The sequence below is a fragment of the Antechinus flavipes genome, chromosome 4 (genome assembly GCF_016432865.1).
Source record: "Antechinus flavipes isolate AdamAnt ecotype Samford, QLD, Australia chromosome 4, AdamAnt_v2, whole genome shotgun sequence".
NCBI classification, from domain to species: domain Eukaryota; kingdom Metazoa; phylum Chordata; class Mammalia; order Dasyuromorphia; family Dasyuridae; genus Antechinus; species Antechinus flavipes.
Genome location: NC_067401.1, coordinates 478932645 through 479068967, shown reverse-complemented (window position 1 = coordinate 479068967; position 136323 = coordinate 478932645). Strand labels below are relative to the sequence as shown.

The following is a 136323-nucleotide window of genomic DNA, read 5'->3' as shown; positions in this document are numbered from 1 at the left end:
TGACACGGGGGGCTGCCTACATAAAGGAGGGGCGGGGAGAGTGACCCGGCCCATCCCCCCATCCCCTCCTCAACCTCTCCCAGGGTCATCTCAGCCAGGCCCCTGCCTCCAGGTTGGATTGCATCCATCTAGCCATCCTGAAAAGCTCACTGCCTCCCCCGAACCCAGCCCAAGAGGAACTTCACTTACTCCCATTCACTTACTCATTCACTCATACCCATTTCTTAATTCACATCTTCATTCCATACTCCCATGGCTGCTTTTTTTTTTTTTTTTAACAAGCATTTATTATCTCTCTTCCCCACTCCTCACTTAAAACCTCACAGCAAACACAGAAGTTCTAACAAAACAAATGTCCACACTGCTTATGTGCAAAAAGGCATGCTTCGCTCTGTATTTTAAGTGCATCACCCGCCCCAGGACATAGCTCCATCAATAAAGCATTAAAGTGCCTGCTTTCCCACAACCCCACCAACAATGAGCATTTTCCTCTCTTGTTATTTTTGCCAGTCTGGTGAGTGTGAGGTAGAATCTCAGAGTTGCTTTAATCTGTATTTCCCTATTTCTTAATGTGTGGGCAGCTAGATGGTGCAGTGTGACAGAATGGCTGGAGTTAGGAGGACGCATCTTACTGAGATCTGGACTCAGATAATAGCTATGTGACTCTGAGTAAATCACTTCACCTTGTTTGCCTCAGTTTCTTTATCTGTAAAATGAGCTGGGGAAGGAAGGAAGGAAGGAAGGAAGGAAGGAAGGAAGGAAGGAAGGAAGGGAAGGAAGGAAGGAAGGAAGGAAGGAAAGGAAGGAAGGAAGGAAAGGAAGAAAGGAAGGAAGGAAGGAAGAAAGGAAGGAAGGAAGGAAGGAAGGAAGGAAGGAAGGAAAGGAAGGAAGGAAGGGAAGGAAGGAAGGAAAGGAAGGGAAGGAAGGGAAGGAAGGAAGGAAAGGAAGGAAAAGAAGGGAAGGAAGGAAAGGAAGGAAGAAAGGAAGGAAGGAAGGAAAGGAAGGAAGGAAAGGAAGGAAGGAAGGAAGGAAAAGAAGGAAGGAAGGAAAGGAAGGAAAGGAAGAAAGAAAATTGATTATACATAAACCTTGACCATTTATCTACTAAAGAATGAATCTTAAGTCTTATAAACTTGAATCAATTCCACATATATGTTAGCTATCAGAAGTTTTTCAGACAAACTTGTAGCAAAGATTTTTTTCCCCATTACCTCATTTTAACTACATTAGATTTGTTTGTGCAAAAACTTTTCCATTCTGTGTAAAGAAAACCACATATTTTGTTTTATCCAGTCTCTTTAATCACTGATTTAGTCATGATTTCTTCCTTTAACCATAGATCTGAAAGGTAAATAACTTGTATTTCTAATTTATTTATAATGACACCTTTTAGGTCTAAATCAGGTATCTATTTGGAGTTTTAACTTGGTATATGGTGGGATGTGCTGGTCAATATCCAATAACTATCAAAATGTTTTTGCATTTTCACAGAAAGTTTTTGTTAAATAACAAGTCTTTCTTCTCAGTAACTGGGGTCTTTAGATTTATTGAACACTCTGCTACTGTGTTTGTTTACTTCGGTATGATGTGTTCCAGTGATTGACCTCTCTATTTCTTAACCAGTATGAAATAATTTTTAATATATAATTACTTTGTACTATAATGTGAGATCCAGTTCTGATAAAACTCCTTTTCTTTCCTTTTCATTTTTATTTTTACCTTTGAGAATCAACCTTTTTTTACAATATATAAATTGTATTTTTTCTAGCTTTATAAAATAATCCACTGGTAGTTTGATTTAATACTGGATAGGTGTTTTAATTTAAGTAGTATTGTCATTTATTATATTGACTCAACCTCAATATTTAATATTTCTTCAATTACTGAGGTCTGTCTTTTTTTCTGCAAAGTGTTTAAAGGTGGATACATACAATTCTAGAGATATTTTGGTAGCTATACTTCCAAATATTTTATAGCTTCTATAGTTACTTTAAATAAGATTTTTCTTTCTAACTCTTCCTGCTGAGTTTTGTTGTTAATATATAAGAACAGTGATGATTTATGTGGATTTATTTTGTATCATACAATTTTTCTGAGGTTAGTTATTATTTTAAAACCTCCTTTTTAGGGGTTTTCTAAGCAAATTATCATGTTATCTGCAAAAAAATTGTTTCCTCTTTGCCTAGACTTAATTTTTAAAAAAAATTTTTCTTTCTTGTCTTACTGCTGTAGCTAGCTTTTCTACAACTATGTTAAATAGTGGTGGTGACAATGGACATCTTAGCTTTATCCCTGATCTTATTGGAAAGGTTTCTAACTTTTCCCTTTTATGTGTGCAACACAAACACTCTTGTTCTATTTTTTTAAGGCCAGGTCTAATAAACCTTCTCCTTTAGGTTTTCAGATACCTATCTTGAGAGATAAAAGAGTCTGTCTTTTTTCTAGGTGAACAGTATGGTATTTGAATGTGATTGAATACTATTGGACTTTAAAAAATGATAAAGGGAGTAATATTAGAAAAACCTGGAAAGACTGTATGAAGTAAGGAAAACCAGGAGAACAATTTGTACATTAATAACAAAATTGTAAAGATCATGTGCTTTCTCAATGAGGGAGGGTAGGGATGAAAGAAGAGCAAGAATCTGGAACTCAATGTTTTAAACACAAATGTTAAAATTTTCTTTACATGTAACTGGGGAAAAATAAAATTCTAAATAATCAAAATTAAAGATAATCAGTTTTGAAAGACTTAAGAATACTGAATAACACAATAACTTATCATAATTCCAAAGAACTGATGAAACATGCAATCCATCTCTGACAGAAAACTGATGCACTTAGAATCCAAATGTTCATATTTTCTTCTCTTTATTTTTTAAAATTTTGGATACAGATAATGTGATAATTAGTTTTGTATGACTACACATACTTATAAGAGATTTTGTTTTTCTTGCCTTTTTAGTGGGGCATATGGAAAGAGAGGAAGAAAATATGGGCCTGAAAATAAAATGAAATTACGTTACTGTGGGAAATAGTCTCTGTTTTTTCTTTTGTTAACCTGAGTGTTTTATATTTTTCTAAGTTTCCATACATTTTATCATTTTTGTTGGAATATGACTAGGCAAAATAATTTCTGATAATTTCCTATATCTCCTTAATTATCGCAAATTCTTTTTAATTTTATATGAACTTGGTTTATCTCTCTTGAAAAAAATAGATTAACTCAGTTTGTTTTGTAAATAAATGAGGAACTGGAACATGTGTAGAGTACCTCAGAGGAGTACCGTCCTCTTTGAGGACGCTAGGGGAACAGATGGTAGAATTCTAGGATGCTACTTCCAGGAGAACTAAGACAAGTGAGGTAAATGCCTGTGGAGCATGCCTAATAAATCTGGTAGACTGTGATTGGGAGGACGCTTTTTCAATTGGCTGCTTAACTAGAAATGTCAACAACTTCAAAAACTAAAGCCAAAAGTTTTGGTTGATTGTTACATTTATTTCTAGTGAAGACTAACTTCCAGGGAGAAATCCCACATATAATATAGATACTCTAGCCCTCTCTCCCAGAACTAGGTCTGCTACATTTCATCTTAGGATTCTAAAGTTCTTCAAGCGTTTGTGCCCTCTGCTCAAGCCCCACCAGCTGTGTTTACTTCATTTGCTAGTGACTAGCACCCTCAATTTCATTTAACCATTTAACATCAGCTAATTTTTACAAAGGGATATTTTCTTCAAAGATTTAATGAAAACAAACATACCAGCATTCTCTCAAATACCTCTAAGGTATAATCCCCCTATACTATATCTATCTCTGAGGAAATAGGCTCAAAATTTGGCTCCATTTCCATTTAGCATTGTTTCCATCAAGTTCACATCCAAAAGCAGCATTACCACAGGATCTTTTCAGCTACTGCTGGGCTCCAATTCTGAATGTCAGTCCCAAAGTTTACTCCTTGCTCCCCAGGACATCAGTGTTGGGTTGTTGCAATACCCAGGTTGAATTCTGACTTCTAGACTCTAAGACATGGATGCTCCACTTCCTCTCTTTAAAATAAAAAAAGAATAAATGAAAGGGCCAAGAAGGTCGAATTTCTCTCCTCAGAAAGTGAAGTCTCCATAGATCTTTCCCTTACACCATGGTTTAACCCTTCATACAAGCAGGGTTCAACTGAAGATAATGAAAGCAAAAACAATGATAGTGCTGACTCAGATCTTAGAAGATGCTAACTATTCTATCTACACAACCAGTTAAAAAAGAATCCTCCCAACTATGTGATTAATCAACTGGGAACAGTTACAGAATGTCCACATATATTCCACTGTCTCTCCAAGACACTGATCTTACAGGTCAAGATTCTCCCAGAAGCAGCTCTCTAGTGAAGAGATGCCATCTGCTCTTTAGAATCTTCCACATGGAGACACACACCATCTGAGACATTGTGAGCTTATGTCAACCCCTCCATCACAATTGTTTTCTTTTGTTTTTTCAAAAAGCCTGGATTTATCTATTCAGTAGGGTTGGCTTTTTTCTTTTAAGTTTGTTCACCTCTTCTTTAATTTTCATAATTTATATTTTGTGGCTAAGTTGGATTTTTAAATTTTGTTGTTAATTCGATTTTTATTATCTGTGTGCTCAATTCATTGATTTCTTCTTTTACTGATGAAAGTGTAATATGTATTTCTTTAAAATATATTTAGAGGTAAATTTTCCACTACAAATTGCTTTAGCTACATTCTATAAATTTTGATATGTTGTCTCATTATTGTGATTTCTTTGATGATATTATATACTGTTTCTATTTAAGTATCTTTTAACCCACCAGTTCTTTAGAAATATATTAGTTTCCAACTACTTTTTAATTCTCATCTTAAGGACCCTTTATTCAATATAACTTTTATTCTATTGTGACCAGTAAGTGATATGATAAGTATTTCTACTACTCTACATTTTTAGTTAGGTCTTGTGGCCCAATATATGGTCAATTTTTGTAGAGGTGGCATTTTATAACTTTCTATTTTCATCCACTAATTGTCAGAAACCTATTATTTCTGATTTTTCTAAAGTTCTATACGGGCCCTTAACATGTATCTTGTTTATTTTTTGATTAGATTTCTCTAGGTTTGAAAATAATACATTTAGATCTCTCACTATTACAATTCTACTACCTATGTCTTCCTATTGGTCTAATTGTTCCTTTAACATTATTCTATGTAAAAATGAAGTATCAGTATTTATTGTTATCTATAATGTCTTTAAGCATAATGGGCATTCCTTGCTTACGTCGCTATCATATCTATATTTACAGTACCATTAGCCTTGGTACTCCACCTTATCACCACCCTCTCTTTCTCTGATTGGAGAGTAGTGCCATGAACTCCAAACCTTCCATTTAAAGAGAGATCTCAGCTCAGCCTTCTCATTTCTCTCCTGGCAGAGCTACTTTGAGATTTCTCTAACTTTCCCCTTTTATGTGTGCAACACAAACACTCTTGCTCTATTTTCTTAAGGCCAGGTCTAATAAACCTTCTCCTTTAGGTTTTCAGGTACCTGAGAGATAAAAGAGTCTGTCTTTTTTCTAGGTGAACAGTATGGTATTTGAATGTGATTGAATACTATTGGACTTTAAAAAATGATAAAGGGGGCAATATTAGAAAAACCTGGAAAGACTGTATGAAATAAGGAAAACCAGGAGAACAATTTGTACATTAATAACAAAATAAAAAATTAATAACAAAATCTTGCCCATTTACTACTCACTCAATTTATTCCTTCATTTACTTGCCCGCTTATTCATTTAGTCAATCAACAAGCATTTGTTAAGCACTGACTATGTGCCAGGCAATGTATTAACTAGGGATACAAATACAAGCAAAAAAAAAAAAAATAGCCTCTGCCCTCTAGGAGCTTAAATTCTAATAGGGGAAGACTACACACATAAAAAGAAAGCTGAAAAACATATTCATCCATTCAATCATTTCTTCGTTCACTCACCCATCCATTTATCAGTTCTGTCTGGAATTGATTGCATGTCATGGGAAATTCTGGCACATTGACTTGTTGTCGAGCTTTCATGTTCTAGGAAGGAAACAGAAATGCAGTTGCTAAAAAAAATGAGAGCGCCATTTTAGAGCTATCTCCAATCCAGATGTTCATGTGGACTGTATATGTGACTTATAATAGAGCTTTTGGAGCTTGTATTGCTTTAATCAGCCACAGCCAGATATACTTGATCCCAATATCCTCTCCGGGAATGAAAGATAACCAACAACTTTCTATTCTGTCAACCACAAGCCATGCTAAGTGCTGGGCTCTGTGTATCCACTGCCTTCTTTGTCCACCTGAATCCTCCTTCCTTCTCTCCACGTGCAAACTTCCAGCCACAAACTCATGGAATAGGAAAGTAGTCAGAGGGCATTTAGGCTAATCTTCTCTTATAAAGAAACATAGCCCAGATTCTCTGAGTCTACTTTCCTCTGTATTGCCAAACTTATTCCAAATCTCTCCAAACCTCAAATCATCTTCTAGCTTCTGGGCATCTGTATGCATCTGTAGGCATGTGGCCATCGTGTATAGTGCACTTGGCAGGGAGGGGCAGAGGTACGGAAGGGGGAGGGGGTCAGAAAAACTCATCCATCTGATCTCAGATACTTCCTAGCTGTGTGAGCCTGGCCAAGTCACTTACCCTGTTTGCTTCAGTTTCCTCATCTGTAAAATGAGCTGGAGAAGGAAATGGTAAATCACTCCAGTATCTTTGCCAAGAAAATATTTGTGTGGTCACAAAGAATCAGACATGACTGAAAAAAAAAAAAAAAACTGAACAACCTCTCGCTTCTCTTCCAAAGAACATTAACCTTGGTGTAATTCTCAACTCATTTCCCCCAGTAGAAAACTGTTAATATAATTCTTAACATAACTGATGAAGTGTAGCTTCTAAGGAGAATGTAGCAATTTCTGAGAAATCCTAAGGCTACCTAGGCTTGGGAATGCCAGAGAACAATCTGTTGGTCAGCAAGCCAGAGAATTCAATGACCACAGCTACTCCATTCTTTAAGAAAGCCATAGAATTCAGCAATGGGTGCAATCCACCCCTAGCACTTCTCAATTGTACTTTTAAGCCTTAATTCTACTGGTGACTTGAACCTAATCTTTGTTTCTCTTTCCTATAAAATTATTTTCCTCCTTCTCTTTGCTAAATTCCCTTGGAAATTAGCCCACCATTAAGCAGCTTAATAAATCTTTGCCCCTTAATTTGGAGACAAAAATCCCAATAATATCAGGGTGTCTCCTGCCTCAATATTTGGTGGCCCTGGAAGGGGAGCCCCCAATTTTACATCTTCCTTGTTAAGGTAAGCCCCTTTTCACTCCTGTTCTCTAGGGGTTCACCCCAAGCACCTAAGAAGGCTTGTCTGGGTTGTCAGGAGCTTCAAGCTCTGAAAACTTCCCTTGATCAGAGCTGCCTGGACTTGGAATTTCTTTTTTTTTTTTAAATAACTTTTTATAGACAGAACCCATGCCAGGGTAATTTTTTACAGCATTATCCCTTGCACTCACTTCTGTTCTGATTTTTCCCTCCCTCCCTCCACTCCCTCTCCCAGATGGCAAGCAGTCCTTTACATGTTAAATATGTTGCAGTATATCCTAGATACAATGTATATGTATAGAACCGAACAGTTCTCTTGTTGCACAGGAAGAATTGGATTCAGAAGGGAGAAATAACCCGGGAAGAAAAACAAAAATGCAAACAGGTTCCACTCATTTCCCAGTGTTCTTTCTTTGGGTGTAGCTGCTTCTGTCCATCCTTGATCAATTGAAACTGAGTTAGGTCTGTTTATCGAAGAGATCCACTTCCATCAGAATACATCCTCAAACAGTATCGTTGTTGAGGTAAAAAATGATCTCCTGGTTCTGCTCATTTCACTCAGCATCAGTTCATGTCAGTCTCGCCAGTCCTCTCTGTATTCATCCTGCTGGTCATTCCTTACAGAACAATAATATTCCATAACATTCATATACCATAATTTACTCAACCATTCTCCAATTGATGGTCATCCATTCATTTTCCAGCTTCTAGCCACTACAAACAGGGCTGCCACAAACATTTTGGCACATACAGGTCCCTTTCCCCTCTTTAGTATCTCTTTGGGGTATAAGCCCAGTAGAAACACTGCTGGATCAAAGGGGATGCACAGTTTGATACCTTTTTGAGCATCATTCCAAATTGCTCTCCACAATGGCTGGATGTGTTCACAATTTCACCAACAATGTATCAGTTGGACTTGGAATTTCTTGCCATTTCTTGGCAAAGTTCCTTCTTGAAAAATTTCTTACTAAGGAATTTTTGCCCTCTTTTCACCCTCTCTGGGATGCCAGAGGAGGCAAGGATTAGGAATTCTAAGACTCGTGGCAAAGATGGAACAGTACACCACTATCTCTAAATCTACTGGAGGGAAATGGAGAGTAGAGATCTTTGTTTCTCTTTCCTATAAAATTATTTTCCTACTTCTCTTTGCTAAATTCCCTTGGAAATTAGCCCACAATTAAGCAGCTTAATAAATCTTTGCCCCTTAATTTGGAGACAAAAATCCCTGACCTCCTGGATGACCCCCTCCTTTCCACTTTTCCAGGGACATGGGATCTCCCGTTAGCCCCGTCATGAAATCCTTCTCAGGAAGCCCACGAATCCCTTCCAGGACCATCCCTTTATCGAGGACCAGACCTCATGTCCAGCAATATTTCTTCAACTCAGAACCCTTCCTATGGGTGCCCTGGACCCTCACCTCTTAAGATGGATTCTAAAACCTCCTGGCCTCCGCTCCTCAGTCCCTCCCATACAAGGAGCGGGATCCCTTTTTCTCTCCCTCAGGATCCTGATTCAGCCACTCTTTCTAAATTGCCCACTGAGAGAAGTAGCAGATTCTACGGTGGAATACTCAGGGTGCACATGCCTTTTTCAATGTCGGATCTTTTCCAGATTAAGGAAAAACTGGGCGTTACTCTGGGGATCTCACTAAATGTATGGAGAGCTTTAAGCATCTCCCTCCAATTTGATCTTACCTGGGGAGATGTTAATATCATTAAATCCTCTTGCTGTAACATAGAGGAGAAAAAGAGAATCTGGGATTTAGCCCAGAAGTTTGAGGGTAATATGGGTGAGTTCTCTTCCTCTGGTCGATACCTCCCAGGGCCTATTGCCATCCCAATCAGGGATCCTCAGTAGGTTTATCAGAGACAGACAGAGAAGGGATCATTTTCTCATCTACCTCATTGAAGGCATGGGCTCGATTTTAGCCACTGCCATATCTGGGAACCATGTGGATTCATGCTTCAGATGCCACGGCAAGGGCCATTGGTCTGGCAACTGTTCTCTAAGGAAACTGCCAGGTTTGTGCCTTAAGTGAAACCAGGAGAGGCAAAGGAAGAGAGACTGCCTGGGGTGGGTTCAAGCTGCCTTTTCCCAATGCCCTGTCTTCCAGTCTCCCCAAGACCAAGAGTAATGGTCCCCGGGATTTGGCTAAGCTCCCCCTTACTCTATCACAATAGTAGAACCCAGAGTAACTTTGGACGTGGCTGGTGAGTTCATCGAGTTTCTCTTTGACTTGGGGCCTCATATTTTGTCCTGTTCTGGTACTTTGGATCCACCTTTTTCTCCCCTCATAGGATGATGGGAATTGAAGGAAAACTTAGAAACTGGTTTGAGGCCTTCCCTCCGCTGCCTTGCCAGTTTGGTGGCCTGTTATTCAAACACTCTTATCATTTCCTCCTGTCCTTACTCCTTGCTGAAAGCATTTTAGGTGCTTCTTTCAAAGCCCTCCCATATTCATCTGGAAATGATAACAACCAAGGAATCCCAAGGCCACCCCATGCCACAAACCACTGCCACTCGTGCCATCCCAGCTTTAGTGTGCCCCGCCCAGCGTGTTCCTTCATAGGCACCAGTACCAATGCAGCCAGAGACCAGAGAGGGATTGCAATCCCTAACTGAAAAATTTCTTAGTATTGGACAGAGATAGGTGAACCTGTCTGTTTTCTCCAATTTAATTGTTTTCTTCCCCAACATTTGTGAGCTTTGTATCTTCCAAACTCCAGGTCCTGGACCTAAGACCCAACATGCTCCGGATGCTGCTGCCACTGTCATCAAGTCTTCCTTCCCGGACTCAGTTAGGCAGGGCCAGCTCTTTACCCCATTGTCAGCCTGAAGCAGCTCCAGAAGAGGAGATCTTCCTCCTTTTGCTCCAAATGAATTTGGGTTTTGATTGCTCAAGGGGAAAATGATGAAGTATAACTCCTAGCGAGAAAGTAGCAATTTTTGCAAAACCCTAAGGCTACCCAGCCTTGGGAGTGCCACAAACAATGCTGTGGGTCAGCAAGCCATAGTTCAACGATGGGAGCTGCTTCACTCCTTAAGAAGCCAAAGAATTCAGGAAATCCCCTTCCTCCAGAGAGTTTACCTTATAAAGGAACCTAGCTTAACCTGAATCTCAGCTTCTAATGTCCTTCCCCTCTTCCATTGGGATTCATGGCAGGAAGGGCTAAACAGCCAGAATGAGGTGGTTTGCCTTCCCAGATTGTGGAGAACCCCCGGGGACCTCATGACTGCCTCTTGCTACCTCATACTGACCCCTCCTCCTAAAGGTATAAGAATATTTGGCTTGGAGCTGGTCTTGGAATTCCAATTTTTTTCTCCCTCCCTCCCTCCCTCACCTCTCCCTTCCCAAGACAGGAAGCCAGCTGATATGTTATACACGTACAATCATTTTAAACATATTTCTTCATTTGTCATGTTGGGAAAGAAAAATCAGAACAAAAGGGGAAAACCATGAGAAAAAGCAAACAAATAAAAAAAGGTAAAAATAAGATGCTTCAATCTGCGTTCAGTCTCCCTAGTTCTCTCTCTGGGTGCAGATGACATTTTCTATCCCAGGCCCATTGGAATTGCCTTAGATCACTGAATTGCTCAGAAGAACGAAGTCTTTCAGAGGTGATCATCACAAAATCTTGCTGTTGCCGTGTACAATGATCTCTGGTTCTGCTCATTTCCCTCAGCATCAGCTCATGTAAGTCTCTCCAGGCCTCTCAGAAATCATCCTGCTGGTCATTTCTTACAGAACAATAATATTCCATAACATTCATAGACCATAACTTATTTAGTCATTTTCCTTTGGATGAATATTTACTCATTTTCCAATTCTTTGCCACTACAAAAAGAGCTACTACAAATATTTTTTTCACATGTGGGTCCTTTCCCCACTTTTATGATCTCTTTGGGATACAGGCCCAGTAGTGAGACTGCTGGATCAAAGCTTTATAGCCTTTTGGACATAGTTCCAAATTGCTCTCCAGAGGGGTTGGATCATTTCACAACTCCATGGAATTGGGAAATCCATTGTGCTTTGCACTCATAGGATATCTCCCAGGATGGCAGCTTTACTATGCTGTCCACTCCATTAAAAACACTTTATTCCTCAACTCATGGATTCGATTTATTTCAGGACTTGATACTCTTCACCTCCCTTATCTAGTTAGTTGCTATAATGAGAGGAATTATGTACAAAAGATTGATAGTGAATAGAGTGACCACCTCAGGCACTTTCTGTCTGATGCTGACAAGTCACTTACCTGCTGCTGCCTCAGTTTCCTCCCCAGTAAAAAAGCAGATGGGACTTAATCTCCAAAGTTCCTTCCAGCTCTAAGTCTCTGATCCTCTAACCTCATTATTTTGATTTCCATAGCATCTCTTGAATCCACTCCCAAAGTCACCACTGAGTCTAGACTCTCAACACTTCTCATCTTGATTATTTATTGCAATAACTTTTGTTCTCCAAGAGGACCATGATATCAGGGAGGTGATGCCATGACAACAAGTGAATTATATTTAAGTGAGGGAGGGTGAGATCACTTGCCTCACTTTCCCCTCCAGAGCATCTGGGCCCAGTGGTCAGACATAAATCAGTCGATTGGAGATGGCCCCGGATGCAGGAGACTTTAGCCTTTTTAAGAGAAGGTCTACAACAGGTCATAGTTTGACTGAGGCAACATCCATTCAGTGACCAGGGCTGGGTAACTATTGAGGCAAAGAATCTCCTCTTAGGCAAAATCAACAACAAATCACCAAACAAACAAATAAATAAATGATCCAGCAAGCAAATAAATCAATCAATCTAGGAGGGGAGGCCTTCAGGGTTTCCGGTCAAAGGAGAAATGATTGCTATTTACATTCAATCTGAGTCAACCCAAACCTTGACCAAATGGGCCTTGGCCAGTGTGAGGGCATCACCTCCCCTTTGTCAAGGTCCTCTTTGATAAGCTTTGTGATAAGCTCTAATGATTAGTCTTCTAGCTCGAGCTTTGCCTCCACTCTGTTCTTCCTGCCAAAGGGACAGTCCCTACCAGGCCATCTCCTTCTCAAGATGTGCCCTTGGACCGCCCCTCCTCCTGCCCCCATCCCCCACCCTTGTCCCCATTCCTCTGGGATAAGATCCAAATCCTTCTGATTGACATTTAAAGCCCGGGTTCCAGCCTCCCTTCCAGGCTAATTGTTTGTGGCACTTCACCCAGTCTACGTTCCAGCCAAGAGAGAACAATTGCTATTCCTCCAAACTGTTTCTCCCCTCCCGACTTTTGTGCGGCAGCCCCCCAAGAGGGAATGCAGTCGCTCGGCCCAGGAAGGCTCAAATCAAGGTCTCTTCTAAGGAGAAGAATTTCCTCTTCCATTGTCTGTGTCCCAGTCCATTATCATGCAGGTATCTGCTTGAGTCTAGCATTTGCTTATCTGGGAATCCACATCTCCCTGTTAAGCATCCCTAGGAGGCCTGGAACTGAGTCATCTTTGTGTCTGGGTCTCCTTCTGGAGGGTCTGGGCCTGATTCCTGAGAGCCTCAGAAATGTTTGTTGATGGATTGATCACACCTGAAAGGGGATCTTTGAAAGAAGGTTGCCCCCAGGAGGTTGGGCCAGACGGGGGAGATGGGGAAGGGCAGGATCAGGAATTCTCTCTGCTCTGGGAAGAAGGGAGCCACTAGGGTTTCGGGAGGAAGGCAAGATCCTGGACTCACCTTAGGAAGGTGACTTAGACAACCTTGAAGGATCTTGTGCAGGAAAGAGCAGATTGGGAGTCTGCAGCCCCTGCCAGCTCTGCCACTGAACTTTGCCAGATCGCTGCCCCTTTCTGGGCTTCCTCTCTGGGAACTCTGGGTTAAAATGTCTCCTTGCCCCCCAGACCTTTGCTCCAGCTCTTCAGGGTAGATTGGAATTTGGGGGAGGGCGCTGAGAGTCAGGAGGAGACAGGGAGACCAGGCCTGGGGCAAGGTAAGGCCCGCAGCGTCCGCTCCCAGAGACAAGCCCCGGAAGCTAGGCTGGTCAGTGGAAGCACGTTCTGGCCGGGGGCCACCCTGTTTTTGGCCAAGGCCAGATCCCGGTAACTTGGGCTAGACTTGGGGGTGGGAGTAGGGGGAAGCAGGAAAGAAACACTGAGGGCGGGGCTGGCTGGGGAGGAGGAGGAGCCAGTCCTGCCCGGACTGCGACTCCCCCTGTCCAGCTCGGGCTGGCTTGCCCTGGAGGGAAGGGGGGCGTTTGGCTCTTCTGGCTCGGGGTTCTCTGGTGGGGGAGGATCTGCTGGGACTGCCTGCGGCTGGGTATCCCTGCCTGGGTTTGTTTTTGTTCTTTCCTCCTGTGAGCTGGGTCTGGATGCCCTGGGCTTTGTCTCCCTGATGCCCCTGCCCCACTGGGCAGGTGTCTATGTACGGATGTGTCTATATGTCAACACAGAGGATGCCGGGAGTGGGAGCGGAGCCGTCTGCGCGCACGCTGGGGGATGGGTCTCCTCAAAGCACTTGGGAAGCAGTTACTTTGTGTCTCCTAAGGCTACACCGGGGATACAAGAAAGGCCGAAGGCAGGTGTTCCCCGGGAGCTCAGTCAGCCCCACTTTCTCCCGCTCATTGGCTCTTTAGGGCCCTGGGAAGTAGATGTTCCCATTACCCACGTTTTCCTGAAGCAGACGGGGGTGAAGTGATTTGTCCAGGGCCCCACCGCTAGTGAGCGAGCGCGGAGGGGAGGACTTCTCGGAGAAGAGATTTTAGCTGAGACTTGAGGACAGGAGGGAAGCGGAGGAAGGGCCAGCGAGGCGGAGGGAGAGCCAGTGAAATTGCTCCAAGTCCTCTCGGGAGGGTCTTGGGCCGTCAGTGTCCCTGGATCCCAGAGATAAGCGTGGGCCAATGGAGTGGAGGTGGGGGCAGGGCAGGTTAGGAAGGGCTTCAAACTTCAAAGGATTTTATATTTGCTCTGGGGTCACAGGGACCCACGCGAGTCTCAGAAGTGGATGATGTCAGACTCGCGATTTAGGAAGATCACAAACAGCTGCAGAAGAAAGGGCTGAAGGGAGGAGAGCCTGGAGGCAGGGAGGCCCGGCGGGAGTCCGGGGGTAAGGGGATGAGATCCTGTGGCGGGTGGGAGCAACGGTGTCAGAGGCGGTGGAGGAGATGCGATGCGAGGGTGGAATCCTGGGAGTGGGATGGGAGGGGGGGCAGGAGCTGCGGGTGGGTGTTTGGGGGCGTCCGCGGGGCGAGGGGCAGGACTTGTGCGAGCCCAGGAAGGCCGTCGCCTGTAATCTCCGGGTGAGGGGTCACTGGGGGTCAGCGGGTCCCGTCCCGCAATCCCTGCTGAGATCTCGCTGTGTGACCTCAGGCACGTCGCTGTCCTGCTCGGAGCTTCCATTTCCTGCTCCCGACAGCGGAAATTCTGTCTCGCTTGACCGCGAGACCTTCTGCCCAAGGGACCGGGGCGGAGAATCAGGACTCAGGGCTGGGAGGGTCAGGTGCGGTCATGCGGACCCAAAGTGTGCTTTTTCGCCAAAGGAAATTGAGGAAGCCGGTAGAAGAGAAGCGACCGGCCCCGGATCGCCCCACTCGCAAGTCATCCGTCCTCAGTCTCCTCCTCCTCGCAATGGGTCGGTTGCTAGGTGCCGCCGATCTCCAGGACTGGCCACCGGAGGACCTCCAGCCCCACGCCCCGCCGCCCGGCGCACCTGTCCTCCCTGCGCCCCCGGCCCAGAGCAGCAGGGGGCAGCAAGAACCCAGGCCAGCCGGGCGGACCGGGGCGGGCCGGGGCGGGCCGGGGCGGGGCCCATTAAAAGCCGCCCCGGGCGTGAGCTTGCTCAGGTGAGCCTGGGCGGCCGCGGAGAGCGGGAGCTCTTAGACTTCTGCGCTCAGTGTCCGGCTGGTCCCTACAGGTGCGGGGTCCGAGCCCTGCCCGTGCGGTGCCTGCTCCCCTTAGCTCCCACCGCAGCTGCCGCCCTCCGGGGGCCCTGACCAGGTGCGGGGCGGGGAGCGAGGGAAGGGAGCAGCCCCGGGGGCTGGCGGGCGGTGGCCGGGGACTGCGGGCTTCGCGGAACCTAGCGGGAGGGGGATGGTCCGGGCAGGGGCCGTCCTACCCCCCTAACTGTGCACTGCTCTGCCCCCAGGAGCCAAAATGAGTTGCTTTACCTTCCTGAAGGTCACCATGGTTATCTTTAACCTCCTCATCTTTGTAAGTCTCGGGGCTGGGGAAGGGGGGGGAGTCCTTCCGAGGGAGATCCCCTGGGGCCCGGGAGCGGGAAATGCCGCCTCCCTGCCCTCGGGGCTCAGTTTCCCTGCTCTGGCCTCTGGGCCAGTTGGTTCGAGTCAGGAGAGAAAAGAAAAGATGGGCTGGAGGTTAAAGCCAAATCCGGCCTCCTGCGGGGGCCGGCTCCCCAACCTGGGGAGGTCCGGGGAATCCCGAAACCCTGTTCTGAGAGTGAGGAGCTGGGACATCCGGGAGATGGGGGAGTCAGGCCGGGAGGGGAAGTTGGGACGCGGCAGGTTTTAGCCCCGCCACACCCTGGCTGGTACAAATCTCCGTTTTCTCTTCTGTAAAATGGGGATCCTTGAACTTGTACTGCGGGTCCTACCCCTAAAGCAAGGGGAGCTAGGATTAATGGCATTTTCACTGTTAGAGGGGAAACTGGGGCTCACGGGACACCAGGACTTGGCCCCCATGACCCTGAAGGCTGACGGGAAAGCCTGAATTTGTCTAGAGAGAATTAGGACCTAGAGAGGGTCAGAGCATCACATGCAGCCCCTTTAGTTTTCCTTAAGGGGAAAGAGGAGGCCTGATTCCATCGCCATACCCTTCCCCAGAGCTTTGTCTCCTCCTCCCCTTTCCCCTCCCCCCTGCTTCTTTGGAGCCCCGGAGGGTAAACCTGGGCCCTGCCCCCTCTGTTGTGCTGGGGTATGTAGCTAGGACACTGGAGGCTGAGAGAGAAAAGGACAGATACTAGAGGGAGGGAAAGGGGTCCATAAAGTGGGATGAACTGGGAGGAGGAGGTTGGGGAAAGTTCAGTTCCCCTGAGGGACCAGAACTTCTATTGTGGGGGATTGAGGAGGGGAGGAGAACACTAGAACTGAGCCGAGTGGCTAGGATGAAAGAAGAAAGGTAGCCTGGAGACAGATTGTGGAATGCTACAGTCACTAAAATAGGCTGGATCCTGTACCTGAGCCTCTCTCACCTCCCCCAGCAAGATCTAAAAGGATAGACTGTAGGGAGTGGTCCAGGCAAGAGGTAATAATGGCAGGAGTTTAGAAATAATGGGTAGGGAGATGGGAAAGAGTCCACCATGAGGTTACAAGCTCTCTGGGAGCAGAAAGGTTTGAGACCAGAGGACTCCCCGCCCCCCACTATCTGGGGATGCTGGTAACAAGGTTGCTATGGTAGGCAGGGGGTTGGACTTCAGCACCCCTGGGTGTTCCGGCATGGCAGCTCCTTGATTCCGCAGACCTTGGCATGTATTTGTATGTGGGGGGCAAAGGAGAGGGGAGGATCAGGGCATCAGGAGCCTGTATCCCAGGGAGGAGAGCAGCCCTGCCTTCTGCCATCTCTAGAAATAAGGAAGTTAGGAAACAGTCTGATTAGGACTGATTAGGAGACAGAGTTTAGATTAAAAGGAGGAAGGGGATAAATGAGGAAAGAGTTCCTGAGTTGTGGGGATGACACCTAGGGAGAAATTCGTGCTGGGGAAAAACCCACCAGATTTCTGAGCCAGGGGAGCTGGCTTCTGCTCACTTGCCACCTGTGATCAAATCTTGAGCAAATCACCTCTCTCAGTCTCGTATATAAAATGAGAGCATTGACCTGGATGACTAACCTAAGTACTTTTTCTGTCTTCAGGGTTGATATCACAGAAATCCAGCTTAGGTAGTTAATAAGCATTTATTAGGCACTTACTGTATCCAAGTTTATCAGGGAACTGGACATAGAGATTTGGGAATTATTGGTAGAGAGGGCACAGGTTCATAGCTCTTAACCTAGAAGGAGCCTCAAAAACTCCATGTCTCTCATCTTAGAATTAATGGAAAGAAATCTGTAAAAAAAAGTTTAAATGATTTGTTCAAGATCACAGGGGGATTTGAACACAGTTCTGCCCCCAAATCAAGTCTTCTTTCTACCATCCTATGCTGCTCATGAGAACTAGAAGAAGAAAAAAGGGCCTAGAATGGAGTATTGGGGAACTTGCCCAGTCAGGGAGTGGGAGAAAGATTCAGCTACAATCAGGCTTGTAGGAGAACCAGAAGAGACAAAAATATCATAGAAAGAAAGAAAAGAGTTTCCAGAAGAAGGGGTTGGTCCAACCCTTGTTAAAAACCATGGAGAGGTCAAGCAGAATTGAAAAGGTAAGAAAGATGGCTTTGGAGCCGACAGCTAAAATGTCATTGATACGTTTGGACCCTTTCAGGCCCAGAGAAGGATGATGAGCCATTTCAGGGGATAAGAAGAGAGTAAAGGAAATGGAGGCTGTGAGTGTATGGGTGGTGAGAGCGAGGGGAGAGGTCCTGGGAAGTTGAATATTAGAGCGGACGGGGAGGGCTTTTTTAAGGTTGGGAAGACCTTAGAATATTTGCAGGGAGCAGTGAAGATGAGGGTCAGTGGATGCTTCCTCCCTGAGAGACAGGAGCAACGTGGGGCAGGTGTCCCAGTGCTGGCTGCCTCATCCTCTGAGCAGGAGGAGAGGCCAGGGAAGGATGCTGGAAGCTGGGTGGGTGGTAGGGGGAGGGGGAGGAGAAAGGGTCTTCCAGTAGAAAGAGAACAGAGCCAGATGAGGCAAGAGTAACTGGCAGGAGAGGCAAAGAAGAGCAGCAGTCCTAGAGAAGGAGGATGGACACAAGGTCATTGCTGGGCCATCTCTAAACTTGGCGGGAGAAGTCTGGGAGGGCAGTGAGGGATGGAAACCAGGCTGCGGGAGCTAGAGGAGGGAATGTAAGGTGATGAAGGAGAGGCTGGCAAGGTGTCAGGGAAAAAGAAAAAAAAGAAGCGGCTTCTCAGGCTCTGGGAGGGGGAAGAGGAGCCAGCCTGAGCCTGGTCTAGGTCCCAGTGCCTGGTGACTCTTGCACCAGACACCACTCCAGAAGCCCCTGTGGGTCCAGGGCCGGAGGGACCCCCAGGGCTCTCCTGACTGACGTGGCCAGAGCTGTCCTGCTGTGTGAGTGGACACAGCTCAGCTTTCTGTTTCTGTAACCTCTCCTCCATCTTGTAAGGAAGGCAGGGAAGACCGGCCGTGTCACTGTCGCCATTTTACAGATGAAGAAGCTAAGGGACCCTGGCAGGAAGTAATAGAGCCATGATTCGAACCCTGGGCTCTCAATTTCCACCTTCGTGTGTTTTAGCCCCTTGGTTGTATTGGACCTGGAATTTTATGTTCAGTCTGGGGGCTGTGGGGAGAGAAGGCGGGGCAGCGGGCTGGAAGCACCCAAGGGAGAAGGGCCAGGAGGCCTCCAAGGCAGGATGTTGCCCCTTCTTTGTTGCCCCTGTGCCCTCAGAGAAGGCTCAGAACAGAGCGGGGCCCTCTGGAGTTCTGGCCTGGCCGGGGTTAAAAGCAGATCCGGTTTGCCCTCAGAGCCAGAGGGGGAGAACAGGATTCCTGGTTCCCTTGAAACCTGACCCCTCTGCCTCTCGGTTCTTTTCTTTCTCAGACAAATATATCTTAATCCCACTCTGGGCCCACCCAGCTAGTGCCCAGGCAAACTTCCTCCTGTCCCCGGCTCGAGCCCAGCTCCGAGCCTGGGGGGTCCCCGTCTCCAGAGGCTGCAGCAGAGCCGGGCAGCCGGGCGTCTGCTTACGGAGAGAAGGCCCTAATCTGGGCGAGGCTGTGCCAGGGCCCGCCTGGGTTTGGTCGCTGTGCAATCTGGGCCAATCCCTTCCTCCCTCTCGGTTTCTGTTAGAGCCCAGACAAGCACAGGGAGAGGCCCTTCGGAGGCCCGTCTTCCTTCACTTGACAGAAGGGGAAACTGAGACCCAGAGGAGAAAGGGAGTGACCCCCCCTCCCCCCGGTCACTGCCGGGAGAGCTGGGCCCGGGGCCTTGCCCCTGGCTTCCTGGCTGTTTGAACTGGAGCCAGTCACTTAACCTCTGTTTCCTCTGTAAAATGAAGATAATGGCGCCTGTATCTTGTTTGAATGGTATTTTGAGCCAAGTGAACCTTGGAAGAATTCTAGAAATGGGCGTTTGGAATACGGAGGACAGAGCTAGGATTTGAATCTGGTTCTTCTGGTCCTGAGCTCCCAGTGTGTGTGTGAGTGTGATTGTGTGTCCGTGAGAGTGTGTGTGTGTCCGTGTCCATGTGTCCATCTGTCCATCCCTGGCTCTCTGGCCCACCCAAGTGCACGGACGGGGAGCAGGAGGGAGCCTGGAATCCGATGCTGTGTTTTGGGCCAGCTTAGATCTGGGCCTGGCTTGGGAGGGCACCCGAGTGGGGGATGGTCAGACCGAGGGAGGGTCACCTAATAGAGCTGGAAGTCCCGGCCGGAGGGTGGGAAGCTCAGGAGGAGGATGCTGATGGCCGTCATTCAGGGAATGAGTGTGCCTTGGGGAAGCAGGGGGACCAGCCGGGCGGGGCCGCGTCCCAGAGGCCCAACATCAGGGTGGGAGCTCCCGGCACCAGGAGGGGCGGGTCTTTAGGCTGAGGCTGGAGGCCCACTGGCCAGGGGGGCTCCGGGGAGGGGCAGAGGGGGACCCTTGTCCGGCACCCATGGGCACGGGTGGTCAGAGGCGGATTCCTGGGTCGCCCGGGTCTGGGAGAGGAGACCCGGATGGCGTCCTCCGGTGCTGAGAGAGCCCAGGCCCCCGCAGCAGGCAGCATGCCCCCCCGGCGGTGCGGGAGTGACCTGGGCTTCCTTCCAGCTGCGGGTCCTGTCCGCTCGTCTGCCTTACTCCTCAGCGGTGGGGGGAGGTGTCGGCCTCGTTAGGGCTGCTGGGAGCCTCAGAGGCTGGGAGAGCACTTAGCGCAGAGTAGGTGCCTGGAACAGGAGTTCCTCCTGGAAACGGGGGGGGGGGGGGGGGGCCTGGCTGGGCCCCTGCGCTCCCTGGTGTGAGCCCGAGGGCCAGGGGGTTTCCAGGAGCTCGGCCGGTCCCCTCCGGGGAAGGGGGCGCAGTGGGCTGGAGACCTGCCCTTCCGCCCTGGGGGGGGCTGGCCCGGGTCTCCCCTCACCGGCTCCCTTGCTGCCCCCAGCTCTGCGGCGTCTCCCTGCTGGGAGTGGGAATATGGGTCTCTCTGGACGGCGCCTCCTTCCTGAAGATCTTCGGGCCCGTGTCGGCCAGCGCCATGCAGTTTGTGAATGTGGGCTACTTCCTGATCGCCGCGGGCTGCGCCCTGCTGGTGCTGGGCTTCCTGGGGTGCTACGGGGCCCAGAAGGAGAGCAAATGTGTGCTGATAATGGTGAGCCCCCCGCCCCTGGGCCTCTCCTGCCCATGGAACCCCCCTTAAGTTTGCCCCAGGTTACCAACCTCGGGGGGGACATTCTCCGTTGGAGCGGAGGGGGGTGAGAAGGCCCCTTCCCCGCCGGCCGGGGGGAGCTGGTGGGAGGCCTCCAAGGACCCCTCCCCTCCCATCTGACTGTCTCCCCTCCCGGCTCCTGCTCTCCCCAGTTTTTCTCCATCCTGCTCATAATATTCATCGCTGAGATCGCCGCCGCAGTGGTCGCCCTGGTCTACACCTCCCTGGTGAGTTGGAATAAGGAAGGAAGGGGCGGACGGCTCAGGGGCCAGGAAAGGCCCGGGGGGCACCGAGAGAGCGGAGAGGGGACCCCCGGCTCATGGGCGAGATCGGAGCTCAGGGAGCCAGAGGCGGCGGCCGGGCCGGGGGGCACCAAGAGAGCGGAAAGGGGACCCCCGGCTCACGGGCGAGATTGGAGCTCAGGGAGCCAGAGGAGGCGGCCGGGCCGGGGGCTCCCGGGGATCCAGAGCTGGGCCCCCTGGGAGGGACGGTCAGCGCCGGACCCACGCCGGTTTGCTCGGCTGGCTATGGCCAGCGGGACCAGCCGGGAGGGAGGCGGGGGGGTTCTCAGTTTCTCTCCCTCTCTGAGACCCCAAGGCCGGTTCTGGCTCCGGAGCTCCGTGCTCCCAAGGGAAGAAAAGAGCCGGGAGAGGCTGAGAGGTCAGGGCTTGGACCCGCTTCCCGCCCCCTCAGCTGGAACCGGCTGTTTACGAGCTGATGGTCACGGGGCTGAGGGAAGTAGAACTCATCAAACATTTGCCCAGGCCTCCGGGGGCGCCGGTGTCCTTGGGAGAGGAGGAGGAACGGGGCCGGCCCTCAGGGAGTCCCCCTCTGCTCAGGGGAAGGAGGGCCTGGAACTGGGGGGGCCCAGCCTGGAGAATGCGGGGGGGGGTCCGGAAGAAGCCGCCCCTCTGGGGGCTGGGGCTTGCAAGGGATGGTGGGCCCGGGGTTCCCGGAGGGGGTGGGGCAAGAAATGGGGGACACCCCCATATTCGTTCTCTGCACCCCGCCTGCAGTCTCCCCTTTAATTCGCCTGCCGGCCATTTCTAGGCCTTGTGCCGGGGCAGGAGGGATGGGGACAGGTGCATCTTTCAGAAGCTCACATCCTAGAGTGGGGCGTGAGCCCAGACCCCCCCGGGCGTGTTACAGTGTCCCAGGAGGGACTGCAGTACAGAGTCCTGGGAGGGAACCTGGCCCAGACCCTGGCGGCTGCCGGCAGCAGGGGGCGGGCAGGAAGGCCCCCAAAGATCAGTTCAAACTCCCCTCACACACTTCCTGGTCCCGGGTCCTGCCCTTGACTTTGGTCAGTCTTAGTTTTCCCGGCTGTGAAATGGGGGCAGTAAGAACCCCTCCCCCCAAAGTTATTGTGAAGATAAAAGGAGGTAATATTTGTGATTCACTTTGGGAATCTAATGGGGGGGGTTATTCTCAATGAGGCTGAGAGTGACTATGGAGCCTGCCGCGGGCAGCGTCCTTCCTCCCAAAGCTCCCAGTCCCATGGGAAACAAGGGGGGCGGCCCACGAAGAGGTGTCGGGGAGCTTGGGTTTGATGCTCTGAGCAACAGGGGCCAGGGAGAGGCCGGGCTGGGGGTGGGGAAGGAGAGGGAGGACGTTCCGGCCTCAGGGCCTTGGGGAGGGGCCACTCTGAGAGAGGGGGCCTGGAAGGGGAGGGGGCCGCTCTGAGAGAGGGGGCCTGGAAGGGGAGGGGCCGCTCTGAGAGAGAGGCCTGGAAGGGGAGGGGGCCGCTCTGAGAGAGGGGGCCTGGAAGGGGAGGGGGCCGCTCTGAGAGAGGGGGCCTGGAAGGGGAGGGGCCGCTCTGAGAGAGGCACCAGGTCCTGTTTCCCAGAGGAGTTTGGGCTTGGGGTGTGTTAGAGGCCCCGGAGCTGTCACAATTGGGAGCTTGTAGATGCTGGTCATGGGGAGAGTGGAGGCCTGAGAGGGGGACACGATCAGCGGGGGGAGGGGCTGGGCAAATAGGGCCCGGCTCCAGAGGCGAAAACAGGCTCTTTCCAGGCCGAGAACCTGCTCAACACCTTGGTGGTGCCGGTGATCCAGAAGGACTACGGCCAGCAGTCGGACATCACCCAAGTGTGGAACAGCACCATGGAAGGGGTGAGTGCGGCCCCTCCTCCCAGTGGGGATTTGTGGGAGGGGACGGTCCCGTCAGAGCCGGGGAGCACTCAGACCGGGGGACGGCCCTGTCAGTGCCGGGGAGCACTCAGCCTGGGGGGGGCAGCCCTGTCAGCACTGGGGAGCACTCAGCCCGGGGGGGACGGCCCTGTCAGTGCCGGGGAGCACTCAGCCTGGGGGGGACAGCCCTGTCAGTGCTGGGGAGCACCCAGACTAGGACTTCCTTCGGGGAGCCCCTTGGTTCGGAGGGGTGAGGGTCTGGTCCCCCCCAGGCCCTGACTGGCCCTTTTTCTCCCCAGCTCCATTGCTGTGGTTTCAACAACTATACCGACTTTGAGCTGTCCCCGTTCTACACGAAGTACCACCACTTCCCCTCCTTCTGCTGCAAGAACCAGACGGCCGTCTGCTCTGCAAAAGATGCCCAGGAGGCCGGTGTCCAGGTGGGCAGAGGAGGCCCGGGGGCTCTCTTGGGGGGCGAGAAGGGGGCAGGAGGTCAGCGAGTGTGGAGTCGGGGGGAGGCGTCACTGCCCAGTCCTGGGGGGAGTCGCGGGGGCCGGAGGGGGCCGGGAGAAGGGAGGCAGGGGCTGTGGGGGCGCCGCGGCCACTCCTCCCTCTCCCTTCCCCAGGGCTGTTTCCGGCAGCTCCTGAAGGACATTCGCACCAACGCGGCTGTGGTGGGCGGTGTGGCCGCTGGCTTCGGGGCCCTCGAGGTGAGAGCGCAGCGGGGTCGGGCTGGGGGGAGGCCTAAGAACCCACTTCCCATCTCTCTGGTCCTCGCGGCACAGAGCCAAGTCTGGGAGGCTTCCTGGGTGGGGGAGGGCAGGGGGAGGGGGGGCTTTCTCCAGGCACTCTTGGGCCCAGAGAGGGCACCGCAGGGGAAGGGAAGGAGAACAGGGCTCCCTCCTGCCCATCCCCTCGCCCTGTCTCTGTCCCCCGAGTCCCCCCGGCTCACTCGGCCCCCTCGCCCTGTCTCTGCCCCCCGAGTCCCCCCGGCTCACTCGGCCCCCTCCCACTGTCTGTCCCCCCGGATCCCCCCCGGCTCACTCGGCCCCCTTGCGCTGTCTCTGCCCCCCGAGTCCCCCCGGCTCACTCGGCCCCCTCGCCCTGTCTCTGCCCCCCGAGTCCCCCCGGCTCACTCAGCCGGCTCTCTCTCCCTCTCTCCCTTCAGCTGGCCGCCATGGTCGTGTCCATGTACCTCTACTGTCAACTGGACAAAGCCTGATGCTGAGCACCGGGGCGGGGGCGGGGGGGATGGGCCCGGGGGCGGAGCTCCTACGTGGCCCACCAGGGATTGAGGGACGGACCCCACGGAACCCAGCTTTAAATTGGTGGCTGAGCCAGGCGGGGGAGGGGTATCCGGGCCGTCCCCCCACCCCCAGATGCTGCAATTTCCCGAGGTCTTCCATCTGGGGAAAGGGCCCGGGGCCAACATGAAGGCTCTTGGGAGTCAGAGCAGCCCTGACCCTCTGGGAGGGAGACGTGGCCCCCCCCCCCCGTGGGACCCCCCCCCCCGTGGGACCCCTTGGCAGGGGAAGGGAGGGGAGTTGCAGACCTGGGGGTGGGGGCGGGGGCACCGTGGGGAGGGCCAGGCCCAGAAGCTTGCGACGTTTGATTGTACAAAAATAATTAAAGAGTTTTTTCCATTTGCCAGCCTGGCCTGAGCCTCTCCCCCCGCGTGATCCGTGTCGGGTGGGGTGGTTAGGACACGGCGGGGTCCCAAAGCCCTCCCCGACCCTGGGGGACTCGGGACCTGCGCCCAGGCTCCCTCTGCCTGGGCGGCCCTTCCCCGGGGCCGGCCCGGCAGGACCTGAAGGTGGAAAGCCGCCGAGGTCTCTCCTCCGGGGGGTTTTAAGCCGAGGAAGCCTCTCAGTTGTTGGCTCAGTTGCACTTTGCACACGGGGAACAGACGGGCAGAAAGGGAGGGGAGGAGGGAGCAAATGTGGGAGCACCTCCTATGTGCCGGCACATGCAGGGCCCGTGTTCGAGTCCTACAGTCCCTGGGAGGGAAGTGCTCTCATTGTCCCCATTGTATAGATGAGGAAATAAAGGCAGACTCTTAGCCGAGGAGAGGAGGCTTCCTTCCCCCAACCACCAAAGGGCTCAGTCCTGGGAGGGCACTCCTTGCTTTCCCCTTAGGGCAGCCCGGAGCGCGCTTCTTGGGGGGCTTGGCTGCAGGGGCGGGGCAGGGGTGGCGAGGCTGAGGGGGGTCGCTGCCATCCTCTCCGCCCTGTGCCCCTTTCCCAGCTCGGGCTCCCGGGGGACTTTGGCCCCGGCCTCCCCGGGGCCTGAGCATTGAGCTGGAACTCCATAAAAATACCAGGCTGCCTAGGCCGGGCTTGGCTCTGGCCCACTGGGCATGGCTGGGGTTTCCCGGGCAACAGGGCAGCGGCTGCCTCTGCCGGGCACTGGCCTCCCCCCTCCCGGGACCCCCGAGAGTCTCCATTTCAGGGGCCCGGGGGTTCGGGCCCGGAGCCGCTGCCTCAGTTTGCCGGGAGCTTCCGAGAGGGACTGACCCAAGGAGAGGCTTTGGCCAGGGCAAGGTCGGAAGCGGTCACCGTTACCCGGCAACGGCTGGGCCGGCCTGACCGGTTCTCCCATCTCGGCTTCCATCGGTGTCTCTCCCGCTCTCCCTCCTGCTGTCTCTGCCCGGTGCCCCCGGCTCTGGCTTAGCCCCGCTGGGCTCCCTCGGGACCCCTCCCCACGGCCCCCCTCCCCACGGAGATCCCAGCGTGAGGGTGCTCAGGGGGATTCCGCTCTCCCCCCCCCCCCAGTCCCTGCCCTTGACCTTGAGCTCAGGGGCCAGCCCAGAACTATCACGTGGACAGCGCCAGCCGCCCCCCCCCCTCCCCCCCACCAGATGGGGCTGGCGCCAGGAGCCCATTTGCCTGAGATTTGGCAGGCCCGGAGCGCCCCGCCCCATCCCCCACCCACAGGTGCCAGGGTGTTGCAGGACATGGGGTGGGTGGAGTGTTTGCCAAGGGCTTGCCTCGTTGGAGAGGGAGGGGAGGGTGGCAGTGGGGGAGGGGACGGGGGAGGGGGACAGGTGGCTGAGGGAGGAGGAAGGCGGGGCCCTGCTCTCCATCTCTCCCGAGGTGACTGCCCCCCTGTGGGGACCCGGCACCCCTTTTTCAGCATTCATCTTCCCTCTGCGCCCCCACCAGCCCCTTCACTCCCATTACACGCTGAACTTGAGGGAGAGACCCTTCCAGGTGGGCGCGGAGCCAGTCCCTGAGCCAGCAGCTCCCTCCTCCAACCTTGGAGACCGCTTTGTCCACGGGGAGAAACTGAGGCTGGGACTGGGAAGCCCATGGACCAGCTGGTTCCCACGGAAAGGGCTGGGGGGGAGGGGAGTCCTGTACATGGGCCCCCTTGGAGGCTAATGTTCCACAGACTGCAGCCCCTCCCCCGCCTTCCCTGGGCCTTTCCCGGCAGCGAGGGCCGCCAGACGTTGGGTCCTGAGGAGCCGAGTTCAGATCCTGCCTTGGACAACAGGCTTGCGCTTAATCCTGACTGCCTCAAAAAATAAAAAATCCGGCCTCGGCTTCAGGGACTTGGGGGGGGGGGGCTTCAGGTGTAGGAGAGGCTGGGACGGCCGGGGGGGGGGGGGCAGGGCCAGCGGCCGCGTGGAGGGGGATGCTGAGGGGCCCCGGCTCACCCCTGACCCCAGGCTGCCGCCGCCTCCCCGCGGGGCTGCCCGGACCCCCCCAGAGCCAGAGAAGGCGGAGGGACCAGGCCCGGGTGGGGGGTTCCCCGCTGCCTGGCGTTGAGTGCCCCCCCTTCCTCTCCGACTGACCACCAGCCCCTCCCCCCGTCCCCTTCAGGGGACACTGATCCCTTTTGGGCCTTAAGCTTCCTCAGCCACAAGGGCAGCAAATGGGGACTTGCCCTCCTGGCCCTGCCCCGGGAGCCAAAGGAGGAAGGACTTGGAGTTCCACCATACATCATAAACAGCTATATTAGGGACATTTTTATAGGTTTCAGGCATGAGATCTAAAAAACAAACAATAAAAAGTCCTTCCTGGGGCCTGCCGTTCTCTCCCAGAGTCCTCCCCACCCGGGCTCCTCTCGCAGGCCCCGAGCCCCCGCCCTGGGCTCCCCCGCGGGCTCTGACCGGCCTGAGGCGGCCTCTGGGCCCGTCTCTCTCCGGCCTTAGTCTCCTGGGCTCCTGGCGGCTCCCCCACCATTCCTGCCTCCTCGTGCTCTTCGGCCCCCTGGCCCCCTCCCCCATTCCCGACCTCGGTGCCCCGGGGACGCCCCCCCCCCCCCGAGGTTCCTCTCCTGGCTGCCATGGCCCGAGCCCCCGGGGGGGGGTCTCAGTAAGCGAGTCCCCGAAGGCAGGGAGGGTCGGAGCCAGCCTTGGACTTGCTTCCTGCGGGGGGCACAGGGCGGGGGCAGGTGCCGCGGAGCCCCAGACCCTGGAAGCGGCTCCTGGGGTCACACCCGGGCCAGAAGGCCTCGGCTCGGCTGTGGCTCAGGGCCAGCTCTGGCTTTCCTGCTTCATCCCCAGGGGACTTTCCCCAGACTCTCGATTGCTGCCCTGCCCTCCCTCCTTCCACCTGGTGCCTTCCTGATGGTTCTGGGGGTGAGTCACCTGCCTGGGGCTCCTGGTCCCCCCAAGGGTGCCCAGGAGCAGGCAGGCCGGGGCTTGTCCGGCCCCAGGGACGGGAGGGGGGAGTCTCCCGAGACCTGGGGGAGGGGCGCAGCAGGCTCCCTTCAGCCAGCCCGGGCACTGCCCCTGCCCAGGGACCCACCGGCAATCTGCTCGCCAGGCCCTGCTCCGGAGGAGCCCGGCAGCCCCCTGGCGGCCACAAGCTTCCCCAGGGCAGCAGCCCCGCCCAGAATCCGAGCCAGGCAGGCCTGGAGCAGGGGAGGGGCCATCACCCAGCACTGCTGAGCACCTACTGGGGCAGCCCCGGGGTCAGAAGGCCCCGAGATCAAGTCCATGCTAAGCACCAGGGACAAAAGGAGAAATCCGTCTGGGGGACAAAAGGAGGAACCCGTCTGGGGGACAAAAGGAGGAACCCGTCTGGGGGATAAAAAAGGAGGAACCCGTCTGGGGGACAAAAGAAGGAACCCGTCTGGGGGTACTGGGGATAAAAAGGAGGAAACTGTCTGGGGGATAAAAAAGGAGGAACCCGTCTGGGGGATAAAAAAGGAGGAACCTGTCTGGGGGATAAAAAAGGAGGAACCCGTCTGGGGGACAAAAGGAGGAACCCGTCTGGGGGATAAAAAAGGAGGAACCCGCTGGGGGATAAAAAAGGAGGAACCCATCTGAGGGATAAAAAAGGAGGAACCCGTCTGGGGGATAAAAAAGGAGGAACCCATCTGGGGGATAAAAAAGGAGGAACCCATCTGGGGGATAAAAAAGGAGGAACCCGTCTGGGGGACAAAAGGAGGAACCCATCTGGGGGACAAAAGGAGGAACCCGTCTGGGGGATAAAAGGAAAAACCTGTCTGGGGGTACTGGGGACAAAAAGGAGGAACACATCTGGGGGTACCAGGGATACAAAAGGAGAAACTCAGTTCAGTGGAGGACAGGACCCACAGCTATGCACAAGACAAATGGGAGCTAGCAGAAGGGAAACACTAATGTTAAGGGGGCCTGGGAAAGACTTCCTGGAGAAAGGGGGTTTCAGCCGGACTCCAGCGGAGGGCTTCGCCCAGGCAGCGGGGCTTGCATTTGCTTCCAGAGGTCCGCGGTTTACTGCGTGGGGGAGAGGGACAGCCCAGGCCCCCGGCAGCCCCCGCGGTGGTGGGAGCCCCAGGGGTGGCAGCACATGGGGGGGGATCTCGGAGGGATGCACAGTGTGGAAGGATGAGGATGGGGGAGGGGGTGCCGAGCAGCAGGGGGGCCCAGGTAAGATTTTGCACCCCGTGTTTTTACCAGACCCGGACAGACCTGTTGGGTTCCTTGGCCTTTGCTCACCTGTCCGTGCAGGAGTGAACGCTGGGGGGGAGAGGGATCCAAGGCTGATGCTGGGATGATGAGGGGCCCAGGGGTTCTGAACTGATTCCCCCAGGGGCCTTCCTTGGGGCACAATGGCAGGGGGCTGGGAGACGGCAGTGGGGTTTGCAATCCCCGAGATGTGTGGGCCGTGCCCTGAGTGAAAGGTCTTTGGGATGCTGAGCCCCTCTGGCCGGATGGAGGGACCCCCCCTCACTTCCACTGTAGGCCAGTGGTTAGGGCCGCCCTGGGGCCCAGGCAGAAGCCCCTGACTCAGTTTCCTCCCTTGTAAAGGACTGGCCTCTAGTCACAGACCACGGCCCACCTGGCCCTGGAGTCAAGTCCTTTCTCAGTGGGAAGCCCTGGCCTCCGGCCGCCCCCCGCCCCCCCTCGGAGCCAAGGAGAGGGGCAGATGCACACCCACAGGCGCTGGTACTTTCTCTCTTTTTTTAATCAATCAATGGTCAGTGTATCCGCCGGACGGCAGGCTTGCGGCCCCAGAGCAGAGGCAGCGCTGCCCCGGGCTCTGCGGGTCTGTCTGGGAGGTCAGTTCCTGAGTAAGGGCCGGAGCCGCGGGCCTCTCCCCCCTCCGTGGGCAGGAAGGACCCCTGCCGCCTCAGTTTCCCCAAGAGCCTCACCGGGGGAGGGCATTTCCTGGGACATTCAATAAATAAGTTAGACTCTGCCCCCCACGCCTCCCGTAAGGCCTCATCCTGGCTCCCAGGGCCCGGGCATGAGGGCGCGGCTGGGGAAGGAACCTCCTCGGCCCCACGGCCGCCCTCAGAGCCTCCTCCTGGGAGAACCCCCAGCAGCCAATAAATACCCTCCCGGGCCCCGCAGGGTGCGCTCAGGGCCAGCTCCTCGCCCCCTCCGGGGAGCTAGCAGACGTCCTCGGGCTCACAGCGGATGGGGTTCCAGGCAGGAGGGGCTTCTGGGAGGCCCAGCCCAGCAGGCAGCCCCTCACGTCTGCTCCATGGCTCCCCCGGGCCCCCCACCCTCCTCCTTGGCTGGAGGCTCCAGGAAGATGGGGGTCACCGATGGTGGCTTCTTCACCCTGGGGGAGACCGGAGGAGGACAGGACTCAGGGGGGCCCCGGCCCCCCCCACATGCACAACATGGCCTCTGTCTGGAGCCAAGGACAGGGACTCCTCTCCTCCCGGGCGGCCCCCCCTCCCCTCCTGGGCGGCCCCCCCCTCCCCTCCCTGATGCCCGAGCCCCCCCGGCCCCTCCCTGAGGCCCGAGCCCCCCCCCGGCCCCTCCCTGAGGCCCGAGCCCCCCCCCGGCCCCTCCCTGAGGCCCGAGCCCCCCCCCCCGGCCCCTCCCTGAGGCCCGAGCCCCCCCCCAGCCCCTCCCTGAGGCCCGAGCCCCCCCGGCCCCTCCCTGAGGCCCGAGCCCCCCCCCGGCCCCTCCCTGAGGCCCGAGCCCCCCCGGGCTGAGTCACTCACGAGTACGGGGAGGCCGGGACGCCGACGACCAGTAAGTGATTCTTCTTCCAGAAGAGTCTCCACAGGCCCTGGTGGTTGCCTCGGACGTCCAGGTCCCAGATGTGCAGGCACTGGGGAGGAAGGCCCGGGGTGGGGTCACCTCTGCGGCCCCGACTTCTCCCAGCCCTGGGGCTGCTCCGTCCCAGGGAACAGGTCCTGGCAGGGAGGGGGCCCAGGGGCCCTCGGGGGGAGCGGGGCACGGGCAGGGAGGCGAGAGGGCACCTTGGCGAGCTGGGTCCACGTGGAGAAGTCGTTGTCCTGCTCCATGCGGATGAAGGTCACGTACGTGTGACCCTCAGTATCGGGCACAAACGAGTCCTCGCAGGGGTCCTTGCTGTGGTCCAGGACTTCGGCCTCACTGGGGATCAGAGTGCGGATCAGGGCCAGGTCCTGCCCCCCCGTGGCCCCCCCCTCAGCCCCAGGGCTCGTACCTGAGAAGCCGAAGGACCTCGACCTCGTACGCGTCCTTCTTTAGACTAGAGGGAAAGGGAGATCCCAGTCAGGGGGCTCCTGGGCCATTCAGGGGGCCCGTGAGGGTTGGGCGGGAGCGGGGAAAGGCCGCCCCAGGCCCGTGGGAGTGCTCCCCGCCCCCGCCACATCCCAGCCCCTACCTGTCCACATTGCGGAGCTGGACGCCGGGGACGGTATTGAATTTGTGCTTCTTAAAGTAGGCCTCCTGTGGGACAAAGGTCAGGCTGCATGAACCATCCCCGGCTGACGTTTCCAGGCAGCTTTTCTCCCTCCCCCCGAAGGAGCCGCTTTGGGGTAACGGAAGGATCCCCGGATTCGCACCCGGCTCCACTAATCGCCACTAAAGCAGCTGGAAAAGCCCCTGGCTCGGAGCCCTCCCGTGGGGGAGACAGAGCTGGCCCCAGAGCAGCTCAGAGGCTGGCACGGGGGCAGGAGGGGAGGGCACGGGGGTCCTCGGGGAGGGCACGGGCTCCTTCTGTGTGGTGATCCCAAAGCTCTATTCTCGGGGTGACCAGAGGGAGCCGAAAAGGGGAGTTTCCCTGGTGAACAGGAGAGCTTCAAAAAGCGAACAAATAAAGGGATCGGGTGGAAGCAGAGGGAGAAGGCGAGCCCCGTCAGGAGGCCAGAGGTTGGGAGACCAGGACCCAGGGAACATCTGGGGCTGCCGTCAATCAGCTGGCGACTCTTCCTAGGGGGAGGGGGGACTAGACCCGCTCTGGGGGAAGCCACTTGTCCTCCCAGAAACGAGCTTTTGGATGACCTAGAAGAGTGGCCAGGAAGGAGGGAGAGAGAAGGGACAGGTGGGGAGGGGAGGCCCTTGGGGCCTGGGAGATTTCTCTCCTGAGTCACATGGTGCCAAATGAAGGAACCTGGAGGAACCAAGCCCTCAGTGCTGCCCCTCAAAGACTTCTTTTTTTCTATTAGAGCTTTTTATTTACAAGACACATGCATGGGTAATTTTTCAGCACCGACCCTTGCAAAACCTTCTGTTCCAACTTTTCCCCTCCCTCAAAGACTTCTGGAGTGAACTGCCCGCAGGGCAAGCACAACATGCCGAGAACGGGCGTCCAGAGCGGCTGGGCTCCTGACCCCACGAGGTCCGTAAAAGGAGACCCATCCCAGGCAAGAGATGGGCTAAAAGTAAAGCGGGAGGGGAGCATTCATCAAGCCTCGCGGCTCGCCGAGCACCGTGCTCAGAGCTAGGAGACAGAGGAGAAAAACAAACGGGGACAGTCCCTGCGCTCGAGGAATCGCCTTTAGTGGGAAAGACAAAACAGGAAGGTTCAGATCCAGGGAAAACCGAACGACCCGGTGACGCGCTACGTGAAAGGAAGAGGCTGCCGTGCTCCCAGAAGAGACGGTGGGACAGAGACGGAGTGAGGGACAGAGAGAGCTGGTGCTGAGGGAAGTCAGCGGAGCCAAGAAAAACAATACCCACTATACCCCTCCCCGGCTCGTCTCGGCCCCTCTCTGCCGAGCCGCGCACGGTGCCCATTTTTAAAGCAGTTTCACATCTTCCCAAAAGCTGCCACAGACCACGAAGCAACTTCGAGATGAAACCTAAGCGCACCAAACGGCAGAGCACCCACGTTCTTAGAAGCGACCCGAGCTACAGGAGAAAATCGACGGCAAAATTCTACTTGTGGGGAACCTCAACTCTCCCTTCTCAGAACTGAATAAATCCAACCATACAATAAAAGAGAAGTTAAGGAGATGAAAAAATTAAGGAAATTTGAGAAAATACAGATGTTAAACACCTTTGGAGAAAATGGAATGGGAACAAAAAGCAGTCCATGGCACCTTCACACATGTTATCAGGGCATTAAAAACTTCACAATCAATGTGTTCCTTGGTTTCGCTGGCTTTTTTTTCTCTTTTCTTGAAAGTACGGTTATATGGGATGGCTCCTGGGGAGAAAGAGGAAAGTAGGAATACCAAGAAATCTTGGGGATGTTTTTTTTTAAAACCAGACAATGATAAAACTTGTTTTAATTTAAGAAAAAAGAAAGCTCTGGTAGTCCTTGAAATGCGACAGCAGGGAGAGGATTAAGGGTTCAAGAGCGAGGCAGGGGGTAAGGGGGCAGCAGCAGGACTAGCGGATGGCAAGGCTGTGGGGGCATCACTTTGCCCACCAGAGTGAACCTCACTCATCCCTTCCCGGGAGGGGACAATGAAGCACTCATGCCCCTAAGCCCCTTTGGCCCCCGGATGAGGAAGGGCTCAGCCTGCACAGCCACTGCCACGGCTAATCCTGTGATCCTGGGGGCGGCGGCGGCAGCTACGGAGGAGGAAGTGCGGCAGTTGTTCCAAGTCCGGCCGGCAGCCAGCCACTGCCGAGGCCCCCCCCCCCCCCGTGTGCCCCAACCCCAGCAAGCGGGACAAGCGGCCGAGCTGCTCAGAATAGCTGCTGTTTGGAAGGTCCCCGTGAAGGGCGTCCACTGCAGCCCTCACCGGATGCTGCGACTCGAGCTCAGCCTGTGGCTGGCACCCCGGTCCCACCCACCGCCCATGGGCAGGAAAACAGGAGCCACTGCCCTCAACAGCCCCCGCCGGAGGGCGAACGCCCCGGCATCTGCTGTTGCAGAAGCAGCTGCTGCTAAGCCCCACGGGGCTGCTGGGGGCCTGAGCCACGGCTGGCCCGCTGCCTGGGGTCGCGCCCCCCACGCTAGGGGGTCAGGGCGAGAACTGCATTGCCCCCAAGAGCTCTGCCAGACCTGGGGCTCTAGGAAAAGGAGGAAGCCAGGGGTAAACCCCACGGCTCTGAGTGTCTCAGCACAAAGGCAGCTGGTTCTGAGCCTTCTAAAAGATGGAAGAAACGTGGGAGGGAGTCTCTGCTCTGGACCCACTCAAGCCCCCAAAAAAGAAACACGAGGGGAAAGCCTGGCAGAGCCTGACAAGCGCCTGAGATTTCGAGGGAGATGGTTTAAAATGAGTCCAGACAAACAAAGATTGCGTAAGACCTCCCACCCTAAAATTAGCCCAAGAGGGAAGAGGCGGAATGATGCTGCCGAGAAAGGCGCGCTCAGGGACCCGCTCACTCCCGTGCCGGAGGGGGAGGACAACACGGGGAGGACAGCTGGGAAGCGGAGGCCCTCTCCTGCAGGCAGCGGGGGACGCTGGCGGGCGCGAGGACCAGGAGGACAGAACGTGACCTAAGATGGGGGACTCGGCCTGTCTCTTCTTTATCACAAAAAGGCTCATTGTGGGGGACGGACTCACAGATCAGGGGGTGGGGCTGGTGGCTGAAAAACAAAAGACATCAGTAAAACTGGAGAAGAAAAAGGCTGAGGAGGAGCCAGGAACGGCCCAAAGGGGCGACTTGAGCGAAGCAAGTGTCAGGAAAAGCCCAGAGAAGGCGGCCTGGCCGGGACGGGGACCGTGAGGACGGAAGGAAGCTCCTGGCTGCTCGCCCACCGCCCCCAAGCAGGCCCACGACTCCCTCCGCTCCCTCCAGCCTGCCAACTACTGCCCGAAGGGCGTCCACGCAGGGCGCCTCCTCTCTCAGTCTCACTCCTCATCGTGCGGCTACCTCGGACCCGTCCTTTGCTGGAGCTGCCAAGCCCAGCAGCCTCGGCTCCATCCTCCCTGACCTTGACCTCTGACACTGCTGGTCACCCTCCTTCCTGCTGCCCTCATGCTCCCTAGGCTTTTAGGACACACTCGTCTCTCGAGGTTCTCCCCCTCTCTGACTCCTTGTCCCCTTTGCTGGATCCAATCCAGAGGATGGGGTCCCTCTGTCCCGGACGCCCTTCTCTTCTCCCTCTCTCCCATCCCCTTGTTGATCCCATCGGCTCCCATGGATTTAACATCAGTACTGATTCTCCTGCTTTTTCTGACCCAGGCTCTGCTGGCCTCCACTCTCACATCTTCCACGACCTTTCGCACACCTCGGACCGTGCTGTTAAACTCACTTATGTCCGAAACCGCTCCTTCCCCCGAAACTGCCCCGGCACCATTCTTTCCCGGGCCCTCGGGCTCCCGGTCCGGACTCCCCCCCCGCCCCCCTGCTCCTTCTCTGGAACTGGCCCTCTCCTCTCCTCTGACCCCGACACCTCCCCCTCCCGTGCCTGGACCACTGCACCAGCTGCCGCGGCCGGAGGCTCTGCCCGACTCAAGTGTCTCCCATTCCAGTCCATCCTCCATCCTCCATTAACAGGATTTTTCTAAAGTGCAGGCCGGGTCAGGTCACCTCCGTACTCAGAAACGCCGGTGGCTCCCTATGGCCGCAGGATCAAACACGAAGGGCTCCGTCTGGCATTCGAAGCCCTTCCTGGCCGGCCCCCTCCTCCCTCCCCAGTTCTTACATGGGTCTGCACCAGGAACCCTTCCACGCGGTGATGCTGGCTCCTGGCTGGTTTCTGAACGGGATCCCACCATTTTCTACGATGCCCCCCCCCTCCTGACCACTGAGCTCCCCCCTTCCTTTAAGCCCCACCTCAGGAGGCTCCGCCCACCCCCTCTACATTCCAATGCCTTCTGTTTCCTTATCCCACGTATCGCTCGCTGTCTCTGTGCATGTTGCCCCCCCCACGCCCCCCGCAGCCCCCTCCCCCGGTTAGACTGTAAGCGTTTGGGGACGGGGGCTCTTTTTCATCTCTTTGTAGCCTCAGCTTATAGCACAGAACCCAGCCAAAAAGCAGGTGCTCAATAAATGCTTATGGAGGGGCCGCTAGGGGGCGCAGTGGGCAGAGCCCCAGCCCTGAAGTCAGGAGGACCCGAGTTCAAATCTGACCTCAGACACTTCACACTTCCTGGCTGTGGGACCCTGGGCGAGTCACTGAACCCCAACTGCCTCAGGAACAACAAACAATCAAATAAATAAATAGATGCTAGTGGACTGACTGATTACCCAGCTGTCATTAGCCTTCCTCTAAGGGGATACTCTCCAGATCGGGAAGGAGAACAAACATGGCAAATGGAGACCAGCCCCCCTCTTTCCCTCCGTGCCCAATCCTGCATCCGCGCTGGCGAGGCCCCTGGAGCTGCTGTCCCCGTGGCAGCCCCGCGTTGGGAATGGCGCCCACCCTCCCTCACCCTGCCTCCCCGCCGTCCCGGCGTGGCCTTGGGGCGCTCTGTGACCCCGTTCCCTCCCCGTCAGCGCTCAGGCCCTGTCCTCCCTCCCAAAGCCCCGCCGGCGGTCTCCCCGTCTCCCAGCGGTCACACAAGCGGAGGCCCTGGGCAGCACGGCCCCTGGCAGACTGCCCATCCTGCTCCATGCCTGCCAAACCGTGCTCCGAGGGGCATCCCGGTCCCGGCTCCGCTTTCGCCTCCTCCCCGCACTCTCCCAGGCGGGGGGCGCCCTCCTCCTCTCAGCACCCTCAGGCCCCTTCAGGGCTCGGCTCGGGACCCCTCCCCACCAGAGGCTGCCTCCATTTTCTCCCACTGCCCACCTTCTCTGAAACGAGCTCCTATCTACTTGCCCGCCCGCATTTTCTCCCCCAGCAGAGCTGAGGCGGCCTAAGGGCGCAGCCGCCCCCGTGTCTCGCCATCCCTCGCCCGGTGCCCAGCGCAGTGGGCGCACCGAAGCCCCTCCGTCCCTCGGGACGAGCCCGCACTTCACTCACTCACGTGGAAATAGCCGTTCATGTTGAGACCCACGATGCCGAAGTGGTAGGAGCGGGAGACATCGGGGATGATGCACTCGCGGCCTCGGCGCTGCTCGGGCATCCGCATCCACATGTCCCAGTCCCAGAGCTGGCGAGGGGGCACCGGGTCAGAGTCGCCCCTGCCCCTTGGTGGCGCCCGCCCGCCCCTGCCCACGGTGGTGGAGTTACAGAGGCAGCCGGGAAACCACCAAGGCCGGGCCGTGGGGGGCCTGTGGTCACGAGTGGCGGTGAGGGGGCCGGGCAGCCACAGGGCCCCCAGGAGGCCCCGGGGGTCTCGGGGGCAGGGAGCTCACCTTCTCCGGCGTGGGCCAGCGCGGCTCCAGCTCATCCTTGTACAAAGACTTCCTGAGCACCCAGCCCAGGCCGGGCATGGTCTCTACTCGATAGAGCAGAGCCGGGTCTTCGGCCGTGTGCTCGTAGCCCTGAGGCCGGGCCAGACCATCGGTCAGGGTGGGGGCTGGGCACTGCCAGCCACCCCCCACTCGGACACCAAGCTTCCTCCTCCCCCAAAGCCCTCCCCAGGCCGGGTCCCACCTGGTCATTCCAGGCAGAGATACAGTAGATGGACTCATCTTCCTCCAGGAGGTGGATGGACTGACTGAGGAAGCTGAAGGGGAGAGAGGGAAGGAGGTCGCTGGGTCTCGGGGCCCCTCCTCCCGTTGGGGTGCCCTTAGTCGGAGGCCCTGGGATCCAGCAGAACTGGGCGCGATGCCTGGGCCAGGCCGATACAGAAATGGAGAGACCGGAGCGTGGGCCGGGCCCTCTCCTCCCCGCTGGCCCGAGGCCCTTCCTTCCCTGCCCTCCCAGCTTGCTCAGCTCTGGAGCGAAGGCCAGGCCACGGCTCCAGATTTCATCCTGCCCTGGCCCAGTCCTAGGCCCCCGCCGGGCCCCGTCCCGAGCCCCAGCCCTCACCTGAAGAAATCAACAGCAATGTCCAAGTCTTCTTCTAGGATCACAGCAAACTTTGCCTCCTGCGGACGGATGGGAGATGCGATGGGACTCCCCACCCCCCAGGTCCCACTGGCCCCAGCTCCCCACGGGCAGCGGCCCATACTCACAGGGTAGAGGTTGAAGACGGCGGTGAGGCTGGCCTTGTAGTGCTGGGTGAAGAGGACGGGGAGAAGGGGCTGAGGGGGGCCCGGCCCGGTCTCCCCGGCGCCCTCCCCCGCCCCGCCCCCCCTTCTGCAGTACCTGGGACACCCGGGCATTCTTGATGCTGATGGGCGTGTGCTGGATCCCCTTCAGACCGAACAGGGCGACCACATCCATGGGCTCCTGGGGGGGCCATAGGCGTCAGTCCTCGCGAGCTGGCCTCCCGTCCTCACCCTCCGCCCCTGACTGGCCCCCTCCGAGAGGTCGCTCTGCGTCAGCTGGGGGGTCTCTGCCCCAACAACAGGACCCAAGGAGGCCTGACCTGCTCCTGGGACTCGCAGCCGACCAAGCCGAGGCAGGGAGGCCTCCGGACATCAGTCAGGATCCGGCTAAAGCAGGGGCCCTGAACTGGCTGGTCGGGGCTTTAAAAGCCACGGCTGGGACGGCTGGGTTCCGATGGAATCGGTTTCCCTTCTCGGGGTCTGTATTTTGTCTTATGCATTTAACAACATGGGTCTGATGAGAAGAGGTCCGGAGGCTTTTGCTTTAGACTGTGGCCCCCGGGGGCCGTGACGCCAAAAAGATGGGAACCCCTCGCCCCAGAGGCCCGCCCGGAACTGAACCAGGTGAAATTCACCGCAGATAAATGTCCAGTCTTGGGCTTGGAGTCAAAAAAATTTAGCTTCGTGAGAGCAAGAAGGGAAAGCCTTTGTTTTGAAATGGATCTGGGGGGGTCTTAGTGGACCAGACGCTCCCCACGACTCGGCTGGGTGTGAGGCTTCCAAGAAGGTAAATGTGGGGCGAACTCCCCCTCTTGCCAACATCTCTCTTCTCCTGAAGGCCTGACCCTCGAAGCCATCCCTGACGCTCCCTCTCCCTCCTGCCCTAGGTCCAATCGGCTTCCAAACCTCTTTTCTTCTACCCTCCCAGCGTGTCCCGACCGCCCTCCCCCCATGCCGCTGCACATCATCCCCCGCCTGGATTACGCAGCAGCCTCGGGGGTCTGCCCGCCTCCCAGCCACCCCCTCCCAGCTGTCCCCGAGGTCATCCTCAAGCGGCGGTCATGTCACCCGCCCCCACCCCGGGATCCAACAAAAACCCTCTCACGTTCAAAGTCCTCTCCTGGGCCGGACCCTCACCACTCCCTCCCCCACCTGGGCAGGCCGTCAAAGCCACCTGCTCCCACGGGGCACCCATCTCCCCCCTCGGGGCCTTTGCCCTGGCTGTGCCCCTGCCTCCTCAGGTCTCCCCCGCTGAATCCCCAGCATCCTTCGAGCTCTTCCTTCCCCACTGTCCCAGCGGCTAGTGCTTCCCTCCCAGACCATCTGGCCTCTCCTCGTGTGTCTTGCTGTCTCTTCTGCCCCGGCTGCCAGCTCCGAGGGCAGGGGCTGTTTCAGCACTGCCAGGAGGGCCGAAGACTCTTGAGCCTTATCTTTGTTCTGAGACCTCTCCTCAGGGGGACCACCAGCTCCCTCGGGCCCAGGCCGGCCCCTGTCTCTCATCAACTCCAGGCTACCCAGTACTTTCTCCCAGTAGCACCAGGAGAGGAGCACAGTGAAAGTGTCCATTTTACAGATGGGGAGCCTGAGTCTGGAAGCTGGGATTCTGAGCATCCTTCTACAAAATAAGGAAAGGGGCTCGGGCTATCCTTGGTGTCAGTGACAGCCAGCCTGGTCCCGGAAGAGAAGCTATTCTGTTCTACCCAGGAGGACTAGTCCAGGTCATACGGTACAAGGAGCAGACTCGGACCAGGTCAGGGTGCAGGGTCTCGATCCACAGGCTCCACCTCCAGCCCTAGGACCTACCTCGTAGTAGCCATCGATGAAGACTGTGATCATGTGGGGGTTCACTCCCTGAGCAGAAAGGAGGGATCGTAGCATCCTAGGGGAGCCATGGGAAGCAGACATCAAGCTCCACCCAACACATTTCTAGATCATGTGACCCCTCCCCAGGCATCCCCTGGGCAATAAGGTGGACAGTCCCCCTCGCCTTGGACGCCTCTAAACAGGCAGACAGACCCAGCTCCCTACCTGAAGCTTTGGGCCATTCCTTCCCCCGGCTCACCTGTGCAGGTGTCCGTTTCCCTTCCCAGGATTCCTCTGTATAAGCAAGGAGGCCCCCTTGGGCCTCCCTGTAGTGGGTAGGGATGGCTGGGTCCATGTCCCTCCCAAGGACTCACCTGTACAGGTAGTTAGGCCGGTTCCCTGCAATGACTGCGACAGGCACATCAGCAACCTTGTTGTTGGGAAGCTGGGGGGAAAGGAAGAACAGAACTCAGCTCAGCTTTCCTTTCCAAGGAAAAGGCCTCAGGAGTCTCACGCGAACTCTGCGTGCGATCTGGGGCACTTGGGAGGGACCCTGATATTTAATATTATTACTCTGCTGAAGACGGCTCGGGGGGCCTGGGGCCAAGGGCTGGTTTCAAACCCTGTCTCTGGCCTCATGTGTGATCCCTTGCAGCTCCCAGGTCTCTCTAGACCAATTCTCCTCAGCAACACAGAGGTGTTCCCCTGGAAGTGTCCACAAGCCTTGAGAAACCAAGGAGGTCCTCGGGACCCCGGCAGCCTCATGGGAGATCTGGACAAGAGGGGCCGAGCTTGGCAGGTGTAGGTGGGTGAGCTAAGGGGCGAGATCTGTGTGCCGGAGGAGAGGTCCACAGCAGGGAGCACCCAGACCCTCACTCGTATCTATAATACCAGTGCCCGGCACCGGTTTTTCTGTTCAGCCTTGGGGGTCTCCACTTGTTCCCCTGGGCCAATCGCCTATCAACCCCCGCCCCCCTACACACAGCTCCAATCTGGCTCAGACGTCTCCTCCTGAGACCCTCCCTCAGAACCTGCTCCCGCTCTAAGGCTCAGCCCAGAGCCCAGACCCCGAGCTCTCGCTCACTTACCGGGTCAGGGTTGAATTCAATGGGGGTGGGGTCCCCACAGCTGCACACACTCCCATAACCCTCCACTTTGCTGCAGAAGCGTTTCCGACGGCGGTTCAGTTCCGTGTCTGCCCAGTGACACTCTGCCTCTGGGGGGAAGGAAAGGGTTTGGCCTGGCCCCCCCCAACCTCCTCTTCCTCTCCCTCAGGCCAGACAGCAGTAGCTAACTCTCTAAGCCAGAACATCCCGGAGTCTGGTCCCAGCACCCTTGGGGTCCCAACACCTCCAGGCCTCAGCTTCAGGCATCCAGTAAGTCCCAGGCTCAGCGATGCTCCCGGCCCACCAGCCCTCAAGGATCCCCCAACCGAGGTCGCATCCCATCATCTTCTCCGGCCCCTCTCAGGTCCCACCTTCAGCCGAGCTCAGTGGGACATCCGTCTTCAGCAGGATGGGCTCCCCCCAGGAAGACAAAGTGGGAGACTTGGAGTGTTTCTCCCCCAGGACAGCACCTGGTAGGGGCAAGGAGTGTGGGCAGAGGTTAGGAGGAGGAAAGGGCCTCCTGGGCCCTCCAGCCCCTTACCCTGTTCTGGGCAATCTCAGTGCCTCTCTGCAGCCCTGAGGCCCCCGCCAGCCCTTTGGGGGGAAGGAGCAGGATGGCAGGAGTTGCTGCTTTACCTCCTTTCCGGCCGACAAATGCCCAGGTGTCCCTCCAGCCCAGCACCGGCCCCGCTTGGCTGCCCAGGCTCCGAAGGAGGGCCTTGGCCGTATCCTTGAGGTGGAAGGAGCCCTCGTCCTGTGGGTCAGAGGGGGTCAGGCAGGAGCTCTCAGCCAGTCACATCCTGGCTCCTTCCCTGCCCCCCGCCCAGCAAAGGACCGGGACACCCGGGAGGCCGGCTCAGGACCAAGCGCAGGGCGACCGCACTGACCTTGACGGTGCAGATGATCACGCGGCCGGGGGCCACCATGTTGAGGAAGAGAACCATGGCCTCGTCTTCATGGGGGGAGTATGTATCAAACACCCGCTTTGCCATCACATGACCCTGGGGCATTGAAGAGCGAGAGAGCCAAGTGAGACCCTGGCCCCGGATCCAGGGCTCCCCCACCCCCAGCAGGAGCGGGCTCTCACCGTGGCCTGGTTGAGAACAATGACATGGATGCCCCGTCCCTGCTCCCGAGCCTCATCTTCCAGGACCTGGGGGAGGAGGAGGAGGAAACCAGTGATGGATCAGGCAGACGGCGGACTGCAGCCCAAGAACCTCTGAGATCATCCAGTCTGCTCCCTCATTTTACAAATGGGGAAACCGAGGCCAAGAAGACTGAAACAGGCTGCCTGAGGACCCACAGCTAGCCAGGGCCTCAGGGTCAAGATCTGAATCCAGCTCTCCTGCCTCCGATTCTGTGCCTCTGATTACTGCGCCACCTTGAGATATGGAGGCGCGGGGGGAGAGGGGGAGGGGGCTCCCCCCAAGGCATCTGCAAACACGTTAGAGTGCCGTGCAAACGCTGACTAGGACTCCAAGCCTCACTGCTCCTGCTCCTGCTGCTGTCACAGCTCCAACTGCTGGGTGACCCTGGGCGAGCTTAGGGCCACTGGGGAGCCGGCCCATCCTGCTTCCACCGCACAGGGAAAGGGGATAAAGCTGTCCCTGGGGCCAGCGACATGGCAGACAAAGGGGACAGGGCTGAGTCACATGGGAGAAGGAAGAGAAGCTGTTGTTTTACCAGCAGGGAGCCTGACTTGTCCAGGTCACACAACTAGCAACCCGACTCTGCTCCCAGCTTTAGGTACAAGCGTACCTAGGTGTAAAGGGCATGTTATTGCCCTGTAAGGAAACAGCAAACAAGGTGCAGAGGCAGCAGATGCACGGACTGACGCAGACTCCAGACTGCACAAACGTGGTTCAGGGAGCCACTGAAACAAGAGGCTGTCCAACCACCGGGAAGGAGCTCGGCCCAGGGCTGTGCCCAGAGCCTGCCTCCCTTCTTCCCTCCCCTGCAGAGGCAGAGAACTATGGACGAGGAACTTCAGGCTTTTCCAAAACTTGGTCAGCTTTGTCTAAGTGGGTGGCTCCCCCCATTTTCCCTCTTAAGGGTTCTCTCCCTCAGAGACATCCAGACTTGGCAAGAGAAAGGTCAATTAGTTACTCAGTTTGGTCAATGTACATTTGAAGCCCCCTCCTATGTATCTCCTCTCCTCTAATTTCACATCCCCTTCTCATTTACCTGGACTATTTCAATCTTCTCCTAACTGGTCTGCTTCTATTCTCTCCTCTCAAGTGTCAGCACACAGATGGCGCTTAATCAATGTTTATTGGCCAATACCAACTTCTCCTAGTTGCCAAAACAATTTTCCTATTGGAGATTCCCTGACCACTTCATCCCCCTGCTCAGGAAGGTCCTATGGCTCCCTACTGCTTATAGGATGAAATTCACACTCCGGACACTGAAATCCTTCTGGCTCCCAAACACCTTTGCAAACATCTCCCATCACTCCCCTCTGACACACTGGCCGTTCCAGCCAAAGGGGCCTCTTGGCTGCCGCCTGGACATGACATTCTACTCCCATCCCTGGATTGTTGCCAGGCCGCTCTCTATTCTTGGAATACACTTCCTTCTCACTTCTGTCTCTGAGTCCCTGGCTCCAGCCTCAGTATCATCTCCTTGCTGAATATACTTATTCATCTTTCCCTTTTTTCAAAGGGAAAAAACAGAGGCTGCCAGAGGGGAAGGGGCTTGCTGGGAGTTACACAGACTCAATCTGATCTTCAGGCTGTCTTGCCCTGCTCTTAGCCTCTCCAGGGCTGGGCCGAGGCTATCTCCCTGTCTGCCCCCTAAGTCTCCGAAGGTGCTGCAGGAATGAGCCCCTGGCCCTCCCTTCCTTCAGGCTACCACCTGGCCCTCTGGGAAGATCTGCCAGATCCTGGTAGCCCCAGGGCTCTGCCTGGACACAGGGAAGTCTCCAAACCCCTCCTACTCCCCTTAGCTTCCACAGCCGCTGGAATGTTGCCTAGCTTTTATGGAGAAGCTGGGGTCTCTTGGCCGAATCCCTCAGGATCCTGCCCTCCTGGGCTCCCTCACCCCAAAATCTAACGCCAGGTTTATCTATTTAACTGGACAAAGCCCCTCCCGGGCAGCCAGGGGACTTTTCTGGGGAAAGCAACTTGAGCCCTGGAGGGGATAGGGAATAAGAAGGTGGGCCCCACTCACCGTAGTGCCATCCACCGCCACATATACTTTGCTCCGGCTGGAGTAGACCTCAACATCCAGCACCCTGCGGGGGCCCGCAGCGCCCCGCCTCGGGGGCTCCTGGTGCTGCAGGGACTCCTCTAGGTGAGAAGGGGACAGAGGGTCAGCTCACCCCTCCTCTCTTGGCCCCTCTCAGAGAGCCTCCCCCTCCCCCCAAGCCTCTCAAACCGTAGTCCTGCTCTGACTCCAGGTCCTCCCCATCCTCCATGACCCCTCCACGTGTGTCCAGGATCAGTTTGATGTTGACGAGGACGGTCACCAGCAGAAACAGCACGGCCCCGGTCTGCAGGAGAAGGGGCAATTGGGGCAAAGAGCCGACAGAAGGGAAGGCCCGGGGCAGCCAAGCCGCCTTCTCCCCTTCCAGTGAGGGTCTTGGGGGGCAAGTATTTGGCTACCACAGCCCTGCCCCCCCCCCCAGCCCTCTAGAACAGTCTCCCGGACTGGTAGTGGGCTCTGCCTGTGCACCCAGAACCACTGGCAGCGGCTGCGATGCTGCTTTACTCGTATCTGTGGAGAACTGGGTTTCCCCGGCCATGCTGGAGACTCCCTCAGGACCCTGCCCCCCCCCTCCTCTGCCCCCTCTCCCACGTTAGGATCTCAGGGTGGGCAAGGTCCTCATCTGCTCCTTCTCTGCCTCCCCCCAAGGCAGGAGCCTGGGCTCTACTTACTCCCAGGCCCCCAAGCCCAAGAACACCGGGCAGGCCTGGGGCGGCTCAGGAAAGATGGGACCCCGAGGGCCGGCCCCCAGCCCAACCTGGGACGGCTCAGGAAAGATGGGACCCCGAGGGCCGGCCCCCCAGCCCAACCTGAGACCGCGAGGGCCGGCCCCCAGCCCAACCTGAGACCGCGAGGGCCGGCCCCCAGCCCAACCTGAGACCCCGAGGGCCGGCCCCCCAGCCCAACCTGGGGGCAGTGAGGACCAGGAGATGAGGGAGCCGGACTAGGAGGGCAGGCCTGGGTCCCCAGAGGGCTTCCGGGAGAGGGGGCCTGCAGAGGAGGCTCTTTGGGGAGGGGGAGACAAAAAGGGGGCCCAGCTGGGCCGCATCCCGACCTGGCAGAGGCGCCGCACAAGGCGCTGGTTGGTCAGTCGGTACTTCCAGGCCAGGTACCAGCCCCGCTTCTTCCTGGCCCCGAAGGGCTTCCCCGGGGGCCCGGGCTTCCACTCGTCCATGCCCGGAGCAGCGGGGCCCAGCTCTCAGTGGGGCCTCCGGGGGGTCCCTGTCATTGCACCTGGCGACGTCGGAGGGGTGACTGTGAGGGGCTCAGCGCTCCCCTCCTGGGCTGCACAGCCGCGGGGGCGGGGGGGACCCTCGGCAGGGGATGCAGTGTGCGGCCCGGCCCCCGCAATGGGCCCCCCTTGGAACACCCGCCCCCGTCCCTGACCCCCCCGTGCCCCCTCCCAGTTCCGGGATGGACCCCTCCTGGAACCAGCTCCCGGCGGACCCTTCTCGAGCCCAGCCAGCCCAGGGCCCCGCCCTCATGAAGGGCCCCTCTTGGAACACCCCTCCTCGGCCTGGGGACCCCCCACCTGCACTCACGGCCTCCTAGGGGAACCCCGCGGGCTCAGGGCCGGCAGCAGCGGCAGCGGCTGCGGCACAAGCGGCAGCCGGCGGGTCCCGAGCCAGCTGCCTCCTCCATGCTGCCTCCCGGCCCCTCCCGGTCCCTCCCCGCCCCGCCCCGCCCCGCCCCGTCCCGTCCCGTAGCTTCCGGTCTCCGTTGGGTCAGAGGCCGGAGGGGGGCGGGGCTTAAAGGGTCCGCGGAGCGGGAGGGGCGGGGAGAAGAGGAGAGGGAGGGAGAGAAGGGGAAGGGGAGGAGTCTCGAGGAGTCGTCAGGACCCCGGCCCCGCCCCCGAAGTCCGCTCGGAGAAGCGGGGACCTGGACCACCGGGAGCTTCTCAGACAAGGAAACTGAGGCTCAAGGAGGCAGGTTCGGTTAGGGAGAAGTTCCGAGACTAGCTCCCCAGGCGGCGCCATAGTCCTCGAGGCTTAAGGAGGGGGCCTTCCCTGCCCCCCTGAACTGGGCTTCTTAAAGCTTGAGAGGACTGGGCATCACCAGCCCTGGTTTCCAAGGTAACCAAGCCTCCGTGATTGTCCGCATTTAAACTCGAGCTCCGGAGCCGGCGGTTCCCCTTTTCCCTGGGAGCTCTGCCCTGGGGACCAGTCCCCTCCCCCACCTCTCCCTGCCTCTCCCAGCTGCGGCGCCGGGCTGGAGGGGCCGAGGGCCTCAACTCTCCCGGGTCCACTTGGCTCGAGCAAGGGAACTGGGTCTAATGGTCAAGACATGGTGGAAATGCGAAAACCAGTCCCCGGCAGACTTCCGTCCGGTCAAGCCTCCCCGCCTCGCCCCCCGCCCAGCGAGGCTGTGAACATACAAGGTCCTTTTCTCATCATTTTTAGCCCCCTCCCCCATGATCTGTGCGGGGGCGGGGGTGGGGGGAAAGGGTTTGGGTTCCGGTTAATATCCTCAGGGTCCAGCATAGGATACAGGAATCCAGGGATGTGTGTGAATGTTGTAGCGGATGCAGAGAAGGAGGAAGATGCCGCGTTCTCCACTCCCTCCTTCACCTCCCCTCTGCTGTTGCTTAGCTACCTCCCTGCCCTAGGGCCAATTGCATTTTAGCGAGAGGAAACAGGGACAGGAGGGGGTGGGGTGGGGGTTGGAGGCAGGGAGGTCTGTGCTCTCGGTTCTCTACATCAGAAGCCTCTCGGAATCAGGTGCAGAATCTCTTGTCTCAAGGGCTCTAGCTTTGCTCAGGGGGAGGGACACAGGAAGGGAAGTTTCCAGGCTAAAAGGTAGACTGGGGAATGGATTTTTTTTCCTAGCTTCGACTCAGATTCTCAAAACATTAGAATCTGTTTCTTAGCGTTTAGAATAATCAGCACCTCAGAGCAGAGGATACTAGAACCTGGGGCTTGGGATCAGAGGCTTGGAATCTTCCACCTAGACTTTTGGACCCTTGGATCAGAGAATGTGAGAGCTGAAAGGGATCTTAGAACATGGAACAGAGAACATCAGAGCTGAGAGAAACATAGAAAGGTAGAGCTGAGCATATGACAGCTCTAGGAGGGCCCTTAGAAAATAGAACTTCAGACCTGGTGATGGGGACAGAAGGTAACTTAGAATAGAGAAGGTGGGGAAGGTGGGGGAGGCTCGGAAGGGAGATCAGAATTAGGAGGGAGCCTAGAACAGGGAGTGTCAGAACTGGAGGAAGTCTTAGAACAGAGAATGTGACACCTGGTGGTGCTGTCAAGAGTACCGCACACACTAAGGCCCAGCAAGCAGGCCGTGCCCTGAGTTTGGCCTAGCAACAATCCTTTGGGCTCATTCTCTGGATGATCTCAGCCATACAAAATCCCCAACTGTTTCACAGAAGCATGCTTGTTGGACAAACATCTCTAGTATCCGTGTTCTATCAGTAAGCCCCTATAAATCAAACTTGTCTCATTGTTACTGTTACTCCTCACTGTCTGAGCCACAGGTCACTATGTAGCCATTCGTATATAATAAGTATCGCGATCTCCCGACAGCCTCACTTCGGCACATGTGCCCTGACTCTCCTGTATCTGGACTGCTTTGCTTGGCTCTGACAGGTTAGAGGCTGTTTCTGGTCTGGTTGATATTAATTGATGTTAGAAGTGAGAATAGACACCGAACCAGGCCATTGAATTCTCTACTACCAGTGGGACAGACTAGGTGCCATTGGACATTTATCTCTCTGGAGTCTTGTAACAACCGTGCTCACACCCAGGACACCCCAGAATCAGCCGGAGTCAGGATAAGCAAAAGTCCTCAATCTTTATTCTTGGTCCCCAGACTCAGGACTGAACAGGATGGAAGCAGAATCTCCGCGATCACCTTCCCTCGTCTACCACCAAGAGTGTGTGACCTTGGCTAGTTTTACTCCACCCCTTAGTCACGCCTACAATCTTCTATACAGCCATCATTGAGTCAGTATGGATAGTGGAAAGGACCATTTTCCAAGCATATGCCCATAGAGTATCATCCAATCAGAAGTTAGCCTCAAGCGCTTGCAGTAGCGGCATCTCAGTGCATAGTTCCAGCCCTCTCCCGCTTTCTTTTGTTTTAAAACGCAGATGGTCCCGCGATCCCTGACTTCTCAGGATGATGAGAGCCCCTCAGAGAAGGTGATCACACCCTCCCTGACTTCTAGGAAAAGAGGTGAAAACACCAAAAAGGAGGTGATCACAGCCCCCCTGACTTCTCAGGAAGGGAGGTGAAAGCACTAAAAAGGAGATGATCATGCCCTCCCCGACATTTCAAGAAGGGAGATGAAAATCACCAAAGGGAAGTGAGGATTGCTAGAGGGTTTCTGGGGTGAAAGTTTTTATTAGAAACAGGTATGCACAAACCCATGGGAGGTATTACATGAGCACATAGCAGTAATGCACAGGCTGTTAGTGGTGACTCTCCCCACAGTCAGTACAGGCTCAATGTGGTGCAAGAGACATGAATTGTATATGCAAGTAGTGATATAACAAACAATATAAATCAATATGGCATTATAAGAGATTTCCAGAATCCTAGAAGGAGGGTATGTAAACAACAGTCACACATATGCTTTCTTCAGCAGCCAAGAGATAGTCCAAAACCAATCTATTGTCCATTGCTTCACGTGTCAGGGAATCCAATGATCCCTGCAAGTTTTTGAAGTCCTACAACAGTTTTTTCATGTCTTAGGAAATCCAATGATCCCCACAAGTTTTTGAAGTCCTACAACAGTCTTTTTATGTGTTAGGGAATCCAATGATCCCAGCAGATTTTGAAGTCCTGCAACAGTCTTATCATTTCTCAGAAAATCCAATGATTGCTGAGAGTTTTCAAGTCCTACAACAATCTTATCATATCTTAGAGAATCCAATGATTCCTGAGAGAGCTACAAATCTTAACCTTCCTCAAAGAATCCAATGATTCTTGAGAGTTTTCAAGTCCTACAACCATCTTATGTCTTCAGAGAATCCAATGATTCTTGAGGGTTTTGAAATCTAACAATTTTTGATGTCCATGAGTCAAACACCATAACTGCTATGCTCTTTCAGTGGTGGGCACAGTCAGCAATAGAACCATCCAATGTTTCTTGGGTCTTCTCCTTCGTTTCAAGGGTCTGCTCTGTCTCCCTCCAATGGACAAGGCGAATACGGCTCGTTGGCACCCATCTGATTCCTTCTCCATCTGTGGAAATATAAGCAAACCCTCTCCCCCAAGCAGTTAACCTATCTGGTCCCTTCCATTCACCACTTTCTGGGTCTCTCCACATCACCTGGCGATTATCTAAAGATAGTGGAGCTACTAGCATTGGACATTGCTCTTCCGGTGGGTTATAAAACCTGTCTGCTGGAGCCAGGGCATCTTTGTCAAAAATCAAGAAATTAATAGTATAAAGAGATAGATTTAGAAGTTCTCTAGGGTTACCCGTGGCTCCCCCTTTCTTTTGTTTTTGGAGGAGCGTCTTAATGTCTCTGTTTCTCCTCTCTACTATTGCCTGTCCTTGAGGATTAAAGGGTATGCCAGTGGTGTGTAAAATCTACTGTGCACAAAAGTGTGCAAAATGTTTAGAAGCATATGCAGGTCCATTGTCTGTTTTTATGGCTTGTGGCACACCCATAATTGCAAATGCTTGGATGAGAAATTCAGTGACCACTCAGGCTGTCTCTTTTGCTGCTGGTATTGCAAAAGTGAATCCTGAAAAGGTGTCTACACAACATGAACAACACAGACGACCAAAAGATTTATAATGGGTCATATCCATTTGCCAAATTTCATTGGGTCTCAAACCAGGAGGGTTTTTTCCTGGAGGCAGTGTAGGAGCGTGGAAAGGAAGGCAAGCTGTACAGCCTTTTACTATGTTCCTAGCTTCCTCTCTTGTTATTCCAAATTGCAAACGTAAAGCTCAAGCAGCCTGATGATAATTAAAAGGAGATTCTTGGGCTTCTTGAAATAAAGGAGTATTGGCCAGCATAGTTAGAAGCCTATCTGCCTTTGAATTACCATCAAAAATTGGACCTGGAAGTCTACTATGAGAGTGGACATGCAAAATATAAATCTTACCTGGATGCTTTCTCACTTGCTCTTGAAGTTCCTTGAAGAGCTGATATATATTAGAGGCTGCAAATTTTAATTGGGATGTGTAATTCTTTGTACCACACCTACTGAATAGGCTGAATCAGATATTATATTTATGTCACCTGGGTAATAAGTGAGAGCTAACATGATCACATATAATTCGTTCTGCTGAGTGGATTGAAAAGGAGTTCTGACTACTCTCTTTATAGTTAAGTCACAAGAGTGTACAGCACAAATATTATGTTTGGATGCATCTGTAAAGATAAGAGGAACTTTAGAAACCTTCTCTTCAAGAATCCATTGCCAATTATGTAATAGTCTGGTTATCTTTAATGGAGACCTGTGTGCAAAATTTGGAGCCATGGCCAATAAAATTTGCCACTCTGGGATGGTCTCACAGCACACATTAATTTGTGCATTAGTATAAAAGGTGTATATCTTGTCAGGTCTTATCCCAAATAATTGTACAGCTCCCTTAATGGCTTTTAATAAAATCCTAGCCATAAGCACTGAGTAAGGAGTAAGGCTTTGCTCTGGTTGTGCTGGGAGGTTCACCCACTCTATCACACTATCTCCTTGATGAAGGACTGCTCTGGGTGTCTCTTGTGTAGCAAAACCAATATTTCCAAGGGTTTTTGAGTGACCCTTTCAACCACATTGGATAAAGCCAGTTCAACTTCTTTCAGAGCCTCTTGAGCTGCTTTTGTAAGCTAGCATGGTGAGTTTAAAGCACTGTCTCCTCTTAAAATGTCATATAATGGTTGCAATTGATAGATAGTCAAGCCTAACACTGGACGCATACATTGGATATCTCCTACCAATTTCTGAAAGTCAATTAAGGTGTTTAGCTTCTCTGTTCTTAAGGAAAGTTTTTGTACTGTAAGCACCTTAGGGTATACTTCATATCCTAAATATTTAAAAGGAGCATGTCTTTGAATTTTTTCTGGAGCTACCTGCAATTTGTAGTTCCTTAGTGTTTCCATGGTCTTTTGTAGACACGCTTCTAACATTTGTTCCTCAGGTGCACATCCCAATATATCATCCATGTAATGTATTAACATAACTTTTGGAAATGCTTTTCTTACTGGAGCAAGAGCAGCAGCAACATACATTTGACACATAGTAGGGCTGTTTTTCATTCCCTATGGCAAAACTGTCCATTCATATCTTTTATAAGGCTCAGCTAAGTTAACGCTGGGCACTGAAAAGGCAAATCTTTTCATATCCTCCTTATCCAGAGGGATAGAATAGAAACAATCCTTTATGTCTATAACCCAAAGAGGCCATTCTCTAAGCAATTGAGTAGAAAGTAGAAGTCCAGGCTGAAGAGTTCCCATAGTTTCCATCTGTTCATTTACCTTTCTTAAATCAGTCAACATCCTCTATTTTCCAGATTTCATTCTTACAACAAATACTGGGGAATTCCAAGGACTTAGAGAAGGTTGTAAGTTTCCTTGGTCAAGTTGCTCTATATCTAATCTAATCTATATCTAATAATGTTATTGCTTCCTAAGGGCCTGGTTCTATCCACACTGGTGTATCCATTTTCCATTGGATAGGAACAGGTGAAAGTGTTGGCAGGCCTTCAACAGCAGCCCTGCCTAAAAAACTGAGGTGCTCATTTTTAATCCTAATTGTTGTAAAATGTCTCTTCCCCACAGATTGATGGGGATTTTTTCAACTATAAAGGGAGTAAAAACTCCTATTTCACCTTCAAACGTCCATCTCATAGGGGCAGCACTAACTTTAGCTGCTATTGATCCCCCTACGCCAGACATGTAGGTGTCTGCCTTAATCTTTGGCCAGTGACTGGGCCAGTTGGCCCCTCTAATGACTGTATGATCTACACCTGTGTCTACCAATCCTTCCAATGATACACCATTTATATACACCATTTATATAGATAGTGAGCATATGTCGGTCAGCTGTCTCAGCTGCTGTCCAGTATATTCCTGGATTTTTTTTGCTTGGAGTCAGAATCTGGGTGACTATCACCAGGTTGCTTATTGGGATTCTGTATGAGTAAACCTGATGCTACTACTTCTCCTGGGTGATAAGTCACACATTGTCTACCTGTATTAGTGACTGGGATATTATCTACACATTCCCCAGTTTCCCACATCAGTGTGTGGATGGACACTGTTTTGTACGTACAAAAAGGAGGTGAAATGGTCAAGCCTACTGTGCCTGGAGGCAAGGGATCCATAGGCTGGAGAGGAACAGATTTCACCTCTCCAGGGGGTATCTCAGTTGTCCCAGCTGCATACAACTCTATTCTCCCCAATTGTAATCCCTTTCTCCCATCAGATTGCTTTCTGGCTGGTTGATTGTGTTATCCCCTTCTCCCATCATATGGTTTCCTGGCTGATTGGTCATGTCTGGGTACTGGACTTGTAGATACTCTCTGGGTGCACCATTGGCTGCCATCATGCCCCAAGTGTTTTTGTCTTGGGCCCTGGGGCTGGGCCCCTCATCCCATTTCCCTAAATCAGTCTACATTCTGAGGCCCAATAGAAACCTCTGTTGCATTTTGGACATGGGGTTTTGGGTCTTGTTCTCCCTCCCTGTTTTCTCTGTCTCTATGCCAACATTGAGCTTTCAGATGCCCTACTTTACCACACTGAAAGCATTGACGAGTCTCTCTGGAAGTCCCTTGCCAAAAGGGACCCTCTCTCCCCATGTTGGGATCTTGGGAAATCTGCATCATAGCCTGGCTGTAAAAGGCATTTGTGCCCACTGTGGCACAGAGTCTTATGAGCTCCTCTAAAAAGGAGCATCCTTGCGCAGTCCTAGTACAATTCTTCTACAAACCTCATTAGCATTTTCTTTAGCAAGTGGCCTTATCAAAATGTCTGTTACAGCATTTTCACCATTAGTTCAAATGACAGCACTCTACAGACTGAAGAGTCAAACTCTTGAATCATTCGGTACATCTCAATTTGCAAATCACTTAAATTCTGGCCTTCTTCCCTGGCTTTAACTACTGCCTTTTGCAATCTAGTCATAGGAGGGGGTGATTTTTTGGGGGGAGGTGCTGCTGGTATCACAACCCCTCTTACTATTCCTTCCCTCTCCATCCGGGAAGGTAAAGTTGATGGGGGCATGTTAAGAACCAGTTCCCGTGTAGGTGGGGTTGAAGCTGCTCTGTGAGAGGAGAATCACCATGCCCTTCACCACACCCTTCATCCTCACTTAACTCCCCATGCCCTCTGGTGATATGGCTGTTAATCCCTCCTTTGTCCTCCACATTTTCCTCACACTTCCTCATCAGGCCATTTTTAGAATTTTCCTTTTTTCTAAAACTAGCAGGATTTTTTAAGGCCAATTGTATTATGTTGTATATATATAGTGTCTTTGGTAAGTGACTTGGAACCATTGTCATAATATTCGCAGAGTTGATCTCCTACAAGTTTCCAATTATCTAAGCTTATCTCTTCTTTCTCAAAGAAGCAGGGGGACTTATGTTCTAATGTATCTAGGAATCCGTCAATCTGCTCCCAAGTCATAAATAAGCCCTGTCTCTTTATCAGTCTGAGGATGCTTCCTGCAGATCTCCTTTGGGATGGGGTTGGTGTTGGGGCTGGGGCTGAGGCTGGATCTTTTCCCAGTATCTGCCCCATTGTAGCTAGAAAACGTTGCTAGTTTAGCCCTTAACAAAGTTAAGTTTCCTGTTTGTCTATTTACATATTCACCCTAATTCCTGGTCACCAGAGACTTCTTCAGGAAGTTAGGGTCCTCGGTTCCCATGCTTGGGCGCCAAATGTAATAACCGCACTTGCACCCAGGACACCCCAGAATGAGCCGGAGTCAGGATAAGCAAAAGTCCTCAGTCTTTATTCTTGGTCCCCAGACTCAGGATTGAACAGGATGGAAGCAGAATCTCCCCAACCACCTTCCCTCATCTACCACCAAGAGTGTGTGACCCTGGCTAGCTTTACTCCAACCTCTAGTCCCTCCTACAATCCTTTATACATCAATCATTGAGCCACTACGGATAGTGGAAAGGACCATTTTCCAAGCATATGCCCATAGAGTATCGTGGAATCAGAAGTTAGCCTCAAGCGCTCGCAGTCCTGGCAGTCCCGATCTCAATGCATAGTTCCAGCCCTTTACAGAGTCTGACCAACACCCTCACACCTCCATCTACTGAGTCTTTTCCCCTTGTTCCTGCTCTAATTTTCTATGCTCCAGGTTTGGTGGAACTCAATATTCTTTGTGCAGAAAACTATAAGGCTCCTCCTATTATCCCATCCAACCCAGTTCCCTCTCTGCATGCCTCTAAAATTGCAACCTTGTGCCTAACTACAGATCACTATAGTAACTTGTGTCTTGCTGCCGAATCAGTTGTGTTTAATTTGTTTTGTCATTATGTCTGTAACGTATCTTTGTAAAATGGCAAATGTTTTTCTCATGTTTGTATTATGTTACCCCGAAAGATATAAAATACAGCCAATCAGAAAAACTTTTAAATGCTGTAGCCACACTTTCATACTTGAAGTCCCAGTAAGCAAGATTTTACCATGATTTTACCAAAATTTAACCATGTTAAATTTTCTGAGGGAGATTAGATTATAAGAAAAGAAAAAGAAAACCTGTAATACATTTCTCCTATGATTTCAATATTGACCAATTTGGAATTATATCAATAGTCAGATACAATTAAGAAATTGCCAAAAAAATCTTGGTAAAGCAAGGGGTTTAGAAATTAATCATTTCACAGAGAGGCTTGGAGAGACCTACATGGACTGATGCTAAGTGAGATGACCAGAACAAGGAGATCATTATACACTTCGACAACGATATTGTATGAGGATGTATTCTGATGGAAGTGGATTTCTATGACAAAGAGACTTAACTGAGTTTCATTGGATAAATGATGGACAGAAACAGATATACCCAAAGAAGGAATACTGGGAAATGAATGTGAACTATTTGATTTTTGATTTTCTTCCCGAGTTATTTTTACCTTCTGAATCCAATTCTCCCTGTGCAGTGGGAGAACTGTTCGGTTCTACAAATATGTATTGTATCTAGGATATACTGCAACATATTTAATATATATAGGACTGCTTGCCATCTTGGGGGGGGAGGGGGGAGGGAGGGGAAAAAACGAAACATAAGTGATTGCAAGGGATAATGTTGTGTAAAAATTATCCTGGCATGGATTCTGTCAATACAAAGTTATTATTAAATAAAATTAAATTAAAAAAAAAAGAAATTAATCATTTCAAGATTGCAGAAGAGAACTTCTAAGACTTTGGAATAATTCTAGGAAACTCACTCCCTTCTGAAATATCTTAGTAAGTTTTGGAGTTCTATTCTTTAGAGTTTGTTTTAAGGAAAATTAAAGATTAAATTTTATAAAGTTTTTAAAAAGTAAAATGGCATTTAGATAATTTCCCCTGAAGATTAAAATAAATAGTTTCATTATTCCAGGATGATGAAGAAAACCAGCTATTTCGGAAGTAATCACAGAGTGAAGAAAAAAAAATTAGGTAAATGATTTGCACCTTATGGCAATTTCTTGTAAATCTTGACCAATGGTTGAGAGCAAACATCCCTGATAACTCCCCCAGGTCAGAGACCTTCTTTCTTTTTCTGTAAATCCTCTTATCTCAAATCAAATTTCCAAATAAAAGTATTGAAAAATGCTGGGAAAATATAGGGCAACTTGAATTATGATCTGCTCTTCCAATTGTGCAGTTCACTGCCAGCCCACTTGGTGGAGGCAGGTCAGCAGCCCCAGCAAGAGGTAGGCCTTGGGGCTGGACCTCTTGGCAGTGAACCCAACTTCCCTGTGCCTTTAGGCATCCTGCAACTTCCTGCGCCCCCCCCCCCCAGGCAAACCTGTATCACCTGAAATGGACGAAGGACTGGCCTCTCCTCCCCTCCCTCAGTCTTAGGGCCTGGGGCTGGCAGAGAAGGGTCTGCTCAGCTAGATTAGGGGACTTCTTTTGCACTTCAAAGTGCCAGATCAACAATGCTCCCAAGGATGTCTGTTCCTTGAGGGTGGTCACCTAACCTTGATCCCTATCTATCTTAAAACATCTGCCATTGTATCTTTCCTCCTGTAAAGTCCAGTCACTGTTTAATGTCAAAATGTGCCAGCAAGGGTGAACAAGAATGCTTATAAGGCTGTCCCTACTTCAGTTGGGCACGGAACCATGCCAGAATCCTACTGGAGGTCCGTCCTGGCCATGCACACCATCTAGGCCAGTTACAAATAAATCATTTCTAAATTATGAATTACTATGGCCGTCTTGAATTTTATTGCCTGGGCTATTTCACACCCAGGTGCAGCCCATCCCTCCTGTAGCAGTGTCTGGCCCTAAAGCTGCAGCTGTCAGGAGAGGGATAGGATAAGACTTCACTTGTCCTGCCACCAGGAACTTTCACCAATGGGAAGATCCTGGCACCAGCTTCTAGGTTATAGTTAGCACTCTCTGCCACTTACCCCAGGGAAGGCTGAGCATCATCAGATCCTGCCCAGATGCTACCTGGGAGGGTCTGAGTGCCCTTAGCAGTGCCTGACAGTATGAGGTAAGGGGAGTCAGCCAGCCTCTGCCCTTGGTGAGCCCACTCTGCTCTGGTTGCAGAAACTTATCAGCTGTGTAATCTTAGACAAGTTATCTCTGTATAGCCCATTTTTCTGATCTGTAAAGAGAAAAATAATGATGGTACCAAGGTGGTTGTGAGATCAAAATAATATAGTGATTGTAAAGTGCCTAACACAGTGACTCACATATGCTGAGCACTATGTTATTATTTCTTTAATTGAATGTAATTGTTCCATTCTTGATAACTCTAAAAGTGGTTTTGAGATTCAAAGATAATGAAATTAATGATCTTTATATGTGATCATTTGGAAATGCTATTGATATCATCTGAAGTCTTTTTCATTTTTAATACAATAGCATGTATTAAAATGAAACAAGACTTCAGATGATGTCAAATTACAAACAAATATTGTTTATATTATTATTTTATTTCTAAATTCTCTTATATTGTGAAATTTGAGAGACCATTGTAAACTAGAAAACCTGTTAAACAAAACTTTGCTTTTAATCTGGATACTGTTAGATTATAAAACTGGGCTTTTAAAAGGATTGATAAAAAATTGAATACTTGAAATTGTTAGAATTGTATATATTTAACCTATATCAGATTGTTTCCTGTCTTGGGAAGGGAGAAGATAAGGGAAGGAAAGGGAAAAATTTGAAACAAAGTTTTATAAAAATGAATATTGAGAACTATATATGTGTTTAGAAAAAAATACTATTGAAAATTGTCAATCCTAGGCAAATCACTTGAGCCCAATTTCCTCAGCAAAGAAAAAAAAGTTAAATATTTGATCAGGTATATTTAGTTATACAATAGATAATATTTACTATGTCAAAATATTTTGGGGCTCTCATTTCTCAGAGTTAAGATACAGCAAGCAGGCTGTGTCTTGAACTTGGCATAACAACAATCCTTTGCACTCAGGATGATATTACCTTCTGGCAAAGTGAATTGCTTGGACCAGAACCAAGCAGGCTCCCCTTATTTCCCAGAGCCATCCATCACATGTTCACAACCCCTGTTCCTTGTCACTAACAGGTATTACAGAACTCTGGTTCTGGGCTCTGCAGGGTGACTATGATCCCTAAGACAATATTGCTCCCACAGGGCCTGCAGGAACAGTAACTCAAGATCTAAAAATGATTGTGTCCTAATCTGGCCCATTTGTGGGATATAAGACCCACCTTTGGTCCATCATGTTAAGCCCTCCTTAAAAGATGGGAGTGGGGTGAGGGCAGAGGGTTTACTTTTGCAAACATCATTTTCCTCACTCCAAAATTAATTAAACTTCTGTTTGTGTCCTGACTCTCCTGTTTCTGGCCTGCTTTCTGCTCTGGCCACTCACAAGATAGAGGCCAGTTCCAGTCTGGTTGACAAGTATAATAGTAAATTTTCACTTGAAATTTTTGGTTGTCATGAAAAGCATCTAAAGTGTTTTAAAGATATAGCTTCAACATATTAATAGTGAGTCAACTATCAGGTATTTATTGTATGTCTGAAGCCTCTGAATATGGATAATTTAATTTATAAGTAAAGGATTAATGAAATGGTTAGGGAAACAAGATATTCAAACCCTAAGTTATAGTTATGAAATTTCGCTATTTAAGTTAAAAATTCCTGAGACTGTAATTTACTGTTGTTTTGAACTTTGATTACAGGGATAGTTGTCTGAATTGTCATGAAGCCAATAGTAGAAAATGGCATGTGTTGTAGTGTGGCAACTGCTACAGGTGGATGTCTGTGCTTGGGGAAAGTTTTAGGAACAACTTTTGCATCACCTAGGTAGTATCTTCCTGACTTTATTTCCCTATTGTGCCATTTCCTTTCTGAAAAGGAAAATTCCCATCTGCTTAATACTGATCCTTGCTTTTGACATTCTATGACTACATGATTGACTGTCGAATTTGTTGTATGCTTAAAATCAGAACTTAGGGACTTTTTCCTCCTCATGACATATGACATTGTTATCACTATGTTCTTCCTTTTCCTTTTATAGCAAATTTTTATAGTAAGTTTTGTAAGCATAATACCAAATCTATTAAATAATAGATTGATACAGGAACACTTCTAACGTATGTAAATACTAACATCTTACAAATTTAAAAAATTAAATAATAACTTCGTGTTTTCAAAATATATGCAAAGATAGCTTTCAACGTTCAGTCTTGCAAAACCTTGTGTTCCAAATGTTTCTCCCTTTTCCATACCCCTTCTCTTAGGTAGCAAATAATCCAATGCATGTGCAATTTTTCTATACGTATTTCCACATTTATCATACTACACAAGAAAAATCAGATCAAAAAGGGAAAAAATGAGAAAGAAAACAAAAAAGCAAGCAGATAACAAAAAGGTGAAAATACTATGTTGTGATCCACATTCAGGCCCCACAATCCTGTTTTCGGATGCAGAACATCTTACAATTTAACCTGTATTTGTGGTTAAATCATAATGTAGGGATGATATTCTCTTGAAGGGAAATGATTAGAAAAAGTAATAAGATAAAGATATAATGTGAAAGTTTTTTAATTAGATGGAATGGTAAATTTTGAGAAAAGTAACAGGATTGAACTGTTTTCTTTAAGAACTATGTATAGATACATATGACTGACTTTCAAAATTTATCTATTGTGGAAATTCAGGCTTCTAGTGTGTTTTAATAATAAGCTCTCACAATTGGATTTAGGATTGATTAAGGAAGTTGCACATAAATTGTATTGATACTAAAGTGAAATGATTTTCCCATTTTTAAAATATTTGTCTGATAATTTTAATTTGAGATAATGATAAATGTTGGGAAGTGAAAAAAGTGGGACACTAATGCATGGTTGGTGATCCAACCATTCTGGAAGGCGATTTGGAACTCTGCCCAAAGAGCTAGCAAACTGTATGTACCTTTTGATCCAGCAGTGTGTCTACTGGGTGTGTTTCCCAAAGAGATCATAAAAAAGGGACCCATATGTGCAAAAATGTTTGTAGCAGCTTTAGTGGCAAGGGACTGGAAACTGAGTGGATGCCCATCAGTTGGGGAATGGCTAAATAAGCTATGGTATATTAACGTAATGGAATATTATTGTTCCATAACAATCAACAGGATGATTTCAGAGAGGCCTGGAGAGACATGAACTGTGCTAAGTGAAATTAGCAGAACCAAGAGAACATTGTACATAGCAACAACAAAATTATGTGATGATCAATTGTTATGAACTTGGCTCTTTTCAACCCACTGGGATGATTCAGCTAGTTTCAATGGTTTTTGCAATGAAGAGAGAGCCATCTGCAACCAGAGAAAGCATTATGCGGACTGAATGTAGATCACAACATAGTGTTTTCACCTCTTTTTGTTGTTTGTTAAAACCAATATATGCATACATATTTGTACAATTATCTTGCAAGCATTATTTGTAATGGGGATAATTTTCCTAGTAAGATCAAGTGTGAAACAAGGACATACATTGTCAGCAGTATTCTTGAATATCACAAAACATTCCAAGAAGAGATAGTAAGAGATGCCTCATTTTAAAATAACTCTAGACTGTAAAATACCTGGAAGTACATTTGCCAAAACAAACCCAGTAATTCTTATCAGATTTAAATAATAAAAGAAATATAAATTATATGGGCAGACAGGGCCAATATAATATAAATGAAGAACAAAAAGAATGGCAAAGAAACGAATAAAAACGTAAAGGAAGAAGATTTAGCAGTATTAAATCTTAAACCATATTACACGACAGTAATTATCAAAAGTATCTGGTGTTGACTAAGAAATAGCTTATAATGATTTAAAAAAATTATATCAGGTACAGGTTTTAGGTAAAGATAGAAACAGCAAATGATATAAACAGAAGTTTTCTGAATTTTCAAAATTAGAGAACCAAATTTATTTATTATTTATTTATTAAAGCTTTTTATTTTCAAAACATATGCATGGATAAGTTTCAACATTCACCCTTGCAAAACCTTGTATTCCAAATTTTTTCTCTCCATCCTCCTCCCCTCTCCTCTCTAGAGGGCAAGTAATCCAATACATGTTAAATATATGCAATTCTTCTATACGTATTTCTCCAAAGATCATGTTGCACAAGAAATATCAGATCAAAAAGGAAAAATAATTTTTGAAAAATAACTTTTTATTGACAGAACCCATGCCAGGGTAATTTTTTACAACATTATCCCTTGCACTCTCTTTTGTTCCGATTTTTCCCTTCCCTCCCTCCACTCCCTCCCCCAGATGGCAAGCAGTCCTATACATGTTAAATAGGTTACAGCATATCCTAGATACAATATATGTTTGCAGAACTGAACAGTTCTCTTGTTGCACAGGGAGAATTGGATTCAGAAGGTAAAAATAACCCGGGAAGAAAAACAAAAATGCAAGCAGTTTACATTCATTTCCCAGTGTTCTTTCTTTGGGTGTAGCTGCTTCTGTCCATCTTTGATCAATTGAAACTGAGTTAGGTCTCTTTGTCGAAGAGATCCACTTCCATCAGAATACATCCTCAAACAATATCGTTGTTGAGGTATACAATGATCTCCTGGTTCTGCTCGTTTCACTCAGCATCAGTTCATGTAAGTCTCTCCAAGCCTCTCTGTATTCATCCTGCCGGTCATTTCTTACAGAACAATAATATTCCATAACATTCATATACCACAATTTACTCATCCATTCTCCAATTGATGGGCATCCATTCATTTTCCAGTTTCTTTGCCACTACAACAAGGGCTGCTACAAATATTTTTGTACATGTGTGCCCCTTTCCCTTTTTTATGATCTCTTTGGGAGACAGGCCTAGTAGAAGCATGCTGGATCAAAGGGGATATGTAGTTTGAGAGCTCTTTGGGCCTAGTTCCAAACTCCTCTCCAGAATGGTTGAATCGGTTCACAATGGGAGAACCAAATTTAAATGGTTCTATTAAAATATTTTAAGTAATAATTATCTAGAAACCTTGAAGTTCAGAAGCAGAGCCTCCTTTAGAGCTGTACTGAATATAGCCTATTGTCCAAGGTATCTAGGGACCAGATAGGTGACATCTGGGACTCAAAATGTGCTGATTAAGTGGATATTGACAATAGGATACTAGGACAGGAAGAGATTTGATGTTAATATTGGTAATAACCACTGTATATTGCTTTGATCCTTTCTTTCAAGAAGTTTGGTTTCTTGATTACCTTGGTGACATGTAAATCTTCCTTCTCAGAATTAGTCCACGGTGAGACCTCTAAGTGGTGCGATCTGTACTTGACTTAACAAAATTATGCAATTGTGGGAACTGTGGGAAAAATTTTATTGCATTGCTTGAAACTAGCCCCGTGTAACTGGGAAACTGGATCATCTTTATATATTGTTTACAGACTCTTCACTAAGGGCCTATGTTACGCTAACCAGAAATTCAGATTCAAACAATGATGCAAGGAGGCTTCCCTAAGGACCCCTACCTGGTCATTTTCATCACTCCCACAGCTGCCAAACTTGTGGCTAGAGACTCCTGCATCCTCTGAAGAAAGCCCCTGCTCTTGAGCGGATGATGACAGAACCCTCCAGGGACCTCGCGGAACGGCCAACCTCTAGATGAGACAGTTGTCCCCAAATGAGAAACAAGAGCTGAGTATGCTGTCCTAGTTTTTTCTTCCCTCTTCCTTTTTGTTACGTGTCTAACCACAAGGTCCTGATTCAAGCACATTTTTCTCCCTCTGTATTCTCCACCCTCCCCTTACTTGCTGCTTATATGCAAATACTGGCTAGCAATGATATCAGGGACACACTTACCCAATGGGTCCCCTCGGGAAACCGGGCAATATCTCATGGCGTCCCGGCTAATACCTGCATCTCCTTTTTGGCCATAACAGTGGGGGTTCTTTCAGTAACTCTCTCTTTGGCCCAAAGGGGAAATGGGGCTATTAGGACACACCCTGTTTTCCAGGGCTAAGGTTCAGCAAGCGAGCTGTTCTCTGAGCTTGATATAACAATCATTTGTGCTCACGCTCTAAAAAGCTCAGCCCCGGGGAAATCCCCGAATCCCCCATCAGGTGGTCTCTGGGTCTGGGCAAGCACCTGTCACCCCTGTGTCCTAGTCAGTAAGACCTGCTGTAAGTCAGCCTCGTTGGTGGTTACTGGTACCCTCCCTGCGTAGGCCACAGGTCACTGTGGAGCCATAGGTATCCGACTTTAAAGCCCCCACCAGGGATGGGGGTCCCCCAGCCAGGAGAGGGAGTCTGGCCCATGTGTCCTCGCTTGCAAACGGTTTTCCTCAATTTGGAATGAAACTTTTGTTTGTGTCCCGACTCCCCTTCATCTCTCCTGCTTTGTTCAACTCTGACCCCACAGATTAGAGCCTGGGTTGGTGTGGTTGCTAGGGCTGGGAGGGGCCTTAGAACAGAGAAAGTCAGAGCTAGAATAAACTCTGGCGTTTCTCCAGCGCATGCCCTGCCTGTCACCAAGAGGAGACATTGCTACAGGTGTAGATCATCTGTCTTTCCTTTTCTACTCGCCCCTCTTCTCTTCTCAGAACTGTGCCTTTAGAACAGTGAGGGCCCCAAAATGATCGTTAGCTGCACTGAGGTAAGCTAGGTGGTACTAGCTTTTCTTGCTTTGAATCTGGAAGACCTGAGTTCAAATTTGGCCTTAGCTGTGTGACCCTGGACAAGTCACTTAACTGCTGTTTGCGTCAGTTTTCCCAACTGTAAAATGGGGATACTAACATCGCTTGGGTGGTTGTGAGGATCCAATGAAAGGGATTTGCCGGGGATGCTGCTGGCTCCTGTCCGGGGCAGAATTTGCACCCAGGGCTCCCGACTCCAAGTCTGCAGCCTTCGTGGCCCGGGGGAAGGGCACCAGCGTGTAAAGGAACTGCGCAGGGCTGAGCCGGGCTCGGAGATCCTCCGAGCGGGCGGGCCCGCCCCCGCACCTGGCCCGCGCTGGCAGTTCCAGGCGAGGTTCGGCGCCTGCCCGAGGGCGGCTGGGAATGTGGAGCGCTCCCGCGCCGCTCCTCAGGCCCCGCCCCTCACTTCCAGACCTCCCCTGGGCTCCGGGATCCAGCTCCACTCGGCGACAGGGGGGAGCCAGGAGGAGGGTGGGAACGAGGCGTCCGGGTGGCCCCGCCCCGGAGGGGCAGGGGGCGGGGGAAGCGAAGCATCTTGGGCCCCTCCTGCCCCTGCATGGAGGGGACCCCGGAGTGCTCGGCGCCCGATCTGCGGGACGTGGAAGGCAAGGTGGGGCGGAAGACGCCCGAGGGGCTGCTCCGCAGTTTGCGGGGCGAGGGAGAGCCGGTCTCTGCGCTGCTGCCGCTTCCCCGAGGAACCGAAGCCGGCCATGGCCCCGGCCCCGGCCTCGGTCTGGGCGACAAGGTCACGGCGCTCAGGCTGGAGCTGGTGAGTGAGTCTCCCCTCCTGTGCCCCGTCCCCACGCTCGGACTTGAGCCTGGTCTTCGCTCCCCACCCCCCACCCCGCCGTTTCTGCGCCCCCAACGGTTAAATAATGCTCCGGCCGGATCCCCCCACCCCCACCCGCCGTCCCCAGACTCAAAGCCGGGCCAGGTGTGCGCCGAACTTGAGGAAGGGCTTTGCGGGCTTGTAAATCCGAGTCTGGGCCAGCCTCCGCCCCGGGGCGAGGAAAAGACGTGCCGGAGCCTTTTCCGTCGCCCGTTTTTCCCCCGTCCGATTCCAGGATAAAAGGTCAGGCTTTCCCTTTCCGAGGGGGATGTTGGGATCTGTCTCACGCCCCAGACGCCCGCCCCGATCCGGCTCTGGGGCCGACACCCCCGCTGCCCTTGGCCCGGATGGAAATGCCAGCCGGCAGCAGGTTGTGGGACCCTGGACAAGACCCCTCAGCGGGACCCGGGCTCTTCTGTGCAAAGGATTGAAGGGGGGGGCGGCTCGCACCAGACCCAGGGCTCCCGGGAAGCCGCCGTGGCCGCCGGGATGGCCACCTCCCGTCTCTCCAGGCGTCCGCTTCCCAGCCCGGGCGGCCTCCTGTTCCTGGGACCCCCGCGTTAGGTGAGGAGGTGCGGCCATCTGCCGGCGCCGCCCTCCCCCGTGGGTGCGGGTTCGGGGTGGGCAGAGGGTGCCCAGACTCCCGCAGCCCCACTCCGGGCTCTGCTGAAAGCCGGGGCTCCCTGACTTAGCCGGAGAGCCGCCTCCGCGGCCCAGGGTCTCAGTGAGAAACAGGCAGGGGGAGCGGGGCGGCGGATGGGAGGCCGGGGCGGCCGCTCGCCCACTGCCTGACCTTGGGCAAATCCCTGCAACTCTCCAGGAGGGCAGTTTCCTCAGTAACTTAGAGGGAAGGCGGCGAGATAGTGGGGAGGCCGGTGAAACCTTCGGGGATGATTGCTTGTACTGCCTCCTGGTGGCCGTCGCGGGACCCTGGAGTCTCTTCGGAGGGATCCGGGCTGAGCCGGCCCGGCCTAGGGGGAGAAGGGAGCTCTCCGCCGGCCGGCTCAGCGCCTTTAGAGAAGCCCATTAATCCCCAGCCTCCCGCAAAGCCAAATGCACGGAAGACCGGCCTCTTCTGGCGCCCGGGACTTTCCACTCGGGAGGTGGGAAGCCGAACCTCAGCCGGCTGCCTGGAGTGAACTCGCCGGGCCCAGGATGGCCTGGGGACTTAGTCATAGCTGCAGCCCCATTTCTGTAGAAAAGTTTACAAAGCGCTTCTCCCTGCATCCCTCCGAGGGTCACTTGTTAGCCCACTTCACAGATGGGGAAACTGAGCCCTAAAGAAACTTGTCGGAGGCTGTTTCCCCTTCAGTGTTAACGCTTTCTGACTTCTCCCTGTATCAGTTAAAGGGGAGGGTTCAGACAAGGTAGAGTTCGGGGAAGGGCTATCCCCCACGAGGATGCCTGCTTGTTTCTCCCCAGACCCCCAGTCTGGCTTCCCAGGGACCCAGCTGGTTGAGACCCAGACATTCTGCATCTGACCGTCTCCTTGCCCCTGCGGTGGGAGAATAGTCAGGCCCTTTCAATGGCCATTATTCTGGGAGTGGATGGTACAGGCTCCGTATTCCACTCTGCCCCTTCTTGGCGGTGAGTTCGGGTCTAAGGAGCCTGATTATCTGCCCTTGTCAGGGCCCTTCCAGTCTGGAGACGGTGACTTTGGAGCACTGGCCCTTTAAGGCTCCCGATTACCTCCCCAAAACCTGTGTGGGGGAAGGGAGGATGGCTCTGCCCTTCGGTACCTCCATCTGCCAACCCAGCTGTCCCCCCCAAGATGGGCTGGCACAGGACCCTCCTTTTCCTGCCTTCCTGACCAAGAGGCCGGATGCTGCTGCCGAAGTGACCTCTTCATGGGCCAGGGAGGGGTGGGAGGGGAGGGGGCATTCCTATTCCTCCCCCTCTCCTCAGAAGCCCTCCTGCTCCTGCCCCCACCCGGGAATATTCCAGCCCTGGCGGTGGGGGTGACCTTGAGCATCCTGCCCTGTAGAACGCGGATCAAACTCAGTGAATTCCCAGCTTTCTTTGGGCTTTCCACGTTCTCTGAGAATCCCCAAATGCCCCCCAGTGGGAGTTGGGGGGGTTGGGAGCCAGGAAGCAGAGTCCCTGCTTTTTCCCGTGGGACCCGGAGGGTGATGTCACTCTCCACCTTCATCCCCGCAGCCATCCATATTCATACCTAGTCTTCCGCTCAGGTGGGGCTGAGGGGCCTGATTTTAGAACTCTATAGAGGCTGTGTTCTCTCTCTGGCCACTAGGTGGTGCAGTGACGTCAGGAAATCTCATCTTTGGGAGTTCAAATCTGACCTTAGACATTTCCTAGCCGGTGACCCTGGGCAAGTCATTAAAATAATGCAGGCGGCCTCAGTTTCCTCATCTGTAAAATGAGCCGGAGAAGGAAATGGCAAAGCGCTCTGTGTCTTTATTAAGAAAACACCAAATGGGTCACACACCACTGATTAACCACAACAAAGTGTTCTCTGTCACCCTGACCCTACCTGGCCTATCTGTATGGCTCCCCATTTGGGGCAGAACCTGGGCAGCTGGCCGGCCCAGGATTCAAGAAACACTGTGCATGTTGTAGGGGGACGCGGGACCGGAGCCCCCATCCCATGCCCTCTTCCCAAAGTTTGCACCAGAATCCTTTCTCTTTTAGCCCTGTGGCTGTTTGGGAGCTCGGCACCTTCCTAGGCAGCCCATTCCTTTTTGGGGTGGTGATGTTCCTTCTGGCCACCAGAAATTTGGCTCTTGGTACCGTCCCCCTAGCTCCAGGCTTGGCCCTCCTGAGACTGGAGGCCTCTCGTTTAGCCCTAGAGTCACATCCAGTGGTCTTGGGGCACCACAAGGGGAACTTCCCTGTGTTCTTGGCTCCCTCTGGCCAGGAGGAGAGAACAGCTTGCATCTGCCCCTCAGCATCCCCCCACTCTCCCCTGATCTGTAGCATGTTGTCCCCGTTTCAGGCAGCCATTCTGGTCTCGGGGACACTAGGGGAATGGACCCCACGCTGCCTCCTCCCAGCCAGCCGGCCTTGGACACCGCCCATGCCGGGGTGGAGGACAGACTTCTGGGACGTCCTTGGAGCTTCTAACTCAAATAGCTTTACTCAGAAGCCCAGACCCTGGCAGTGCCTCCCACAGGGATCCCATCTTGCCTTTCCCCGCCCCTCCTGAAGTCTGGGGAGCCCTCCTGCTGGCCTTTCCTCCTTGGCGGTCTGGCCAGTCTTCTTGCCTTTCCCTCTTCTCCTCATTGGTGCCCCCCCCCCCCGACCTCTTGGTCTTTGCCGCAACTTCTCACTGACTTGACAACTGGACTGTTGGGGAGTCATTCTCTCTGCCCCATCCCTATTATATTCTACAGGGGTCATATCCAAGCTGGGGAACCCTTCGGCTGCCTCCTCCTGCCCCCCATCAGCCCACTCAGCCCCTGCCCAGTCACCAGGGGTCTCCCAAGGCCAGACGTGGAGAGCCTCGCTGTCCTCATGAGAGGCTCAGCCTCCCGGCCTTCGCCCCTCACACATCCAGTCCTCCTGGAGATGTCAGTTGTGACTCCCGGGGCCCTGCCCCCAATCCAGCCTTAACCCAGAGGACACACAAATTTCCCTAGACTTCCCGGACCCATGAATTGCATGGTGATCTGACCCAGCAGCGGGTGTGAAAGTGGGTGTCTGAGGGTCTGCCAAGAGCAGGGTTAGAGGATAGTTCATCATCCCTCCTCTAGAACCAGCATCAGCCATTTGTGTGTCACAACTGTCTTCAGATATTTGAAGGGCTGCCCTATGAAACAGGTCAGCCTGACCCTGCTGGGCTCCAGGTACCGTGGGGGAGAAGTCCCCAAAAGGCCAACAGGGGCTGCTTGGCAGGAAGAATTCCTAAGCCCGAGAACCATCATTTGGCAGATGAGAAAACTAAATCTGTGTGTGTGTGTGTGTGTGTGTGTGTGTGGTTCTGAGTGTGTGTGTGAGTGTGATTGTGAGTGTTTCTGAGTATGATTATGAGTGTGTGAGTGTGTGTGTTTCTGAGTGTGTATGTGAGTGTGATTGTGAGTGTGTGATTGTGTGTGTGTGTATGTGATTGTGAGTGTGTGTGTGAATGTGTTTCTGAGTGAGTGTGTGTGTGAGTGTGTGTTTCTGAGTGTGAGTGTGTGTGTGTATCTGAGTGTGATTGTGAGTGTGTGTGTTTCTGAGTGATTGTGAGTGTGAGTATGTGAGTGTGAGTGTGTTTGAGTGTGTGTGTTTCTGAGTGTGAATGTGTGTGTGAGTGTGTGTGTGTTTCTGAGTGTGAGTGTGTGTGTGTGTGTTTCTAAGTGGGTGTATGAGTGTGTAGAAGTGGCTAGCTTATGACTCCGGGCTCCAGAATTGGGGCTGTTTCCTGACCTGCCCCACTGGGCAGCCTTTACTGTTAAGGACTGGCCTGTGCCCCCCTGCCCGGACTCGGCCTGCAGCCCTCCTCCTCTCCCTCTCTCTCCAGGCTTACCTTCGAGCCACCGACGTGAAGATCCTGCAGCAGCTGGTCACGGTGAACGAGGGCATCGAGGCGGTGCGCTGGCTGCTGGAGGAGCGGGGTACCCTGGCTAGCCGCTGCAGCAGCCTCACCAGCAGCCAGTACAGCCTGACGGGGGGCAGTCCGGGGGCCTGCTCCCACCGGGGCAGCTGGGAGAGCCTGCCTGACCCCACCCCCACCAGCACCACAGCCGTAGACCGGCTGGACAGCGTCTCCATCGGCAGCTACCTGGACACGCTGGCCTCAGGGGCTGAGCCCGATGATGAGGGGCTCTCGGAGGCCGGCCCCCGGCATCCCCCGCCTAGCGCGGCCTGGGCAAAGGCGTCTCCCTCGGAGGAGAGGCCCTGGACAGAGGCCGACTCGGTGTCGGGGGCCAGGTTGGGGCGGAAGCCTCCTGGAGAGGAGGTCCCTGAGGATGCCAGGACTGGCCTCGGCTACGGGGCCCACTGGTACTGGGGACAGTGCCAGGACGACGTGACGTTCTTGTAGCAGCCCCACAGGCCTCTCATCTCCCCCGAGCCCGTCCCCTTCCTCTCATTCTCCGACTGGGGAGACGGCATGGGTTCAGAGATTCCTTTTGGCTTTAAATTTCAATGGAAAATCTGAAGACTTAGGGAAAGATAAGGAGAACTAGACTCCACGATGTTCCTCAGGCCAGCCCCGCTCTCCCCAACTCTTCCTTTGCAAGAGGCTGTCTCTATGTCCTGTGTCCCTCCTTTGGGAAGACAGCCAGATGGCAACCTTGGCCTAGTGAAGGCCCTGCCCGATTTCGGAGAGGCTGGTGGGATGGACATCAGAGAAGGGGTAGCATTGCCCACCCTTCCAAGCCAGCCTCCTCTGGCCGTGAGATGGCGGTGGGAGGAGTCGGGGTGGAAGCTCCTCCCCATTCCCTACAAAGTCACCTAGATTTCTGGGTGGCAACTCACCTCTTCCCTGCATCAGGGATAGCATCACAGTCTGTGGATGAGGTGGGAGGCCCCAAACCCACCACCTGGGAGCTACTTCTTCCCACTGACTCAGGATCGGGAGACCTACTGGGTCAGCATCACCTCCTAGTGGTCAGGCTTCTCCTTGGCCTTTCTTGGGAGTGACAGACCCCTCCTTGCCATGGGCTCCCTGGAGATTTCCTGTCAGTGTCCTTTCCTGTTGGTCTCCACCTCCCCAGTGTTGGGAAAGAACCTGCGCTAGTATTCCCCTTGCTCTCTGCTGAGGGTGGGGCAGAGGTACAGAACTCTGCCCCAGTGGTCCAGGCTGGGATGTACCTGAGCTGCTTCTCCCGCCACCCCATACCCCAATTGTTGCCAATTCATGACCCTTGATCTCAGTCTAGTCTCAGTGCCATAGGTCTTGAGCCTCAGAGTTGGGGGGGAGAGAGGGTAAGGTTATTTGAGGAGAGGGGGGAGGGAGGAAGGCCCACAATACTCAGTTTCAATAAAGTCCATTGTTGGCTGAGCCTGTTCTGCCCACATGGCACCAGCTGCCCACTGCCCTGTCTGTCTTCTGTGCGCCTCCAACTCTGTCTCCCTTTGTCTCGGCTGCCAAGTTGAAGATTATTTGTCTACTTTCTCAAAGCTGAGGCTCATGGGGTGTCTTTATCTCTGTGATTCTGGTCCATTTAACACATGTCTCTTGTTTTTTATTCTCTGATTTGTGTGTGTCTTTGTCTCTGATTTGTGTGTCCATTTGTCTCTGTCTAACAGTGAAGAACTCTAGGCCCCTCTCAGAATGGTGGGATGTCTGGGAGGGCACCACAGATTGGAGAAAGAGCCTCTGTCCATAAATTTCCCGTAGTGGCTTGGCAAAAGGTAAACTAAGGCAGGGGGAGAAGCCAAAGCCAGCATTCAGCCTAGATCCCCTCTCCCTTTCCTTCTATGATAGCAAATGAGGCTAATTCTGAGTGGAGTTGTCACTGTGGAAAGGGGAAGTGGCCCAGACAAATCAACTTGTCTTCATGATAGATGGGGGAGAGAATAAAGGAGACTGCCCTGCCATAAACTCAGCTCCCATAAAGCCCGACAGACTCCAGAGCCTCAGCACATAGGAGACATCCTGACAGCCAGTCATCAGAGGCAGCTGGTGGGCCAGTGGATAGAGTGCAAATTCAGCCTCAGATACCGATTAGCTTGGTGAGCCTGGGCAAGTCTTTTCACTCCTGCCTCAGTTTCCTTCCCTGTAAAATATAATCATCGCACCTACCACCCAGGGCTGTTGGGAGGATCAAAGGAGATTAACTATGGCAAGCACTTGCACAAGAGCTTAACCTTTCCCCTCACTTGCCTACCCTGGTATGACTGGCAGGGGATTTCTCCTCTCCTGGGTTCTGAACTCCACTGCTGCTCCCACTGGGGCCCAGCCAGGCCGCCAGGGCAGTGACCACTGCTCCCACTGGGGCCCAGCCAGGCCGCCAGGGTGGTGATCACTGCTCCCACTAGGGCCCAGCCAGGCCACCAGGGCATTGATCACTGCTCCCACTGGGGCCCAGCCAGGCCGCCAGGGCAGTGACCACTGCTCCCACTGGTGCCCAGCCAGGCCACTAGGGCAGCCACTCTCTGCTATCCTTCCTGAGCATCAGCATCAAACTGGAAGACAGTTTGTCACATCCCTCCCCGCCAACTCCTGACTCGGCCATCTCCCACCTCTCCATCATTCAGTTTCCTTTCCCCCCTCCTTAAACTGTTCCCCATTTGAGTCCAGCCTCAAGAGAGGCATGAAGTCAGGAAGATGAGGAACTGGAAACCAGGCCATATAAGAGAGTACTGAGGACATTCAGCCCCCCTAGAGGAGAGGGGAACAGGGTGGAGCAGGTGGAGTGACTGGATTGTTGCCTTCAAATATCTGAAGGATCGGCCTTGTTCTACTTGGCCCCAAATCCAGGTGGAGAAGTTATGAGAGGCACAACTAAGAAAAAAATGACCAATTCTGGCCATCTGTGGAGTGGAATGCGCTTCCTCAAAAGGCGATGAGCTTCCAGGACCTGAGTTCAAATCTTGCCTCAGACATTTATTAGCTGGGTGACCCTGAGCAATTCAGGAGCCCCCTCCCCTAAGGAACGTTACGGGACCACTTGGTGAGATCCCTTCAAGGAACTTGAAACTTCCTTTCCCAGGCCAGGAGTCCTCTCCCCTCTGGACCTTGCCACCGTCCCAGCATCTCATTAACCCCAAAGCTTGCCCTGCCCAGCAGAGTCCCTGAGTCCTCCCCCCACTCTCATTTCAGTCCCTCTGCATCTCCTGTTTGTTTCATTCACTGTCCCTGCTTCCCCTTAATTCTTATTGCCTCCCCTCCCCCACCCAACAGGTAGTGAACTTTTCTTTAGGGCAGAAGCTTTTCACTTTGTCCATGTCGAACCTATGTTCCCCTGGCGTAGTCTGGTGAAGCCTCTTGACTCCTTTTCAAAATATTTTTAAAATGCAGTGAGAAACTCCTTGGCACCTCCCCCACCTTTTCTGCTTTTTGTTTGTGTTGTCTGCCCCTATTGGACTGTAAGATCCCTGTGGACGAGGACTTTCTTTCCATTATGTCTGGCACATAGTAGGTGCTTATTAGTTATTAACTGTTCACTATATTTCTAGCATCCATAGAACATGTAATATGTGAAGGGATAAGGAATAGATTTAGCAACTGATTGGATGGGGGAGTAAGGCAGTAATGCTGAGGGTCTGACCCTGGGGGATGGTAGTGCCCTGGATGGTTAGTAGAAGGTTGAGTTTCTGTTCCCATTTCTTATTTTTGCAGTCAGTGGGGTTAAGTGACTTGTTCAGGATCACACAACTAGAAAGTGTCTGGGGTCAAATTCGGATCCTCCTGACGCCACACTGCACCATCTGGCTGCTCCCAAGGGGTGAGTTTCAGGGAGTGGGAAGAAGTAGTGAATTCTGTTTTGAATATAATATGTTGATTTTGAGATCTCTCAAGGCCAGGGGTCCTCAAATTATGGCCTGGGGCCATATGCAGCAGATGAGGACTTTTATCCCCCTCACCCAGGGCTATGAAGTTTATTTAAAGGCCCACAAAACAAAGTTTTTGTTTTTACTATAGTCCGACCCTCCAACAGTCTGAGGACAGTGAACTGGCTCCCTCTTTAAAAAGTTTGAGGACCCCTGCTAGGCTGTTCAGTAGGGAGTTGGTGATATAGTCCTGGAGCTCAAGGGAGAGACTGAAATGAGGTGTGTTTAGGGCTAGACTTAGAATCAGAAAGAAATGAGTTCGAATTTTGCCGCAGACACTCACTAGCTGTGTAACTTTGGCCAAATCATTCACTTCTTTCTTATTTGGTTTTCTCATTTCTAAAAAGAGAATAGCAATAGCACCTACTTCACAGGATTCCCAGAAGACTTAAATAAGATGACCTGTAGACAGGCAATTAAGTGTATGATGAACAGAGTGCTGGATGGAGCTGGAAGAGGACCAAAAAGAATAATGCCATGAAAACTTAGGAGAGAGCACTCTGAATAAGACTGCCACATACAGCAGAGAGAAAAGGGCTGGAGACTGAGAAAAACCCCATAAGATTTAATATTTAAGGTATTGATCCCCAGCAAAGATGAGAACAGTTCTCAAAAGACAAAATTGCAAACTATCAACAACCACTGAAAGACTGCTCAGATCACTAATCCCCAGAGCAATGAAAATCCAAATAACCCTTCACATTCAGAAAATTGTGGAAAGATGATAAAAGATAATGATTTTGGAGAAATTGTGAAGACTAGCACACTGATGGTCTGCTGGAGGAGCCATAACTTGGTACAACTATTCTGCAAAGCAAATTGAAATTATTCAAGGAAAGTAACTAAAATATCCAGGCACTGACTTAGAGATTCCTCTGCTAGGCATATGGATCAGGGAAGTAACTGACAAAAAAAAAAGGTTCCATGTGCACCAAAATATAGTAATACTTTAGTAGAATTCAGGGGCAGCTAGGTGGTACAATGAATAAAGCACTAGCCCCGAAATTGGGAGGACCTGAGTTCAAATCTGGTCTCAGACACTTAATACTTTCTAGCTGTGAGACCTGGGCAAGTCACTTAATTCCAATTGCCTTAGCAAAAAAAAGGGGGGGGGGATTGGAAATAAAATAGATGCCCATATATTGGCAACTAAAGAAACTGGCACATGAACATAATGGAATGTTATTGTTCTGTAAGAAATAAAGGAACAGGAGTGTGGAAAAACTTACATGAACTGATAAATGTAAAGCAAGCAATGCTAGGAATACAATATATGCAATAACTATAACTATAAATGTAAGAACAACCATAAAACTATTGAAATGAATGTTGTGAAATTATAAAAAGCAAGTTTAAAGAAGAGATATTAGATGACACGTCCCCCTAATGCTCTGAAGAGGTTCCATGAGTATAGAACATTATATGCACTGTCAGATAATCAGTTTTGTCTAGTTCTGAAAGGGATACACTGTGATCTCCCAGTGTTGAAGTTTCATTCTCTTATTTCTTCTTGTAACTTGCTTAGCTTTCCCTTTCCCTTTTAGATGATATTCCAGTCATTGTATACATGCTAAGTATTTAAACAATTCATTGAACTGAATAATTCATTGAAGTCATTCATTCATTCATATAGCATCTTCCAATAAAATATAGTTTCTCTGATTATTTTAAGGCTATTCTTTGTTTGAAATTATGATTGCTACCCCTGTTTTTCTGAGTTTTGCAGCACAATAATATATTTGCTTTAGTCCCTTATTTCAATTCTGTGTAAATATTTATTTCAAGTGAATTTCTTGTAAACATTGTTAGATGATGTTTTCTAATCCATTTTGCTGTTCTCTTCTGTTTTATAGACAGGTCCGTCTAATTCATATTCACAGTCATGATTTCAACTGAATATTTTTCTAGTCTCCTAGACTCCTGTTTTATTTTTCTTCTTTATCTTTAAAAAACAAGTTATGAGGGATGTCTCTCTGAGAAGGGGAAAGGAGTGATACAGCTCCCTATCAACAAAACCTATCAACACAAATCTATTTTTTAAAAACCATATATCAAAATCTTTGGAAATCTTTGATTTTGTTCCAGTCTTTAATCCCTTGGTCCAGAAAATGACAATATATAAATAAGAATAATAGATGAATAGCTGGAAGGACCATACTTCATTTATAGGAAATTTTGACTCAATATATATGGAAACGGAGGCAAAGAGAAATATGAATTACTTAAGGTCATAAGGTGGAAGTGGAAGAACAGGTGCTCTAACTCCCAAACCAGCAGTCTTGGCTGCATTTTGCTGGACTGAACAGCTGTGGCGTCCAAGAGAATAAATAGGGCCGGGCTCAGAACTACCAGCACGCCGGTCTTCTCCAAGCCTCCCGGCAGTCCTAAAGGCTTATCTACTTCCTAGAGATACCTATACAACGGGACGGAAGGACAGACTCGGGTGGAGACGCTCCCCTCCCCCTCCCCAGCCAAGCAGACTGCAGCTGTCCTTAGTTTCTGGGAGCTCTGGCACGCTCTCCGGGTCCGGAAGGGTAAGGAGCTTTGGAGACCACAGAGTCCAATCTCATTTACAGGCAGGCCAGGTGGCTTGTCCAGGACCCCACAGGCGGGACGCGTTAGAGAAGGGCTAGAACCCAAGCCCCCTCCCGGGACCGGATTGTTTCTCTGGATCCCGTAATGGCTGGCAGGGATACAAGACAGAAGGGAATGGAAAGGAAGGAGGCCTGTTTTCTGTCCCGTCTGTGGCGCGAACTGGCAGCAACGAGCGTACCCAGGCCTACGTGAGCCCGCCGGCGAGTAAGCCTTTCTGCAAGGACGCCTTCATAATGAAAAAACCCAGCCTCTCCCGAGGGCCAGATTATAGCCACAACCACCTGCGCCTGCGTATTGGCTCCTCCTTCATCTCGCTCGCGCCCAACGAGCCTTCGGCCCCGCCCCCATCCAATGACGCTTGCCAGAGACGTAGCCAATGGATAGCCGCGCTGGGTAAGCCGCCACCCGATTGGCCGGGATCGTTGGGGGCGGGAATTCGTGCTCCGGCGGGTGATGCGGGATGTGAGAAGCGGTAACTGGGGTGTGCGGGAGCTGAGGGCTGGAAATGCGGGTCGGGGTGACCCCGGGGCCGGATCCGGGGCTGGGAGCGGATCGGGACTGAGACCCGGCCTGGACTAAGACCGGGACCGGGACCGGGACCGAAAGCAGGCTGCGGGAGCTTATTACCGAGAGTGAACCGGAGGCCCTGGAGGGAAGGGAGGGCGTGGGACCGCGGCCGTAGGCCCCCGTTGGGAGGGGGACCTCAGAAGTCACCAAGACTTGGCCTTGACCGCCGGGGAAACTGAGGCCCGGAGAGGGACAGGGCCCGACAGCCCCCAGAGGTGGCTCAGCGCCGAGGGTCGGTGGCTGGCAGTCCGCAAGCCCTGGTTAAGCACCTCCTGTGGGCCAGGCCGCATCGAAGCGCCAGGGAGTCCCAGGCGGGCAGCCAGCGAAGGGTCCCCGAGCTTAGAGGCGCGGGGCTGGGCTGGGGAGGAGCTTTGAATGCCCAATCGCAGCACTTTTGTCTTTTCTCTTGGCGGTGATGGGATGATCCCAGGAGGTGATGGGATCGGCCCAGAGCTTTAGGAAAATCACTTTGGTGGCTGAAGGAGGAGGATCAGATGTGGGGGGATTCAGGGTGGCAGGGCTCCCCCCATGCGCCCATCCCCCAACAGCTCCTGGCGGGTCTGCCCCGGCTGGGGGCAGCGGGAGAGGGGGCCAGGCCTGGACATGAGAGAGCCCAGAAGGCCTGAGGGTAGTAATGGGGCGGGGAGGGGCTGTCACAGGGGGGATGCCGTTAGCTTGGGCCTGGGTCTGGGTCTGAGGCGTCTTCAGGACATCCTGCCTGAGATTCCCAGGAGGCAGAGGCTTGAGGTCAGGAGAGGGCTGAGGACCCCAGAAATAGCCCTGAGAATGTGGGTGCGGAGCCGGGAGCGGGGAGAGGACGGCCCCGGCTGCCCCCAGCCCCAGCAGCTGCCCAAGAGCCCTGGAGTTCGGGTCTGGCCTTCAGTGTTAGCTTGGGCAGGTCCCTAGGGCTGGGCCTCCGGTACCGAGCCCTCCCCGCGGGCTGTGGGAGAGCCTCTGACCAAGCGTTTGGCCGGGGTAATTTCTGAGCGCTCACCCCCGAACGTGAGCCCTGGGCGCCTGTCCTCGTTGCTCTCGGGGGGCTGCTGCCCCCGGAGCTGGGGATTCTTTCCCGTCGGCGCCCTTCCTTCTCCGCGTCTGCCGGCCCGGGCATCTCCTATGGCTCGGGCCCCTGCCATCCGCCATCGTCATCCCTTCTTGCAGGACCCGCCCTCCCGGCCCCGAGACTCCGCGAGGCTGTCAGATCCATGGGGACCTGAAGGTCCCCCCCTTGGAGTCGGGATGGTGAGTGTGGATCGTGGCCCCGGCTTCCTTGGGCGCCTTGGGGCCTTGCCCTGCGGCTGGGGCCCTGGTGGAGCCTGTCCCTTTCTTCTTGCAGAGGAGGAGCCTGGCTCCGAGCCAGCTCGCCAAGAGGAAGTCAGCGGGCAGCGCCTCTGATGAAGAGGACTGGAGCCCGGAGGTGAGACCCAGACCAGCTGTGTCCCGGGCCCCCTGGGCCCTGGGCCTGCCCTCAAGGGGCTCTCCTTGTAGTGGGGAAACGCCTGGGGCCAACCTGCTGTAAGCAGCCGGAGTCTGAGGTCACAGAGGGGGCCCTGAGGGTCAGGCTGCTAGCAGGAGGAGGGGCGCCTCGCTGAGGGGGGGCTGCAGCTGGAGAAGCCGGGAGGAGGAGGGAGTGGGCACTGCCCGGGAAAATGCCTGGAGTCGGGAGATTGTGTGGTTCTGAAAGGCCTTGTGGTGGCGGAGGAAGAACTGGCTCTCAGGCAGTTGGTAAATGTTTATTAAGCGCCTCCCATATGCCAGGTGCTGGGCCTGGGGATGCAAATGGAGGCAGAAGGCAGCCCCCTCCTCTCCAGGAGCTCCCGTCTAATGGGGGAGACCCCATGTAAGCAACTGCAGAGAAACAAATAGGGATCGCGGGGGGTGCTGGGTGCACAGAGCCCTGGCAAGGCCCTTCCCCCGTGTGCCTCGGTTTCCTTCTCTGCCAGACGAGCTGGAGAAGGAGTGGCCAAACACTGCAGGGTTTGCCAAGAAAACCCCCAAGAGGGTCAGGAAGAGTCCGACAGAAACCCCAGGATAAATTGGAAGCCTGTGGGGAGAGGGCGCCTGCCTGGAGGGAAGGCCCTGGAATTGAGAGGAGTGAAAAGGGCTTCCTGTGAAGGGGAGGATTTTGATGAAGACTTGAAGGGAGCCGGAGGCCCCAGGGAGTGCCCGGAGCCGGGAGTGCAGGGTCTTGTCCTGGAGCCCGGCGCTCTGCGCCCCCCAATCCAAGGCCGGGTCAGGGAGGCAGCTGTAAGGACCCGGAGAGGGGAGTTTGGTGGGGAGGGGCTTTAGTGCCAAACGCAGAGTTTTACTTTTGACCTCGAAGTTGATTGAGTAGGGGGTGTCACGGTCAGCCCTGCATTGCGGGGAAATCACTTGTGGCTGACTGAAGGATGGTGTGGAGAGACCTGAGGCCCTCAGGGGGCTGATCTGGGTGCCAGCTGACGAGGGCCTGACCACAGGGGGTGGGACCTGAGAGATGGAGCTGCGGAAAAGGCAAACGTGGCAACTGGCTGGCCGAGGGGGAGGAAGGCTCAGAAAGGTGGGGGAGGGGAATATAGAAAATGGAGGGGGAGGGGAGGAGGGCTCTGAAAGGATGGGAGGGGGAGGGCAGGCCCCAGGGGAACACAAGATTCATAGACCCCAGAGCCTGGAGGGAGGGACGGCCACCGTGGGCCTCCTCAGAAGGGCAGAGAATTGGGGAGGCCTAGAACTGAGGCCCTTTGCTCGGACTTTCTAGTCTAGGCCTTGTTAACGCTGCTGTCTCGGCCCTGGCAGAGCCCAGGCTGGCGAGGCCCAGGGCCTGCTGTGACTCTCCCCGCCTGCAGGGGGCTCCAAGCATGCGCCACCCTCAGAGCCTCCCTTCCGTGGCACAGCCACCGACAGGCCTTGATTCCCTCTCTAGACTCCCAAGAAGCGGAGATCGGGCGGCGAGGCGAGTGGCCGGGACTGTTTCCTGTCACCCTTTCGGAAGCCCCTGACTCAGCTAACTAATCGGCCGCTCTGCCTGGACAGCAGCCAGCATGTAAGTCATTTGGGGAGGGGGCTCTGACTGGGCCTTGGGGAGGGGGGGTGCGTGCGCCCCCGGGCATGTGTGTGGGAGGTGGGCAGGGGCTGCGGCTTCCATAACGTAGCCCCCGGGAGCTGTTTCCAGCTGATTGGGCACAGTGCGAATGAGTGGCTGCTCGTGGGCCTTGGAGGTCCCGCCCTGGAGCCCCCGGCTGGCAGCGATCTGACCTGTGCCGGCATTTTCCTTGTGACCCACGGGGGCTCCCGAGCCCCGGCCCGAGCGCTTGGCCTGAGAGGGGGACTGTGGGAGCCCAGCCCAGGGTCCCGAGCTCTCTCCTCCCTCAGGTTAGTCCTGGACTCTTGGTCCCGGTTCTGTCACCTCCCAGGCCTCTTTAGCCCCCCCCCTCTGCTGTCACGCCAGCCGCCCCGGGCTCCTGCTGCCACAGCGCGCTCATGACCCGGCCCGTCATCTCCCTGCCCCCGGCCCCGGGTCCTTGCTCCTCCACCCCTGGCTCTCCGTCTCTCTCGTGGGAGGTTCCTACTTCCTCCTCCTTCTGGCCGCCCAGGACCGTACCTGAGGAGTCTGGCACTCCTGGCTCACCGGCCCCTCCGAACCCCTGCACCCCAGAGACCCTGCCCGGGCCCTCCTCCGCGGGCTCTCTTCCCTCCTGCCCTCCGTTGTCTGGGGGCCACGGGCTGACCTCGCCAGTCCTCCAGAAGCTCCTCACGGGACATGAGGGGTGGGGCGCGGGTACCGAAAACCGAGGGTCGGGACTCTGCAGGCTGATCTCCCCTGTGCTCCGCCAGACTGGCCGTTTCCCACCTCTGCCTTGGCTCGGGCTGGCGCCCCCTCCCCCGCCAATCACGCTTCATAATCTTGGCAATCATGTTAATTTCAGAGCGAGCTCTGGGCCTCTCCCGCTCCTTCCATCTCTTTAGCGAAATATATTCATGACTTTGCAGCGGCCGTTTAAAATGCATTAGCTTACTAGAAATTCATGAAAGTCAGCGCCCGCTGCCCAAAGGAGGGCCGCCACACAAAGAGGCAATTCCTCGGGGACGCGGGCTCACTTTGCCGTTGCGAGCTCCCCTCTAGTCGAGAGGAGGTTCGCTGCTATTACCGCGCTGCCCCATCCTTCATTCTCCTTAAAAATCACTCTCCGGGCTTCTGCTCCCACCGTCCCCATTACCGTCTGGCGCACGGGCTCCGCTTCATTGAATATTGTAATTACCCCTGGGGTCAGGATGGGCACGGAGCCAAGCCCTCATTTGGAGCTGCCGCTCCTGGAGAGACTCCACCTGGTCCCAGTGAAAAATCTGTGTCTTGGGGCAAAAGGTGGTAATTGATGCTCTGGAGCCCAGCCTGTCAGGAACGGGGGCCGCTGGACACGGAGCCAGCCGGGGAATCCGGGTTAAAGCTGCCGCGCCGCTGGCTAAGGAGGTTTAGGGGCCAGCCCCTGCCCAGCTTGTCTTCCCTCAGAGGGTCCTTGACTGGGAGCGGAGAACTTGGGGGGGGTCAAGGTGGAGGCTTTAAGGTGTCTGCTTCTCTCTCCAAAATCCTGTTGTCTTTCCCTCCCATCACCCCCATCAAAAAAAATGAAGCAGGGTGAGAGGTCAGAGCCATGTTCTGGTTCTATTTTGCACATGGGAAGATCGTGGCTTTCAGGGCTACCGTAGGACAGGTCTAGAAGGAGCCTGGGAATTGTGGAGGCGGGGGCGGGGCTTCCTGCCGTGAAATTGGGGGGGTTCCCCCACCCCGAGAGCGCGCCATGAGAGTGATGGCTGCGGCCCAGGCTTGGAAGGCCCCGTCTGACCGGAGAGCCCAGTCGTCCCCGCAGCCCCTTTCGTTGGACCCTTTCTGCCTCAGGTGTGCCAGCGGCCAGTGCCCATCTCCAGCAGAAGAGGGAGGTACCGCTGCTCCCATCTCCCAGAGTGAGGTTGGGGTGCTGATGGATGGTGCTCAGCTCCCGCAGAAGGGGTTGGAGGTGCCAGTGGATCGTGCCCAGCTCCCACAGATGAAGTTAAGAGTGCTGACGGATGGTGCCCGTCTCTTTCAGAAGACAGAACTCCCAAAGAATGATGTGCATCTCCCAGAGAAGAAGCTGGGGAGCTGACGGATGATACCTGTCTCCCGCAGAAGAAATCGGGGGTGCCCATGGCCAGTGCCCATCTCCCCTAGAAGAGGCTTGGAACCCCATTCCAGACCAATCCAGGAATTCCACAGATACCCACTGCTTCCCCTACAATGGGGGCCCTCTGCTGGTGTGAGAGCTCACATCACCCTCCCCCAACTCCCCCTCTTCCCCCCCCCCCCGCCCGTGTCCCAGTGTTGAGCCCAGTGGTGCCTTCCAGGGCTCAGCGGGCCCGCCGTCCCCAGGCCTGGGCTCTCTGCTGCCTCCTGCGGGCCTTGGGCAGAGAGGGCTGAGAGGGAGACTGCCAGGGACTGGGAGGTGGTAGAAGCTGCGCTGGAATTCGTTGAGTATTAAAGTTAGCAGTGCCAGCTGGCCCTCCCATGGCCCTCTGTGGTGGTTGTTTGTCCTTCGTTCTCGAAGGGGTCCATGACGTCAGGGAAGTGACTACGTGACCTGCAAGTGAATTGGGTTGAAGTGAGGGGGGCTGGGCAGGTCGCCGTCCTCATTTTCCCCTCCAGGGGTCGGGGATCAGGATGATTGGAGCGACCCGAATGACCCACATTCATTGTGAAATGCTTCCGGCCCTTGCAGCAGCCCTGGGAGGGGCCAGGTGCTGCTCTCATCTCCATGTTGTAGATGAAGGTGCTGAGGCAGAGAGAGGAAGGTCACACAGGTGCCCGGGCCACCAGCTTCCCCGCTCTGCCCCGCACTTGTCCGCCCACCTGTGACCTGCGTGGGAGAGAAACAAATCCCTTGTGCTCGCCGATGCGCTTTCCTGGTGTTCTGGGAGGTCACTCGTCGGTGCGCTTTCCAGGTGTTCTGGGAGGTCGCTCGCCGGTGCGCTTTCCGGGTGTTCTGGGAGGTCGCTCGCCGGTGCGCTTTCCGGGTGTTCTGGGAGGTCGCTCGCCGATGTGCTTTCCGGGTGTTCTGGGAGGTCGCTCGCCGGTGCGCTTTCCGGGTGTTCTGGGAGGTCGCTCGCCGGTGCGCTTTCCGGGTGTTCTGGGAGGTCGCTCGCTGGTATGCTTTCCAGGTGTTTGGAGGTTGCCGCTCTGGCCAAATGTGCCAGGCCCTCCCTGCCCCCCCCCTCCCCCTAGGAGGGAGCTGTGAGCAGCCGCTAACGCGCCTTGTGTCCTCTTCCCCTCCAGGAGGCGTTTATCCGGAGCATCTTGTCGAAGCCCTTCAAAGTCCCAATCCCCAATTACCAAGGTACGTGGCAGGGCCTCCCTCCCGTGTGGCCGAGGCCGGGGGCCTGCCCTGCGTCGCCGCGTTGAGCTTGGCTGCAGGAGGGTTACGTAGCTGGGCGCGTCCCTGCTTCCGGGCGCCCCGCGATGCGCATTTATTCCCTCCTCCTTGGGAGCAAGAATCCGGGAAAGGGAGAGGAGGGTTGGGCTTACGGAAATCTGGGTCCAAGTTCTGCCCCAGATACTTATTAGCCACGAGACGCCTGCAGGGAACGGTGCGCCAAGGCGCTCTCCTCTTACTGGAGACAAAAGCGGGGCCTCGAGGGTGGGAGACATGCTGAGGATCCCAGAGGGGGCCCTCGAATCCAGGTCCTTGGGCCTCAGTTTCTTCATTTGTGAAATGGGGATGATCACTGCTGCCCAGGGCTGGTGGTGAAGTGAGACATTGATGTAAAGTGCTCCCAACCATGGAACATCATGGAAGTCGTGTTCCTTCTGCCCATTGGCCACACCTGTGCCCAGGCGGAAGGAAGCACCAGCGCCTCCCAGAGGCCCCTGCTGTGGCTGAGGAGAGCCGCGCTCACTCCCTGCCGTTACTTCTGGGCCCAGTTTCTCCAGCGTGGGGCGGGGCATCCACCGGACAGTTAGGCCCGCCCCTGCCTCAGGGCTAGGTGGCGCCCCCCTTGGCCTGGGAGAGGGGCTTGGGCAGAGCCTGTGGGGGGAGGGGGCCACGCCTGAGGGCGCCTGCTGGCCCGGGAGGCCGTGGTGCCCTTCTTCCGTGGCCCTTTCCCACCATCGGGCAGCGTATTTTGTGGGAACAAGAGACGGGAAACCTGGTGGCCCAAGCAGGGCCTATGGAGCGAGAGGAGGCCACCAGGCCCCCCTGCTCATCCTCTGTCCAGAGGCGGGGCTGGGGCTGCACAGACTTTGAGTCCTGCGTTGGTGTCTTTGAGGGACTGTTTTTCTTTGCTGTGATGGGGGAGGGGTGTGTGCAAACCTGGGGAAATAAGAGAAGCACCAGTGAGTGTGGGGGGGGGGAGCTGCTGCCCCCTCCCCAAAAAGCCTCCCTGTCACTGGTGACTTTGCCTGTGATTGCTTACAGGGCCTCTGGGCCTCCGGGCCTTGGGCATCAAGCGGGCGGGGCTCCGCCATGCCCTCCACGACCCCTTCGAGGAAGGCGCGCTGGTTCTGTATGAGCCGCCGCCTCTGAGTGCCCATGACCAGCTGAAGCTCGACAGGTGAGTGACAGGCGGGGCGGGGCAGCGTGTGGGAGGGCCGGCCCAGCCTCTCCCCATTGGTGGCTCCGGGGTCCCCACTCTGTGGGCTCTGGGCGGGCTGGCTCCGCTCTCTCCCGAGGCCCCGATGGAGTTTTATGTCTGGTTCTGGGCGGTGCGCTGTGGGAGTCCCACTGGTGAGTGGGAGGGGCCAGAGCGGGGGACGGGACGAGTAAGGCCTCCAAGGTTGGCTGTGTGAGTGTCAGTGAGAGAAGTGGGGGTAGAAAGCTGGGAGACGAGGAGACTTCGGGGAGACCGACCATTTCCTCAGGCTTGCCTGTGGAGGAGGGGCTGGGAGCAGGGAGGCCGGAGTCGGAAAGGACCCCTCCCCAGGAGGTGGGTTTGGGTGGAAGGGGCTGCGCAGAACTCGGGGTCCCTGTCAGCAGGCGGGTTTCGGGAGAGCCCCCGGGGGCTGAGACGGGTGATTGAGGGAAGTGGGGCGAGTTTGGGGGGAGGCAGCCATAACAAAGAACCGGGGACAAACAAGCTGTAGAGTGGATGCCCTGGAGGTACCAGCCAGAAGGCGCCAGAATTAGGGGGGGTTGGGAAAGGCTTCCTGGAGAAGGGGGTGATGAGGAGGGAGGGCATTCCTGGTGTGGGGGAGAGCCAGGGAAAGTGCCCGGAGTCTAGAGATGGAGTCTGGTGGGGGGGGGGGGGCAACCTGGAGCTCATTGGCACTGGGTGTGGGGAGGGGAGTGGGGGGATGGGAGCTGGAAGAAGAAAGGTGGAGGAGACCAGCTGATAAAGGGCTTTGGGAGCCAAGCAGAGAATTTTCTCTGACTCGGGGGGTGCTCGGCAGAGGGGAGGCGGTGGGAGGCCAGACCTGAAGTTTAGGGGCAATCACTTTGGTAGATGAGTAGAGGATGACCTGGAGGAGGAAGGCCCTGGTGGTCAGAGGCAGGGAGGCTCACGGCCGTATCCCAGGCTTGAGGTGACGGGGCCTGCACTAGGGTCAGGCTGTCAGAGGAGAGAGTTTTATAAAAGTGGAAACGGGGGCTTTGAAGGAAGGCAAGAGAGGGTAAGGAGTGGGAGGCACCAGCTCGCTTTGGGGCTGGGGGGTGGTAGTGCCCTTGCCAGTCATAGGGAAGTTGGGAGGAGGGAGGGCAACGGGCTCAGTTTGGGATCTGGTGAGTTCGGCTATCTCTGGGTCTTCCAGTTGGAGACGTCTAGCAGGCAGCGGGAAACTGAGGTCAGGAGAGATTGGGACCTGATAAGTAGGTCTTGGGATCACTGCATAGAGGTGATCCCCAAGTGGAATGTAGGTGGAGAGCAGAGGGCCCGGGACAGAGCCCTGGGCGGCCCCCACGGTTACAGGAAGCAGAATGGGGGTTCTGGGAAGGGCGATGTGGGCCGCTGGGGGCACTCACAAGGAAGTGGGTCCGCCGGGCAGTGGTGGCAGCAGCAACCCGGGGTCTGGGCGTGGCTGGGGACGGGAGAGCGCGGGAGACCCGGCAAAAGCGACCTGGCATTTTCTCATTTCCTAGTGATTAGTTCAGGGCCTGGCACACAGTAGGTGCTTAATAACCAACTCCTTCCTTGACGATTTCTGGGAGAAAAGACCCTCAGTGTCTGGGGGGGAGGGGCAGCAGCGGGTTTCCTGGGGCTGCTGGCGGTGTGGCTTAGACTTACCAAGGCTTTCCGAGTTGTTTGTATGGTATTATTATACAACAGTAACGTTAGCGAGAGCGGCATTTGGGTAGCACCTGCTGTGTCCGGGCGCTGCGCTAAGTGCTTTTATAATGGTCGGATCATTTAGTTCTCTCAGCAGGTGGGGCTGTGACTCTCCTCCTCACACAGATGAGGAAACGGGCAAGCGGGGCTGAGTGACTGGCCCAGGGTCTCCCCGCCAGGAGGTGACTGAGGGTGGGTCTGAGCTGCCTTCCGGACTCCAGGCCCCATGCACTCTCCGCTGCAGCGCCGCCCAGTGGCCGGAGTAGCGTCAGCGCGTCTCAGTCTTCCAGGGTTTCTCTGAATCCGGCTCTTTCCCGATTTATCACAGCTCGTTCTTGGGCCGTCCCTTGTCCAGCCGTTTGATGCGGACGCCAGGACTTTATGCCCACGGGTCCTTTCTCGCTCTTTGCTCTCTCGGGAAGCACGGGCCAGTGACCCCTTCCCGGCCCCCCCAGCCCCTCCGGGCCCCTCGCAGCTGCCTCGAGGCGCGCTCCTAGAGCTGTTAGCCACGAGCGTCGTTGTCACGTGCTCACTGAGAGTTTGGACTGAGAAGGCTTGTTGGAGGGCGGCAGGGCTGCTGAGATGATGCTAGTATCGGGGGACAGACAGAAAGCTGATGGGCTTAGGCCGGGGAGCCTGACGTTGGGGGGGGGCAGGAGTTCTGGCAGGAGAGGGAGGGGGCATTAGTTAGAGAAGGCGCCGCCTTTTGGTTGGGGACCCTCCCTCCCCCAGCCCCGGGGTTCTGAGACAGTGCAGGAGACCTTTGGGGGCTGGGGCCGCCACTGAGCTCGCCCTTGGCTCTGACTCCCTTCTCCCTGCTTGGCAGCAGGGAGACTGCCCGGCTTGAGCTGACCACGTCCCCAGGAGCCCGAGCCAGGGCAGCTGCCGGCATCTGGGCCGTTTCAGTCTGGGGATTCTCTCAGCACACGCAGTGAATTAGGGGGTGATGAGGTGACGGCGGGCGCTAGGGAGATGAGGTTTCTGGTCCGTCCCCTGGCACTTGGGTCAGGGAGGCTGGGCCGCTGCGACCCGCGGACAGAGGAGAGGCCGTCGTCAGGGCTCTTCCTGAGAGCCGGGCTGCCCCACCGGGCCAGGTGCTGCTCACATGGGGCCTTGGTGAGGCCCTGGGAGGGCGGCCCGGCTGTCCTGGGGAAAGGGGAGTAGCTCAGACCTGGAGACTCTGGGTGCACAACGGCCCAGGCCCCGCCTTCGTGGAGCCCAAGGGTGGCCGGCCTGGCCGCCAGGCACAGTTCCGGGCAGGTGAGCGGCCCAGGGAGTCGCTGCGAGTTGCCCCGAGGCTGTTCACGTAGTGAGTGTGTTTTAGGGGACACGTGGGCAGGGCCCCAGCGAGGCCGGGGCACAGAGTGGCAGATGGGCCCGGAACGGGCACTGGAGTCAGCCCGAGGGAGGCCGTGATCGCCAGGCCGTGCCCTCTGACCTTGCAGGCAGGAGCTGAGGGCTTCCTGGTATCCAGGCAAGGGAGCGAGGTGGTCCAGCCTGTGCCTGAGGAGGAGGAGATGCCAGTGGTCTGAAGGCCCAGTGATGATGGAGGCAGCCCAGGCAGAGGCTGTGGAGAAGCAGGGCCTTCAGCTCTGGGAAAGCGTGAGAAAAAGGCCGGGAAAGGGGGACTGCCCCCATCCACAGTCTATTTTCTTTGACCTCTTTTCTTAGGGAGAAGCTCCCCGTCCATGTGGTGGTCGATCCCATTCTCAGCAAGATCTTACGGCCCCACCAGAGGGAGGTAAGTGAAGGGCCCCGGAGCTGGGCCTGGGAGTCCCGCTGGGATGCTTAGGGTGCGGCGCTCGGCTTCTGGGCCTGCCTCTGGTTCTGAGCGGCCCCGTGACAGGGCCCGTCCTCCTCAGGGCGTCAAGTTTCTCTGGGAGTGTGTGACCGGCCGGCGCATCCCTGGCAGCCATGGCTGCATCATGGCGGACGAGATGGGCCTGGGCAAGACCCTGCAGTGCATCACGCTGATGTGGACGCTCTTGCGCCAGAGTCCTGAGGGCAAGCCGGAAATCGACAAGGCGGTGGTGGTCTCCCCCTCCAGCCTGGTCAGGAACTGGTCTAACGAAGTGCACAAGTGGCTGGGCGGCCGGATCCACCCCCTCGCCATCGATGGGGGCTCTAAAGAGGAGATCGACCAGAAACTGGGTACAGACCGGCGGTCCCGCACAGACAGGCGCCTTTGGCTGGGTTTCCCGTGCCTTTTGTTTGGGGGGGGGGGTTCAGCAGGGCTGGAGATGGGGAAGAGAAAGCTCTAGGAGTGAGACATTTCTGCGCTAACCCAGCAGTTTTCCTCTTGAGGCTAGTTTGGCCCCAGGACAAGGGACCCTCCGCTAATCTTCTATTAGTCCCCTCAGGCTCTCCCTCTGACCGCGCTCTGTCTCTCTCCTCCGCCCCCCACTCCCAGCCAGCTTCATGAACCAGCGGGGCTCCAGGGTCCCCTCGCCGATCCTCATCATTTCCTATGAGACGTTCCGCCTGCACGCTGACGCCTTGCAGCGAGGGAGCGTGGGGCTGGTGATCTGTGACGAGGTAGGCGACGCCCTCTTCCGGCTGGCATCGGGCCTTCCGAGAGCCGTCTGGGGGGGGGCTGTGTTGGGGGGAGGGGAAGGATGCAGCAGCCGCGCCTCAGGGGCCTCAGTTTAATGGCAGGTGGAGGATGGGCGAGCAGAGTGGGGAGGGGGCGACAGGGCGGTGGCTTGGCGGGCAGGTGCAGGCTTTTGGTTGGGCTCCCTCCTGGGCTGGAGCCGGGGGCCTTGGGCGGAAATAGGGATGTCTGGGTCACCCTGCGGTTAGAGGGAACGCTGGCGATCTCTGCTTCGGGGGCCGCCTTTGAGGTGTCTGTGAGACACGCAGGCAGAAAGGGCTGGAGCCTGGGGGCGATCGAGGGCGGGATGGGCAGCTGGGTACAAGGCTCTGGGGGCAAGAACCGCGTCCGTCTCGGTGTTGGTTCTGAGCAGGACGTCCTGCCCCGAGGAGGCAGATCCATGGGAGACCGTGGCGTGGGGCGTTTCCCGCCCTTATCCAGCTAGCATAGAATGTGAATTCCTGCTAGAATTACTGCGCAGTCGCCCTTTCCCGAGATGGTCCTGGTCCAGTCTCTCCCTTCCAGGCCGGTTCCAGTCTGCTCCAGGCCCTGCTTGATCCAAGGGGTGGGAAAATAGCCAGGACGAGCCTGGGGGCTTTTAGCGGCGGCTCCTGTTCTTGGTTCTGGGGCTCCCTTCCACTCTCGTCGTGTCGAGCTTGTGGTCTTCTAAGGCCCCCAGATCTGTTGGCAGTTGACCTGAAACCTTCCCGTCTCCACCAGCGTGTCGCGCATTTGCCCCGGCCGTAGTTTCTCCCTGACGTGGCCCAGGGTTGAGAACCAGCGTTGTTTTTTCAGGGCCACAGGCTCAAGAACTCGGAGAACCAGACGTACCAGGCCCTGAACAGCTTAAACACGAGCCGGCGGGTGCTCATCTCGGGGACCCCGATCCAGAATGATCTGCTGGAGTACTTCAGCCTGGTGCACTTCGTGAGCTCTGGCATCCTGGGTGAGCCCCCCCCCCCGCCTGTGGAGGCCCCGGGCCCCGTGGAAGCCGGCTGCCTCTCCCTGAGGGGAGCTGCCCCCGGCGGAGACAGAGGCCCCAGAGGAGCTGCCGTGGCCGTGGGCTGGTTCTTGCCTGTACAACGACCCTTGGGCCGGGCTCTCGGGGGCCTCCCGGTCCTCTGGGGAGGAAGGACAAGGAAGTTTCCCAGGGTGTGGCTCGGTGCCGTCCTCGGGGGCCCCACAGAAGCCAGGGCTGCCCTCGTGGTTCTGGGCTGAGCACGGAGGGAGGGAGGGGGGAGGGCGGGGGCCTCGTCTGTCCTGAGGGCTGCAAAGGGAGCCCCTGGGCCGCCCCTGACTGGGTCTGTCCCGCCGGCACCAGGGACGGCCCAGGAGTTCAAGAGGCACTTCGAGCTGCCGATTTTAAAGGGCAGAGATGCGGACGCGAGCGAGGCAGCCAGGCAGAAGGGCGAGGAGCGCCTCCGGGAGCTGGTCGGCATCGTGAACAGGTAACGCTCCCGGGCCTGCTCCGGGGGGGGGGGGGGCTGCCCGAAGCCTTGTCCCAGGGGGGCATTCAGGGAGCACCAGCCCCTCTGGAGCGAGGGCTGCTTGCCACTTCTGGTGCCCACCTGGTGCCCACGTCTCCCCCGTGTGGCCCAAGAAGCTGCCGCATGTCCAGCAGCCACGCCCCGCTGAAACCGTCTGGACAAGGGGAGGACAAGAAAGGCAAAAGCCATTGGCCGGGGAGACACCTCCCAGTAACTGGGCCAACCCACAGCGGGCGGTCGTCGCACAGGGGAGGCCTGAGCAGTCGGGGCCCACCCAGAGCAGCGGCTCGAGCTCCCGGTCCCACAGATTTCTGGGGGTCGGCTGGGGCAGTGCGGGGGGGCTGCTGGACCTCCGTCGGGGAGACCGCGGGCTGTGCTTGCTCTGAGCTTCGGCTTCCTCCTCTGTGAAGCCTGCAGCGCCTGCGCGGGGGCTTTGTGAGGCTGGGGCGGGGGGCTGTCGGTCCCCGCAGCGGCTCAGCCTCTCGGGGCTCGTCCCACCCGGGCCGCTTCCCGACGTTCCCGGTGTCTCTGGTGCAGGTGTCTGATTCGGAGAACCTCGGACATCCTCTCCAAGTACCTGCCGGTGAAAATAGAGCAGGTGGTCTGCTGCAGGTACGTGGTGCGCCAGCCCTCCACGCCTCAGGCCTGCTCTCCCCGAGCCCCCAGTCAGGGGCCCCTCATGCTAAGGAGGGCACGTGCTGACCCCCGAGGGCTGGGATTGCCGGGGCCACTCGGCTGGGGACCAGCCCTGGTCCTGGGTCCTTCTCCCCCCCCACCCCCACCCTCCCAAGGGCCCACAAGAAGCCCCTTGCTCCTCTCAAGGTCTAAAGACAGACACGGGTGTCCGAGAATGGGGGGGGTCCCTCAGTCTGCGTGTGGCCTGGGTTTCTGTGCCTCGGTGTCCCCAGCCCCAAGGGCATGAGGGGCCCCGCCGCCAGGCCCCCAGAGCCCCGAGCTGGCCCTTGCACCCGGCCGCCGCTCGGGGCCCTCCTCCACCCGGGCTCTTCTGGGCCGCAGGCTGACCCCGCTGCAGACTGAGCTGTACCGGCGGTTCCTCCAACAAGCCAAGCCGGCGGAGGAGCTGAGAGAGGGCAAGATGTCCGTGTCGTCCCTGTCTTCCATCACATCCCTGAAGAAGCTGTGTAACCGTGAGTGAGGGGCCCGCGGGGCTCTGCCGGCCATTCCCCTCCGTCCCGCCTGGGTCTCCTGGGATCCTCCTCTCGCTGCTCAGCTCTGCCCCCCCCCCGTACCCCCAACTCCCGGCGCCCCCAAGTGGCCCTGAGGGCCCGGCGACTCGCAGCTGGGGGGCAGCGGTGGGGGCAAGGCCACCGGGGCTTAGGAGGCTCTGTGCTCAGGCAGCGGCGATGGAGCCATTGGGGGCCCAACAAAGGGCAGAGAAGGCAGGCAGGAGGCTTCTGGGAAGGTGCCAGTGTGGGCATCCGGAGAGCCTGGGGCGGGGGGGGCAGGGGGGCCGGCCACAGTCTGCGAGGCGGCTTCGGGAGTCACCCACTGAGCCCCAGAGTTTGGGTCCGGTCCTGGGTCCTCCCTGGCCTTTGGGCATCTCAGACGGAGGTCCCAGAGGCCCCGGCTTGTCCCGCCAGCCTCCCGGCCTTACGAGCCCTCGGCTCTAGCTTCCAGCCTCTTCCCCCCCAGCCTCAGCCTAGACCCCCATGACCTCCTGCCTCCATCCTCTCCCCTCCCCCTACTTAGTCAGTGCCCCGAGGTGTCCTTGGAGGAGGCTGGGGACGCCCCCCGGGAGCCGGCCAGGGTGGGCTCGGGGCTGGGGACGCCCCCTGGGAGCCGGCCGGGGTGCTCTGGACGTTCAGGCAGGGCTGGAGCCGTCCTGCTGGGCCTCCGCGAGGAGTGGGGGGCGAGGCTGCAGTAGGACTTGGGGGGGTGCGGCCGGGGGACGCTTGCCGAGGCGATGCTTCTGAAGAGTCCTGACCTCTCAGACCCAGGCCTGATCTACGAGAAGTGTGTGGAGGAGGAAGAAGGCTTCTCAGGAACCCTCGACTTGTTCCCCCCCGGCTACAGCTGCAAGTCGGTGGAGCCGCAGCTCTCAGGTTGGGGAAGCCCGCGTTTGGAACTGGTCCCCACGGGGCCCGCGGGCGGGGGAGGGGCTGGGTGGGCAGGAGCACGTGAGCCCCCTTAAGGGCCCATGGCCGAGCAGGGCGGCCGGTCGGGCTGAGGCCTGGGAAACGTGGAGCTGGGATAGGAGGAGAAAGCGCCCTTGGCTGGGATGCCGGGGCCTGGGTTCAAGTTCCAGCCCTTGCCCGTATGGCCTCCCTCCCCCACCCCCGAATTTTAGGTGCTTTTCTATAAAATGGGAGGTTGACCAGCTTCCCGGCCTTTGCCTTTGTGTGGCTGCTTCTCTGCCTCGCAGGGCCTTCTTGTGTGGCCCGAACCTCGGTCCCCCAGGGGCAGGAGGGAGAGGAGGGGAGGGGAGAGAGAGCATTGCCACAGGGGGTGGGTCTGGGCACTCCTGGGGGGAGGGGGTCCCTGCAGGAGCTCCTTTGGGGGCAGCACTGGCAGCCATCGGGGGGAGGTGGCTCGAGGCCATGGACACATGACTGGCAGAGCCTCGGGGTTCCTGACTGGCCTCCTGGCTGGCACACAGTAGGTGCTTAATAAGTGTTGATTTCCTAGCTGGAAGGGACTTGAGAGATCCTCTAGTTCAGGACTTCTTGGCCTTTGTTGTGGCCTGGGCCCCCTTGGCAGCCTGGGAAAGCCTAAGGGACTTTGAGCATAAATTGCAAATGCACAAAGATTTGAAGGAAATGTCCGGTTTCAGCCTGGACATAGGTGAGAATAGAAAGCTGTCCCATGCAGATTCACGGAAGCCGCCCCTGACCCAGACCCGACCCGAGGCTCAGGGACCCGGGGACGCTTCCTGTCTGCGTGCCTCGGCTGTGCTTTCTCGAACGCACTTGGGGGGGCGCTGGGTCTGGGCCCTCCGCGGGGGCTTGGCCGTGCTCAGCTTGCCGAGGGCACCCTGCTTGGCTCTTTCCTCAGGGAAGATGCTGGTCTTGGACTATATTCTGGCTGTGACCCGGAGGAGCAGCAGTGATAAGGTCGTGCTGGTGTCCAACTACACCCAGACCCTGGACCTGTTCGAGAAGCTCTGCCGGCTCCGGAGGTGCGTCCCGGAGCCTCCGTGGGCCTGTGGCTTCTAGGGCTCAGCACCCCCCCCCCTTTGGTAGAGCCCACTGTTTGTCTCGGGGCCTCCCTGGGGCTGCTCAGAGTCTTGTGACTGGCATGGAGCCAGGGCTGGGGCAGGACCTCAGCCTCCCGGGCCCTGGGGGAGCTTCCTCCACTGAGGCGGCACCTCCTGCTGCACTTGCCTCTGAAAGGGCCTCCCATTGGTCCTGGGGCCACGCAGAGCCGGTCCGACTGTTCTGGGACTGCCTCCTGAGCTTCCGAACAGCTTCCTCGGGGGAAGCTCTCCGACGGGCTCCCCTCCGTCACTGTCCTACCCTTCCTGCTTCCCTTGTGCCCTGTCAATCAACCTGCGAAGAAATGGGGGCCAGGATCTGGGGTGATGTGGCCGAAGGGGGGTCGTTTGCCCTCCCAGCACATGGCCGGGCCCAGCCTCCGCATCCCTGTCCCCGTCCCCTTTCTGTGATTACGGCCCCCGACCTTTATCTTTCCTCTGCCCGTGGCCCAGATATCTCTATGTGCGGCTGGACGGCACCATGTCCATCAAGAAACGAGCCAAGGTTGTGGAGCGATTCAACAACCCTTCGGTGAGCGGGCCCCTTGCCAGAATGGGGGTGGGGTGGGGGGCACTGCTGGTGGGTGCTCACAGGAGTCCCCCAAGGCTCAGGGGCCTGGCCCACAGGCTTGAGACAGACCGGGAGGGAGAGAGGCCCGAGGGAGACCCCAATGCCAGGGTCGGGCTTGTTCGCTGTGGCCCAGGCTGGGGCACCCTGGGCAGACCTGGTCTGGGTTAGCAAGTGGACACCTGCACCAGGATCATCTACACTGAGTCTTTCTTGGTCTTCCCAGCCCAGGCCCCCTCATCAGGAAAGGGCTGGAAGAAAAGACTTGGGAGGAGGGGCCGTCCCTTTGGGACCAAAAGGATGTCCTGGGGCAGGGGAAATTAGATTTCCTGGCCCTCAAGGGACAGATTGAGGTGTTATAGAGCCGTTTTGTGAGGTAGTGAGCTCCCTGTCACAGAAAGCTCAGTGCCGTTCAGGTAACAGGTGGGCCAGGACTTGCACAGCCCTTTCTGCTCACGTCCAGCTGAGGCAGGCTCCTCAAGGGGATGAGACTCTCTCTGTAAGGGGCCCTGCAGGCTGCCAGGGCACCTCTCCCCAGGGGGCTCTGCAGCCCAGCATGCTGGGACAGGCCCCTCTCCTGTCTCCCCAGAGCCCAGACTTCATCTTCATGCTGAGTAGCAAGGCTGGTGGCTGCGGTCTCAATCTGATCGGGGCCAACAGGCTTGTCATGTTTGATCCCGACTGGAACCCTGCCAATGACGAGCAGGCCATGGCCCGTGTGTGGCGTGACGGCCAGAAGAAGACCTGCTACATCTACCGCCTGCTCTCGGTGAGCCCTGCTGGCCCTGGTGGGCTTGGGGGCTCCTGGGGTCGGTGTCCCCTTCCTAGGCACCTTCAGGCTCCCGCCATCTCCGGGTGACCCGTGTCTCAGTCAGACACCCCACGTGGGAGATGCGTGATGAGGCTGGGGCTGAGCCTCCCGCCCCCTCTCCTTCCAGGCTGGGACAATTGAGGAGAAGATCTTCCAGCGGCAGACTCACAAGAAGGCCCTGAGCAGCTGCGTGGTGGATGAAGAGCAGGACGTGGAGCGTCACTTCTCTCTGGGGGAGCTGCGGGAACTCTTCACTCTCAATGAGCTCACACCCAGTGATACCCATGACAAGTAAGGAGGCGAGGGGAGAGCCCGCTGAAACCCGGGCATGGAGGGGGCGCACCCCACCTGGGGCTGGGGTCCAGGAAGCAGGGATGTGCAGGCCTGGGCCTGGGGCCAGGGTGTTGTGAGCCGGGGGGCAGAGCCAGCTGGTTCCATCACGTCATGTCTCCACAGACTGCGCTGTCGTCGCTGCGTGAACGGGCGCCAGGTCCGGCCGCCGCCTGATGGTTCGGACTGCACCTCTGACTTGGCCCAGTGGCACCACAGCGCGGACAAGAGGGGGCTCTCGGACGAGGTGTTACTGGCAGCCTGGGATGCTGCTGTCACCTTTGCCTTCCACCAGCGCTCACATGAGGAGCAGCGGGGACTTCTTTGAACCCTGGGACTGCACTGGCCCTGGGGGGAGCCGAACTGGGCTGGACCTGGTGAGCTTGGAGCCAGAAGTGGGCCTGGGGGGCTGGGGCTGGATTGGGGGGAGTCCAGGGCCAAGCTGGGCCAGGCCGTTGAGTGGCCGGGCTGGGCAGAAAAGCACAGGCTTTCTGCCTGTGCTTGCTGCCCCAGCTAGGGCTCCCTGCCTGCACTGCTCCCTGCCCCTGCTGCCCGTAAGCTGAGAGAGGAGTCAGCCACGTGGCTAGGAGGCCGGGGTATGCAGAATAGATTTTTATTTTTAGAAATGTAAAAAAGGCACAGAAATAATAAAGGCATTAAAAACTCTCTGGTGGCAGAGTCAAGAGCATGGCGCAGACTCTGGGTGGACCATTCCGGGGGAGAGAGGGCGGCTCTGGGGGTGTTTCCCTTGATCCTTGAGCAGATAGAGGCTCTGCCTGCTTCCTCTTACTCTGCCGAGGATGAGATCAGTGACCTGGGCCAGAACTTGGGCCTCTGGTGCCATACTCTACCTCCCAAGCTCTGCTGGGAGTCAGGGTTGGAGGGAAGTGTGGCTGGAGTCCTGTGCATCCTGGCCTAGGGTAGGGACTTCGAGAAGGCCACAGTCACATCATACCGACATAGTCGGCAAAGGCCTGGGAGGAGTCCCACGTGTCACTAACCACACTGAACGTGGCCCGCAGCCGGCCAATGGCCTCCTCGGCCATGCCGGGGTCCTGGTCCAGCCAGTTCTGGAAGAGGCAGAGGTGGCCGAAGGTCCCACGGTTTGGGTGGCTCTGCTCCAGCTGCTTGGCAAATTCAAGGAGTCCGTCTGGCTTGATGCAATTGGAGCTGAGATGGAGGGGAGAGGGTCAGTCAGGAAGGGGCCCTGAAAGAAGGGGAGGTGGGGCTGGCTCCCCCACTCCAACCACATACCTGATGTCCAGCTGGCAGAGAGAGGAGGAGGAGTCACTAGAGAAGATCTCAGCCAGGGCCACGAGGCCTGAGCTCCCTGGAGAAGGAGAGAGGCTGAGTCTCCCAGGAGGCCAGGCTGCCCGGCCCTTTCCTGGAGCAGCCCCGGCCAGCCCCACCGCACTCACCCAGGCGGTTCCCCGGCACCCGGAAACTCTTCAGAGTGGAATTGCTTTTCATGGCTGTGACCAACTTGGGCAGAAAGTGGGTCCGGCGCTTCTCCAGCAGGCGGCAGAAGGACAGGGTGAGCTCTGTGGGAGAACCAGAGGGGAGCTTGGGCCGGCCTGCTCTCAGGCCAGCTTCTGGCCCCGGGTTACAGAATAAATCTAGAGCTAGAGAGGAGATCAGAGGCCACTGAGTCCAACCCCTCGTTCTACTGATGGGGAAACTGAGGTACAGAGAGGGTGACTCGCTAGGAAGAAGCAGATCCTCCTGATTCTCAGTCCCTTGCTTCCGCCCCTCCTGGCCTATTCCCAGTTCTTCAGCTCACCTCGAAGGCTGGGGTCCTGGAGCAGCAAGAGCACCTCCTTCTGGCAGTCAGCGAGATTCATGTCGTGGAAGCTCAGCTTCTGCAGGGCTGGATTGCATTCTGAGGGGTGGAGGGACAGGGCAGGCAGCCTTTGGGGCTGAGTGGGGCAGCCCACGCTGGGGCCCCCGAGTCCTCCCCGCTGGGTCCGTCCCGTCCCCCGTGCAGGGTGATACCTCGCAGTGTCTGGAGCACCAGCCCCAGTTCCCGGGGAGAGGTGAAGGTGGCACTGTCCAGGGCCAGCTGCTGCAAGGCGGGCGATGCCTCCAGGACCTGGCACAGGCACTTGCTGGCCTGCGGCCTGCGGGGAAAGGCCAGCTCCAGCTGCTTCAGGCAGTTCTCTGCCAGAAAGAGAGGGAGGGTGGAAAGTTGCAGGCCCCCAGGACAGTCGGCTTTCTTCCCCTCTGGCCAGTGGGCCCCCAGGCTGGTCCTGAAGCTCAGCCCCTACAGAGGAGGGGCTTTAAGGGCACAAATGGTGATCGAGGCAGCTCCACGCAGGAGGTCAGGGGCCCAGGTGCCAGGAGGCCACCCAGCCTTGGAGGCACACAGTGGGCCACAGAGCTCCCCAGAAGCTGCCGCTGCCCCTCTCTGAGCTTCATTCCTATCTGTTCCCCCCCAACAGCCTCCAGGATCCCTTGCAGCTCTGTGGGATCTGTAGGATCCCACAAAGATCTCAGGAGTTTGTAAAGGACTCTGCACATCCATAACTTAACACTACAAGGGGACTCTGGAGGGCACAGGACACTGGCTCACCTTCCTTGTCCTGGGCGGCGCCTGGGATCAGAGGCTCCCAGCCTGCCCAAATCCCCATTCCACAACCCCCTCACCTGGAATGTCCTCGTGCCCGGTCTCAGTACTAGAGCTGCTGGGGGCCCTGGGGCTGTCCTCTGGGCTCAGATGGTCAATCCGGATGGCGAGGATGTGCAGCCTGGGCAGGACCCTGAGGGTGGTGTGGGCCAGCTCCAGCACAGACAGCGGGGAGAAGAGATCAGTGAAGTGGAAGGAGCGGAGGCGGCAGCTGGCCTGGGCTGAGAGGGCCTGCAGACCCTCCAGCAGGTAGAAAATGTTGGAGCCCAGCCCTGCAGTGGAAGGAAGCAAACATTTATTAAGCACCCAGTATGTGCAGGCAGAGCACTGTGCTAAGCCATTTATAAAAACCTCATTTGATCCTCATAAAACTCTTCGAGGCAAGCCCTATATTATCACTATTTTACAGATGAGGAGACTGAGGCAGTGAAATATTGCCTAGGGTGACACAGCTCCTAATGTCTGGGACTAGATTTGAACTCGGGTCTTCCTCATGTCAGGCCTAGTGCTCTACCTACTGCCCCATTATGTTGCCCCAGCGGGATGGCAATTTCCGGTCACGCCAGAAGCAGGGGGTCCTAAGGAGGGATGGATACTTTCCTTCCCGGTCTTTATGGCCCTATTCCCAGGTCCGTTTCCCTGATCAGACGCTGGTAAGAAGCACAAATAACTATCTCTATCCAGCACTTTAAGGCTTACAAAGTACTTTCCCACAAACAGCCCTGTGGGACGGGTAGTGCAGTTGTTCCCACTTTATAGGAAGGAACCATAAGGCTCAGAGGCTGTGACTTTTGCAGAGTCCACAGCTGGAAAGCACCAGAGGCAGGATCTGATCTTGGCTCCTCAATCCAGGCCCAAAGAACAGTGCCCTGGGAGGCTTCCTGGCCCTGCTCGGGCACGTTTGTCCACCTAGGATGGCAAGGATGGCTCTTTCCCAGGGTTCTGTTCACCTTCATTTAACAGGGTTAGGGTCTGGCCGGGACCCCCTGGCCGGGGAGGCTTCCAGTGTGCAGGAACTGAGAAAGGACGGAGGCTATGCCCCAGACCAGGAGATTCCCAACTCCATAAAAAGGGAACCTCGTGTCGGCTTTGGGAACGGAACAACCGCAGCTTTTCTGTGGCTACTTGGTTCCAGATCCAGACCTTGGTGCACTGGGGGAGGGAGAGTGCCCAGGGTGAGGAGGGGTCACAGGCCAGGCTGCGAACCGAGCTAGGAACGAGTTCAGAGGCCAGCAGCATCGGGGGCTCCCAGCCTCCAGCTCAGTCCGAGTCTTGCAACAGAACCACAAGGGCAAGCGCTCCACATTGAGAGCAGCCTGCACTTCAGTCCCATTGAGCTGGCAGTTTTCTAGGCAGCTGAAAGTCTACTGGGACTTCTACCTGGAGCCAGCCCTCAGGAGAATTCTGCAGAAGCAACTCAGGCCAGCCCAGGGGGCGCTAATTCAACTTTACTCCCAGGGTGACCCCCACGTTAGGAGCCTGGCCCAGTCTGAGTGGTCCCCGAGAGCCTGGAGTGACATGGGACGCGGTATCCAAGACAGACCCAGCCCAACAGGACGGCCATTTCTCCCAGAGGTCATCGCAAGGGTCTGCCTGCACCTCATCGGTGGGACCAAGCCCACGAACTGTAGGGGCTTCTTATTCCAAAGGGGAGAAGAGCGCGTTAGCCCTGGACCCCTTAGAATCAGCCGGAGTCGGGAGAAGCAAAAGTCCTGGGTCTTTAGGGGGAGAAGTGAAGGACCCAGGATCTCTGCCTTTTCCCCTCTGCTGCCAAAGTGACTCTGGCTCCTCTTACCCCACCCCCCGTCCCTCCCGCAGTTCTCTGTATCCCGCACAGGAGAGGGGGAAGCGCCGAGCACATGCCCACAGGGTATTGTGCAGTCAGTAGTGAGCCTCAAGTGCTCCCTGGTCCGACCTCAGGGCACCAACTCAGAGTCCCGGCCCTTTACCCAAAGGGACCGGACGGGGGTGGGTTTGGCTGGCGCTGTGCCGTGGGACACGCGGGGCAATCAGGCAGACCCGCCTCTCGGGCGGACGCCTTACTCACCGTTATAGGAGAGGGTGAGCTTCTCCAGGGACACCCAGGAGCGCAGCAGGTGGCACAGGACGAGCGTCGATTCCGTGGACAGCGGGATGGTGAACAGCTCCAGAGAGGAGATGCTGCGGAAGCGCTGGGCGCTGTCCAGAGAGGGCAGGTCCCTGCCGCCGGGCTCCCAGGCCCCCGAGGGCTCGTCCTGCTCCTCTTTTTCACTGGCAATGAGGAAGACAAAGTCGTAGAGGTCATCTGGCTCCGTACTGGGCCCCTGCCAGGGGTGGGAGCACGAACTGTTCCTCCTGGGAGCCGCCTGGGCCGGCAGAGGCGCGCTGGCCGGAGTCGGAGGACTCCCGGGGCCCGTTTCCCCCAGCGTCCGGCTCTCCTGCACCAGCATGGCCTGTTCCTGAGCTTCCCTGGCCTCCGTCTCCCAGCGGGTGGCCATCAGGGCGGCTGCCGACCGCTCTGCGGTGTCCCGGCGTGGCTGGCCGGGCGCCAGCAAGAACGCGGGCTCACCGAGGGCCGGGGCCCGCTCCAGGGAGTCCGCCCTACACAGGCCGCAAGGCCCGTCGCAGGGGGCCGGCTGCCAGAGGCCCGCGCTCATGGTGAGGATGAGGATGAAGAGGGCGGTCTCGGGCACGGGCCAGGAGTACATGGACACCTGCTGGACGGCCCCGTGGTGAATGAGTCGGTGCAGCAGCCTCCTCAGGGCCTGCTGGGCGGCCCCGTCCGAGAAGAGCAGGTGCCGGAACTTGAGCGTGTGCAGGGAGCGGGCCAGGATCTCCAGAGCCTCGCGCTGGGCCTCGGCCACCAGCTCCCCCACTCCCTGCAGCGCGTTGCAGATGGTGAGCTGGGAGACATAGGGCGCGCTGTGCTGCAGGGCCGAGAAGCGGCTGTCCTGGAGGCGCCAGTCGCAGGCCGGGTCGAGGGTCCCTCGGAGCACGTGGCAGAAGAAGGTCTCCAGGAACTTGGCCCGCCAGCAGGGCACACTCTGCGGCCCAAGGGGAGGAGAGACAACCCGTGAGCCGCACCCCTCCGGTCATCCCTGACCCTGCCGTGTTCCCAGCGGGCACATCTTTGGGTGGGACCCTGGCAGGGCTGCCTTGGAGAGGCTGGCACATCTTTGGGCAGGGCTCCTGCTCTCTTGGGGACAGATCCCTCAGGGTCCAGGACTGGAGCAAAAGTGTGTGGAGGAAGGGGGTCTGGGTTCCCCAGAGGCATCCCCGCCCTGACCTCGGCTGTCTCCTTCCCTTAACCGCCGAGTGAGCAAGGGGGCCCCGGCAGCCCCAGTCAGCATGGCTCTGTAGCACCTCAGTGCCAAGGGGGGGCTGGCAGAAGACCCTCCCTCACCTCAGAACGGGGGGGCCTGGTCCTCATCACATCGTCCCAGAGCTGAATCCAGATAGTCTGTGTAGAGAGGCCTGTGGGGGGCAGAAAGACCATGTGCCCTGTCGTTCCAGCTGCCCCTCAGACTGCGCAGGAGCTCTCCCTGGCATCCGGTGGCACTCTCTCCCACCCACATCCCTGCTAGTGTCTCTAAGTCTCAGATCACTCCTCCTGGGGAATGAATATAGGGACACCCAGGTCCGTCCCCTATACCCACAGCCCTACGTCCTATCCAGGTGAAGGTGGCCATTACTGGTCAGGGGGCAAAGCCAACCTCTCCATTTGGGGTAAGGGTGCCGGCTCACCTTTCTTCTGGGCTGCTTGCTCAGCCCTCTCCAGGTAATAGATATTGAGCAGTGGTAAGATGCCTTGAAGTATGGGAGCTGGAAGGCCTGGGAAAACCAAGACAGAATGCTGGGCTTGCAAGCGGGCCTTCACACATCTGTTTCCCACCCCTAGGAGGGGTCTTGGAGGAAAAGTCTCGGCCCTGCAGCCCCCTCTGCTATTCCAGCTTTCTGAGACTTTTCTGGTGCCGGGGACAAAGAGCCCGGAGCAAAGAGCTCCTCAGCTATAAATGGGAGCCAGCAGTCATCCTGTGCTCCCTCCTGTCTCCTCCTCCCTTCCCTCCAAGGTTCAGGAGTAAAGCTCAGCTTCGGCACTCCCTCCTCCAGGAGCCCTTCCATCCCCCCGTCCCCCTCATGACTGTCACAAAAAAGCTGGAGAAGATGGCCAACAACGTCCAAGAAGGACGGGCATCGAAGCCCTCTGCGGGATTTGGTGATTAGTGACTTCGTGTGTGACTTTTGGGAGAGCATTCCGGGCGGGAGAATGAGGCCGGAAGCCAGAGGGAAAGGAACTTGAGGAGGAGCTTAGTTAGAAAGGGATGGAGAATGAGTGGGGATGGAGACTCAGGGGAGGGGCTCTGGGAGAGAGGGAGTGGGGATCAAAGAGGCAGTCAGCCAGAGGAAGACAAGAGGCCCTTGTACAGCCAGAGGAGTTTGTGTGGGCCAGGAGAAGGGGCTCTTCTCTGAGTCAGGTGAAGGCAGAGATGGTGGCGAAAGGCATCCAGTGAGGGGAAATCAAGAGGCAGGGAGGAGAAGGAGCTCTTAGTGAATGACCTCAATTGTTCCAATGAGATATGAGGCAAAGTTCTCAGAGGAGTGGATAAGGGGAAGGAGAAAGGAAGTTTGAGGGATTTATAAAAATCCAAGCCATTCCCCACTTGGTAAATGGTTATAGGATACGAACTGACAGTTTTCAGATGAAGAAATTGAAGCTCTCTGTAGGCATACAAGAAAATGCTCTAAGTCACTACCAAAATTAAGACAACTGAGGTACTGTGTCACACTGATATTGGCTGAGAAAATGATAACAAATTTTGGAGGGGATATGGGAAAACTAATGCATTGTTGGTGGAGTTGTGAATGGATCCAACCATTCTGGAGAACAATGTGGAACTACGCTCAAAGGACTATCAAACTATACATATCCTTTGATCCAGGAGTGTTTCTATTGGGCCTGTATCCCAAAGAGATTTTACAGGAGGGAAAGGGATCCACATGGGCAAAAATGTTTGTAGCATAGCTGAAGAACCTATGAAATGAAATATTAGTGTTCTGTGAGAAATGATGAGCAGTTTAATTTCAGAAAGGAAAGACTTATATGAACCAATGTTAAGTGAAGTAAGCAGAACCAAGAGAACACTGTACACAGCAACAACAAGATTAAGTGATGATCAGCTCTGTGATGATGGACATGGCTCTTCAACAATGACATGATTCAAGGCAATTCCAATAGACTTGTGAGGGAAAGTGCCGTCTGCATCTACAAAGAGCACTATGGGGATAGAATGTGGATCACAACATGGTATTATCGTCTTTTTTGTTACTTGCTTGCTTTTTTCCCCCTCATTTTTTTCCTTTTGGATTTGATTTTTCTTGTGCAGCATGATAAATGTGGAAATATGTATAGAAGAATTGTACATGTTTAACATAGATTGGAGGGAGTGGAGGATGGGAGAAAAAATTGGAACAGAAAACTTCGCAAGGGTGAGTGTTGAAAACTATCTTTGCATAAAAAGCTATTATTTAAAAAAAAAAAAAGAGAGAGAGAGAGAGAGACCCATCTCCATCCAGAAAGAGAATTACAGAGATTGAATGTGAATCAAAGCACAGTATTTTCACTTTTTGTTTTTTTCTCTTTTGGTCTGATTTTTTTTGAGCAGCATGACAGATGTAGAAATATGTTTAGAAGAATTGCACATGTTTAACCTAATAGGATGGTTTGTTACCTAGGGATAGGGGGGAGGAAGGGGAGGAGAAAAATTGAAAACACAAGGTTTTGCAAAGTGAATATTGAAATCTTTTTGGGGAAAAATACTATTTAGAATGAAAAACAAACAAAAAAGGAGACTTGAGGGGAAATGAGAAGGTTTGTGGAGAGAGGGGGAGTGATTAGGGAAACAAAAGGATTACGGAGCAGCAGGGAAAGCTCAGCTGAGTTTACGTAACATAAATTTGTAGTAGACCTAGCCACTCTGGTTTCATGATTTTCTTCAGCTTTGTTCAGTGGGTAACACTGAACGTGTGGGTAGCAATAGAATGGATGGTGGGAAAAACCCTACTGGTTAGAGTTTAGAAGGATCTCCAAAAGAATTAAAGGGCAAGAGAAAAGTTAGTGAGCTGGAGTATCAAAGGGTCAGGGCGGGGAGAGGAGGACAGTACAGCCAGTGCAAGGGGGATGATCTAAGAATTGAGGAGTTGTTGGATTGGAGGTCACCATGAGACAAAGAGCAGGGCTTGGTATTAGAAGGCAAAGAGAGAGGTGAAATCACAACAGATTACCATCAACACAGAAGTGGAACATTTACGGGCCATGGTGGGATCAGGGACATAACTGTCTTTGACTGAGGTGGGTGGAAGAGGAGGGAATGAGGAAAGTGAGGGAAAGCAAGAGTAGGTTTTTGAGAGTACGGAGAGACTGTGCTGGCGCTGAGCTTGAGGAAGAATGGGAGCACGACGGAGTCTGCAGACAACAAATACCAGGATTTGGGAGAGGTGATAGTAACAATGGATTTCAAAGGAGGAGATGTTACTGAGTAAGGATGGCAAAGGGAGAATCAGAAATGAAAACGGGGAAAATTCAGTCTTTGACCAATCCGGAGGTGGAAGGAGATGCCAGGGAAGCTGTAGTAGCGAGAGGGAGTCAGATCTTGGTGAGTGTCCGAGAAATCGGGGAAAGATTTAAGGTAAAGTTTCATTTCAGAGTGCACAGTGGTAAGCTGGGGGTGGAGGGTGCCAAACACAGGTGGATGCGCTCGGAAGTAAATCTCCACAGCAGTTCCTGACGAGGGGGCGGCAGCGCTGGCTCGGGCTCCAGCCTTACTCTGCTACCCGGGAGGTGCTGGCCTGCGGGGGGGGGGGGAGGGGAGGATGGGCTCCCGGGAGCTCCACATGCTCGCCCCCCCACGTGCCCAAAGCCTCCCGCGACAGCCGGCCTTTGTTAGGGCTCCCTCTGTGTGTAGAGGGGACCCGATGCGATGTTCCTGCCTGCTTCTCCCTAGGAATCGCGAAATACTCAACAAGTGACTGCTCCCTTCCCAGGCTGGGTCAGCTGTCAGTGAGCCTCCCCCCCTTATCCCCCTCAGCCCAACAGAGCCAGGTTGGTCCTTCCCCCTCCCCCAGAAAGTCGTCCCTAAGTTCCCAGCTCATCAACGTCCTCCATTAAGGGGGGCGGCCTAGGCTGACCACGAGCCTCCACAGCGGGAGCCCTCTTTGGGTCTTCTCGCTGGCTCGGGATTCTGCCTCAGTCTCCATGGCAACAGTGCCCACGCTCGGCTCTGGCTCCGATTGGGTGCCTCTTGTTTCCATGGAAGCGTTACTTCCAGCCCCTCCGAGATCCACAGTTTCCATAGTAACGGGCGGTCCGTTGACCCTCCCCCTCATCGAGTTCTCACTTACCCCACACCCCACTTTCCAGGACACCCATGTGGGCGCTCACGGCCCAGCCGCACAACACGAACAACTCTGGGGGGCCGCTGGGCTCCAAGCCCACCGCAGAGCTTCTTTCCCCGCAAGAGGCCTCCATGGCGACCGCCGCCTCACGTAGGGGCTGGCTGGCACTAGCGTCTCGAGGCCTGGGGGCTGCCATGTTGGGCAGTGGCTCGCGCCTGCGCAAGCACGGACATATCTGTCGCCATCTTTGATTAGGTTGGGGCGTACCACAGGACACCCTTGGCGGGGAGGGGAAGGAAAGGCCAATCTCTCTGTTCGGAAGATCTCGAACGTGTGAGCTCGTTCATGGTCAGGAAGGCCACCCAGATTCGCCTTTATGTGGGAGAACCATTCTCCTCTTGCGCGGAGGCCCCAGAAGCGGCGCAGGGCGCGCCGCCCACCCCCTTGAACAGCGCCGTTGGAACAGGCTACTTCCCTTCCGCTGGCGAACTGAATTTCCGGTCCGTGACCCTGGCGAGTCCTTCTCGGCCAGTAGGGAGGAGTCGTGCTTGCTGAAGCTGTAGCGGACGGGAGACATGGTGGTCGAGGACGAGAAGAAGGCGCTGAACGGCGAGGAACCGAAGAAGGTGAGGGAACACGGCGGGCCACGGAGCCTTGGGGTTGTGGCTTCCGGTTCCCCATCGTTGAAAAGCCTGGAATAGCTGCTGCATGCTTTAAGAGCTCGTAGGCCTTCGGCCTTTCTAGCGTGGGGGCGGGGTTGGATGGGGGAAGCCAGCCGAGAAAAGGAACAAAGGTTCTGAGTGTCCCCCAGGCGTGGGGCGACCGTTCGCATACCCAGGTCCTCCCGGAGGAGGTCTCTAATGGATCCGGGGGTGGGGGTCGGGCCTCAGACGCCTCTGGGTGTCTCCGCTCGCCTCCCGTTGCCCATTTCACACAAAGAAGGTGCAGGTGGCAGAGGCGGGATGAGGACCCAGGGCCCTGTATACAGGCAGCACTGTGAACACGGGCACGCGTGATTTGAGGCCGTTTGTCCGAAGAAGACTTGGGGGTCCTAGCAGACTGCAAGCTCAGCAGCGGGAGTGTGAGTGATCACCTTTCCCTCCCCCTCTGCAGCTTTTGACCCTGCTGACCCCGCTCTCCTCTGGGGCTCCCCGCGTGACCTTCTCCAAGGATCATCATGCAGGCCCTGGGTCCCTCCGGGCCCCCCGCCCGCCCGCTGCTGCTGCCCTTGGCTCCCCTCCCCCCCTTGCAGCCCCTGCTTGCCTGTGCGGCCCGGGTGGTCTGGGGTGGGGGGTGCGGCCACGCCCTCGCCGTCCCCGAGGCTGCACGCGGGGTGGTCCTCCCCTGGCTCCTCCCTCCATCCCCCTCCCTGGTCACTGCGGCCGCGGCCGCTCCCGCCTGGATTGTCTCCGCCGACCTCTTTGTCCTCCTTGCCACTCCACCCCTTAGCCCCTCCATCAAGATGACCTCATCGAAGCGCATAGGAGGCTGTTCTTGAGGCCCCCTTTTCACCACCTTTCTTCACATCCCCTGACGTCATCTCCCATTCACTCCATTTTCTGATGAAGCTGTCTTGTCTAGGCTGACCCTCGAGCACCCTGGAGCCCACCCCCTTCTTTCTTCTCCACAGCCCCTCCCCCCCATCCCCTTTCATTCCCTCCTCTACTAACTCACTCTCTGCTGCTTCCCCAGGGCTTAACCCTTAACAGACTGTTGAGTCCTCAAGCTGTTATCCTGGGTGTCTCCTCCCATTTCAGTCAATTCCTAGAAAAAGCTGGGTTTGCTGATTCCAGCCCCTTTAAGAGTCCTCCTTTGGCTTAATGTGACATAGTGAGAGGAGCAGGGACAGACCACCAGCATTGAGTTACATCCCTGCTGTGTGCTAGAGACTGTGCTAAACGGTGAAGGTAGAGCTACTAGAAAAAGAAAGCCCTTGTCCTCAAGGAGCTTACATTCTAAGGGGGGAAGATAACTGAAGGGACAAAACCAGAGAGGAAACGGGCCCTTTGCTCAGAATGAACACTAAAGGAAGACAACAAGAGGTTATGGAATGAGAACTGAGACAAGACGATCTGGGGAAAGAAAGGAGAGTCAACAGTAGTTCAGTTGCTAGCTCTGCTTTGGATGTTTGGACAGGACTGGTTCCTTCTCTGGGCTCATTTATAAATGGGAGAGCGGCCGTCTAAGCCTATGCCCCCCATAAGTTACTGCCAAGATCTGGGAACCTGGACATGAGTGCTGATTGGGGGGAGTCTGAGAAACTGACCTGAGAGGGGCTTAGAGATTTTAGGTTTATCCTAATCTGAATGCCAGCTGCACCTGGAAGGTTATTCTCAGAAAGTGTTAATGCTGCTCCCACAGGGTCCCCCTTCATGACACAGGTGTCATCTTGAGGCCTCTCGGGTGCTGAAACCATTACTGAGATTAGCAGACTCCTCTAAAAAAAAGATTGCTTTTTAAAAAGTAGTGTCTTGTTTCTGCTCTGCTTCACATTGGTTTCTCTCCCCTTCCCATAAGTTTTTTTCCATTAGAAAAAAGGGCGGCAATTCAACAAAAGACATTTTTGCTATATTTCTTGAATTGCTTTCCTCCCTATCCAGGGACATTCTTGGCCATGAATGTAACAAGCATGTATTTCTTGTTAATGCTTTGGCAGTTTTTATATTGATATCTTTTATTTTGACATCTTCCTATCTTTCCCCTCCCTTCTAACAGAATTTAAAGGAAAATAGAAAAGCAATTCAGCACAGCTGCCCCACATCTCAGCAATGTCATGTTCCCAAATTGGAAGGTAGAAAGGAAGACAGAGGGCATCTGGTCATCCTTTTATAGAAATCTAAAAAGTGACCCCAATGTTTCCTCAGAGATCTCTAAAGAGAGCCTGGTTTTCTCTGAAACACCAAGGCATGAGTGAGGCTTCTTCCTCCCATGGTGCCTCCGTAGTAAAAGAGCCTTCTCCATCTCATGGTTTATCTAGTACTTGAAGCCATTGTGTTTCTCCAAATTGAATGTGTTCCATTCCTTCCACTCGTCCTTGTGTGCCAGAGCTCACCCATTCCTGATTGTCTTCTCTACACTTGGAGTTTATTGGTGTCCTCAAGTACGTGGTGCCCAGAACTGGACTGGGGCTGCAAATGAGATCCGACCAGCACAGGAGGATTTACCGATGCTCCTCTCCTTGGGGGCTCCAGCCCTCTTCCTGCCACCCAAGATTGATCCTCATCACTATTAACCCATTGAACTTGGCAGTCCCCTTCAGCCCCCAGATTGTTTTCAGAACTGCTACCTAAATGCGCTGGTCATGTTCAGATCTTATTTGAAATTAATTTTTACACCTAGATACAAGACTTGACATTTATCCTTATTGAATTTTCTTGTTAGATTTAAGCTAATGCTGTGGCTTGTTATCCAGTGCTAGCTTTCTTCCAACTTGGTCTTCTGCAAGTTTGAGGGGCCCGTCTAGGCCTCCATCCGAGTAAAATGTGAACCTGTAGCTTACTACAGGTTCTCGAGTGCTGAACCATTAACACGCCATCTACTCTGAAAGGAGAGTCTGAGGTATTTTGTGGAAATGTAGATAAAACATCCTCTTCATCTCCAAATCCTAGCGCTCAATTCCTTCTTTTTTATATTGTCATCTCTAGGGTCTGTTGCTTCATTCTGCCTTAAGTTTGTTCTTCTGTTTTCCTAGTCATTTCCTATCGTATATTAACATCCCATTGCCTGCAGCTGTGTTAATAGGATTTTGTTCTCACCACAAGCCTGGGAGATGAGTGCCCCTGGTCTTTTTTTTTTTTTTTTTAAACAGATGAGGAAACAAGAGGTGACTTACCCAGGTCACACAGTGAGTGTCCCAGGCCAGCTTTGAACATAGGTCTTGCTGACTTCAGGCCTGGCCCTCTCTCCAGGGCGTTTCTCAATTTACCCTTGTCCTTTGTTCTCTGCAGCCTCAGCCCACCCTGTGCTTCATGCCCTGGCCTTGTCTGTACCCCCAGCACCTTGAGCATCTTGGGCCTTGCGGGTTAGGGTTTGTCACTAAGTTTTGGCTTGTCTGGTATTCTAGGCGTCCTAGAGGCCCACCTAGTTTCTCTGCCTGGCAGACTCCTGGGCCTGGAGTCAGGAAAATCTGAACACAGATGTTTATTAGCTGTGTGACTGGGCAAGTCACTTCACCCCTTTGTGCCTCAGCTTCCTCCCTCTAAGATAAGGCACTTCAGGGCTGTTGGGAGGAACACACGAGATTTTTTGTAAAGCACCAACAGTTCCTGGAAGTGCTATGGAAACACCATAGGGGTCTCTACATGCTGGTGGTTCCCCTGGGTGATGGGCCACCACGGGCTGCTTTTGAGTTAGGCGGTGACTTTATGGCTTTTGCAGATCAGACAGTGTGTTCATCAGAACTTGCTTGAGTTTCTGAGCCCGGGGTCTTAGTTTTTGCCTATCCCTGGTGTTATTGGTGTTAATGGGTGACGCGGAAGCCGTCATAGCATATGGTGAACCTTAAGTTAGTATGGCCACTGTTGGACTGTCTGCCACTCATGGCTCTCCTTTCTCTTGTAGGAAGAAGAAGAACCAGAATTGGTGGTAAGAACCATTTTACAACTGAAACCATCCCTGTAAAAGCTAAAGATTCAAGCTGTAGTAAACGTATTTTGGGGAGGGGGACCCCTTCTGTCCTTGGTGCTACAGGGGAGATTACTGCGAGGAAGGGTGAGCCCTTGTTGGCCTCCTAGAGCAGAACAGACGGGGTGCTTGATGTGGGTGGGAACACAGGGACCTGGAGAACATTTGACCAGTCCAAGCCAAGGGGCGGCCAATGCTGCTGCAGCTGGCTGAGGCTCCTGGGCTAAAGGGAGCCAAGAATCCCACAGCCTCCCAGGTAGCAGTAACTCCATCCCTTCCTGGTAGAGCCTGCTCTGCACCACAGGCCTTGGGAGGAGGCCCTCTTCCCCCCAAAAAGCCCCACCGGCTCTCTCAGGCTCGTTACCCCCAAGTGAGGTCAACCAGGCCCTGGGCGAAGGCAGTGAAGGGGGTCCTGTGAGGAGGCAGAGGCTTGGCCCCAGGCACCGAGGAAAGGCCTCCTGGATCCTTGACTTGGCTCTTGTGTCTTTTGAGGACCCTCTGACCACTGTGAGGGAGCAATGTGAGCAGATGGAGAAGTGTGTGAAGGCCCGAGAGCGGCTGGAGACGTGCGCAGAACGAGTGTCTGCAAACCCTCACACTGAGGAGGACTGCACCGAGGAGCTCTTTGACTTCCTGCATGCCCGAGACCACTGTGTGAGTCCCCACTCACACAGGCCTGATGATTGGGGCTAGTCGGAACGGGCTGGAGGGGGGCTTGGCCTGCGCCCTGAGACAGGCGTGTGCAAGGGTGGGCTTGCTGTCAGGGCCTCCCCTACTCATACCAGAGGACTGAGGCTTCCAGGAGCATCTGGAGTGGGGGCCTCCGGGAGCACCCACATCACCCCTAGTGGGGCACCTGGCTCTGAGCGGTTCCCCAAGGGCTGGAACAGCTTGTCCCTAGTGTCCAGCAGGCTCTGGACCCTGGCAGTGCTCAGCTTTACCCAGGTTGGGTGCCAGCATTGAGAGGACCCCCAAGGGAGCTTTGCTCACTGCCTCTTTCCTTCCTTCAGGTGGCTCACACGCTCTTTGAAAGTGTGAAATAAACCTCCGAGGCCCGGGAAGCCCCGCAGCCTCCTTGCTGCTCACCTCACCCTGGATCTCAAATCCTGTGTCCCCTGTCCTGCTCTCTGCATGAGGCCTGGTGGCTGCAGGCTTGGGCCTGGAGTCCGGGTGACCCGGAGCAGCTCCCTTGTAATAAAGTCTAGTCATCTGTGCACGCGGCTCTTGTCATTTCTGCTGGGATCTGGCACTGAGCCAGGCACTGGCTCCCCTTCTTAGGGAGAACCCCCAGGGTGGTCGCAGGAGCCTGGGCCGATCCCGGGTCCAGCTCCAGGGAGGGGTCTGGAACTGCTCTTGGCCTTCCTCCTCCCGGAACCTCTCCTACTCGCAGACTCGCCCCTTGACTTTGCTCAGCATCCTCCATTAACATTCCCCTTGCTCAGCCACATGTTGCCCAGTGTTTAGTGCTATCTGCCTTAGTCTTCTCATCTGTAAAATGGGGCTTTTAGAAGTGCTTGGGCTGCTGCCCCAGGCTAGTGGCGCCCCTCCCCGGGAGGGCTATGAGAACCTAGGGCTAGATTTGTCCCAGTATGGGATGTGTAGGAGGCACTCGCCCTTCCCTATTCAACCCATCTTTGAACCCTTAGGAGCGCGGGGGCGGGGAGAAGGCGGACATGGAAGGAAATGAGTGTTAATTCTGCCACGTGCCGCGCTCGTGGAAACGAGGCAAAGCCCCGGAGGACTGGGGATTTCGCCAGCGATTTAAGGGCTCTGGGGCACAGTCCTGCCGGAGCCTCTGTTTGCGGAAATGCGGGGTGGGAGAAGACCCGACAAGCGCCAAAGAGCCGGTGGGAAACCAGAGGACAAAGAAGCCTCCCTTCGGCCGCGCCTTTGTCCGCGCGCCTGACGTCATTGCCCGAGATTCGCCCCTCCCACCACTAGGCGTCACGTGGCGCGTCCCGTCCCAGGAGCGCCCTGACTTCCGGCGTGGTGGGCGCCATCTTAATGAAAGTCCTTGCTCCCCGGTCCGAGCTCCAGTTAGGCCGGAAGTGGACGCCGACGGACGCGCAGACGTGTGCACGCGTAGCCAACATGATGGAGGCGTCCTGGCGCGTTCTGGCCGAGGCGCGCCAGCTGCTGAGGCGGCCCGCGCCTGGGCTGATTCCACGGAGGCTGCGGCACAAGAAAAAATGGGTGAGTGACGGGCCCCCCGGAAGCGTCCCCTGCCCGGGGACGGGGGTGATGGGGAGGGTGGAGGTGGGGCCTCCGCGCCCGGACAGGAAGTGAGCTTTTGCTTTGCTGTGATTGGGGTGGCGTGCGCATGCGCCCGGACTTGCGCGCGAAGCTCAAACGCGCTTTGTCCCTATTTCTGGGGATGAGCGCGCAGATAATTCGTGCTTTCTTGGGACGGCGTACGCTGGGGTACGGGCTCGTGTGACCCTGCGAGGCCGGGGCCGGCCGCCAATCAGTATCGAATCACCCCGGAGTAGGAGGGAGCTGCTTGCCCCAGAGTGGGGGGAGGAGCGAGCGATGGGCGGGCCGAACTCCGAGGTTACGTGCAGCCCCTGCTGCCCCTGGAGCCCCTCCGCGGTCATCGGCCTGCGGACCTTCTTCCTGCCTGCCCTGAGGCCTGCAGCGGCCCCCCCAACGTCCGCGCCTTCCCCCTGCACTTATACTCGGTGTCGAATCGTTTACCTGTCCCCCTAGGCGCCCAGCGTCGCCTGCCCCCGATAACAGGCGCTGTTGTGGGGTTGTTTTGTTCAGGGATAAAGCAGCCCGACCACGTTTGGGGGGTCCCCGGGGCGGTGTCGCGGCTGTGCTGGAAGAATTCGAGAACTCGGTTTGTCTCCAAGTTAAGGGGCAAAAGCTTCCTTAGGCGTTCAACAGCGCGGGCTCCCTTCCCAAGGGAGTAGCAGAGAACGGGGAGCAGGAAGGGGACTATAGGAAAACCCAGAGATCGGGTCTGTCACGTCGCTGATGGGCTGGTTTTGTGCGCCAGAGGTAGAACTGACCAGCAGATCGCTTATTGACAGGCAGCCATGTTTGTTGAGGGGCAGATTGTTAGAACAGTAGCACAAGGTCAGAGGGCCTCAGGATCTCTACTCTATCTTCCCCAAAATCTAAGGAAAGAAATATTATTATATTCCTAGGCCAGAGGACTTTTATGATCCTCGCAGATCTCCAGGAATAAAAGCCCTCCAAGGTCAGGGGGACCCCGGGATCACAGATTCCAAATAGAGTCATTGACAGATTGTTAGAATCTCCCTTCAATTTCAGTCCTGTCTGAGACTTTGAGACCCCATCTGGGGTTTTCTGGGCACAGACACAGGAGTGGGGTGCCAGCTCCTCCTGAGCCCATTTGACAGACAAGGAAACGGAGGCAAACAAGGGGAAGTGACTTGCCCAGGGTCACGCAGCTTGCCCTCTGTCCTCTGCTCCATAACCAACACACAGCCCCATGAACACTAGAGACGTCTCCAAGGGCCCGTGCTATCCCGAGTCCATCATCCTTTGTCTTGACCCAGGCTCCACACAAAATGAAACGGAGAGCAGGGCCTCTGCTTATCTGCGAGCGCTCCTCGAGGACAAGGGCAAACGTCTTTAAGCATCTGCTAAGCACTTGTTGTGTGCCAGGCACTGTGCTGAGTGCTAGAGACAGAAGGACACCAACTAGTCCCTGGTGTCAAAAGCATTTACATCCTGTTTGGGGGACCCAGGATGTGGGAGTTCAGGGGTGCGGTGAGGGCTGAGCCCACTGCACAGCAGGACAGAGGGACCCAAGCTTCGGGGTCAGCCCCTTCTCAGAGTCTTGCTGTTTTGGAGACTTGCCCGGACCATGAAGAGCTGTTTGTTCAGGGTCACAAAGCAGGGACTTTTCCAGGTTTTTTTCATGTTTTGTGCTTTATTGAGCTGACAAAAATGCTCATTGAACTGAATTTGAATTTGGCACAAAAGGCATCTTTCAGCAAGTGAATGACACGTATGAAATGGTAAAGTGAGTCTGGCCGTGACTCAGGAGGCCGGGGGGAACAGCCTGAGAACCCTCTCTCACCTTTGCAGGCCTCCACAGAGCCAAAGTTCTCCTCCGCCCGCTTGGCCCTGCAGAATTTTGATGTGAACTACAAGGTGCAGTTTGGAGACCTGTGGCCCTCCATCCGGGTCAGCCTCCTCTCGGAGCAGAAGTACGGGGCTCTGGTCAACAACTTCTCCACTTGGGACAAAACCGCCTCCGAGTTAGAGCAGCTCAAGGCCAAAGATTTTGTGATGGAGGCACAGAGAAGGGGCCAGCAGGAGGCCCTCTCCAAAGATCCCAGTGCCCCTGCCCTTCCTCCAGAGCTTGAGACACCCCCCCCGCCAGCAACCCCCTGGCCCTGCAGCCCCAACCTGCGATGCTACACGTTCACCAGAGGGGACATCAGCCGCTTCCATCCATCCAGGTAGGACGCGGGAAGGCAGGTGAGTCCTTTAGGGCTGGGGCAACCTGGGGAGGGGGAAGGGGGGGGATGGGGACGGTATATCCTTGACTCTACTTTTCAGTTCAAGGAACAGGTCAAGAGAGGGAGGGTGCCTGGGGCTGTCATGGAGAGAGTGGGGCCAGGCAGATGCTGGCTAGGGGAGCAGCCCCAGGACTCAGGAGGGGCCTGGTGGGAGCTGGCAGGTGAGTTCCCAAGGTTTCTGAAATGGGGAAATGCCGAGAAGAAGAAGGTGGCCCGGGTTACTGCCACAGAAAGCAGGGAGGACAGGGAGCGAGGGCGTAGGGCTCCCAGATGGAGGAGACCTCGGCCTGCACCTCCCTTTCTAAGGCCCCACAGCGGGCAGAGCTGGTGCCAGTAATCCCTCGTTCTCATCCTGCCTGAGCTGCTTTGGGGGCCAGCTCCAGACCCCTCCTCTCCCCATGCTTGGCTCAAGGCTCCTGCAGCCCAGCCATGGTCCTGCTCTTCGTGAGTCTGGGCCTGAGGCTCCCCTCCTCATGAGGCTCCACTCCCGGTGACGCTCGGGGGGTTCCAAGTGCAGCCCCTTGTGGCTGAGCCGCCCCGCCTCCCGGCACCATTCTCTCAGCCTTGAAAGCCTGACCTGCAGGTGTGATGGAGCAGGCCCGGGATCAGCCGCTGCTGTCGCAGGGGCCCTGAGGGAGACCCAGGAGACAGGCCAGGCAGGGAAGGCCCCGCCATTCGCCCTCAGACTGACGGCCACAAGCCAGGACGCTAACACAGGAGCCTTGCAGTGCCTTGCAGTGCCCCCAGACTACCGGAGCTGTTTCCAGCCCAGCCTCTCTGGAGGGGGGAAATCTCTGTAGAGAAGGGACCCACCAGCAACGACTACTGACCAGCTGCCACCAGCAGTCAGGTGGGAACAGGAGCCCCCAGTCCTGGGGAGGCAATTCCTACGAAGAAGGGGCCAGGCATCCCCACACTGGGCAGCCTGGCCGAAGCAGCAGGGGCCTGGCAAGTCCGGTTGCTGCCTCCACCATCTGCTCTCTTCCTGGGTAGCAGCCCCCGAGGAGGGGCAGCCTGGGTGCCATGGCTACAGCGGCTGCAGCCACCGCTACTGAAGAGCACTGGGAATGACCTGAAAGAAGGAGCCAGACCTCTGCTTGGTAGCTGAACCTCCAGGAGCGTCTCCCCACGGGGCCGTGAGCTTCTGGAAAGCAGGAAAGGGCTTCTGTCTCCTGTAGCCCAGGTGCTGTTCACCCGCAAGGTGCTGAAAAACGGCTGCTTAGTCATGGGCGGCACACTGGACCTTCCTTGCACGTCCCACAGCGCAGAGTGGGGGAGCCCACTGGGACGGCTGTGGGGGATGGAGAAACCCTGGGGCCCCTGGAACACAGCACTGCCCTGAGTCCTTGAGCGAGCAGTCTTCCCACTGATGTCACGCCAGGCTCAAAGCAGGGAGAACGTTGTTTGCTACTGGGATGGAAAAGAGCCGGCTCAGAATACCCATGGAGGCGAGATCTCCACCTGGTGGGGGTGAGATCTCCACCTGGGGGGGTGTGAAAGACGTCAGAATTGGTCTCCTCAGGGAAAACCGTGCAAAAAACCCAGCCTAAAGCTCTCTCTAGGCTGCCTCGGGAGGGGGCCCTTGCTTTTGTCCGGACGGGCAGGGGGTGGCCCCATGAGCCGGGCAGATGCTGCTGAAGGCTGCAGGCCTAGAATTGAATAGGAGGCCAGGAGAGAGCCACAGACAGGAGGCTGCTGGTGCTTCTGTGGATCCTGGGTCAGTCCTACCTGGGAAGTCATACCTTGGTAAACCTGGCACACAGCTTTTGATTGTGGTGTCTGAAGACTCAGAGTTACATGTGCCGTAAAGACCTGGTTGGGGAGGAGGGCTGCCTGAGGTGTGGCTGGCTATCATTTAAGGACAGGGAGAGGCCGGGCTCTGAAAGTTCCCTAGCTCTCCCCCCAGGGGAAGGGAAGAAAGAACAGGGGCTGCTCTTGGGGTATTTCCTCCACAAAGACTAGATGGGAGGATGTGGGAGGAAGTCTTCCAGAGTGGAAATGCATCTGGTCACTCACTCATGGAAGTTGTGCCCTTCGATCCTCCTGTAGAAAGCTATAGCAAGGATCGGCCATGCTTCTGTAGCCTTTCCAACTGTTTGGAGCCCACTCAAGCCCTTATCTCTGTGTCAGTCCAAAGTAGTTTGAGTTTGAGACATTCGCGGCCCACCCTCAGATCCTCCGAGCTTCTTGGCAGTGTCCTGGGCCGCAGTTGTGTGCTCCCTGCTCCGGAGAGCAGCATGCAGATGTGCAGACGTCTTAGTCGTGTTTCTTATTAATCCCCTGTGGAGAGAGAACATTGGCTTCCTGTTCCCCAGAGCAGGATAGGGTAGCTATGTCCCGTTGTCCTTAAGTGTCCTGCACCAGAAGCCAAGTGTGGCTGTCTGCCCTGGCCCACAGGACTTCAGCCACCAGAATCAAATGACCCAGGGAAAGGGAATTTTCACCCCTTGCAGATTGTCCATCCCGCTGGTCAGGAAGCTTTTCCTCTGCCTCTGGGTCCTCTGGGGTGGGGCAGCCTGCTGCCTCTGGGCACTGCCCGTATGTGGGGAGCCTCCTCAGGCTCTGCTCCTGAAGCTCCTCGGTCTGTTTTCCAGGGCCGGCAGCCTGGGCCTTCTTGACTACTACCTCCTGGATGCCTCCTCCTTGCTGCCTGTGCTGGCTCTAGATGTGCAGCCGGGTGACGCCGTCCTTGATCTGTGTGCTGGGCCCGGGGGGAAGACGCTGGCCCTGCTCCTGACCGGCTGCTGCCGTAAGTGAGGGTGCAGACAGTCTGCAGGCTCTCTGAAGCCTGCCTGCCTCAGGAGCGTCGGGGGGAGCGACGGGGACAGGTGGCTTCCCTCCTTGCCTCAGAAATGATGCTCCTGTATTCCCCCTCCCTGTGGGAAGGACCCGACAAGATTGGCAACGTCCCCGGGCTTCAGCTCGGCAGCAGCCACATAGGAAATGGTTCTTCCTTGGGGGAGAGATCAGGCTCAGAAGGACCCTGGAGAAGATAGGGCTGCACGTCTTAGAGCTGCTTCGGGCTTCAGAGAGAGCCTTGCTGGGAGTCGGGAAGGCGCAGATCCTGTCCCTGCTTTTGTAGCTGGGACAGAACTTGATTTCCTCCCGTGAGCTGAGGCAGGCTTACGGCCACAGAGATCATGTGTGTGGGCGCTGGGAGAGCCCAGGCCTGGAGACGAGGGGTGGGGGAGTCCTGGACAGCCAGGGGGAAAGGCCCCGAGTCTGAGCCCATGAAGGGAATTTGAGCGAATCTTGGGTTCATGTGAAAAAAGGCCGAGCCCCATTGCTCTTGGCCGCAGAGGGCAGAACTGGGCAGGGCCGGGAGAGGGCCCAAGAGACGGCCCAAGAGACCCGCGTAGGCTGGGTGTCAGGAAGCATTCCTCTCTACCTACGGGAGCCATCCCAGAGTGGACAGGCCTCCTCAGGAGCTGGTGGCGGCCCTCTCGTGTAGATCTTCTGCAGACCCCCGAGCAGCCACTTTTAGAAAGCGTGTAGAGGAGAATGCAGTGGGGGGTGCACTAGCCGAGGCTCTGGAGACCCTGGGATGTCTGTGGCTTTGGGACCAGGTTGGATGCCCCTTTCTGCTGCTCACTCTCTGGTTTCGGAGAGCTCCTTCCCTTCCCAGGCTGTGCTGACCCTGTGTAAGATGAGAACGCTTGTGACATCATGTGACTTGTGAGGGCCAGGCCAGGCTGTGAATGGCCTCCTTCCTGGGCCAATCTGTGCCCTTTGGGTCAGCAGGTGGAAGCCAGCGCTTTCTTGGTGTGGCCGCAGCACTCTGAGGACTGGGCCCAACCCCCGCCACTTGGTCAGGCCCTGGGCAGCTCTTCCCCCGGGGTCTCCAGTCCACTCTCCTTCCCCCAGGTCACCTGACAGCCAATGACATCTCTGGCTCCCGAACCAGGAGGCTGAGGCAGGTTCTGCGCAGCTACGTACCCCAGGATGTGAGCCAGGTGCGAGTCACGTCCCAGGATGGAAGGAAGTGGGGAGACCTAGAGAGGGACACTTATGACCGGGTGAGTGATGGCCCTGCTGCCCCAGCCCCGAGGGGACCTCAGGAACCAGCCCTGTGTGTTCCAGAGGAGGTGTGTGTGTGTGTGTGTGTGTGTGTGTGTGTGTGTGTGTGATCATTCACATGCTGTGAGTGCCCCTGAGCTGGAGGACGGTCTGGCCCAGGGTCCCTCCCCGAGCCGCCCGTTTGTGGTATTGCCCTCCTTTGGGGGTTGGCTGGGCCGGGCTGGCACGGGCCCCGCTGCTTTCTCAGGCCTATTCTCTGGGCACAGGTGCTGGTGGATGTGCCCTGTACCACTGACCGACACTCGGTGCTGGAGGAGAACAATAACATCTTCCAGCGCTCGCGGAAGTCCGAGCGCCAGATGCTGCCCATGCTGCAGGTGCAGCTCCTGGTGTAAGTGGGGAGGGGCCGTGAGGCATGCTGGGAGCTGGTGAGACCTTGTGGGAGGAGCCGGGGGGTGCCGCTGAGGATGAGCTGGAGCCTGGACGGACTCACCAACTCTGGGAGGCACGCGGTGCCAGGGCTCTCAGGCAGCTGTCTACTGACCCAGAATCAATCCAGGAGAATTTCCTGAGGGAGGACAAGCAGGAGCACGCTTAGCGTACTCCCCGCCGGATCTGGCTCTTCACCCCCTTCTCTCCTCTCTTTGGTTTCCTGGGGGAGGACAAGCAGGAGCACGCTTAGCGTACTCCCTGCCGGATCTGGCCCTTCACCCCCTTCTCTCCTTCCTCTCTTTGGTTTCAGGGCTGGCCTGCTCGCCACCAGGCCCGGAGGGGCGGCCGTCTATTCCACTTGCACCCTCTCCCACCTGCAGAACGAGTATGTTGTGGGCGGGGCCGTCGACATTCTGGCCAATCAGTACCAGATCCACGTCCAGGTGGAAGACCTGAGTTGCTTCCAACATCTCTTCCAGGACACCTTCTCCTTCTTCCCATCGTGCCGCATGGGAGAGCTGGTTCTCCCCATCCTTTGGGCCAACTTTGGACCCATGTACTTCTGTAGGCTACGGAGACTGACTTAGCAGCTTGGCTGCCTGAGCCTCCTTCCCCTGCAGAACTCCTGTGGATTTCCAGCACAGAGGCCCAGGAGGACCCGGGGAGGATGGGTGGGAGATGGTGGGAAATGGGATGGCACCCCCTCCATTCTGCCTCCGTGACTCAGGGCCTGATTTACTTTGCTGCCTCCTGAGAGAGCAAAGGGAGGGGCCGGCCTTCCAGCGGGCACAAGGAACAGTTGGGGGAGGCTCTGGCACAGTCCGGGGCACATCACTCATATCGATGGCTTCCTCTCTCCCTTGAAGATCCGGAAGACTTAGGGCTCCTTACCCCTCTAGACCCACAACAGTGTTAATGGGACTGTGGGCAGAGCAGAGTGGCTGCTTCAGCTTTTGTTTCCTTAAAGTCCATCACAATGCCTGGCATACAGTAGGTACTTAATAAAAGCTTATGGATTGGCTGGGTTGTATGTTTATTTCATCTACTTCAGGCTCTGGCTATTGAGAATCTGCCCTTGGGCAAACAATGTGGGCTACCCGAGTCTACAGAGAATCTGGGGAGAGGGGAGACTTCCTTCAGCCAGGGAAGTCTAATCCTGGTATGAAGTAGTTGGGTAGGGGGTGGGGTTCTAGCTTCTCCCTCCCTCCCAGACTAGCTTGGATCCTTGTCTCAAGCTCCAGCCCCCCTTCCCTCACTGAGACTCTCTCACCAGCCTCTGAGACAGATGGTGGTGCACTTGGGCATCTCTGGGAACGGAAAACTTCATTTCAGAGCTTTGGGGAACTTTCTGCCCTCTGGGACCAAACCGAACGGGCCCAGCCAGTTCCTCTCCCTTCTCTAGTCTCCAGACTTGTTTATACATCCCATAAGAGAAACATTTTGTACGCATGGCCCTGGGAGAAAATACATTTTTTTTGTTCTCATCAAAATACTATTAGCAATGATATTTTTAGTAAGAATGATGACATCGTAGTCTTTGATGTTTTTTTTTTTTTTTTAATTTGGTGCTTTTTGAGGCAGCAATTCAAAGGTGTGCTTCTAAGTTCACTGTAGGTCAGTCTTTGCTCTTCATGGCTGCCAGCCCCAGATGGAAAAAATAAGGCTGTGCTTACTAAACCATGAAACGTACTTTTCAATCTCATTTTCTACTAATTATATAAAAGGTTTTGTTGAAAATTGGCCAGTAAGTTTCTAACTTCTGTGGTGTCAATCAGGTGTTCTTACAAAGTAATTGAATGATATTATATTTTTCACAAATGAGCTCCAAATGCCCTGGAACTTTTGGGAAGATTTTAAAATGGATTAAAGAACTTTAAAAAAAAAAATTTTAATTGAGTAGAATCTTTGAAATACAAATATAGGAGATGAAAAGTGTGACAATTTTTATTGGTGACACACAAAGATCGTTTTCAGCCCCCAGGACTGAGTGGGTGACAGACAGGGTTAGAGGCTGAAAAATAGTCGAAAAGAATGAGGGCTAAAAGAATGGGCAGCAATTCAGCTGCTTTAGAAAAGGATCCAGCAATTAGAAATAAACTTTGAACCGAGCTTGAGCAGTCAAGGATAGTGACAAAGGTGTGAACCTGGGAGGCTGGGAGGCTGATGGTGCCCTTGACAGAAGGAAGATTGGAAAGGGAGAGTCGGCCTGGACACACAAATATGAAGGAAGAAGCAGTCCTTGTTTGGGAGGAGTCTACGCCATAAAGGGGAGACTCCATACACAGCAAACACTGAGTGCCTCATGTCTGGAGCAGCCCAGTAACCCATACTGAAAATGGGCAGGATCTCAAGGGCTACAATGCCAACCAACCAAATTCTTTTTTCTTTTTTCCCCCATTCCTAATGTAAATATTTGCCTATTTTTTTATTTTTATTAAAGCCTTTTATTTACAAAACAAGCATGGATAATTTTTCAACATTGACCCTTGCAAAGCCTTCTGTTCTAAATTATCCCCTCCTTTTTCCTATCCCCTCTCCTAGAGGGCAGGTAGTTCAATATATGTTAAATGTGTTAAAGTATATGTTGAAGCCAATATATGTATGCAAATTTATCTTGCTGCACACAAAAAATCGGTTCAAGAAGGAAGGAAAAAAAAAAAACTGGGAAAGAAAACAAAATGCAAGCAAACAACAGAGAGAGTGAGAATGCTATGGGGTGAACCACACTCAGTTCTCATGGTTCTCTATCTGGCTGTGGATGGCGCTCTTCATGACTGAACAATTGGAACTAGTTTGAATCATCTCATTGTTGAAGAGAGCCATGTCAATGAGAACTGATCTTCATATAGTTTTATTGTTGCCGTGTACAATGTTCTCCTGGTTCTGCTCACTTGCTCAGCATCACTTCCTGTCAGTCTCTCCAGATCTCTCTGAAATCCTCCTCCTGATCGTTTCTTACAGAACAATAATATTCCACAACATTCATATGTCACAACTTATTCAGCCATTCTCCAATGGATGGGCATCCACTCAGTTTCTAGTTTCTGGCCACTACAAACAGGGCTGCCATAGACATTCTTGCACATGTGGGTTCCTTTCCCTCCTTTAAGATCTCTTTGGGATATAAGCCCAATAGAAACACTGCTGGATCAAAGGATATGCGCTTGATAACTTTTTGAGCAGAGTTCCAAATTGCTCTCCAGAATGATTGGATACATTCACAACTCCACCAACAATGCATCAGTGTCCCAGTTTTCTCACATCCCCTCCAACATTCATCATTGTCTTTTCCTGTCATCTTAGCCAATCTAAGAGATATGTAGTGGTATCTCAGAGTTGTCTTAAGTTGCATTTCTTTGATCAATAGTGATTTGGAGCATCTTTTCATGTGACTAGAAATAGTTTCAATTTCTTCATCTGAAAATTGTCTATTCATTTCTTTTGACCATTTATCAATTGGAGAATGGCTTGACTGTGAATCAATTCTCTCTATATTTTGGAAATGAGGCCTTTATCAGAACCTTTGACTGTAAAAATGTTTCCCCAGTTTATTGTTTCCTTTCTAATCTTGTCTGCATTAGTTTTGTTTGTACAAAAACTTTTAAACTTAATATAATAAAAATTATTTGTGATCAGTAATGATCTCTAGTTCTTCTTTGGTCCCAAATTCCTTCCTCCTTCACAGATCTGAGAGGTAAACTATCCTATGTTCTTCTAATTTGTTTATAATGTCATTCTTTAAGTCTAGACGTGAACCCATTTTGACTTTATCTTAGTATACGGTGTTAAGTGTGGAGCAATGCCTAGTTTCTGCCATCCTAGTTTCCAATTTTCCCAGCAGTTTTTGTCAAATAGTGAATTCTTATCCCAAAAGCTGGGGTCGAACCAGCCAAATTCTAAAGAAGCTGTTGTCATTGTTTTTGATTATTTCAAGGGAGACGGACCTCCAGCAAAAATGACAACCTGAAAGATTTTAGTCAAGGTGGACATGTCTAAGACCTGTCTCCAAGGTGAGCATCAGGAAGAACCTTCTCATCCAGCACTGTAATAGGAGACTTTTGATAGAAGAGTTGACTTCCAAGCATTTCTGTGGTGAGAAATGAGGATTGGATAGAATCTGAATCACAAACACAAGAGATGAGGACTCAAGAAAGCTCAATCAGGGCATTTGGCTTATTTGAAGGGCTTAAATGACCAATTACTTGCTTCCTAACAGAAAGAAAAGACCATTGTCCCTTCAGAATCCAACTGTTTCCAGAGAGGAAGGGAACAAGCATTTATATAGCAGCCACTGTGTGCCAAGCTTTTTGACATTCAGGTTGGGATGGGGGGTTGGTACCAGAGAACAAGGCCTCAATCCAATACGAGTGGCCCATTAGGGCTGCTGCAGGAGAAGGCAAGGGCACTGAGAGCTCTCATTCTGGGGCTGTGCCCAGAGAGAAGCCTTGGCAAGCATGACTTCCATGATGGGGCTGCCAGATGAGTCTGAAGCTAGGGACTGCAGTGGGGGAGCCAAGACCAGGACCTAGTCCTTCTAGCATCATGGCGGGGCACGGGCATCCAGACCGAAGGGGCCGCAGCTAGGATCACGGCTGCACTGTCTCGGAAAGGGAGAGGACCTCGGTCTAGCCATCCCACTTAAATGCTGCGTACATGAGTAAACAGAGGAAAACTCACAATGGAGAAATAAAGTCAGCTAAGGGAATCAAGGTGAAATTCCAGAAGCTCACTCTACAATAACAGCAGGTAGAATCCTGCAGAAAAGGAGTGGATTAGCTAGAAGGAATCTATAGTGAACTGAAGAAATAGTGAAAGAAGAAATGATGGGAATGCTGGGAAGGAGAAAGTGGAAAACCACAAAGATATCCTGAAAACTAAAATGTAGAAAATAGAAGTTCATTAATAAAACAAGAAATGTTGGAACAAAATTAAAATGTGCTGTAATGCTGGAGAAACTGAGGCAGGAGAGAGATTAGAGAATTTTTAATATTTTATTAATGGGAAAGTAAGATTGACTGGACAGGACTCTCGTCTCAAATTATCCAGTCAGACAGAGATAAAGATATACTGGGACCAAGGAATCCATATATTGGTCCCAGGGCTGGAGGAGATTGTCATCCCAAAGAATCCAGTGTTCAGCATATAGTGTTCAGCATATAACCTCTAGCCTCCAGCCTGCAGCATTGAATGGAGGAAACCCAACTTCTTAAATACCTTTTCTCTAAACAAAAGAAGGGGTAAGAAGTGAGGGAAAACCTCTATCAGGATAGGGAGGCCATAAGTCCTAGAAAACCCATCCCACTGGATGGGAATGTCTGAATACAAAGAAGTAAAGATATCATGGGGTATCTTGGAATATTTTAGAGGGATATTGTAAATCCTTGAGGACAGAAAAGAGTCAGGAGGCCTACTCTCTTGTTTATCTTGTTAATTTATAACCTTTGAACAAATAGTCTTCAGTCTTACTGGGTCAGAGGGGGATTTACAACTAAAGAGATTGAGACAGAACAGTTAAGGAAACTGAGAAAAGGGAAACTCATACAGGGAAATTGAGTCAGGACAGTTAAAGAGAACTGTGGCATAACAATGCAACAATTAGAAAACATGAGTTATCTATTATAGACAACTGACCTGGAAAAGAAGTGGAAGAAATAACTTAATGATCATCACACTCCCTGAAAATTGCCACATCAAAACCTGGATATCATATTTCAAGAAAATCATAAAAGGAAACTTCCCAGAGGTATCAGAACCAGAAGGTAAAGTGAAAATACTATAGTTAAAATTGAGAATTTCCAAGTGAAAAAGGTAAAAGCAACCTCAAGCCACTAGAAACAAATAAAAGATCAAGGAGCCAATGTCAAGATCACAGAAGTTTACACAATTATCAAGAGGAAAGAAAGCCTAAAATAAACACAAAAGCCAAATGAAAAAAAGCTTATAACTAAGATTATATTGTTCCAATTTTTCAGTTGTGTTCGGTTCTTCAATTGACTCCACTGGGGTTTTCTTGAGATACTTGAGATAGTAGTTTGCTATTTCCTTTTCTAGCTCATTTTATAGCTGAGGAAACTGAGGCAAATGGGTTGAGTGACTTGTCCAGGATCACAAAGAAAGTAATGGGGGCTGTGTTTGAACTCAGGAAAGTGAGTCTTCCTGACTCCAGGTTTATCTAATCTACCACCTTTATAATCAGTCTTAAATAAGTGGTACAAAAAACAAATCAGAAACAATGAATAACTACGTAAAAGAAAATGACAATGAATCTTATCTAATGTACCACCTCCGTGCTCCAATGACTAAGATTAACATTTGTCAAAATTGAGTGGGATCATACGGGAAAAAAATAGATCTATAATAGAATGGATAACTTTCTAGCATTTCTGTTATGAAAACTAGAATTAGATAGACTCTGACATACAAACAGGAGACAAGAAACCAAGAAAGCTAAATAAATTCTTTGAGCTATTTGAAGGAGTTAAATAATGAATCTACCAAGAAAACAAAAGACCATTGTCCCTTCAGAATCCAACTGTTTCCAAGGGGAAAGAGAATGAGTATTTACATAACATGCACTGTGTACCAGGCATTGTACTAAATGCTTTACACATGATCTCATTTTCATGGTAGGTGTTGTTATTATTCCTATTTTATAGGTGAAGAAACTGAGGCAAAAAGAGTTTAAGTGACTTGCCCAGATCACACAGTAAGTACCTAAGGCCACATTTGAATTCACCTCGTCTTGACTCCTGGGCCAGAATTTGATCCACTGAAATACCTATGTGGCAGTGACCAAAAGAGGGAACAAAGAAGAACGTACTTAAGGCCTGTGAAAAATATTGTGCTTTTTTCTAAAAGAATAAGAAATGAGAGGAGGGATGCAATAGGGAATAAATGAGGAAGAAAAAGGAAGTTGCTACGTCTCACAAATGAAGCAGCAGCAGAAGAATATACAAACTGGGAGACGGTGTGGTCACGGGGAGCAGAATCTCATGATCCTTGTTCTTCACGGGGAGCAGAATCTCATGATCCTTGTTCTTATCCAAATTTGGAAAATAAAGGCCGAACAAACATACTCAAGAGGTTAGTGTTGAAATACGTTAAATAGGCCAGGAGAAGAGAGAGGTATTAAAAAGGATGGAGCTAGAAAGGGAATGGTTACAAGCAAAACATTTCAACTACAGAAAGCAGATTATATTGTTTCATTGTCATTTTCTTTTACGTAGTTATTCATTGTTTCTGATTTGTTCTTTGTACCACTTATTTAAGACTGATTATAAAGTGGTTAACATTAAAAGGAGATAGAAAGGGTAATAGCCATTGGGGCTATTGTGTGTGTGTGTGTGTGTGTGTGTGTGTGTGTGTGTGTGTGTGTGTGCCTGGTGAATTCAGGAAGAGTAGAATATTATTGGACCATTCCAACTATAGATTACCAATATTGATCTAATTTCTTTACCTGTGTTTTTCCTGATAAAGAGGGGAGAAGAAGGGCAAAGAGAGGAAGCATAATTTGTTATGATGAGGAAAAACACTTCACAATCATAACCACAAATGTGAATGGTAGAAATTCACCCATAAAATAGAGACATTTGGCCAAATGTGTTAGAAAGCAAGATTCAAACTCAATCTCCCCTTTCAATCCATCTTTCACTCAGTAGGAAAATGATTTTTCTAAAGTATAGATCTTATTATGTCACTCGCTCACAAATACACATATTCACTATTATCTCCAGGATCAAATATAAAATCTTCTTTTTTTTAATTAAAGATTTTTATTATATGCATAGATAGTTTTCAATATTCACTCTTGCAAAACCTTGTGTTCCAATTTTTTTTCCTCTCTTTTACCCTCTCCTCAGATGGCAAATAATCCAATATATGTTAAATATGTGCTTTTGTACATGTTTCTACAAATATCACGTTGCATAAGAAAAATCAGATCAAAAAGGAAAAAAATGAGAAAGAAAACAAAATGCAAGCCAACAACAACAAAAAAAGTGAAAATGATGAGGACAATGCAGCCTCACCCAGAAGAGCATCTGCATTCCCTGGGAAAGACTCTGTTCCCACACATTATGTACCTTTTGGATGCAAAATCTACATTCGCTGGGAAAGACTCTTTTAACCCACACCCTGTCTCAAGGATGTTCTTTTCGGATGCAAAACTCAAATTATTTTGTTTCTGTATAAGAGTAAGCCCTGAGAAAATGTCTCTTGGCAATTCTAAGAGAACATCTTGGTGTCTCTCTCTTTAATAAAGTGCCTTTTCTTATCACAGCCTTTTGTGTAGGTTTCTCACTGAGAACCGGCCCTAACTCGGTGTTCTGGAGAACTAGGAGACCAACCCATATTCCTGCCAGATCCATACTTCATCAAAAACACTATGTTGTGATCCACACTCAGTCCCCACAGTTCTCTCTCTAGGTGTGAAATAGCCCAGGCAATAAAATTCCAGACGGCCATAGTAATTCATAATTTAGAAATAATTTATTTGTAACTGGCCTAGATGATGTGCATGGCCAGGACGGACCTCCAGTAGGATTCTGGCATGGTTCCGTGCCCAATGAAGTAGGGACAGCCATATAAGCATTCTTGTTCACCCTTGCTGGCACATTTTGACATTAAACCGTGACTCCATTTTACAAAACAAAAGATATAATGGCAGATGTTTAACATAGATAAGGATCAGGGTTAGGTGACCACCCTCACCGAACAGACATCCTTGGGAGCAGTGTTGATCTGGCACTTTGAAGTGCAAAAGAAGTCCCCTAATCTAGCTGAGCAGACTTCTCTGCCAGCCCCAGGCCCTAAGACTGAGGGAGGGGAGGAGAGGCCAGTCCTTTGTCCATTTCAGGTGCAGATGGCTCTCTTCATCACTGAACCATTGGAACTGGTCTGAATCATCTCATTGCTGAAAAGGGCCATGTCCATCAGAACTGATCGTAATATAGTCTTGTTATTGCCGTGTATAATGATCATCTGGTTCTGCTCAGGCCTCTCTGAAATCATTTCTTATAGAGCAATAATTTTCCATCACATTCAGATACCATAATTTATTCAGCCATTCTCCAACTGATGGGCATCCATTCATTTTCCAGCTTCTGGCCATTACAAACAAGGCTGCCACAAACATTTCTGCAAATGTGGGTCCCTTTCCCTCCTTTAGTATCTCTTTGGGATACAAGCCCGGTAGAAACACTGCTGGATCAAAGGGTCTGCACAATTTGAGAGCCCTTTGGGCATAGTTTCAAATTTCTCTCTATAAAGTCTCCTGATGGATGTTTCAAGCTCTTAACCTGGTTCCCTCCTACCTTTCTTCCTGTTCCTCTCATACCGAAGCGGGTTGTGTCCCTTTAAGAACTTGTATTTCTTATTGACCTGTGATCCTTTCAGATTCTCTGGGGAAGGCATATCCTCCCTAGATCTTTCCAGGATGCCAGAGCCTTTGATTCAATTAGAAATCCTGGTCAAAAAGCACCCCTTTGAAGTGTTAATTCCAATAGGAATTGGGGGCTGTCCCAGCCCTCACTGGGTCTGACCTGCTTGGACTGTCCCAGCCATGACCAAGACACCCAATATAACAGCTTCCATCAATGAAAGTCTTTTGCAGATGGAGCTCATTCAGCTGCAACACTTTCTGTCCCCTGAGAACTGCATTCTCAGGGCAAAACTCCATTTTCCATAGATCTGCCACTATAGAAGTCAGTCTCTGGTTAATTTCTATACAAAAATAAACTTTCATTTTGCAACTAACATTTGGGAATGAGTGAATTCTTTCACTCCTACAACCTGCGGCCGATTTAAAGGGGATTCTTAATAATTCTCTCTCTCTTTTTTTAACTTTATTTATTTTTTTTATTTTATAATAACTTTTTATTGACAGAACCCATGCCAGGGTAATTTTTTACAGCATTATCCCTTGCACTCACTTCTGTTCTGATTTTTCCCCTCCTTCCCTCCACCCCCTCCCCCAGATGGCAAGCAGTCCTTTACATGTTAAATATGTCACCGTATATCCTAGATCCAATATATGTGTGCAGAAAGGAACAGTTTTCTTGTTGCACAGGAAGAATTGGATACAGAAAGTATAAATAACCCGGGAAGAAAAACAAAAATGCAAACAGTTTATATTCATTTCCCAGTGTTCTTTCTTTGGGTGTAGCTGCTTTTGCCCATCTTTGATCTATTGAAGAGATCCGCTTCCATCAGAATACATCCTCAAACAGTATCGTTGTCGAGGTATATAATGATCTCCTGGCTCTGCTCGTTTCACTTAGCATCAGTTCATGTAAGTCGCCAGTCCTCTCTGTATTCATCCTGCTGGTCATTCCTTACAGAACAATAATATTCCATAACATTCATATACCACAACTTAATAACTCTCTTATAGCCACTAACCTCTAGACCACTTAAACAGCATCAGTACAGCACACAGTCTCCTGTCTTTGTGTCTTCTGTCCTCCTTCCTGAAATGCTCTCCCTCCTCACCTCCATCTGGTTTCAAAACTCAGCTCAAGTTCTGCCTTCTGCAGGAGACCTTTCTGGTCCCCCTGAGGTGCTAGTTCCCTGCTTGAGATTACCTTCCACATGCTCCACCTTTAATCTGCCATCCACTTCCCCATACATTCAATTGTAAGTATCTTATATGTACCCACTTATTTATGTGCTTTCTCCTCATTAGAAAGTAACCTGTTGGAGGGCAAGGTCTGCTTTTATTTCAGTTCCTGGAGCTCACCATGTGCTTAATGGATGTTTGTCGAAGGTTCCCCCTCAGATTTGCAAAAATGATGAAGGATGAAGGGAAAAGAAAATGGAAAAGCTGTGGGCAGACGGGCGCTAAACATCGCCAAGTCCTGTGGATATAAATACAAGCAAAGAAAGCCAGTCCCTGCTCTGAGGAAGATTACATCCAAATGGGAGAAGATATTACAAAAAAGGAAGGTGGAGAATGGGGTGGAGTGTGTGAAGATGATGATAACTGGGTGTGGTTAACAGAGAAAAAAACAGAATATTAATGGGATTGCTCCCTGGAGCAGGCAAGGAAACCACCAGGAGTCAGTTTAGGCTCATGGTCTCACCTCTGTGGAGATAGTGGGCGGCCCCACTTTGCTGTGTCAGAAATCTCACTCACATCAAACTCCTGAGCTTGGATTCCCCTGTGACCCCGTCCACGGCTCACGCCATCTTTGCTGAATCCCTCCAGAGCACTCTGTGTATGGTGTCTTTCCCCTCACCCCTCCTCCATGCCATGTGTCTTTATGGTGCTTTTTGGTGTCTCTCGCACTTGCCCCCATGTTCCATGGGTCTTTCTCCTTGTTATAGCTAACTAACCCTTTTCGGGCATTAAATCTCTTTTGCTATTTAGCCTGCCAGCTGAAGACATGCTCCAGTTTCGAGGGTGTCTCCTTTCTCCTGGTTAATTCTAAGTTCCATTGGGGAATGTGTCTTTTCCATCACTGGTTGTTCATTTCTTTGCTGACTACATGCTCTCCCACTCTATTTCATATTCACCGCTCCTGGTGTTTATTGGATCCCTTCATTTCGTCTGTAACCCTCTTCTCCTAAATAAACCTACTTTTGGCCAAAGAGAGCGGCCATTGTGAATGCTTCACATCACGGAGCCCCGACAGTGGGTGCCCACACCCATCAATGGCTCTCCTAAATCAGCATCAAAGATACCTGGTAGAGGAGACACACTGTTGAAATATAGAAAGTCGCCCAGAAAAGAAAGAAAGGTTGGCTGGCGTGGGAGCCTCCCTAAAATGGAGGCTCCTAAAGGAACTCACCAATGGGAAAAGGGGGCCAGCCCAGGAATGTTTCAGGGTGACAATGCGACAGTGGATGATTAATGAGAGGAAGGTGAGGGTGAGAAGGCCCCAGTGCTGAGGGAAGTCCCAGGCTAAGGCATGGTATTGAAATCCAAGGAGAAGGATAGTCAGCAGGGGAATCTCTCTTAAATGGAGACACCAGGACAAGCATTCTAATATAACTGTAAATTGTTCCAGTCATTCAGGAGAGGAATTTGGAGCTACTCCCCCAAATTCACTAAACTGAGTATTCTTTAATTCTGATGTCACTCTGGACTCACACTGCAAAGATAGAGAGAAATGACCTATAAATTTTAAAATATAACTTTTTTTTAAGAGCAAAGAACTGGAAACTAAGGGATTGTGCATCAGTTGGAGAATGGAGAAACAAATTGTGATAAAGAAATGTAACGGAATATTATTATAAAGGTTTTGAGGAAATTTGGGGAGATTTACATGAACTGATGCACATGGAAATGAGAAAAACCAGGAGAACAGTTTATTTTGTCAAAATATTTTGGAAACACCCCGTTTCTCAGAATTAAGGTCCGGTGTCCGGAGCTTGGCAGAACAATTATTCTGTGAACTCTGGATGCTGGCGCCCTCAGGAAAAGTGTACTGCTCGGAGCAGCTCCCTGGTGTTCACTGAGGGATTTAGCTCCTCTTATTTCCCAGGACTGCTTATCCCTGTTCTGGAAGGTATTGTACCCATGTTCCCGGCACAAAGGAATACAAAGGCCTTGAACAGCAAGGCCTTGTTCAGTTCTCTAGGAGCCTAAAGGAATCTAAATGGCTGAGGGTTTAATGGAGGGAAGACCACCTCCAAGTGGGACACGCATTGCAAGGAGTTCAATGTCCATCTGTGAGGTTCTGGCTGGTCACGGACGCTCTCCAAGCTTCCATCTGCCCTTCTCACCTCATTGAGGCATGGGGAAGAAAGTCCATTTAATTCTGGATTCTCCTCAATCCTCCCCCAGGTTGTCTCTGAGGAATACGGGCTGGAGCGTACCTGTCCAAAGTTGTTTGTGTGTTAGGCCATTAGTCTTTCTTCCTCTCCCTAATTCCCAGTGTAGACACTCTCTAGTGCCTCCTTTGGGCCTGGAGCACAGTAGGCTCTTCACAAATTCTGTTAACTGGGAGGGAACCCAAGAAATCTGCTGTTATTGGTATTTGCCATTGTTGGCGAGTGGAGCCGAGATTCAAGGGATCTTGCCTTGCGTCTCCCCGTGTCGGGCCGTAGCCCCACCGAGCCAGGCCCCAGCCTTGGACCCACACACTCGTCTCCGGGAGCCGCCCAACGTCAGAACCGGGCGCCGGCTCTCTGGCCATCGGACCTCACGGGGAAAGAGCTGGGCTGCGGGACCAGAGCCTATCACTCTGCTTCCCCCCGCCCCAAGGAGAACCGAGCTGAGCTTTGGACAGCGACTGGCCCGGGGGTACTTATTTCCACCCTGTGGAGGCAAATCCCACCCTCCTGTTCTCTGAGCCCCACTGATGGGGGAAGCAGACACCAGTAAAGCCGGGGCTCGGCCACGTGGCCATTCTCTGACAAGAGTGGGAGAGCATGGGAAAAAGGTGGAACTCACAATTCCCCGGGGGAAGGGAGCCCCCCGTAGGCTGGGGAATGCCCTTAGCTGGCAGGCGTAGCCCCCAAAAGAGCTAGAGCGGGGCCAGGAGAGGCAGACACCACAAAGCATGGTGGTCTCAGAGGACCTCATGTGGCACAGGGGAGGGGAAAGACACCGGCCCAAAGGCGGGCAGCAGTCTGGGGATGGCCCCAAAGTAGATTTTATAGGGAAAATTTAACCTCAGGGACATGACTGGGATTTCTGACAGGACATGGCAAAGTGGGGCTGCCCAAGACCCCCTCGAAAGGGGTTTCAGGAGTTTGACATAACTTGGATTTCTGACTGGACACTGAAGATTTCATCATTTCCCCACTTTTTTAATTTGTTAAGGAAATCTTTTAGGGACAGCTAGGTGGCGCTGTGAATAGAGCAGCAGCCCTGAAATCAGGAAGATCTCAGTTCAAATCTGACACTTAATACTTCCTGGCTGTGTGATCCTGAGCAAATCATTTAACCCCACTTGCCTTTGAAAAAAAAAAATCTTTTGAAAAATGGATTGGGGGGAACCTAAAAGAAGGGGGTCTCTCAGATCGATGTTGACATTTTGGAGGCCAAATCCCAGAACACTTGTTAAGTAGCGTCCAGTAAAATACAGCGGTCTGTGGGGTTGGAATGATACTGAGATGGACAGAAGCTAAAGTTTGCTGATGTCATAGGGAGAAAGTTAGCTACCAGGGCACAAGAGCAGAGATGAACACAGTCAGTTTGCCCTTTTCTGAGGACCCTCGCGACAGCGAGTAGCCTTTTTCTGGCGTCCATTCTCCCCAAGAGTTTCCCTTTAAAAAATGAGGCCCAAAGTCCTTTGGGGTACGGGGAGATGGTCTCAGCTTCTGAGAGTAGCTCCTGCCGGCAACGGACACGGAGCCCATTTGGAGGGTGGGCCAGGGGCCGGCTGAAGCGAGGTTCTGAGCAGATCCCCGAAGCCGGTCAGTGCAGCTTTTTGTGCTGGTCATTTTAGGTGAAACGATGAAATCTTGGAAGAAAACAAACCTAACAAGTGGAGGTTAAGGACGGTAGTAAAGGGCCCTTGGGTGGCCGAGAACAGGGCAAAGTGTTCCAAAGGACTCGGGCACTGGGTACAGAGGACGCCTGCTTGGGAGCGGGCTTTGGCCTAGCACCCCTGACAGGAGCCCCCAGGGAGGGACAGGGAGAGCTCAGGAGACAGCCAAGAGCAGGGCTCTCGGCCCTGGGAGGTGTGTTTACAGGGAACAGAACCATCTCCTCCCTCTCTGAGGATAGAGTCTGTCAGCAGAGTGGAGATAATGATCAAATTTAAGTGCCTTAGTCACAGGAAGGTCAATCACTCTGCCAAGAGTCAGCCAAAACAAAGTGTGAGCCCTTTTAATAGGGATTTGCTGTTCTTGGGCTGGCCTGGCTGTGCCTCCTGAGGAGTTTTCTCTGCATCAGGAGCAACAACAGGCTTCCCTGGGGAGACGGGACACCAGCAGGGAAATGCGCCCTTGGCTTTCGAGTTGGATACGGAACAGATGGGGTTTCCTGAGAGCCCCACTTGGAAGGGGATTTTATTATTATTTTTTATTATAACTTTTTATTGACAGAGCCCATACCAGGGTAATTTTTTACAACATTATCCCTTGCACTCGCTTCTGTTCCAATTTTTCCCTTCCCTCCCTCTACCCCCTCCCCCAGATGGCAAGCAGTCCTTTATATGTTAGATATATTGCAGTATATCCTAGATACAATATATGTGTGTGGAACCGGACAGTTCTCTTGTTGCACAGGGAGAATTGGATTTAGAAGGTAAAAAAATAACCCGGGAAGAAAAACAGAAATGCAAGCAGTTTATATTCATTTCCCAGTGTTCTTTCTTTGGGTGTAGCTGTTTCTGTCCATCCTTGATCAATTGAAACTGAGTTAGATCTTCTCTTTATCGAAGAGATCCACTTCCATCAGAATACATCCTCATACAGTATCGTTGTTGAGGTATCTAATGATCTCCTGGTTCTGCTCATTTCACTCAGCATCAGTTCACGTTGAGTCTCATCAGTCCTCTCTGTATTCATCCTGCTGGTCATTCCTTACAGAACAATAATTGGAATGGGATTTTAATCAAAAGTCCATTACCTGGAGAACTGGGGGGGAAGGGGGGCGGGATAAGAAGGCCAGTGTTATAGCTTCTCAGCAAGCCAGTGGCTCGGTCTGTGCGCATCAAATAGGTTATTTATAAGAAAACATGTTTGTTATTTAACATGTATTGGTCAACCTGCCATCTGGGGGAGGGGGAAGGGGGGGAGGGGAAAAATTGGAACAAAAGGTTTGGCAATTGTCAATGCTGAAAAATTACCCAGGCATATATCTTGTAAATAAAAAGCTATTAAAAAAAAAAAAAAAAAAAAGAAAACATGTTTGTGCCACAGACACACAGGACAGACAGATGTTATTCCCCATTAGCTTAAGTAGAATTAACTTTTTACATGGATATGACCAAAAAAAAAAAAAAAACAAAACTCTTACATTTTTAAAAAATAAACTTTGCACTAAAATTCTCTAAATCACCAAATTTGGAGAATAGCAACCAGAAGATTATTGTATAAATATTTATACATATATTGGATTTAACATATTTTAACATGTTTTACATGAATTGGATTACTTGCCATCTAGGGGAGGGGGTGGGGAGGAGAAGGGGAAAATTTGGAAAACAAGGTTTTGTAAGGGGCAATATTGAAAAATTATCCATGCAAATATTTTGAAAATAAAAAAGTTTAAAAAAAAAAGAGAGAGAGAAAGAATAGCAGCTGGGTCTCACAAACGGTTCCATCAGCAGCTAAATGTTCTTACATTTTGAAAGGTTTAGAGACCTTCCACAAACATTTCTAATAAGATATATCTCTAGTAACAGGCAGATGACTAGGCCAAATATTCACCTAGATAGAAAATAGCCATTTACCTAATGACTGCACGTTTTCAAATAGAAAACGGGAAGATTTTATGCTTGATTTTGCTCATGGCTTTTAAGCTGACCACTTGCTCTGAATATAGAGCAAGTGAATATAAGAGGAAAAAAAAAGCAGGGATAGGACAAAGAAATCTTGTTTGACTCCAGATATGAATTTCACCCTCTTGCCAGACTCAGAAGTAAGTGGGAATTTTTCTAGTAGAAAGGAATACAATTTGGGGAATCAAGTTAGAAGAGTCCGGCCTCAAAAATACATCCTTCGAACTCCATTTTTGTCCAGATGAACAAATCTCTACTTTCTGAAGTTCTGTAGCATTTCTCTGGGATGGCGGGTTTTCTGATTTATTGGTCTTCACCCATCCCTGGATTCAAATTATAGAAATTTATTTAAAATAATATTAGTTATAGTTACCCTCTTTCCCCCATTTTTCTCTCAAATGTGGCAGAGATTTCATATCTAAAAATAGAAAAAAAAAAAAAAAGCTTACAAATCATTGTGCCTAAAACTATCTCAGGGCTTATATGAGGGGAGGTAGGAAACAATGAGACCACGACTCATTTAATAAAATATCAGATAATTTGTTGAATGGATTTTAAATAGGATCTTTTGATACAGCATCTTCTCTAAGTAGATCTGTAGCATTATGGGAATGATTTTGCTCTTAGAACAACCACAGAATAAAATAAATAATATATATAATATATAATATAAATAATAAATAAAATAAAAAATGAAGAATAAAAGCAAAAATTTGGTTATTAAGACCTTGTAAATATAGGCTGTTTTAAAAGTGTGTCTTTTAAGGTTCCTTTTTCCTGAGTGGTTAGCTTGGTGGAAGGCTAGTACTAACTTATATGAATTGAGGAATGAAGAGCTGACCTGTTGGGGAAATGTCTAAAGTTAAAGAAATTTCAGCTAACCAGCAGGGGGCCCACAAAGAAGGGCTAAATACGTAGCATATGTTACATATTTGATCTAAAATAAAATTTTGATACAGTTTTCAAACCTAAATCTCAAATTATACCTGTATTTTCTTACTTGAGTAGAAATTTCACATTCCCTACTAAACTCATTTCCTAAGGCTTATGGCCTTGTTGGTTGCTAGAAAGAAAGAATGGTTCTGGTTGGGTTTTTTCACCTCCCCAACCCTGAAAAGTGGAGAGGGGGAGAGAGAAAGGGCTAACTTAAGTTACTAGAGCTTGAAATCAAATCAAATGGAATAGACTTACATTTTCAGTTGTAATACTTCAATATTTACACACACATTTCTAAGATCTTATCTCCAAATAAACAAGTTCACAACCTGAGCCGTGCACCAGTTAATAGTGATTATCTCATATAATTGTAATAGTAAGAGATTCACAATTTATGTGGTTTTAAGCTGTACCTCTCCTCCCACATTCTGTCAAGAGGGGAAGGGAATAGCTCTAAATGCAAAACCAATCTAGATCAGGTTTTTTTTTTTTTAAACCTCATCTCTACCTTTCCATACTCAGCAATTTACCAGTTTTAGCTAGTTTTAAACATATTTTCCACAAGTTTTTAATTACAAGCCAAATCTCAGTTCTACAATTCCAGAAATAAGCATTACTCAGGAATTAGTATTTACTAAATTTCATGGCAAATGAGTTTCCCTTTTTGAGTTATGGAGGAAGCAAGTTAATTAGTGCCAAACAACTTAATGATTAGTCTCCCAAAACTCCAGAATCTGCTAATTTTTTTTTTTTAAATAGCAGTTCTACAACTTTATTTCTGTAGAAATAGCTTGGCTACTGCTGAATTTACAGTCAGGCTTTTTCCTTCTTAACACATAAGTTAGGGACAGAGCTAGCTAAAAGCAATTTATATGAATTGCCTAAAACTATCTCAGGGCTGATATGAGGGGAAGTAGGAAACAATGAGACCATGATGCATTTAATAAAATATCAGTCTTCCCATTTTAGAAGGCACCCCGAGAAAGAGTCCTGAGGGATAGGTCCCTGTCCCATCCTTGTGGCTGACTCCCACGGTCCCAGAAAAAGTGGGGTCTACACAAAAAGAACACAAATGATTTATTTGAAGCACCTCCAAATAAATTAAATCAACAGCACACAGTTCTGCTACTGTATCAGCCTGCGCCCCAGCAAAGAGTCTGGGTTTTCCTGAGGGCCCTATACTTCGGAGGAATGGGACTTAAGATTTGAAGACCCTCCTTATCTTTTTGGGAAGGAGAAGGCCAGTGAATCAATTTTCCTAGTTCCAAAATTATATTGCCATCAAAAAGTTGTAAAAGGCAAATAAGTTAGAATGGGGGTTTTGAATAGACTTTGGTCTGTGACCCATCATTTCCCTTCTTTTCTGTGCTTGGGGCAAGGGCTGGAAATCTCCCTCCATCTTCTACTGGAGCTATGGCTGCTTCAAGCTGGAAGGAGGCAAAGCTCATCATGTGGAAGAAGTTTACATTTTACAATTAAAATGCATTTTACATAATGGAGAGAGCTACCTTTCTGGCTACATAGCAAGAACTTGTCCCGGAGAGTTAGGACATAGAATCAGCCACTAAAATCCCACCAACACTGAATGGTCACTGCGATTTCTTTCTTTCTTTCTTTTTTAAAGAGCTTTCTATTTTCCAAATACATGCAAAGATAGTTTTCAGCATTCACCCTTGGAAAACCTTGTGTTCTCCCTCTCTCCGCTCCCACTTTCCTCCCCTAGATAGCAAATAATCCAATATATGTTAAACATGTGCAATTCTTCTATACATATTTCCACAATTATCATGCTGCACAAGAAAAATCAGATCAAAAGGGGAAAAAAAATAAGAAAGAAAAATTGTGCAAGCAAACAATAACCAAAAAAAAGTTGAAAATT

The 136323-nt window shown here is 53.3% G+C and overlaps 7 protein-coding genes across 12 annotated transcripts; 5 read left to right on the top strand and 2 right to left on the bottom strand.

Annotated features, from left to right (window-relative positions):
- Window positions 1-15147: 15147 nt before the first annotated feature.
- On the top strand, window positions 15148-24554 carry TSPAN1 (tetraspanin 1). Of its 2 annotated transcripts, none has more exons than XM_051999846.1 (8): window positions 15148-15308; window positions 15457-15521; window positions 20511-20717; window positions 20927-21001; window positions 22788-22886; window positions 23204-23344; window positions 23531-23614; window positions 24073-24554. In XM_051999846.1, the coding sequence occupies exons 2-8, from the start codon at window positions 15465-15467 to the stop codon at window positions 24124-24126; spliced, it is 717 nt and encodes a 238-aa protein (XP_051855806.1). In that variant the 5' UTR covers window positions 15148-15308; window positions 15457-15464; the 3' UTR covers window positions 24127-24554. The 2 variants fall into 2 exon arrangements, with proteins under 2 accessions (XP_051855806.1, XP_051855807.1); XM_051999847.1 differs by having other exon boundaries at window positions 15177-15225.
- A 5166-nt stretch (window positions 24555-29720) lies between these two features.
- POMGNT1 (protein O-linked mannose N-acetylglucosaminyltransferase 1 (beta 1,2-)) lies at window positions 29721-45297 on the bottom strand. Of its 2 annotated transcripts, none has more exons than XM_051999839.1 (22): window positions 45148-45297; window positions 44671-44849; window positions 43788-43902; window positions 43581-43699; window positions 41500-41565; window positions 41300-41413; window positions 41049-41166; window positions 40784-40882; window positions 40395-40522; window positions 39681-39751; window positions 39307-39382; window positions 37601-37684; window positions 37468-37509; window positions 37322-37380; window positions 36944-37016; window positions 36703-36831; window positions 36372-36497; window positions 30944-31008; window positions 30764-30808; window positions 30555-30690; window positions 30294-30403; window positions 29721-29902 (listed from the first exon to the last, which is right to left on the bottom strand). In XM_051999839.1, exons 2-22 carry the CDS (start codon window positions 44788-44790, stop codon window positions 29809-29811), a joined length of 1989 nt encoding a protein of 662 aa, XP_051855799.1. In that variant the 5' UTR covers window positions 44791-44849; window positions 45148-45297; the 3' UTR covers window positions 29721-29808. The 2 variants fall into 2 exon arrangements, with proteins under 2 accessions (XP_051855799.1, XP_051855800.1); XM_051999840.1 differs by having other exon boundaries at window positions 45158-45297.
- Window positions 45298-63326: 18029 nt separating this feature from the next.
- Window positions 63327-73794, top strand: LURAP1 (leucine rich adaptor protein 1). Its single transcript, XM_051999845.1, has 2 exons — window positions 63327-63630; window positions 68150-73794. Exons 1-2 carry the CDS (start codon window positions 63418-63420, stop codon window positions 68669-68671), a joined length of 735 nt encoding a protein of 244 aa, XP_051855805.1. The 5' UTR covers window positions 63327-63417; the 3' UTR covers window positions 68672-73794.
- Window positions 73795-73889: 95 nt separating this feature from the next.
- On the top strand, window positions 73890-94218 carry RAD54L (RAD54 like). Of its 3 annotated transcripts, none has more exons than XM_051999835.1 (19): window positions 73890-75117; window positions 76453-76533; window positions 76628-76708; window positions 78194-78313; window positions 81575-81635; window positions 82713-82848; window positions 86227-86296; window positions 86418-86706; window positions 86966-87090; window positions 87941-88091; window positions 88467-88593; window positions 89170-89244; window positions 89650-89780; window positions 90585-90695; window positions 91645-91768; window positions 92297-92375; window positions 93001-93180; window positions 93350-93513; window positions 93679-94218. In XM_051999835.1, the coding sequence occupies exons 2-19, from the start codon at window positions 76531-76533 to the stop codon at window positions 93878-93880; spliced, it is 2229 nt and encodes a 742-aa protein (XP_051855795.1). In that variant the 5' UTR covers window positions 73890-75117; window positions 76453-76530; the 3' UTR covers window positions 93881-94218. The 3 variants fall into 3 exon arrangements, with proteins under 3 accessions (XP_051855795.1, XP_051855796.1, XP_051855794.1); XM_051999836.1 differs by lacking the exon at window positions 73890-75117 and adding an exon at window positions 75156-75196; XM_051999834.1 differs by lacking the exon at window positions 73890-75117 and having other exon boundaries at window positions 76001-76533.
- LRRC41 (leucine rich repeat containing 41) lies at window positions 94150-103958 on the bottom strand. Of its 2 annotated transcripts, none has more exons than XM_051999837.1 (10): window positions 103553-103958; window positions 99899-99985; window positions 99558-99628; window positions 98223-99198; window positions 96196-96447; window positions 95545-95709; window positions 95333-95431; window positions 94971-95093; window positions 94807-94882; window positions 94150-94722 (listed from the first exon to the last, which is right to left on the bottom strand). In XM_051999837.1, the coding sequence occupies exons 1-10, from the start codon at window positions 103740-103742 to the stop codon at window positions 94497-94499; spliced, it is 2265 nt and encodes a 754-aa protein (XP_051855797.1). In that variant the 5' UTR covers window positions 103743-103958; the 3' UTR covers window positions 94150-94496. The 2 variants fall into 2 exon arrangements, with proteins under 2 accessions (XP_051855797.1, XP_051855798.1); XM_051999838.1 differs by lacking the exon at window positions 103553-103958 and adding an exon at window positions 103340-103527.
- An 88-nt stretch (window positions 103959-104046) lies between these two features.
- LOC127563403 (cytochrome b-c1 complex subunit 6, mitochondrial) lies at window positions 104047-109383 on the top strand. Its single transcript, XM_051999848.1, has 4 exons — window positions 104047-104172; window positions 108107-108130; window positions 108662-108823; window positions 109180-109383. Exons 1-4 carry the CDS (start codon window positions 104122-104124, stop codon window positions 109210-109212), a joined length of 270 nt encoding a protein of 89 aa, XP_051855808.1. The 5' UTR covers window positions 104047-104121; the 3' UTR covers window positions 109213-109383.
- Window positions 109384-109471: 88 nt separating this feature from the next.
- Window positions 109472-118135, top strand: NSUN4 (NOP2/Sun RNA methyltransferase 4). The gene is made up of 6 exons (XM_051999844.1): window positions 109472-110362; window positions 112229-112605; window positions 115260-115414; window positions 116530-116681; window positions 116949-117073; window positions 117425-118135. The coding sequence occupies exons 1-6, from the start codon at window positions 110174-110176 to the stop codon at window positions 117699-117701; spliced, it is 1275 nt and encodes a 424-aa protein (XP_051855804.1). The 5' UTR covers window positions 109472-110173; the 3' UTR covers window positions 117702-118135.
- Window positions 118136-136323: the final 18188 nt, after the last annotated feature.

Excerpts from the sequence above, each read along its gene's own strand:
- LURAP1 (XM_051999845.1), top strand. The coding sequence starts at position 63,418 with ATGGAGGGGACCCCGGAGTGCTCGGCGCCCGATCTGCGGGACGTGGAA. Across the intron at positions 63,631-68,149 it reads CGGCGCTCAGGCTGGAGCTG|GCTTACCTTCGAGCCACCGA; the intron begins GTGAGTGAGTCT and ends CTCTCTCTCCAG.
- LOC127563403 (XM_051999848.1), top strand. The coding sequence starts at position 104,122 with ATGGTGGTCGAGGACGAGAAGAAGGCGCTGAACGGCGAGGAACCGAAG. Across the intron at positions 104,173-108,106 it reads ACGGCGAGGAACCGAAGAAG|GAAGAAGAAGAACCAGAATT; the intron begins GTGAGGGAACAC and ends TTTCTCTTGTAG. Across the intron at positions 108,131-108,661 it reads AAGAAGAACCAGAATTGGTG|GACCCTCTGACCACTGTGAG; the intron begins GTAAGAACCATT and ends GTGTCTTTTGAG.
- RAD54L (XM_051999834.1), top strand. The coding sequence starts at position 76,408 with ATGGCTCGGGCCCCTGCCATCCGCCATCGTCATCCCTTCTTGCAGGAC. Across the intron at positions 88,092-88,466 it reads CGTGAGCTCTGGCATCCTGG|GGACGGCCCAGGAGTTCAAG; the intron begins GTGAGCCCCCCC and ends CGCCGGCACCAG. Across the intron at positions 93,181-93,349 it reads ACATCTACCGCCTGCTCTCG|GCTGGGACAATTGAGGAGAA; the intron begins GTGAGCCCTGCT and ends CTCTCCTTCCAG.
- POMGNT1 (XM_051999839.1), bottom strand. The coding sequence starts at position 44,790 with ATGGACGAGTGGAAGCCCGGGCCCCCGGGGAAGCCCTTCGGGGCCAGG. Across the intron at positions 37,017-37,321 it reads ATTGCTGTTGATTTCTTCAG|CTTCCTCAGTCAGTCCATCC; the intron begins GTGAGGGCTGGG and ends TCTCCCCTTCAG. Across the intron at positions 30,404-30,554 it reads CGTGGACCCAGCTCGCCAAG|TGCCTGCACATCTGGGACCT; the intron begins GTGCCCTCTCGC and ends CTTCCTCCCCAG.
- NSUN4 (XM_051999844.1), top strand. The coding sequence starts at position 110,174 with ATGAAAGTCCTTGCTCCCCGGTCCGAGCTCCAGTTAGGCCGGAAGTGG. Across the intron at positions 110,363-112,228 it reads TGCGGCACAAGAAAAAATGG|GCCTCCACAGAGCCAAAGTT; the intron begins GTGAGTGACGGG and ends TCACCTTTGCAG. Across the intron at positions 117,074-117,424 it reads CTGCAGGTGCAGCTCCTGGT|GGCTGGCCTGCTCGCCACCA; the intron begins GTAAGTGGGGAG and ends CTTTGGTTTCAG.
- LRRC41 (XM_051999837.1), bottom strand. The coding sequence starts at position 103,742 with ATGGCAGCCCCCAGGCCTCGAGACGCTAGTGCCAGCCAGCCCCTACGT. Across the intron at positions 99,199-99,557 it reads CCAGGCCCCCCCGTTCTGAG|AGTGTGCCCTGCTGGCGGGC; the intron begins GTGAGGGAGGGT and ends CTTGGGCCGCAG. Across the intron at positions 96,448-98,222 it reads GCTCACCCTCTCCTATAACG|GGCTGGGCTCCAACATTTTC; the intron begins GTGAGTAAGGCG and ends CTTCCACTGCAG.
- TSPAN1 (XM_051999846.1), top strand. The coding sequence starts at position 15,465 with ATGAGTTGCTTTACCTTCCTGAAGGTCACCATGGTTATCTTTAACCTC. Across the intron at positions 22,887-23,203 it reads GGAACAGCACCATGGAAGGG|CTCCATTGCTGTGGTTTCAA; the intron begins GTGAGTGCGGCC and ends TTTTCTCCCCAG. Across the intron at positions 23,345-23,530 it reads CCCAGGAGGCCGGTGTCCAG|GGCTGTTTCCGGCAGCTCCT; the intron begins GTGGGCAGAGGA and ends TCCCTTCCCCAG.